This window comes from Plectropomus leopardus, chromosome 6, assembly GCF_026936395.1.
Source record: "Plectropomus leopardus strain MGB_pleo_1.0 chromosome 6, ASM2693639v1, whole genome shotgun sequence".
In the NCBI taxonomy this organism is placed as follows: Eukaryota; Metazoa; Chordata; class Actinopteri; order Perciformes; family Serranidae; genus Plectropomus; species Plectropomus leopardus.
The window spans coordinates 5,938,508-6,082,686 of NC_142181.1; the positions used below are offsets into that span (position 1 = coordinate 5,938,508).

General features: G+C 41.5%; 1 protein-coding gene across 3 annotated transcripts; it reads left to right on the plus strand.

The window, feature by feature from the left end:
- The first annotated feature begins 1,986 nt into the window (after positions 1-1,986).
- LOC121942806 (ephrin type-A receptor 4) lies at positions 1,987-67,742 on the plus strand. 3 transcript variants are annotated; one of them, XM_042486071.2, is made up of 18 exons: positions 1,991-2,270; positions 4,041-4,108; positions 6,575-7,238; positions 29,386-29,541; positions 37,328-37,663; positions 44,169-44,293; positions 44,409-44,568; positions 46,118-46,229; positions 48,744-48,802; positions 49,280-49,393; positions 50,561-50,746; positions 54,686-54,747; positions 56,320-56,529; positions 56,632-56,781; positions 57,230-57,426; positions 60,921-61,079; positions 62,262-63,506; positions 66,218-67,742. In XM_042486071.2, the coding sequence occupies exons 1-17, from the start codon at positions 2,174-2,176 to the stop codon at positions 62,374-62,376; spliced, it is 2,970 nt and encodes a 989-aa protein (XP_042342005.1). In that variant the 5' UTR covers positions 1,991-2,173; the 3' UTR covers positions 62,377-63,506; positions 66,218-67,742. The 3 variants fall into 3 exon arrangements, with proteins under 3 accessions (XP_042342004.1, XP_042342003.1, XP_042342005.1); XM_042486070.2 differs by having other exon boundaries at positions 1,987-2,270; positions 48,747-48,802; positions 56,320-56,781; XM_042486069.2 differs by having other exon boundaries at positions 1,988-2,270; positions 56,320-56,781.
- Positions 67,743-144,179: the final 76,437 nt, after the last annotated feature.

Consider the following 144,179-nt stretch of genomic DNA (forward strand, 5'->3'; position numbering starts at 1 on the left):
CCCAAATCAAGACTGACAAGTTCCAAGTTAAATATGAATGCTTTTTTTAAAATTTTATTTATTTGTTAAAACAAGTGTGACTGAACTTAATGATAAAAAATAGTGCTGACGTTGCACTTTCATAGCATAATAGCACTATTAACTAATACTACAGCTTATAGCACCCACACTAGCTCGCTATCTTAATCCACCTCAACTTCTTCCTCTGGTCTTTGTGCAACTTCAGTTGTTGAACTAAGTTCTCACCATCTGTAATTTTCAACTCGTGTTTTGCAAACTGCAATTTGTTGTTGTTGACAACCACATAGTTTTTTTATATGCATCACAAATGTAAATATCTTTAGGATATTTTTCTCGTACTTCCACTGAGTAACATAATGTTCAACATAATGTTCTGGTTCAAACAAAGTGGATCTGGAGAATTAAATGTCGACTTGTTGGGGATGAAATCAGTTCAAGTGAAATCATGAATCATTGGTATTAAAGTCCAAGTCTTGTTGCAGTCTTCTTTGATTTTGTCAAGCTGAATCGAAGTTCATCAAATTTGTGACTCGAGTCTGACTCAAATCCAAGTCATGCGACTCGAGTCCACACCTCTTCTCTCTAATGAGATGAGGGGAAAAGGGACATTCACCTGCAAAATTTAAAGAAAACTTCTTATCGCCTGCACTCTCATTTTGAATGGAAATAATGCTGCCGAAATTCAAACTGCATGCGGCTGCTTTATTTAATTATTATAGTAGATCTCACAAGACAGAAATAATCATGTGATGGCTCTCTGTTTTGACTTCCCACCCCCAGAAAGAAGCAGGAAGCAGGGACTCCAAAGAAGACACAAGGTGCTGTTTGTGGCTGTGGTCCTTTGTCGCAGTGTGTGCTGATGCAGAACGCCCTAACCTGCCCACACGGGGACAATCTCACCTGCAGATCATTGAAAGGTCTCCTGCCTGCCCGTGCAATGGGGCACATCTCATGGGAGCAATAGAAGACCTGTGTAGGAGGACATGAAAGAATGAGAGCACCCTGGGCAAAACCCCAAACCTGGACACAGCTGGCGTTTCTCAAACAATACACCCTTTATTTGAAGAAAAACTGCAGAAGAAACATCAGTTCCTGCACACCATTCACCTTTGCAGCCCCTCCAATGCCAGGTCTGCTCTGTACCCTGTAGTGATGGATGAATCTCTGTTGCACATTTCATCATAAATCCCCATAAAGCCTTGATAATATTAGAATAAGAGCAAGTGACAATAATCCAATAGATGCTGGCCACCGATCAGAAGGCAGGCATTGTCAATTTCACAAAGTGCAATAGCATGTAATGTTAGAGAGGTCATGCTCATGCTTGTTCTTTAATCCAATTTTAGAGGCAGAACAGGCGTCAATATCTCCGCTAGGTGGCGACCTTGGTCTGATGCGGCTCACCTTGGACAGCGCTGCGCTTGACTGGAGCCAGACTACATGCAGGATCAGCAGCACAGTGTGAGCGGTGAGGAACACAGAGAGGACACAAACTGACGCATTGGATTTTATATTCATGTATAGTCGAGGAGCAGTTTTTATTTTCATTTCAAGTTAAGAAAGCAGTGGTTGAAGCAGATTTATTTCTCTGAACAGCTTTGGGTAAAATCTGGGCAGCGCACACACACAGTCACACACTCCCCATTGGTTTTCACTGTTCACTTAAAGGCGATTTCCCCACAGTTTACTCGTTTAATGTCAATCGGTGACTCACGGTGTCTCAAAGAGTTTTTCATCGCCTTTGTACCTGCACGGCAAATATGGAGAAATGCCACCTCACAGTCTCCCCATAACCGCTTTTCCCCCAAGTGCCCACTGGTAAATGAGAGAGTGACTTGTTTTGGGGGCTTTGCAGAGGGGGTAGTTAATGATTATTCTCCCCCAAGCCCCCCTCCGTCCACTACGTTTCCTATATGGATTGACGGGCTCCGCGTCAGAGCGCACAGAGTAGACCCGCCTCCTGGCTGTGGTGCGCTCCTTGCGTCCCTCTCCCACTGTCCGCTTCAAACCCATATTCCACTGGGAAAGAGAGAGAGTGAGAGAGTGAGCGAGAGAGAGGGGGAGTGAGTGAGAGAGAGAGAGAGAGAGAGCAGGACCTGGGAGAAGAGCAACGAAAGAAAAAGAGGAGAGGAAAAACGGAACAACGACACAAATGGCACTCATGGCAGGGATTTTGTTCGCGGCCACCTTTCTTGTTTTGGGGATTTCTACATTGGTTTCGTCGGCACGGATATACCCCCCAAATGAAGGTAAGGTTGTTGCGGGAGAAAAATAACTGCCGCGGACTTGTGACTTCATCTCCCCCGCTCCGTGTCTCCGTGTGTTTGCGCTGTGGAGCCTCACTTCGTGGCCCCAGTGTTGCGAGTGCGTGGAGCCGCGATGAGTTTGACGGTGGAAAACATCGACGGGCACCTTTACGCAGCGACTTTTGCAGTTTTATGAGAACGCAAGTGGAATGTGAAGTGGCTGTCCAAATGCGCATCGGCTGTGTTGGGTCTCGGCTTGGGTTTGGATCGTGCCAACTGCCCGAAAGCTTGAGAGCAGGAACAGCCTGAGCCCCGATACATGCTGATCTCTCAGTTTAGAGAGAAGGTCAAACTGCTCGTTCCCTAAAAAGAAGTTAAATGTTGCGCAGCATCTAATAGACTGACGGCTTGTGGAGCACAAATTAAGCGCATTGACGAGGCAGTGGGAGACTCGCAGATCGGGCGCACATCCGACTGAACGAGCAGCTTTTTATTTATCAATTTAGGAATTGCTCACAATGATCCCTCCTGTCGCCAAAGTATGTTTGTGGTAGAATGTGATTACGAGAATGACATAAAACCAGCTGTGAAAGTTAAATTGTGCAGTTTGTGTATTAGATACACACCGAATTAAAGAAAATCCTAAACGAGTACTAACAAGTCTTTGGTTATATTCTCTGCCCGGATTACTGAAAAGCGACCAAACAGCGAAGTGCAAGATGTTTAAATTGAGCACGGCGTGTTCTGCACAAAACAAGAGCTAGGAAGGTTTCGGGTCTAGAGCGTATACTCGGGATCCCGGGGCGCAGCGTGTCCAGTGTCAGATTAATAGGCCCAAACCAGTTTATAGCCCAGTTTCCAGTGCAAACACGAATAAATGATGTACTTTATTTTATTTAAAATTATGCCATGGGATGCACAGAGCCTGTCTTCTGCAGAATCATGTGTCTGTATCTTTACTGCACGGCAGGAAAAAGCTGTTCGGCACAACAAGTCCACGAAGATGCACCCCGGGCTCTGCAAAGTTAAATATGAAACAAATGTTTCCAATTTAAAAACGAATCCGTCTGTATTGTAGCTAATAAATTATTGTGTGGACTTACATAACGGGCTTATGTATTAATTTACAGCGAGCAAGTGATTAAGCATTTTACGCACAACGAAGTCAAACCCCCTAAAATTAAATATGTAATTTAATTAAATCGAACGCATTTTCTTAAATAACGCTTCATAGACGTGAAGTTTTGCTTTGTTTTCGAGAAAATATTGAGAGTCTGAGAGTGTGTGCCTGTCTGTTGGAGGCATTTTAAATGCGTTTTTTCCCTCAGCGACCAAGTTTATGACCACGGCTCCCTAATTGATTCCGATCACACCAAACATGCTTCGGGCTGACGCTGAGAAAAAAAAGAAATATTATTATTCTAAAGACACTGGGGGAATGCTTTGTCATTCCTAGAAAAACTCTGTGTAAACGGAAATCGATCAAAACAACATGCACAGTCGGGAATTACACGTAACAAACATTTACAAGACTCGTTGGCCTGCAGTTTTTTATTCTCTGAGTCAACTGGCATTCATCATGAGAGTATTTTTCTACTCGATGAATCGTTTTAACAGTCATTTCTATTCATTAAGCCTTTATGTGTAGAAAAAAAATAGGAACCCATTTTTCTTTCTCTGTGTGTCAGACCTAAGTAGATTATACATGCCAATGCTGATGTTGTATGGACAGGCTGAGACTGCGTGCTCACTTCTCCCATTCTTGTTTTCCAGTCACGTTATTGGACTCCAGATCTGTACAGGGGGAGCTGGGATGGGTCGCCAACCCGACAGAAGGAGGGGTAAGTACTGCAAAGAAATGTCCCCTTGTTAGGACGCATGGTCCCCTATTGAGCAAAAATGGAGAGATAATATCCATTATTGGCAAGAGCTCTGGAGTGGACCGCCAAACAGATACACAGCCCTCTTTGATAAGATTTAGTCCTGGTGAGCCCTTTATGGGAATATCATTGTTGATGATTTATTGTGCAGCTGTCTGCACTGTAGGGATATTAGACTTGCGGTGAGATCAAACTAAAACACAAAAATATGGGTAAATTTGAATTTTGTTGTGTATGGAGACCCTGTGGAACGCCCTCCAGGGCCCCATGGGGTCCCCGGAATCCACTTTGAGAACCACCGGTCTATAGGCACCCCCCTCACCCCCAACCCCTGCTCCCCTTTCTCCTCGCTTCCCTTCTCTCTAACCACTCTGTAATGGTCAGATGCAGGGGCCGATACTGCAGCGGGCGTCAGGTTTCCTGAATAGACGGTGGATTGAATCGGTCTTTGTGGAGAAACTTTATATCCCTTTCCACCATTGAGTCGCAGAGAGCGAGAGAGGGAGAGGAACTTGGCAGCTGAGAGAGGGTCCTCTGGAATGGATGAATAAGGGGGAAAGTGCAGAGGGGTTTAGCTGTTGCCGCAGTATGACTGGATCTCGCCATAAAGCAGCGGGGAATAGGGTTGACCGAATGCGTGATCCCTCTTTCTAATTGGGATATCTACAGTGGCTCTGATAAGAGAAAGAATAGGGGCCCCACAGTGGCTACAGTGTGCCACGGGCATTGAAGAAAGGTAAGGCACATGCCATGCCTAACCAATTTGATCATGGCCAAAAATGTACTTGAATAAAAGTCAGTGGTGGCCTAAATTTATAATTGTTGACATTAAACAAATAACAGTGCTTTGTCAGGCAGCAGTTACCCCTTCATTTGTTCTCATAATAGATGATGATGAGAACAAGCGAGCCTTTTAATGTTTCATGAAAATTAATACAAATTAGCAACAATCATGTCACTTAATGAATAGAAACCCAGGGGAACTGAATTTGTACCTTGTGCAGCTGTTGCAAGCTCTGCTCGCGAGCAATTCTCAATGAACTTGGCTGGCGATGTGTTCAGGTCCTCCCCTCGGCCATTTTATCACAAACAAGTGATTGACAGGGTCCTGGCAGCCCCCGGCAAGCCTGCATTCACCCTCTCATTACGACCAATTGGCCTTATTCTCCCTCTACCCTGCTATCGGGTAAAGGTGCGGCCTTATCTCAGCGCCGCTTGATTTCCACAACAAAAGGGGGGCTAAAGGAAGAGAGCAGAGTGGAATGGAACAGCGGGGAATGATAGACATTTTCTCAAATCGTACAGCCGCAGCTATGTTTAGCATTATCCCACCCTCCTCCAGGGAAATAAGCCTTTAAACCAGATTGTTTATGATAAGGCGTCAAATCAAATCTGGCAGCATAACCCATATCTTCCACTGTTCCATTATGACTTTTTTTATACAGTTTTCTAAATGGCTGAAGCTACGGCAGCCAAAGGCCTGTCTGCTCTTGTTTACAGCCCAGCTCAGTCAAAGACTCTATTTAAAACACACGGCGAAGAACTTAGGGGTAACACAGAGCTTCGAGCCTCTAAAGACTTGCTCGTATTTGCTCCACAGTGATCTGTCGAGAGGGGGAACTTTATCATAAGTAAAACAAACATTCCCTCCTGGCAAAAATAAGCTTGGATAACGTAATCCATGCGCCCCACGTCAGCGTCCCTCTCTCTCTCTCCAATGAGTTCATACTAACAACGTTTGTGCCCCTGTCTCCCACTCCCCATCATGTATGCTGAAGCAAAGCAGGCACACATTAGATCATTAGCATTGATTCCAGACATTATGTTTTTGCATCCACGTAATCTTGTGTTTGTCTTTCCTTTTCTTTTTCTCTTCTCCGATACTCTGAGCCATACAGGTCTCTTAGTGTGTGTGTGGAGACGAGTTTGTATACCTCTCCCAAAGTAATTGAAGTATAGGCATTACACAGGCAAAGATCTAATTACAAATTTCCTTTCTCACAGTTGAGGGGAAGCAATGAATATTAATATCTTTGTGATTCTATATTAGGACCTAACAAGTCTATTAGGTGCCATTCATAAAATATGCATTAAGTTTAGCCATCAATTAATTGCTCTGCTGAAACTCAAATATTGACTAATCTCTCTCGCATGCCCTTTTGCACAGTATCTCTCATTCTTGGACTGGCTCGCAGTCATGTGTGATACTTACATAGTCCATTTTAATTAGGAGAGCATTACCTTTATATATTTCTCTGATGTTCTTAACCCTTAACAATTCTACCATGACAGTGCTTTAGCATTTTCTGACTGTTCTGTATTTTCTTAAACTATGGTTTGGAATTCAGGTAATTAATTTGCTGATTGAACCTCAGAGGTTTAAGAATATCCTTGTAACCTTTTTTAATTGTTGTGTCCTTTCCCCAGTGGGAGGAAGTGAGTATTATGGATGAAAAGAACATTCCCATCCGGACATACCAGGTGTGTAATGTCATGGAGCCAAACCAGAACAACTGGCTCCGCACTGACTGGATCCCCAGAGGCGGTGCCCAGCGTGTCTACATTGAGATCAAGTTCACCCTCCGGGACTGCAACAGCCTCCCGGGGGTCATGGGAACCTGCAAGGAAACCTTCAATCTTTATTACTATGAATCCAACAACGACAAGGAGCGCTACATTCGCGAGAACCAGTTCGGCAAGATTGATACCATCGCTGCCGATGAGAGCTTCACACAGGTGGACATCGGCGATCGCATCATGAAGCTGAACACAGAGGTGCGGGATGTGGGCGCCTTGACCCGGAAGGGCTTCTATTTGGCCTTCCAGGATGTTGGGGCATGCATTGCGCTCGTGTCCGTAAGGGTCTTCTACAAGAAATGTCCTCTAGCGGTGCGTAACTTGGCCCAGTTTCCTGATACCATCACTGGAGCGGATACGTCTTCACTTGTGGAAGTTCGTGGCTCATGCGTGGATAATTCGGAGGAGAAGGAGGTTCCAAAGATGTACTGCGGGGCTGACGGAGAGTGGCTGGTGCCCATTGGGAATTGCCTGTGTAACCCTGGATACGAGGAGCGCAATGCAGAATGCCAAGGTAAGAACTGACATTTGTCTTGTGTTTTTCGGGGCTGACTGTGTTTCCGTTCTCTATTTATAGATCTCTCTACCTTCAAACCCTGCCAGTCCCTACAGTATCCCACCTCTTTAATTTCTCCCCATCCTCCTATCTCTTGCCTCTTTGTCTTTATCCCCCATATTCCGTTCTCTTTGTCCTACCTTCGCCTCCCTCCCTTGATTCCCCCACCTTGCACTCTGTTGGATATTTTTTACTCCTCGCTCTGCTACTCTCTACAGTCTTCTTTCCAGTGTCTGGTTGGGTGATAGAAGCAATGATGATTGTAAATGGAGTAATTAGCAGGCTCACTGGGAGGTGTTGTGCAATGGGATGCATCCCAGGAGAATTGGTGACACCGGGAGAGGAGGGTAGAGCTCCAACTGGTTTGCACTACTGCTGTGTCTTTCACCCCCAACCATCTCTTTCTCTTATTCCCAAAGGAAAGCGAAGCTGGGAAAAAGAGATAGACAGCTTTAGAGGAAGGGAAGGAGGGAGAAAGAGTTTATCATTCCAAACAGGTATGAGAAGAGTGAAAATACACAGCCGTGAGATGGGGTTGGAATAGTGCTATTTTGTAGGGGGGAATAGCCCTCCGTGGACGATTATTCTAGTCTCAGCTTGCTGTGATCCTATACCAGGCTGTTTGATGAGGTTTTAAGGTCAGTGCAGAGTGCCTGCTTTCAGAATTTCTTTAAATCAGGAGCATGATAGAGCCTTCGGCATGTTCCTGAATATAAAACATTGCCTTGAAATGCCCAGGAAACATTGCAAACAGAATGTTGCAAATTTTCCTTCAAGTGTAGGCTCTTATGAGAAATGGCATTTAATAGAGCTATCCTAATTTACCTTGCTTGTTTCATTGCACACAGTAGGTTGTGGTGTATGGCATGCAGCAGGGTATTGTGGGTAGCATCTAGTAGTATTCAGCAGCTGTTTTGTGGATCACATGCAGCCTTTTGCCAAGCCGAGGCGCAGTTGTCAGCTGGCCAGACGAGTGGATGCCAATTCTGCCACTATGGTTTATTGGTGTACCCCACCCGCCACCCACCACCATCACACACAAAAAGCAGCAAGCTACAGCAGTGAGGGGTCAGAGGCTGGGCACGGGTGATTAACAGGGGGACGGACCACTACACCTCTCCTAATTTACGAGGGAGCCTTTATCTTGGAGGACTAATTGCATGACAAACAGGTCTGGTGATTTAGGGGTACTGTTGGCTGCTTGGGGGTGGGGAGGCAAAGGGGTACAAGTAAGCTGGCGGGTTGAGGGACCAGAAAGTAGTTAGTTTCAGACCTTAAGTAAATATTGCCTGGATTGGCTTTCTATCATGCAATTCACTATAATAACCTCTCTTGTTTAAATCAGAATGAGAACCCTGATCTCATACTGTATAACTTTAATTTGCCTGCAACATTGAAACCGGCTCCTTATCTCTTCTCTTTAATTCCACTTGAGAAAAATAGCTGTTACTCTCCAAAGAAGGCAACAAAGGATTTGGAATCCTTGCTTTTATATGACTAATGCAGTCTCGTAGTGTCTGCCAGCCTCTGAGTTGGCAGTATTGCTTTTCAAGCCAATATATCCATTTAGTTCACATATCGCTGCATCTGCTCTGGTTTGTTTAAGTTAACAGTGCCAATGCATCCACTCAGCTCACTTTTAGCTTCAATTACACAGTTTAAAAAGTTTCTCAGCATTTCACTTCCAATTGGAAACTAGATAGTACACATTGGGTTTGACGCTGCATGGCTGCCTGAGGCGTCAGCGTGGGTCAGATCCAGTGACTGAAGGGTTAAAAGGTGCTGGCCACTGTCAGTCTTCAAGTGCACTGATGAGCTGGTTAATATTCCTCGGTGTGACAGGCTCTATGGGAGAGGGGGTCCTCTCCTATATGACCATGTTGACCAAAGGACTCAGGAGCTGGTTTCGGGGGAGGGAAGGTGGATATCAGTGGAGAGTTTTGGGGTAAGATGTTGCCAGTTTTTTTTTTTTTTTTGACATATTAAAAAGTTTAAACAAGTGTACAAGGGTGTGTCAGCATTTGCGTATACTACACAGCTTGGTTTGCAGCTTTTCTATGCCGCACACAAGCCCAATTGTGTGTGTGTGCATTTGCAGACTTGTGTGTCTGTGCTTGTCTTGTGTACGTGCGGGGTTACAAGGGCACCTTGGCCCCTGGTTCCCAGCCCAGGATGAATGGGCTCTCCTCCATCATTGTTTGGGGCAGCAGCGGCGCCTCCTGAGGCTGGTGATGTTTCGGGGGGGGGGGGTAAGCACGTAGGAATTGTATTCTACACCCCTGGCAGAGTTCAGAGGTCGTCCCCTTCTGCATCCATCTTACTGCTACGTCTGACAGAGTGTGGATCCAGGATTGATTAAGACGTCAGGATTTTGACAGCTGTGGCGGGTGTGTGTGTGTGTGTGTGTGGATGCGTGTGTGCTCGAGGTGGGCCAAGGGTGGCCATGGTGTACACCCAGGGCCAAGGCAAGAGGGGCTACTAGGGCACTCAGGGCCAAAGGGGCCCCCCGGTTTTAAGTAGAGGGGATTCTGTCTGTTTGCATTTAAGATCCCTTTCCCTGTTAACCACCTCCCCCCACATGCTCTGTTGATGAAGGGTGGGGTCAGGGACTCCCTTCGCTCCTCATCTGGTGAGGGGGTCCTTACTGTTGGAGGGGTGGGGGTGTTGATGAGGAGGTGGGAGGGAGAGATTAGCAAGAACTACGTACTTATGTCATTATGGGAAAATGATAATTACCTTAACTGTTTAATTCTTTTTGGGTTGAGCGAGAACTCGCTCTGGCAGCATTTTTGCCGCTGCAGAGTAATGTCGTGTGTTTTTCAGGAAAACCAGTAAAACCCAAGTGGTGTGTGTTTCCTGTAAGTTAAATTTGGTGGCGTGTGTGTTTGTTGAGGATATGGCTTGGTTGAGGCGTGAAGGTGACAGACACTTTTCACGCTTAAGAATGCTAGCTCATGGTTGAGCTGTGAGCTGGCGCCTCACAAGCTATCGTCACCAGCATTCAAGACACAAACACATTCTTTAATAGTAACTAACATGACTCAAAAAAGGAGCTAAGTTTACACTGAAGTTTTTGAAGACTTTACCATTTACATTTTTATATCTCTAAAAATTTAATAAAGACATTAATTTAATGGAGTTTAGCACATTTGATTTTTTTACCCTTTGATCCGCTCTCATTTAATTAATAAAAAAAACACTAGAGTTGCAATATTAAGTCAATTAATATATTACTAAATCGACAGAAATATAATGTCCAATGATGTTGATATTTGATTAATTGTTAAAGTTATTTTTCATGCAAAATTGGCAGAAAATGTTGCTTTTATCCTCTCAAATATGGCGATTTCCTGCATTTCTCTGTTTTATATAATTATAAACTTAATATTTATGAATTTTGGACTGTCAAACTAAGACATTTAAAGACATTGCCGTGGACTTTAAGAAATTGTGATGGACAGTTTTCACTATTTTCTGACATTTAGATCAAACTATGACCAATCAACCGAGAAAATGATCTGCAGATTAAAAGATAAAGAAAGTTTGCAGCCTTAAAAACACCAAATGCATGTCTGTTTTGTGTTGTAATAAGTCAACTATGAGAAGAGCAATCGAAGCAACAAGTTACATTTCATTTCCATGATTTTAACCCTCATTTTCACAATTTTGTGTGCTCCCCCAAAACCTGTTTGCATGTGTGTGTGTGAGGATAACGGCTTAGTTCCTGGTTGTGATGTTAGTTTGTGATCTGAGCTTTTTCTCACCTGAGACCCCCCGCCACCCTCTCTATTCCCAGCAGTCTTTGCTGAGCTGGAAACTCTCATTCATGTTGGATTAAGAGGTTTTAGGGATGAAGTTTCTCTCGTGTGTGTGTGTGTGTGTGTGTGTGTGTGTGTGTCTCTCTCTCTTTCCCTCTGTTGACAGTGTTAAATATGCGCTTGAGAGCATCATTCTAAATTCACCACGTAATTCTATTTAGCCCGCCGGTCCCCGATGGCTTTAAACACACAGACTCAGTCCCCTGCTCTTCCTCTGCCTCCTCTACTTTCCTTCTCTCTCTCTTCTGCATTCACACAAATGAAGTATTTGCATCTTGTTTTTTTTCTGTTCATGTCTGTCTCCTTATATTTCCTCTTGCTTTAATGCCCCCCCCCCCTTATCACATATCTATTTCTCCTTTTATCTCCCTCCATTTTTCTGCAGAGTTTCTGCTAGCAATTTTCTCCCGTCTTTTTTTCCCTCCTCTCTTTTTTTCCCCCTGTCTCTCCGCTCTGGCCGTCGAGGTGGTTAGTGTTCGTCAGCCTGTCTCTGGTGGCAGCAGCAGGAAGTGGGCTGAATAATGAGATTACCTTCACTGTTGGAGAGAGAGGCAGCACATGGAACATCATCACCTATCATTGTCCCCACAAACACACACATGCACACAGACACACAAATCTGAATAATAAAAAATCACACATGCAGGGAAGGAGCTGACAGCAACCAACTTGTGCACCCACATGTAGAGCCGTGCACGCAGGATCACACGAACAAACACAAAAATCCAGCCAACACACATGTAGAAAAAGACATATTAAGTAATAGACTCAACTACGCAGAGACATTCATAAATATGTATAGCGAGTTATAGCAAGCTTTCTGCACACACAGACACACAGTCAGTGCTGAGCAGAGCGCAGCAGAGTGGAGGTGAATGTACTCATCACTCTGCCTGCCACCAGAGAGGCTCATTTTGTGCTGCTGAATAGAGACGAGGAATCTATTACCAACGGAGAGCAGGAAAGAACAACAGATAGAGAAAGGGAGGACAAAATGTCTCATGAGCAATCCACCACCTCCCTCCCCTTCCTGCTGAAATAATTGCTTAAAACATTTTTTATATACTCTGTTCCTGTTTTGCTCCTCAAATGATGAAAAAAGTTCCTCTCAACACACACAAATCCTCCCTTGGCTGGATAGAAGAGGGGGGTGAGGGGGGAGTGGTAATTCAGCCGTCATTAGCTAAGGTGCTGAAATGTTTTTCCTGCTCGGGCTGCCGTCCTGCCTCGGTGTTTGTTCCCTTTGCAGTTTTCGACACTCATCACCCCTCTCTCTTTCCCCTCGCCGTGCCCTGTTTAGGGCAGGAAGCCACTGGTGATGGAGCATGACCCGGGGCTGATGGCTGTACTGCTCCCACAGCGCCAGCGTGTAGTGATACACTGCCATGAATATACATCTTTAAGTCATTTATCTCCAATTGAGTTTTCAAAGCTCATTTTTTTCCTCTGAAATCGAGTTCCTTTTAAGAAGTTTGTGGAGCAATGTGCTTTGTTTTGTGTTGCTACAAGAAACTGACACTGGTTTCAAGGAAGTGCCAGAAGCATGTCAGACTTCATTAGAAATAAATAGAGTTATCCCAGCCTCAAATGTTTTTTTGGGGGGAAAAAAAACAGTTCTGGATATGAGACTAAATAATATGTTTGGATGAAAACTTTATAAACTGCCCACTAAGTGACCAAACTGTCAGTGGCGTGAGATCATTTACTGGTTTCAGATGGAGTTGAACTGCAACAAGTGTCATTTGAATTCTTGAAATAGGGTGATATAACTGAATTGGCATAATAAATGCTGGCTTTTGTTTTTCAAAATGAGAATGAAGAAGTCAAGCTGTGCTCTGGACCCATTTTACAATGTGGCTTATGATTTTGCAGTTTATATATAGAATATTGGAACAATTACAAATGAAGCATAAAAGATGCCAGTATGCTTACAAAATGTACTGATTTCAAGATTTTGCTGTTGAGGGACACTTTTTTCCTATAATGCATGATAGAAATGAAAGCTGGTGAAAAGCACCAGAAGAATCTTGGTGAAAAGAAAAAGTAAAAATTGAGTATTATATCTGTGAAATGTTTCTGTTTCCAAATTTAAAGCCTGCCAGTGCTCCACACAGTTTGACTGCCAGCTATTGGTGCATGTCTTATATGAAACAGATACAGTAAATACACAGATTTCATATTGTGTCTTTGTCCTTTGGAAACCATGTATCTCCAAGACCAAAATATCAGCTCTGACTCCAAAACAGTTCTGTTTTTCTAACTATGTTGAGAAATGTTTTGCTTTCATTTCTGGTTGAATTAAAAGTTGATAGCTCCTTGTTGGGGTGCTCTTGCATTATAATGCTATTATATTGTCATTAAATCAGTGGCATACAGTTGTCTTAAAATGACAGAAATATCGTTAGTTGTAGCAGTGATGCCAATAAGCACTTGAGTTAGCCTGCTATTATTAGGTAATGTGCAGTAAGGACAGCTTACATGATCTGTTACAGTGCCGCTAACATGGTTGTCAGCTGGCATCAGGAACATATAGCTGTGCAAGTGTCAAAAAGGGCTTTAAAAGGATGATAAAATGTCTCTCTCCTCTCCTCTCTCATCTTTTTGAAAAGCATCCTCTCTTTGAAGCCTGCGATGGGAAGAGGGAGCGATTAAAGCAGTCAGCAAGCAAATTAGCATGTCAAAAGGCCCTGAATCAATACCCCAGCTCTCTACCAACACAACCCCGCAGTCCTTTCACCCCCCTCTCCCTCTATCCATCCCTGACGTTCCCCCATTCCTCCGGCTGTTTCCCTTCTTCTCCCTCCATTTTCTCCTGCACTCCTGCACACTCTCCCTCTTGCTCTTTTGCCCCTCTCTTTCTCTTGTGCTCACTTAAAATTTTTCTTCCCTCTCTCCCTCCAAAAAGCTGTTGTTTTGCTCAGCTGATGGCCTGAGCGGAGAGGCTGGTTTGTAAAGAGAGATGGACGGATGTATAGGCAGAGAAAGACAGACAGAGGTAGAAGTGGACAGCGATCAAGTGGGCATGGGTGGACTGTTTCGGGGAGAGAGAGGGGTTATGAAAGAGAAAGAGGGTCTCTGCCACCCTCTTTGTGCTGACAGCGAGCGAGAACGGACCTCTCTCGCCAAGAAAAGCGGAGGAGATGGAGATGAGGAGGCAGGGAGGGAGGTGAGGAGAGAAAAAGAGACAAAACATGGGGGGAAGTGAAGTGGAAAGAGATTTAGTTCCAGTCTGGCAACCGTGCTTTTTCTACACTTCATCCGTCGGTTCACCATTGCACGGAAATCCCTTTGATCTGGGGCAATGTGTTACTGATCGCGAGGTCTGGGGTGTGTGTGCGGACAGACAGAGAGAGTGTGTGGACTATTATCTGGCCTATATTTATTCCGTGCATCTGTCGCAGCAGGCATATCACATGCTGTATCATAAACTTCTATTAACGTTCCAATCGCGTTGCGCGATCTGAGCCCGGAGACAAAGCAGCCCAGCAGCTCTTCAGATGGACGGCCAAACTCTCCCTCAGCATCCGACAATGGGAGGCTGATTGCAAACACCTTGAAAATGTTTTATCTTTCCCTCTCTCTCTCGTTCCCCCTGATTTCTATCTTAAGCTCCCTCCATCCTGCCGAGGCGATAGTAGGTGGTCTTTTCTTCTCCTTGCTCGTCATCCTTTTTCTCAGGGGCCGCAGAGTTCAGTGGCCAAATCAAAGGCTGCTCCGTGGCAATCAGTTAGGGGTTATGACAAAAAGCCTTGCAATAAAGGGCCGCTCTGTAATCTGATGTGCCCTGAGACTGGACGCAGTGCCCATTTTAATGAGCTCAGATCACCCTTTTCTAATCACGGCGGTGGAGGAAATGGCACACTGGCTCATTCTCCCTCGAAAAACACACACACGTTGAGAAAGTGTGATTAGTATGTAGGAAGAAGAACGAGGAATACAAGGAGGTTGTTGGGAGGAAACATAATTTTCTGGACAACATCTGTCAGTGCAATAGAGTGGGAGGAGGTATTTTTGGGTATCCAGGGTTGTGGAGGAAAAGTCATGTTCATTACCTGCATGATGATGATGTTAGATGAGTTTAAAGCACTTCATGGCTTGGATGGCAATCAAACTCAGGATGAATCATCACCAGATAATGTATCCTCGCGTAACAGTTTGTCTGATATCACACAAATCAGCACCCCACGAATGACGTTATGCACTTAACGTTAAGTTATGTGATATGAGTCCTAAAATCTGGAAATCTGTTTGCATTTCAGCACCTCGTGTCCCCTCATCTCAAGGTCAATGGATTTTTTAAATGTGTTTTTGGTTAAAAGCGTTCAGTAAGGTCTGTAGTTTACACAAGCTGAGACTCTCGTGTTTTCCTCTATGACATAAAAATCATCAGTAAATACCCCGCTCGTAAACGTTAAAGCTTTTTAGTGGCTAAATGAGATTACAAAATCTCATGGCGCTGAACTGTGTCAAACACGGCTTTACAGCTTCGTAGTGGTTGCAACACAACCGTAGTGTAGTTCGTTTTAGCCTAGCAATAGCTTCTTACCTCTTGCAATTACATTTAGGCTTCAGAAATCCTGAAAGTAATGTTCATTTCGAAAGATTAACTTGCTGATCAAAACATGTAAGTATCGTAAACGTTTGTTTACTACAGTGCTTATTTTTGGCAATGATCCAAAATCCTTTGGATTGACGAGGGAACCAGGGCAATGTTAGCTTCCAGGTTGGCCTACAGTTACAAGTTACTGTGGTTAGGTTTAGAATAAGAAACATGGTGAAGATTTACCTCAACACCAGTCTCCAGTGTTGTGTGTCCCATCCACCACCCCAAACTGCCTCTTTACTGGACAGTTCGAGAGCGTTTCCTTCATTACTGCCATCATCGCAATGGTCATGTGATGGCAGGCCTCCAGAATATGTAGTTATGCACAAATTATCATTACATGGAACATGTATGAATTTTGATGCATCACTTTATGTAGGAAAATGTAAAAACAGTGCATGAGAACAGCCTGCACGACAAAAGATGCACGAACAACTGCATTAGGAGACAGCGGAGACCTGAAGAGGTCTTAGCAAAAAACACAAACAGCCAAGCAGGCAAAAAGTGGAAAAGGTGAGAAATAGAGCTTTACTTGACTTGCAACAAACCGTGTTCGGCAATAATCGGACAGGGACTGGCGGTAGAGCTGGCGCTCTTGTAGGTACAGGCTTGATTGCAGACAAGGTGGTGGTGGAGGTGTGTAGAATGATGAGTACAGATAAGGGGTGGGGGGAGAACAAAGAAGAGACAAAACTAAACACATACCAAACACACAAAAGTGGCTGGATAAACGAACAAAAAAAAATGCTTTCTTTTTAATTAGTCGATGGGAAGTGCACTTGTCATCTTCCATGTATTGTTGTGCTTTCATGCTGGAAGTTGTTCTTCTTCCCTCCTTTGGTATATAACAGACTACAACACTTGTTGATGTATTCTTCCCCGTCAGGTCCGGAAAAAAAAGAACATGTTAATTAGTGATCTTTCGGCATGGCCAGGCTAGCTTTTTGCTCCTGCTTCCAGTCTTTATGCTAAGATAAGCTAACCAGCTGCTGCCTCTTGCTTTATATTTAGCACACAGACTATTTCCTGGGAGTTTACAGTGGGAACTGCTTGGCAATTCAAATTTCCAATCCACATAAACTCATACATGCACCTATACTTGGTTACAGGCCAGAACTTTGAGATCAGGTAGCTGACCTCTTGCTGTGAATACATGTGTTTGCACACTGGCATGCAAACTACATGTGTATCAAACACACCATGGGGTTGCCTGTGAGGTATAACCTCTCTGTGGGAGAGCCAAAGTGTAATTTGGGGATGTGGAGACCTCGCAGCGCTGGGGAACCAAAGCTGCAGATCTCCAGCTAAAGGCGGAGGTGTGTCCATGCTAGGGCACGTCTCTGGGATTAGAAACCTTGATCTCCCCTGATCCGCAGCGAGCTGTCAAATACTGCTGGAAGCAGAGGAAAAAGAAAAAATAAAGAGATGTGATCCCTTGAAGGCTCACACCGCAGAGGAATGTGAGGGGAAGAAGAAGCAGGAGAAAACACAGAAAGACAGAGAGGATAGAGATTGAGATAAAAGGAAGTGATTGAAATGAAAAGAAGGCACATAGATATCTAAGTAGAGCGTGAATGTGTGTGACAGAGTGTGTGTATAGAGGAAAGGAGAGAGGAAGATGAATTGACTCCTGTCTAGTGGCCCTGATAAACGGCTGGAGATGTGAAAGGTGAAGTGGGGGGTTATGGGTACAGACGGTGATCGCTCTTTGAACAAGCCTAGTGTGGTCGTGTCGCGACCTCTGCCAGCTGTGGTAAATATTACCGTCAATATCACTACCTGCTGTGTGTCGTGGGGTTGTTTCACCTGATACTTTGTACCCTATGACTCAGCAGTCCCTATGGAAAGTGTTGATAGCACATTACTCTGGATAATCCACACCATTAACCTTTTAAGTAGGGATATCGCTTTTGGCACATTTTGCTTGTGATAGGCCAACCAGCAACTAATGGCTTATTTTTTCAAGAGAAAAAAAAGCTTTGAAACCACATTTCAAAGTGCAGTCCATTCAGAGGGTTGGGGAGTTAGGGGTTATTGTGATGTATAGTAGGGAAATTTTAATGTTTTGGAGTGTTAATATCTTTCCTTTTATTTTATTTTCTGTTCGCTTTGGTTAAAATCAGCTGACTGGCCATGTTTATACATGAAAGACTGAGTGCCCGCTGCCCACCCTTAGCTGCTCTGCATTGCGCACCACCAGGGTTGGGTGGGAGCTTGCTGGACATGATGGCCTGCATCCTGTTTCCTCCCTTCATTCTGAGCGACAAAACCCCTTAAACATTGTTTACTATGTTAGCACTACTACCCCTGCTTATACTGCTATTGATGCAGCATGCACACCCAGGTTAAAACTCTAAATTTTAGCCTTGTTGCCTATATGTAATGTAAAATATGACGCACCAGTAAAGAAAACCACACACACACACACACACACACACACACACACACACACACACACACACACCACACACACAGAAAGGCATACTCCTCTAATGCATGGCTGTGTACACAGCTCTGGTCTACTGGTAATGGGAAAGGAGTCTATAGCCTATTTTCAGCAGGTGTTCCTGTGTTTAAAAACCTGCGTGCATGGGCTAATTTGGGTGGAAAGGAGGCATTCATTAACAATGCTAAACAGGGTTTGCTCACTGGGCATCACTTCTGAATGCCAAATGAGTGGTTCTTCTATTTAGCTCTGGCAGACCTGGTTGTTGCCCAGTGCAGTAAACTGAAGAACAGCAAAATTTACCTATAGACCAACGTGTGTAACCATCAAAAATGTTCTCATCTGGTTTATTTCTCTTTTAAGCAATTTAAACATCAGGAGGGTGTTAGTGTGATGTCCATCTTTTGTGATTGGTGTGTTACGATACAATATTGGCAGTGTTAAGGAGAGAAATAAGGAAATCGAGAACATATTTTTGGCAGCTCTGCAGGGCATCGAGTGCTGCTCGAATCACTGACAAAGCTGCCAAGTACGGTGCATCACCCTAAGTGGTGAAAGAAACCATAAAGATAAGGAGAGATAACAGAAAAGGCAGAAAGACAGCAGGAAACACACTTGAAGTGAAAAAAGGCGAGAAGTCCAAGAAATACAAAACATAACCCAGAAACTCGACCCTGGCCATCTTCCAGTGGTGCCCACACACTTACTTCAAAGCTCACTGTGCATTTGAATCTCACTGCCCTTTGTTTGCCTCTTCCCATCGTCGCCGTGCCTGTGTGTCTGTCCTCACATCAAAGCTAAAGGCTAAAATGTTACACATTAGCAGAGTAACCCTGTCTAAGCAGTAGCCATTAACCCCAGGCTCCTGTTACACCCTCTGTGCCCCCCCCCCCGCAAGGCCAGGTTCAACTAGCCCGAGGTTAGGGAGGGCAATGCCTGCACCCAACTGCAAAGTTTGTGGACACATATATATGCTACTAACTTTGGAATGCATGCACACGTCATGCAAAGCCATGGCGTGCAAACAGGAGCTGACACAGTTTTAAGTCGGAGAGGGTATCACTTCCACGACAGAAATGACCTCGATCCTGTTTTGAGAGAGAGAGAGAGAGAGAGAGAGAGAGAGAAAGGAGGGGAAAGTGGTCTGGAGAGAGTGAGGCCTGAGTGACACCCGGAGAGGTCAAAGGTTAAAGCAGTGACAGCCACAGTGGAGACCAGCAGACCGTCATTGGGCTGACATGAGCTGTTGAAGAGCTAGTGACCCAGGAAAGTTTTTATGTACCCTGACTGAGCACACACACACACACACACAGAGTGCATATAACTGCATGTATTCACACACACAATGCAAAGACACGATAGTGTGCGCGGTGTTCTCAGGGACACACACCCCACACACACACACACACACAATAGAAGGTGCTCCGAGGCCCCAGACAGGCTGTCGTCTGGGAGCTACAAGTAGATTACCTAAACAAACAACCTAAAAATACCTTCCTTTTCACCCGTAAGTCGACCCTTTCCAACCCCTCCTCAGAACCCACCGAGCCGCTTCTGAGAAACCGGCAAGGTTGATGTTAAACTTGCCCCCGAGACCGCAGACTATTAGGTAATTAAAGTTTTTGTATGCGTGTTTCTGCACACTTAAGTGTTGACACGTGTGTGCACTCCGATTTGACATACTGTATGTATGGCATCTCCTAATGTGCTTTTTGATTCCATTTACTACAGGGATCTAGCAGAGTTACCAAAACTCACTTTGAGCAGCAGGCAATGCAACTTATTTTCATTTTGGGTTGTTTGTCTTTTGAAATTCCCATCTGCGGGCAGCTGTTTACCCAATTTGTCTCCACATTTACGCAAGGCTGTGTGATATGAAGGTAAAGGCTTATCCTCACTTCAAGGTATACGTGATATGGCTTTGTGGTAATGACATCATATCATTATGGCCACCTGAGGTCACACACCTGTGGAAAGTTGGTGAGAAAGGGTGGGAACACTGGGAGGCATTTTAGAGCTGGATAATAAAGTGAATTTATCCAATTATCAGTGTTGTGCATGTTCACACAGATTAAGAACTTTTTGCATTCATGGTTCACTTTTTGAATTTTACACTTAGTTCACAGTCCACCCCCCCAAAAAAACTAGTTTAAATTCATACCTTCTGTTTTTCTAAACAAAATAAATTCTTGTGATCAACATTCACTCGGATGCTTCAACTCGATGTGTCATTTTAAATTAGTCGCAGATGTGGCTGATGTTCAAATTGTTTATTCAGTCCTTGAGGGCACAAATTGCATTTCAGTAAATATTGAAAAACTGACACAGATTACCCAAACAGCACTATATCATGAACACGCCACTCTTTAATTAAGTGAGGCAACAAGAGAATAGAAATGTTTATTCTGAAAACCTTAATAAAACTCCTTGATTAGAGTTGATACGTTGATTACATGATCAGCAATTATTTTGAAAATTGATTATTAGTTTGCTATTTTATAACAAATGTCAGCCATTCCACAGTACTTTTTTTTTTGGCTTGTTTTTTAGTAAGTAAGACTGGGTGATTTGGTGAAAATAAAATATCACAATATATTTTGCGACTGTATTGAAGGGCTGACTATTGATGCCTTCACAAAATATTCTCATAATTAAATTTATGGAAGAAAAAACATCAGTAATGTGGATATAATGACTCAGTGGGAAAAGGCAAATAACAGAAGAACTGGAGCAGTCTTTTTATTGTAATGGAGCCTTTAAAAACAGGACATGACAACACTGATAATATTTTTTCCTAATTTGATTACATTAACTGGGGCATTAGGAAATTGCAATGGTAATTATCCATTCTTATATTACATTAGTTGTAGCTCTACTTTTAGCTTATGCTTAGTCGGTCCATTGTTGGTTTTTGTTGGTAAAACATCAGTGCGATATATTCGATATTTACCTATTAAACATTTTTGTTTGACTTGATTGAAAGATTAAACATGCAATTTATACATAAAACAAAGTGGAATGTGTTTTTCTGGAAATTGAATTGAGAAACAGCTTTTTAGATAAAATAACCACACAATAATAAGCACGGGGTGATCTTGATGATACTATACGGGGATCTGGGGTAGTGTTATGTTTTTGTAATTTGTATTGTGAGTATGATGACCACACATGTTAAACAGTTAAATAAGCTCAAAACATTGTGCCACTTGTTGTAATGCTTCCCTAAAAACCTGGAAAAGACAGCATTTAAAATGCAGCATGTCTCAATGTCGAAATTTCACAATATCAACTCTTGTATCAAAAATGGTTATGACATTGATGTCTTGCACAGCTCTAAAGTCTTTACGACGTATGCAATCATGAATAACAGTACAAGTAACACATACTTACCTTTACAAAGCTGTTGCATTGCAAGTGTTGCATTGTGGGGGATTTCAGTGATTTGTTATGTATTTGTGCTACAGCGCGACACGTGCTTTACACTTGTTTACAGATTTGGATATGAGGCCCCATCGAGACTGCTTCCCTATCGCTTCCTCTTCCTCCTCACCTATTCTTAGTGTGTTTGTGTGTGTTTTTCTCACACATCCTCCCTTTTCCTGCCCCATTCTCCTTGACTCGCTGCGAGTAGAATAGTTTAGCTCAACCAATTGTTTTGCGGTGTGTGCTGATGTGAGCGTCCCCTCGCACAACAGCATTAGCATACCCTCCCTCCCCCACCTCCCACCTCTCTGCCTCTCTTTTTTATATAATTGAATTGAAATGCAGGTCTTTTCATTGTAAATAATGTCAGGAAAGCATGCTAGGTACACAGCCTGCTCACACACTCAAGTAGACGCTCACACATGTCCAGCATGGGACTCAAGCCTCCGGAGACCTTGGGGAAATTGGACCAAGACAATACCTTGACGGAGTTTATTTACCTCCTGTCGTCCCTGCTGTGCTTGTGTACCAGTGCTTAAAAAGCCCGTTGGGTGGGTGTGTGTTTGCATGCATGCATGGTATTGCATCTGTGTAGTCCAGAGGGCCTTTAAAGGGCTTTGTGTGCATACCTGAGAGTGTGCAGGTGTGCTGGGTTTTGTAAGCCTGTGTTTGTGTATATATCTCTGTCTTGTTTGCCTTGAATTATAGTCCATTACCCACCTGCTGTGCAAAATCTTAGGTCACAAAAGGTCCATCGTGGGTTGGCGCAATGCCCGCCTTTGGGTGGTGCACCCTTGCAGATCTGGCATGGGTGCAAAAGTGGAATCTGAGTGGCCCCCACCCAAGCTTGCCAAGTTAAACAGTGTTTCACCAAACAAAAATGGATCTGTTTGCTGCCTCTCCCTGTTCTGTCCATCTCTATAACATTCTTTCAGCGTCTCGTTCTTTTCCTTACATTCACCTTCAGTACCATGCTCACATTTGTTAAGGAGTGGTCTTGTCCGTTCTGAAGTAGCTGGGTGGAATACTTTAGATTTTTGCGATATAACCATTGTACTAATATTCCTTCTTAAGGCCAGACTGGAAGAATAAGGGGGGAAGTGGAGTTCTACGTGTCAATAAGAACGTGGAGACCTTGGCCTGCAGGAAGTCTTCAGAACAATATTTCAGTTTTTTTTCAGTTATGTAATCCAAACAGTAACAATATAGGTGGCACCGCAATGCACTCTTAAAGGGATAGTTTGGATTTCTTGAAGTGATGTTGTACGATGTACTTATCTTTAGTCAGTGTATTTCTGTAGTGTATCAGTTGGCACGCCCTCAGTTTGGAGAAGCTGCAGGAGTACTGACTCTGGTGGCCAGCACCAAAATGTGTTTGAGTTGCCTAAAAAGCTGGCAGTCTACTGCTGCTTCAGTGAGTTAGTTAGTTTGTGTTTGTATTGTTTGGTGAATCCAAATTAATACTTTGGAACACCAAAGTCACAAAATAACACAAATAAACTAACTGATTGAGGCAGTGGTAGGCCAGCAGGTCCTGTGTTCAGTAATATTAAATGACTGTTTTTCTTATTCTTATTCTTATTTTTTAAGGTGGGGCTTTTTTAAGGTAGCTCAAAGTTTTGTTGCTGATTCGTTGCTTAGCTTCATCTGTCAGACTCCAGCCTGCTTCTCCAAACTGAGGACATGCTAACTGACATCTACAGTATGTAATACAATGACCATGGATAAGTACCTCAACAACCCCATTTCAAATCTGAACTATCTCTTTAACAGAAAAATTCAGAGTATGAACAGGACTGTATAGTAACAGAAAACCTATTTGAAAAACAGTTTCAGAAAGGTTTTATACACTTTTACAGCATACCTAGCAGGTAATCAGTTATTAAGACATAAAATGCTACAAGTAAGCACATTTCAAGTAGCAGTCTGGTATTAAATTTTGATCAAAAGGGCAAGAAATCAGTATATAGGGACAGTTGGTGGCCCCAACTATTTTAATGGCTTACTGCATAAAACAATGTCTTGCTCTCAGGCTTTACTTTTGTTATAATACGCATTTTTACAACGTGTTTAGCTCATCTGCTTCCCTGGCTGGTGTGTCAGGTACAGACATTTTAATTAGGCCAGTGTTGTGGGTGGCTCTTTGCATGATGGATCGGTGCTGCTGAAAATACAGTTATAAATCATCCGGCATTTGACAGACAAACTGCTGGCAACTCTCGCACCCCCTGGCACCGGCCACTGTTAGCAAAGCCGCAGTGATTGTCAGCAAGGTTGGCTTGTGTGTTATTAACATCGTTAGCCTCGCTGCCTTTTGTTCTTGGCCTTCATTAACACTAGTGAGGATGTCAACCCAGATGTCACTACCCGACTTTTTTTTTGCATTTTAAAGGACGGTACCTTTAAACCCCAGGTCAAGGTCAAGATGTGTGACGAGTGTATGTCATCAATCATCGTGATCAGTTTCGGTGGCCGTGTGTCCCTCATCAATCACGCTGATGGGTTTCGCTGGCCGTGTGGCTGCGTGTCGCAGTCAGGGCCGGAGGTAATTAATAACCCCCAGTGACGGAATTAATGAGTTAACCTGCTCCACTCTCCTGCTGTTCCAGCGACAGATGCTAACGGTCAGCAGCTAGTTATCCCTGCTAATATGCCACTGGCTCAGGTGTATTGATGTTGATGGTCTATTATTATCTATATGTGTGTCTGGGTGAGACTAGACAGTATATACACCCAAGACTTTGACTGCCTTTTTTAATAAAATCAGTCAGGGACTGCAGCCGGGGGGTAAACAAAGCACTCTTGGAATAGTAATCCTTTCTAGCAGGAGTCTCACCTAAACAACGCACTGCTTCCACAGGGGGAAAAAAGAGATAGAAGAAACACAAAGGCAGAGGGATATGTCAGAAAGGCAGGTTGAATAGAGATCGCTGGCTCCTCAAGGTGCAGGAGAAGGAGAGACTCTCCTTGCCCTCAGGTCCTGAAAGCTGATCGCTTCGTTTTTTGAAAGAGCGTCTTTGTGAGGACGCCTCTGACTGCTCCTCTGAAGAGCGCTCACTGTCTGTTATGACTAAGGAAGAGTGACCGAGTTTTCATCACCCAAAGAAGATAAAGCGCAGGCTTGAAAGGAGGGAAAATGCCGTAGTTTGAACTTAATTCTCTTTTTTTCTGATTATAAGAGAGGCAATTGTTCTGCCTGGGCAAGTCTAGTTATTGTGCGCCGTGTGCTGGGTGTTATATTCCTGGGGTTTTTGGACGGCTATTGTAGTGCAAGTTTGCTCTCATGCTTTCAGTCCCGAGTGGATTGGATACTTTGTTGTGTAGGCTGCAGAATAGCTTGCCTATCAGGCTTTGCATGCAGGTCACTCAAGGTGGGCAGCAGTGGGCGGGTGTGTGGGTAGATGTGGTTTTATTTGGCGGCAGCGTGGGGAGCATCCATGGCTGCTCAAAGCCTGGCGTGTAGGTTGTTGCCGCTCAGAGGAAAACTTGGTTCTAGTTTGCTCGCGTGTGGGTAGCGATCATTGTATCATTAGCTTTTGTGCACTCCTATTTTTGCAGATGGCTGCGTCGACGATTTTGTCTTCCCGTTTTCCCCTCCCCTCACATGGCGCAACCAATTCAGCCAGCAGAATCCCCACCACACGGACAAAACTACTCATTAACTCCCACAACCCTCTCCCTCCACCCTCGTTGCCCCCTTTCTCCAAACGTGCTTTAGCTTAGAGACAACAGGGACGGAGATGGGGCGGGGGAGAAACTGACAAAAGGGAAAAAAGACTAAAGCCCGAGAGGAGGATTGAATGAGTGAAAGAGCTGCTGGGGGAGTAAAGGGGGAAGAATGCGATGTCCCGGTCTATGAGGGATTCCATTTTTTGCCTTTCCAGAATAGAACAGTAAGTCACCAGTCTCTTTGTCTGCCTTTGATCTCTCAGCTCAGGGATTTGGCACCTGACAAACCCCTCTCTGTCTGAAAGGAGGCCTGCCGAGCAAAAGCCTAGGAGAGTGGGAGAGCGAGATAGAGCGCGAATCAGAGTGAGAAGAAAATACAGGAGAGTTAGAGAGCGACAGGGCGAAAAAGGAGACAGTATAAAAAAGATGGGGTGGAAAAATTGGGTTAGACTTTTGAGAGCTGTACGAGAGGATATGATGAGGGCTTCTCAGCTCACATCCCATAAAAACTGAATACATGTGTGTTCATGTGTGTCTGTATTTGCGTCTGTATGTGGGTTTGCCAGCCCGGACAGTGATAAATCCAGCCAGTCTTAAGGGAGATTCCTCTCTGAAGCCACGGTCTCTTGGACCACCCACTACTGCGGTCTCTTCCCTCGCACACACACACACACACTCACACTCCTAATAGGAAGCAAATTCCCCGGCTTTACTTGGATATCGACCTCTCTTTTCCCCTCGACTGTTCCTTTCTGCAGGGCAGTCGCTGCTATAAACAAGGCCTCATATGTTGACATCACATTTTCAAACACAATTTCTGCAAATGCGGAGTTTCAAACTGCGTATAAAGATGCTTAGTATGTCCGTGGCAAACAGAGATTTGGAGTTGGGTAAGGAATTCTTTGGACAGCCAGTGGGGAATTTGGGTTCAGCCTGGGACAGCTTAATAATTGATGGGCGAAAAACTCATCAAGCGTGCACAGTTTGAGGTAGCCCTCTTAGACTGTGTCTCTTTAAAGAGGCTCAAGCCCAAAGGCTGTGAAGCATGGGACTCAATTAACTCTCCCCTCAGCTTTTAGCAAAGGGGGCATCGTCTCAAACAGCTGGTTGACCCCTCTCTCAACTCAGGACACTTTTCCTGGTCAGCGCACATGTACAAACGCCTAACAGCAACTTTGTGTTTTGTCACCTGAAGCGGTCACAGCCTCTTAAACAATACCCACAAATCCCAGTGTCCTTCTGTCTCTAGCGATGAGACTGAGCATTGAAAGATTGCTTTAAAGATAGAGAGATAACACAAAGCGCTGTCCAAGTAATCTCTTCCCCCTTTTTTGGCAACCATGAAGAAAAGAAAGGGAGGCTTCACGCACCCCTGCAGGCCACAATCAAAGAGACCCTTAGCTTAGCGTTAGCGAGTGAAGCGGCAGAGATTTAGCCCTGATTGACTGAGTGGGAACGGGCAATGAATGGCTCAGCAGGTAGCTGCTAGCCCGGCTTCGGTTAACGCCACGCTACCCTAATCCAGCTGCTAGAGAAGAGCTGCTGCGGGGCAAAGAGCTTGACTTTATTGCGCCTCCAAGAGAGGGATTTCCCGGTATTTTGTGGATTTCTTTTTCTGTTTGTACGTGTGAGCATGTCGGATGGTTGGTGGAATGTGTGTTTTTGTTGGACGACAGACTTCCTCCTCACTGCGGTGTGTGTGGATAGGCATTGATTTGATTTCTAGTGTGGTGAACACATGTGGGAGTTTGTTTATGTGACTGCTCTTTTGTATGTAGGATCCCCTGGTGTATTTATGACTGTGGCATTGGAGTCCATGCCTTTCAAATGCACTTTTAGATCTGGGTCGTGTATGTGCTTGTGAAGACAGTAAGATTGTGTGTGTATGTTTGTGTGCAAGGAGGGGAGTCCAATTTACCCCTGCAGACTATAAGCGTGTAATTATCTGATTTATATTGGGTATGAATTTACCCATCTGTCTCCAATGGGTCTTTTTACATCATAACAAGGCAGACACATACAAATTTACACACCCACTCCATAAAAACCCAAACCACCGATCTTCCAATCCCAATACCATTTGCCGCCCACTGCAAAGCACATGGCTGCCTCATTGACTGACTGGTTATTTGGTCCAATCGGTGTTGCGACTGTCTGCGCCGCGCCTCTTGAAGAATTGTTCTTTTGTCCTCTTCTTCTGGTTCAGTGCTCAGAGGGTGAAACATAACCCTGCAAGGCTTCCCTTGCCATTATAGAAACCGATAGACGAGGGAGAAACTCCTGGAAACACAAACCATCCAATCAAACTGTCACTCAAAAGAAAGGCGAGTACTGTCGCCAAAAGAAGGAAAAGTGTCACTTAGGTTACCATTTCAGACTGAGGTGTGTGTGAATGTGTGTGTTTGTGAGAGAGTGACAGAGCTTGTGGTGTGCCAAGCGTGGTGGCATTTGTTTGTTAAATGGCCTGAAATGCCAATGGCTCTGGTTTCATTGCGGCTCGGAGTCTTGCCAGTTGAGCATAGCTTAAATTTGTGAGAAAGACCAGAGGTAGTTATTTGATCTTCTCTTTTTTGTCAGAGGAAATAGTGCCCTTTACTCCTGCTCTGTTGTTTTTGATAACAGAATGCAGGTTTGTGAAAAAAAGAGAAAGGGGAGAAAGCATTGAAGATGGAAAATGAAGACAAACGGAGAGAGATGCAGAAGCCTCTGGGCAACCAACATATTGTTTCCTTGTTGCTAATTGGAATAAAATGGGAAAGATGGCAGAGTTCTCTTCTTATATTCAGTTTGAAAACAACTTTCTGATGTCAAGTGCCAATGCTATGGCAACATCGCCAAAATACCAAAACATTATCACGCTAATATCATCTTCATCTTTTATACATATTGTGGATGTAGCTTCCAAAATTGATTCCCAGGAATTTTTTAAGGCATTCATGCTTCCTAGAGGATGTACCCGAGGACCCTGATCAATAGGGTTGGGAACTTTTGACATTCGAACTGATATTGGCGCTGTTGCCAGTACCTATAATTTGGTGCAGATACATACCTTTAGCTGAAGTCCGCAAGTGACAGAGCTCCATAGCTGGCCTCCCGGCTTCAGGGCATTTTGTGGTGCTTCCATCCCCTTTATAAACCCAGCGACACCTCGGATCTCCACTGCAAAGTGCCCCAAAGCTGGGAATCTATTATGTTCCACAGGTTGTTTTACGACTTCAAGGTTCTCCTGTCTCATGTCTGAACCCAGTGTTCTCACCCAGGTACACTCTTAAGTACCGAACTTTGGCACAGATTGATTTAACTTGAAGTTAGATATCCAGCCCTTCTGATCAGACAGGGTGCGTTTCAGCAGCCTGGAGTGGCTTTTTGGTTTTCGGTGAGAGTGAAGCGTTTGCTGCTTTGCTTTGTTTTTGCTGGTGCGCCCTAAATGCCTTGAGTGGAAAAAGCACAAATGTAATTTTTCCCACTGTCCAATCAGATGAATTGAGAGGCGTGCTTTCTGTGGTGGCAATGACGACAAGTAGAAACGTACATGGTTTGATGTAACTAATGTTAGATGACTATTAACATTGCCCAAGGCAAGCTCCAACACCTCTCTGAACAAATTGTTGCCTCAACTACTTTCTAATGTTTTACCAACCATAATTAGGCTCAACAATTGACATCAGATTGTCAAACTGTCCCCGGCTCTTTCTAAAATAAGCCTTGAACTGATCATTATCCAGGCAAAGCTTGTGGAGTACCAGCTGGTGGTACTCCCTGTGATTTCTCCTCTGATGGTCCCATGTGCCCACATGGATCTGTGTTTCTCTTTCACCATGAGATAACAACCTCTCACCCTCAATCAGAGCAAGTGCCCTCTGCCTTTTGATTTGTTATGCAGATTTTCAGGTACAGATCTGTAAGTTTGCTTCATGGCCAAATAGCAGTTATGCTAAGTTCATTGGATTTGGTGGTTGCTTAGCAGCAATTAAATAAAAACACGCAGCAAGCTGCAAAATGGGCTCTGAAGCCAAAAGGGTTAGGTTATCCCATGTCTTTTCCTATAACCTTCTTCTTTAAAGAACTGTACATAATGTGCTTGTTTTTCATGAAGTCACATATGTTCCAAAACTTACCTTCCTCTGTGTTCTTGTTATCTTTCAGCCTGTAAGATTGGTTACTACCGAGCTCTGGCCACTGATGGCTCCTGTTCCAAGTGTCCACTTCACAGCTACTCTGTCAGGGAGGGATCCACCTCCTGCGCCTGCGACAAGGGATACTTCCGATCTGAAACAGACCCTGCATCCATGCCCTGCACCCGTAAGTACACCCACATGATTTTGCAAATAATGTTGCCATATACTGTAGTATTGACACCATTCTGTCATGGGAAAGAGCACAGAGTGATTGCCTTTGCCTAAACATGGTCATGGATTCTGTCTCTCTCTCTCTTTCTCTTGCAATGTCAACTTGAATTACCCCCTCACACACGCAGAGACAGCCTTTCTGCACACACATAAAGCAGGCGGCTGCTGGTTTAATAGGTGTCTTTTGATTCCAGGTGGTACTTAGTGATCAGTCACGGTGACAGAGAACTAATGAGGGTATAAACCGCTGCATCCCAGATTCAGTCTTCCACAGAAAGACTGCAAAATAACAGAGGGGGGTGAAAACGGTAGAGAAAGACAAATAGAGATAAAATGTTAGCAGGGAGGTGAGAAAGAAAGTGGAAAAACAAGGGCAGACGAAAAGCTGGAGATGTATGCGGAGAATGAGTAAGATGTTAGAGTCGAAGAGGGTAAGGTGCCAAGGAGAAAGAAAGGGGAAATAAATCCAGGAATGCATCAAGCTAAAGGAAGTTTATCTCTCAATGTGTGATTGCACTTTCCTCCATTCGGATGTATGAGTCAACCACTGGTGAATCTGGTTCTTCCAATCCTCCCCCCTGACTCACCATGCCTGTGATAACAAATATTGTTAACAATCCTGCCTAATGATACCTTTTCCTTTTTTAGACCTCATTCCCTCAGTGATTCACAGAACTGGGAGTTCATACTGGCAGATATATACACAAACTTAAAACAAACAGAAAAAAACCCACATAACACAAAAATCCCCACAATCTCAATTCCCTGGAAATTAACAGCACTCGTACTTACACATGACAGACGTTTGCGTATGAGTGAGTATGTGTCATTGAGCAATTTAAACAACCAAAACATCTGTTAAGTTGCTTAGCTCATATTTGGCTCGCCGTTCGGCCTCAATGATCTGTCAAGTTCCTGTGGATTCATCACTCAGCAAAACAGTTTATTGAATCAGACGAGTCGCCGAACCCCTCCTGCATAACACTTAAGTGTCGAAGCAGCAACAAAACTGGACGGCCTTTAATTATTCCCCTGCTGAACCGCCTCTACGCGACATCATAAACAATGTTCTATTGTGGAATATTTTCAGCATCAAGAATAGGAGTTATACATGGACAAGATGGTATTCTGCAACATCCCTGATTGTTAAATTTTGGCTACATCTTTGGTGATTAGTGGTGATTGCTGAGTTTCGCACTGTTTTTCAAGTGTCACTGATGCCAAAAGATTGTACTTGGACCAGCGAATAGAAAAGTTTTTATCAATCAGCTGTTAACTTGTATAAACTGTAATTAGAAAGTAGCAAAATTAGTTAAAAAAAATGTAAGTCTGATTGACAAAGAGCCATAACACAAAACATTTGTAAACTTTTGAGAATGTTCTTAAAACATGATGGAACAGCAACATTGTAGAGCTGCAACGATTAGCTGGTTAATTGATTACTTCCAACAGAAAATTGCTACTAGTCACTGTTTTTTTTTGAATCATCAGACCAATTTAAAAATAGTTTTTGTTTTATGACGAATCAAAAGCAGTTTTGTGCATCTATGCTGCAAGTTCTATATTCAAAACACAATTTTTACCTGGATTTTACCTTATATACAATTTTCACCTGTTAATCATATGTAACTTTTATTTAATATAAATAATAATGATAATAATAACTTAGATTTATATAGCTTTATACCTTTCAAGTACCCAGGATCACTTAACAGAGTAAGAAAATAAACAAACAAACAGACAACTAAATAGATAAATAAATAGCCCAACAGGTAGAAAAACAATATAAACATCAAAACTTGTTTAAATTTATAACCATTGATAAATAGTGAAAAGTATTTTTTATGAGAATAAAAACATGATCCTTCCTACAATGTCACTGCCCCTCTTTTAATGCATGATCTTGGAGCTCATTCCCATTGTCCTGTTAGTCAGCGTGGCATTTGACTATGGCTGCTGCAAGCAACAGCTGTCAAAGCTCATTACTTGGCTTATTTCACAGCGCCGTGCTATGCCGTCTCCACTACCTTCCCAACTCCCCAGTTAGGGACTGAACATTAGCCGGACTCCCTCGCCGACCTTTGCCCCGCCTCGTCAGCCGGTCAACATTTGATCTCTGAACCCTCACCCCGTCTGTCGTCTGCTGTTTTCCTTCCTTGCGCATTATCTTTTTTTTTTTTACTCACCCACATGTTAGAGCTCTGTAATTACAGCTGTCACTCACACATCCCTCCTCATTCACATCTTGTTTTCACTCTCTCTCTCTCTTTCTCTCAAAACCCACTCAGAGTCACGAACAGAGCAGATGAAGAGGGAAAAAAAGCCTTCTTAAAGTCATTTCCCAGTTTGCCTTGCTGAAGGTCAGGCTGGGAAAGAGCCAGCATCTCTGGTAATTGGGTCTGTGTGTGCGCGTGTGTGTGTGTGTGCGTGTGTGTGTGTGTGTGTGTGTGTGTGTGTGTGTGTATGGGTAATTGAAAACGCTTTTCCCCCCTCTTAGCTCGGAGTCTAGCGATGCAAGATGATGATTAAAACTGGATGTTGTGTAATTTTCGTCATTGTGCGACTGTTTGTGTGCAGGCCCGTTACTCCTGCTGGATTCTGTCTGTCAGGGCCTTTCTTGCATCTTTGCTTGTTTGCAGCAGTTGTTCTTTTGATAGGCGATTAATGTTTGCTATGTTTGATCGAAACACTTTTCAGATTAGAAACAAGGGACACTTGCCTCCCACACTATGGATCAATCTGCCTGAAGATTCTGGCAGGACAACTGACTCGTTATACTAGAGTATTATTGGATATTCTTTGCTGTAGCAGTCTTTTTTGACCACTTTTTTTGTGGTTTATTTTTGTTTGTTCTGGCTTGCTGTGTATTTTATCTTACATTTGTTGTAATTGTTGATTTTATACTTATTTGTAGACCACTTTTGGATCCATGCTTTGAAAAGTAAATAGTTTTTTAGGTACAACATTTTTTTTTTCCGTAGACAACTCTATAAAAAATGTTCAACTTTTAATGTGTAGCCCACATTTTATGTAAAGTGTCCCACAGTCATGACTGGTGAGCTTTTATGGGTGTGTGCTGTTTGTATAATTTGTGTATAAAATGTTTGAGCAGAGCTGTCTGAGGATGCAAAATAGATTTCAGTGGAAAATGATGGTAAAGTTGTATCGTATTGTATCGTATCATATCGTATCGTATCGTATCACATTGTATCAGATTGTATCGTATCATATCATATCATAATTTAACACATCATACCACACCATACAGGACCGTATTGTACCATATCATACTGTATCGTACTGTACCGTAGAAAGTGCCCCCTGAACAGAATTTGCATCCCAATCAGATCATAAGCTTACAGTTTCATATTAAAATATGTTCAAGGCAAAAAAAGCCTTTACACAAGAATAAATGTGGGTGAGTATAAATACACACACAGGGCGGTAATGAGGACCAGGGACAGACACCCGTGGGAGCTGGTTCCTCCACTGCGTTCAGGTTATAAGGGAGGCGGTGTTCTCCATTTTGGGGTTTTTACTTGCCCTTGATGTGTTTCTCAGATTTTGCCCAGTTTTCTTAGCGGCGGTTTTGTGGAGGAAGAGGGAGGGATGGAGTGAGGAGTGAACGCTGGTCGGGGGAGGACTCAAGGGGGGCATAGAATGAATCCCAGCCGGATGGTAATAGCGGGGTCGATGTTCTGGCCAATTTAGCCGGCTCTCTACCTCGGCCCTGCACAACACTTGGCTAACACTTACTGATAGAAAGAGACAGAAGGAGAAAGGGATGAAAGAAGGAGAGGTTGGGAGCATGCAGGGAGGAAAGATGGAGGATGGGAGTGGAGTGAAAATGAGAAAGACAGATTAAAGTAGGGGGAGATGGAAGCGAGGGAGCGACAGGAAAGAGAGAAATAAGGCCTGTAGCAAATTGCGAGGCCGTAAATGAACGGAAAAGGAGAAGAGGGAAAAAGAAATCACTAACTTTCTTCAGGAGAAACTTTCTCCCTTTGGAATCCTCCCGTAAGGAGTGTGAATTTTAAGGCCATGCTGAGCTAACGTTGTACGGAGGTTGTGCGAGTGTTGCGCTCCCGTTTCCCCACGCCACTCTCTCTCCCAGGATTAATTACCGGGTGTCAGTCACAGCTGACGGCTCTCCCACGCTCCCTTGCTCCCACTGGTGCATTCTGGGAGAGCGACAGGTACAGCCAAAGGTAGTGTGTGTGTGTGTGTGTGTGTGTGTGTGTGTGTATGTCTGTGGAATGCAGGGGGGAGTACTGAAATATGGTGGAATGTCTTTAGGACTTTATACAGTCATAAAATTAGATAGTGCTGTTGCAACTCTTGCCATAGCAACAAACTATCAAAATAATCATCCCAGGGTGATTGCACACACACGTGCCCACTTATCTTGGTACATCTTTGAGGACATGGCTGTTATATGAAAGGAATACTTGTTCACGACATCTTGAGAAATACACCTATTTGCTTACTTGCCAAGAGTTAGATAAGAAGATCAATACAACTCTCATGTCTGTAAGCCCCTTTTCCACTGCACAAAAAACCCACCAACACTCACTAACAGCTGGCTTTTCTGTGTAATGGGAAAGGTAACAATCAGCATTCACATTTACGTAAAAGTGACTCTGCAATAGTCACAGGTACTTCAGCTCTGGCTCAGATCAACAGTGATGGAAATGCAACAACTGGGTGAAAGCGCTGATTTAAGCCCCTCTACCAGCGAGATGCGATGAATCCCCGACACAAAATACCATCCATCTACGCCCAAACGGAGCTCAAACATTGATTCAAATTAGTCTGCAAACAAACAAAAGAAGTAACAACTATAACAATTTCACTGACCTCCAGCCGTGTACACAGCTCTAGTCTACTGGCAATGGCAAGCTGTTTTGGTGGGTTTTCCAGTGTTTAAAAAGCCTGAATAAATTTGCTAATTTTGGTGGAAAAGAGATATATGCTAGCTATGAGCCAGGAGACGGTCAGCTTAGCTTGCTAGGAATAGGGGGAAACAGCTAGCCTGGCTCTGTCTGAATGAAATAAAAATGATCCCACCAACTCCTCCAAAACTCACTTATTAACATATTTTCTTTGATACATTTGTGTTTCTCTTTAAGCCTACTGTCAGTCTTAAAGCTAAGCTTCACATTTAGTCTATGTACATGAAAATGGTATTGATTTTCTCATCTAATTCTCAGACAAAAAAGAAAGTAAACATGTTTTCCAACATGTCAAACTATTTAATTCCACAAAGCTCCTTTATTCATGCCTGTAAGTGAGAAATAACAAATCTCCTCTTTCTGTTTTTATCCCCGCGAGGACATAAACAGAAGAACAACACACACACATTCTTAGACACTGTCCGGAAACATTAATTTTACCTTTGTCCTGTTAAGTTAATGGCTCCATAAGTCCAGATAACAGCCATGTAATAGCTTTACAGTGCATCATAGATGGAGCATTATTGAGTGTTGAAAGAGACTAGAGGTTAGTTGAACCTAGCACACTGACAAAGGCACTATTATAATGATGGTTGGGTGTAGGCACCTTAATTTAGAAACCCCATCTGTAACTTGTTCCCATTGTCTGCGAAGCAAACGCAGAGAATGAGGTGAAAAAGCGAGGGAGGAAAAGTGGGTGCAAAGCGGGGGAAGAGAAGGGAGCTGGAGCTTTATCATCATTTTTAATGGGAATTTATTAATAGGCTCTCATTGAAGGCTGCAGTTGGTAAGGGGAAGTTAAGCGATGCTAATATTAACACACCCTGCATCCTTTTATCTCACTGCTTGTGGTGTTAGTGACTCTTAAGGTCATTTTCAGTTAAACAGACACTCCTCCACAGCCGCCACCATCCATTTCTGTCCCCTCTCTCCCTCCATCCATCCAGACCTGCTCCTTCCATACTAATCAGTGACTTTATGCTTCCTGGACGAACAGACGGTGTTTGTCTTCTCCTCCTGTCCTTTTCCATCTCCTTCCTTACTGCCTTAGCTTTCCCTCTGCGTTCAACACTTTCTGAATGCTGGCATATGCGAGTCCAGTCCATTACGCATGAGCATTCTGCAAAGACGCGTGCATCATGAGAAAAATTGTACTTCCACGTCTCCATTAATGCGGCAACAAAAGCACACTTATTCCTCCTTGGGCGACCACGTGCACACACTCCCACACACTGTCCCCTCCGCTGCTCTCTGTGTCTCTGTGAAATCACTCATTGCCACTCGGCTCCTCCAAAAATAACACTGATAATTAATTTCCGTTGTGAAATGATTCGTCTGTGGACTGACTAGCTTTCATATTTCACCCTGCATCGATCCCCCCCAGCCCGCTCGCGTGCGCTTCATTAGTCAGAGAGGGAGCGAGCGAGACAGGGAAAACAGAGAAAGAGGGAGAGAGAGTTAAGTCAATTACCGTCGCTTATGTTTGAAAGCAACGCAAAAAAACACATTAATTACAATAGAGCTGACATGTAAATTGAAACTGATGAGCTGGGGGAGTTTGTGTCGCAGATCTGTGGAGCTGCTTCTCGTATAAAACTACAGCACTACATCAAAGCAGGGAACTTAATAACGGGGTCCAAAGCAAACTTTGTCTGAAGTTATTGAGTGGGTGCCATAAAGCCCCACTGTTAGCAGCGGGCTCGGGCCCTCTGCCACCTCCAGCTGATTCGACATATGAATGGGAAAGAAAGCTGGCGGCCTATTGGATTTCAGTTAACATGCTGAATTAACTGAGGTGAAATTGGATCCTCCCTCACTGTAATGGACAGGACATTAAAAGGGAATTCAAGAAACTTCAGCTCTCAATAAAAGGGGAACCCAGTCAATTACACATTTACATCATTCTTATGTGTATGCGTAGAAACAATCAGTTCCCTGACCCAGGGGAGACTTTCTTTGCCCTATTCAACACTTATTGTTAATATTACTATCACCAACTTGTCCTTTTTTTAAAATATTTAATTATGCTTCCACATCACACTGGCGATGGCATTCATGACTCACGAGGCATTATGTTTTTGGGCTGTCTATCCATCCATCCATTTAGCCCAAACATCCACTTGGATTTAACGTTAAATTGAAACAACTTTGGTGGTCAAAGAGCAAAGATCAAGGTCACTTGCATCCATCTCATTCTCGCTGACATGGTATATCAAGAACACCTTGAGGGAATTTCTTCAAATTTGGCACAAACGACCATTCTGAGTCAAAAATGAACTGATAAGAATTTGGTGGTTAAAGGTCACGGTGACAATATGTCAAAAATTAATTTGTAATTATAACAATATACCATACTAATGTCTGAAGGGATAAAATGATAAAGTGATGACATTTTATATCCAAAAGGTCTGGTTAACTGTGACATCATAAGGTTTTGTAAAAATACTTTTCTGGCCATTATTTAACCCCATAACTCAGGAACAGAAGGTGAGACATTTGGTCAGATACTGAATTGGTGACGGTAATCTCTGGTGCCCACCTTGAAACTGTGCTGATAGCTGATTCACAGACATGGACATTAACTGTTAATGCAACTTGACTGGTTTTTGGAAGCATACAACCGTGAGTTGGTAATTCTAGTTTGTTTCATGTGATTACAGAAATAATGCTTCTCTCTGTCTTCTACAAAAAAATAAATTAGTGTAGCTCTCTGCCTGCTTAGCATTCAGCCTCTAACCTCTACTGCTAATAACATCAACTCTTTCCTCTTTTTTTTCTCCTCCATAGGTCCTCCGTCGGCTCCCGCCAACCTCATCTCAAAAGTGAACGAGACCTCGGTAAACCTGGAGTGGAGCGCACCCCGAAGCTCGGGAGGACGCCAGGACTTGACATACAATGTGGTGTGTAAGCGCTGCGGGCCCGACGGACGGCGCTGTCAGCCCTGCGGCAATGGCATCCACTTCAGCCCCCAGCAGCTGAGCCTGAAGGGGACCAGGGTGTCCATCAATGAGCTTCAGGCCCACACCAACTACACCTTCGAAGTGTGGGCTGTGAACGGAGTCTCGCCTCAGAGCCCCGGGCCAGAGCAGGCCGTTTCCGTGACCGTCACCACCAACCAGGCCGGTAAGATGCCCAGTGATGCTGTGAGTGAGTGGATGATTCAGGTTGTGTTAGTGGAAAGGACATGGTAGTGGACTGAAAAAGGGTTCAGCAGCTAAAGTAAGTCAAAAATTTGCCTTTGCCTGAAGTACAGCTTCAGTCAACTTTTTTGTAAGAATCTTGGAGCTGGTCAAATTGTTACCTGAATGAAGGTTAATGGCTTCCCAAGAGTGACCAGTGTAGCATTGATTAATTCAAGGATAAATAAGTGTTATGTCGATCTGAGTCAACACTTATTGACCTGATATATTGACACTGTAATATATTTTTTTAACCTGACTGAACATTATGCAAGATTTATGGATTTAGCTTTACCAGACCAATAATTACCTTACAATAACAATTTTATATAAAGGTTTATGGAAGTATCTAAACATTGCTTTTAGCACACAACTGCGTAACAACTATCTATATTCAGTTTCCTGTTGCAGCTGATGATGGGGGCGTTTATTGATTTTGAAATCGGTGAGTTAACTGAAGAGAAAGAGATATTAAACTTACCTGAGAAGATAATTAGAAACCCATAAAAGGAGGTGGTCAGTGCGTCCACTGAACCCAGACAAGGGAGTTACAGGATAAATATGTGCTGGTCCAATAAACGTGGTACATGGATGAGTAGATTCACTTTTGGTATTTTCGGGTTTCTGCAAGTTATTTAAAGTTGCAACATACACTCATGCAATGGTTAATGCATACAATGCTCCCTTCTTCATTCTCATCAGCACATTGGTGATAGCAGCCTTCCCAAATAAATGGGGTAGGCACTTTACACAAATTTCATGCTGATGATTACATGGAGTATATACAAATTTTGGTGTGTTTCTTTTTGTTGGTATGTATACGAACAGTGCATGAGAACAGCCCAAAAGTTACCATTAAAGACCAAACTGGAGATGTTTGTAGGACGCAGTGTGACTTCCCAATCACGTGCGACAAATTGTGATAGCATCTTAGAATCTGCAACATACACAATTCTCCAGGTGCTTAACATGAACAGAAAAAGTTGTGTCGAAAATACAAGATTTCTGTCGAGCAACACTTAACAAAAGTGTCGAGCTCACCACCATAAATAGGGTTTCAGTCAACTAAATTTCAGACATCCCCAGTGGTTTGCTTACTACTTGAAGATAGTTTCTGTGAGTGTACAATGGGAATAATGTTTGTTGGTAGAAGAGCTTTGTAGTTGTGTATGAGGAGCTTATATTTGATGCAAAGCACAGATTCGTTACACTGAGCGCTTGAGGTACTTTTTGGGGGGCAATCTGCGTGCCAAAACATGTTTATTAAAGCTGTAAATAATTTGGGGTAAGGCTGGATGATTACCGAGGAGGATGATGGATTCTCTGCACTGGTAAATTATTTTCTGCAATATTTCACTTGAGTTTTTGCATAATTAGGCATGAGAAGCCGAGGCTGAAGATAGGGGCAACGTGCTATATTTAGTTGGCAAGCTAATGAATTAGATGAGTCGTATTGATCTGTGGAGGCTTCATTACAAATGCTGTTGGATTGTGCGTGTGTGTGTGTGTGTATAATTATTCTAGTAGAATACACCCATGAATACAGCCTCTCCTCCAGAGCTGGAGAAGAGCCCTCTAGCCCGGGGGTGCGTGCAAAGCCTCCCGTTGTTTTGTCATTTAGCCATTTTGTAACCGGTTGTTGTGCAAATGGATTTTACGACCCTGGCCCTTTCTGTTCATCCCCTCCCCTGCTCTCCTCCACTTATAGCCGATCATTACCTTGGTCTTCTTTACTGCTCTTCTCTTGGGTGGCACGCAAAGTGCCTTTTTGTGTTGTCTTTTTATCACTAATTTCCATCCCTGGGAAAAGCGAATATCTTGAATAGGGCTCGGACCGGCAAACTAAGGACACAGTGGCTTGATTTATCAGCTGGGGTCAGGAAGATAGAGATGAATGGATGTGCTGCCTGTGGGAGAGCTACGAGTCCTGCCAGACAGGCATGTGTGGGAGCTGTAATGGAGCACACCCCGGAGTCCAGGCCGAGGGTTCGTGACAGCATGTCGGTAAAGTCGCCATGACGCAGAGTTGCGCAAAAACTCCAAAGTGCACACTCTCACTCATGGATTCAAACAAAGACATAACACACAACTTCACAACGATGTCCCCCTGAGGTTGCTCGAGGCTAATCTGCTGACTCTGACTTGTAAGATATAGATGATGTTGCCTTTGGCTCGTCACTGGTGCATGTTTCACAACTGTTCCCCAGGATTAGTTATATGAAGCTTGCAGCTGGAAGCACTATTATGGTGTGTGCATGTGTGTATGTGTGTTTGGACATGTGCAGAACTGACTGCATGCTTGGCTAAAAGTGAGAAAATGTGCTACGCAGAATGTTTGTACACTCGTGGATGGGGATGATCTACATTTGCCTCTCAAACAATGTCCTCTATGTGTCTCTGTGTGTGCGTGCCTCTTCTAATTTGTGTGCGTGTGTGTGTGTGTGTTAAAGAGAATAGCTCCAGACTGATTGGATTTCGTCCTGCTAATGCTCGGTAGGGGCTTTGGAAGCTCTGGTTTCAGCCGCTGGTAATCCAGCCAGTCATCTGTGGCTGTCCCTCTCTCTGTATCGCCTCCCGTCATCCAGACACCGTGGATTACACATTTATTATGATAGCTTTATTAGGATTTATAAGCGCTGTGGAAAAGACACCCCTGCCACCGCCTTTCCATAAAAGTTCAAATATCGGCTAGAGAGGAAGAAGTGAGGTAGGCAGGTTGGAAAGGGAGGAGCGCTTATGTGTTTTTGCGTGAGAGGAAAATGGATAAAGGTGCAGGCGGAGAAATATGCCCGGAGACAAAAATTAAGACATGAATGTTGCTGATTGCATGTGCATGCATCTGTGACCAAGCATGTGTGTGTACGGAGAGGTCAGATTCCGCGTCTCGCCATGAACAATTCCACTGTCGTAAATCAGCCGGGGTGTAACCCTTTCACCCCGGCCTGCATGAGGAAAGGAAGGGGACAGAGAGGGGGGACGTCCAAGCTTTGAACTGACCCCTGGCTGTAAATGGATGTTTTTTCCCTCTTTATGGGATCAAGCACTTTGTGTGTATGTGTGAGAAAGAGGGAAAGAGAGAGTCAGAGAGAGAGGTGTTTATGTCTCGATACAAAATACTTGGCAGGCTGAGGTGACTAAAAGTGAATTAGTGCATGAGGGAGAGTGTGTGTGTGGGCACGTCTGTCAGCACACGTGTGTGAGTTTCCATCTCTCTGGCAAAAATCGGACATGTGGAAATGTGTTCGGGGAGATGGAAGCAGGCTTTATAGGCAGGGGAGGGGGAGAGGATCTTGTACGCAGGAGCCATTTTCTCGACACCCTGAAAAACGGCTCCCTCCTCGGCTATTTTTCCTTGGCGGCAGCAAAATCCAGTGACTCCAATCTGGCAACCAGTCTCCAATCTGGCAACCACATGTGCACCCCGGCCCCTGTCTCTTTTAATGTCAAACTGTAATCGGCCGCATATTCGCGCAACTGCTCACGCCGACCGCAGCTGCTCCTTGCAACACAAATTCTTTGTGATGAACACGCTGGCGAAGACAAACTTGCTCACTTGACAAACTGTGTTCCATGCAGAGGCAAAACCTCAAACAAATAAAAAAAAAAAAATGATGCGCCATTGTCTCAGGGGAGTGATTTTCCAAACCAAACCCAGAACTCCATGTGCCACTGCCAGGTTCCTTACTCATTATAATGTCTGCATAGGTGGCATGATTGAGTTGTTTTCTGTCTGTGTGAGATAATGGCACTAGGTGTGTGTTTTTCTGTGTGAATTTCTATCTTTCTGTTTGTGTAATGAGGTCCTTTGTGGTACTGGGAATGTGTATGTGTACTGTGTGTGCACAAGTGTCGCAGGCTGTGAAAGAGTTTTTTTGGAGCGCTCGATTCTGAAATGAGATCTGAATATTCATTGCGTCTAACACTTAGTATTCCGCCAGCATTTTTAGCCCACGCGTTCAGGAGGCAGTAAGAAATTAGAGATCTGCCCCACATATTTAAATTCATCTACAGAGGTGCCAGCTCGTCTGGCATGGTCTGCCCAAGTCGCAGCCTCAGGTTAAACTTCTCTCTATTGAGGATAGACATGTCAGGTTTAGTCTTGCATTAGGTCTGTACACTTTGTGTAAGCGTGGTTTGAGAGTATTTTTTGTTTTTTTTGGCATTCCTTTGACTAATTTATCTTTGAAAAGAAAGGAAAAAAGTTGGCCTTGATGGATCACCTATCTTGTGTCTGCCTGTTTCTAACCTTGCAGTCTCACGTAGGGAATCTCAGAAGGGACCACTCAGAAAATCACTCATCTTTATCCTCACATTAGTCGAGGGAAAAATAAAAACGCAACAAGAGGAGGCGAACGCGATTAAATCGCCATATCTGTCATCTTTGGAGCAAAGATGGATGTGTGGATTACCTCGGAGGGCACAGAGGCCGCCGACCCCCTCAGGGGTTTTCTTTCTGAGCCAGAGCGTCCCTGCTCAGCCCCAGGAGGGCCTTCAAATTGGCTCTCGCTGCCGGGTAAGATTGATCGGAGGGATACAAATGGCCGCCATCTAATTGTTTAACGGAGACGCAACACATTAGGCCAACAGGATTACACAACCTTGGGTTAATCTATTTACCAAGAGATGTCTGCAATCCCATCCCTCTCCATCTCCATCAAGTCCCCCACCAGTCACAAACCCCCTCCGCCCTCCCTCCGACCGCTCACCCTGCTGAAACTCAATCCGAGGCTGGTGCTTGAATTCCAGGCCCGTTTGAACTCAATCTCCGGCTAAAAGCAGGGGTTTTGTTAGCCTTAGCTCAAAGGCTATGCTCCCTGGAGCCCCTGGTCAAAGTGATGAGAATGTATATAATGTCATAGATAATCCAATCATAATCGGTGGACCGCGAACCCCTCATTAATCATCCCACTGTAATTTTTTAAAAGGCAGATGGTCTGGAACGAGTAAGGTTACAGTATCAATGAGGAGCAGAGGTCAAAGATTCTCTCCTTGAGAACTTGTAAGAGCAGACGCTACAATGAAACGCTACCTGGGCATCAGTGGAAATGTTGTTTTTTGTGTGTTGCTTTGTTCTGGCTCTGTGGAGAAGAGATGTTTGGTTGTCAATATGTAATAATAATATGCCACCCAAGCCACGGTAGTACGTCCATTGTTTCATCTATGACCAGCTCCGGTTCGGTTGAAATAAATCCTTAATGTAACAAGTTAGATGTAAAAAAAACATGCCGTTATTCCCTATGGGTTTCTCCTGCCGTTGCTTGCTGGCAGCCGTTTACAGTCCTGTAACTTATCCCTCCAACATTAGGTGTTGTGGTGTTTGTGCACCACATATAATGAGTCTAAAAGAAAGAGCAGCTCCTGTATTTGTGATAGTATTGAAGAACATACCTTTGGATTTCTAAATACATTGGTATACCATAATACTGTGACACCACCCAAGATAGTTTTCAAGGGTACTTGTGTGAACGTGGGTTTAAGCTCCTATAGGATTACTGTAGATGCTAAAACTCCCAAACTGCTCAGGCAAGAGCTTGTTTGCATTCTAGGTCTTCTCAGCTGTTTGTTCATCTGTGTAACTTTTTGTTCCTTGGTCTATAACTCCACCTAGCCCATGATATATAAACTCAATCTGTACATGAGTGTTTTCCTGTTTACAACACTATCTCTCCTGCACCGACGGATTTCTCTTTGTAGCGTCAAGAGTGTGTATGACCCAATTTTAGCATTGTCACACTCCCTGAAGATAGAGGTTTGATTTGTGCAGCCATGACACACCGGAGGGAGGGGACGAGTGTAAGCCATTATCTGTGCTTTAACCTTCACATGTTAAAGGCGTCTGAACGCAGATAGCACGGCTGCTTGAAATATGGCCTCATTATCAGCTACGGCAGGAAGGGCTTGAGATAAGATCGCTCACTGGAGCTTTAATGAAAACCAATTGATTTGCTCTATTGAAGATGGAAAAAAAAGAGGAGGCGAAGGCGTTTGAGCTCATTTCGAGCTTTCCGAGGCGGACTTTGTAGCAGCGTAAGGTTTCCCAGGGTGACCCGGGTATCCTCAGAAAATGAAGTTAGACATTATTTTGCCAGCTTGTAGGAAAGTGTCTGAGATGCTAGCGTCAGCCGAGGGGAAATTGGATCAGTTTTATTGATGCCAACCATTAGTTCTGAAGTAGAGTATTGCCATACCCTCTCTGGCAATTCAGCTGTGTGGCCATACAGCTCTGTAACGCCTCCAATTTTGAATGGAAGCCAAATTCAAAGACAAATGGAAGTGATTGCCTTGTGGCCTGGCCCGCTGTTTGACTTTCTCAGCAGGAGGAAAGAGTCGGGGATTCACGAGAGCAACACAAAACAGACTTGATGTCTCCAAGGCTGAAAAAAAAGGAGGGTTGGAAAAGAGCAGCGGGTTAAATTTTTTTTTTTCTTTTTCTTTGATCATCTTACCAGCTCCCTCTCCAGTGACTTCCATCCAGGCGAAGGATATCACAAGACACACCATCTCACTGGCCTGGCAGCCACCGGATAGAGCCAACGGGGTCATCCTGGAGTATGAGGTCAAGTACTATGAGAAGGTAAGGGGTCCCATGGGCGATAAATCTCCAAAACAGCAATACATTTAAGCAGGCTGTAAGAAATCCTGTCCTCTTGGTTGCTTTCTCTGTCTCACTATAATCTATCATCCCGCAGGACCAAAATGAAAGAAGCTACAGAATCATAAAAACCTCATCAAGGAACACTGACATCAAGGGTCTCACCCCCCTCACCTCCTATGTTTTTCACGTGCGTGCTCGTACGGCGGCCGGCTACGGGGAATTCAGCGGTCCGTTTGAGTTCATGACCAACTCCGGTGAGTTCAGCTTGCTTTGATGACATCAGTGCACTGCTGAGCCAGAGAGGCTCGATGCCAGCTCTAACACAGCCTGTTTCTGTGAAATCCTGCAATGATAGCATCTTTTACGAGTTTGTCCCTTCATTGTGAAGTCATTAATCGAAATAGCTGTCGTCTATAAAAGATAAATGATACTGTGCTTCAGCATCTGACTGGCAACTTGAGTAGCTTCTATTATTCAAGTTGCAATGAGCCTCAGTGGCAGCTAGGGTTCAAGTTGCATGGATTTTTGAAGAGTGATACCATTTCTGATACTTTTAGTTGGAAGCTGCTGATAGCTTCTTTTAGCTTCTCGCTAGTAGCCTTAAATGTTATCCTTTAAAAGTAAAAGAATGAGTGTTCATTGTTAACACAAAACTCGAAAACTTATTGAAACCCCAAGAGAACTACAGTAATAGCGTCTACTAAAACCCACAACTTTATTTTATTCTTTTGGAGATCCCACAGATTCCTAATATTCCCATTTGATGCAATGGAGCAGCCTAAAAAATAATATATAATCTTGGGGCAGGCTGTGATTCAGAATATTTATAATACTATCAGATAGTTAATCAATTTGTAATTAATTCACAATTTTAGCCTCTAATGTATGTGGAAACAAGATAATTGATATTGTGCCAGTTCCATTTTGCGATAATTCTCTGGCTTTGTCTTGAATTATACAGCGGTGCTCTCAGTGTTGCCAGTTTGGTAAATTTCTGGCTACGTGTGTAACTTTTCGGTCCCGCTAGTGATTTCATTTCTAAAAATAACCCTCGACCCAGGCTGGTGCAGCTAATTGGGCTCTCATTATATTATGAGGCAAAGCTTTGCGTTTGGCTGCTATAGTACGACAGCATCACCCCAATATATCGATTAGTGGAGTGAGAAAAAAAAGGACAGTTTGGGAATTATGAACTTGTCATAGCCTTATGATGGAGGATTACATCACTGACATTTTTGTTATTTATGTATTTTTATAAGTGACAGTATGAATTATGGCTAATGGGCCAAATAGAGTTGAATTATAATTAAAGTAACTAAAGCCACTGTTAAAAAACAATTTTAGTAGGACCATTTTTATGTAAATGCTGCCTAACACTTTGGAATCTATCAGTTCAATAATGAAATGTAATCAAAAAAGCCTGAGCTTATTAGTTTTACTCAAGTAAACACCATGTTGTATGGTATTAACTGTTACTGGTAGATGAAGAAGAAGAGGGCTACAGAGATGCACTCAGGCCCAGGTGTCCCCTTTGTAATGCAGATAGAGACCACAGCGCATGATAATGACATGGTCAAGCACACATCCTAATAGGTCGTCATTGTCTCAATGGAATAGGAAGAGACACACTGGGAGGAAGTGTGAGGGGGGTCAGTGACTGACAAACACAGAGTGTACAGAGTGTGCTCTTTCATGTGCGGCGACTCGATCGAGCACGCTGATATTGACTTTGCTCTTTGTCTCTGTCCAACCACCCTCCCTTTCTCTTTCCTTTCCTCCCATCTTTCCTCCCTTTTTCTTCAGTTCCAGCTCCCATTATTGGTGACGGGGCCAACTCCACGGTGTTACTGGTGTCAGTGGTGGGCAGCGTGGTCCTCCTCATCATCCTCATCAGCGCTTTCGTCATCAGCCGAAGGTGAGCTCTATCCTTCTGTCCCTTCTGCTTTCTGTCTGTCCTTTTTTTCCTCCCAGATGAGGGATGTCTTGGTTAGCGCTGGGGAAAAGTAGCTGTCAGGAGACGGACGTCACTGGAAAACACACAAACGCGCGCAAACACACAGCCAGCCAGTGCAACTCGCTCACGTCCGATGAGTGATGACTCGCCACACCGGAGACATGATTGACAGCTCCGACAGCTGAAGAGATGCAATCAGCGACCTCTCGCTCCCTGTCCTCTGCATCCATCCTCCCATCCTTCTCCCTCCATCTCTCAGCTAGTGGCTGTAATCCCAGCCGCTAGTTATTTTCCCCCGCTGCGCCTTGCTGACCGCCGTGAAGAGAATGGGAGAGAGAGGAGAAAAAAAAAAAGCAAGCAGGAGAGGGATAGGAGGGTGGACAATGAGATAAGCGGGCAATGAAAAGTAGGAGATAGAATACAGAGAGAGTGAGACAGAGAGGCATCAGGTGGATTTGCAGTGACCCAATCTCAGGGTGTTAACCAGCGAGCAGGACAAAGCACCGTCACACAGATGGGATTACATGCAGATGGGGCTGCCTCACCTCAGGGTGTTAACCGCACTCCCCCTGTGTGTATCGGGGATGTATATGTGTGTGCACGTCCTTATGTGAAAAAAAAGTATTGTTTTCATGGTGGCACTGGGGGAAGGGGAGTGTTAATGGTCTGTTCCTGTGTGTGTGCGTGTACCTTTTATGGGCATGCGTTGATCCCCTTATGTGTGCCTCTTTATATGGAAAGCAAATCATTGTTTCCGTGTGTGTTGGTGTTGAGAATGATGGGGAGTGAAGGGGGATGTTGATTTTGTGTGTGTGTGTGTGTCCTCTCTTTTCCATGTGATTGCCTCTCTCCCCAGCCAAGCAGGTGGTTGTCTCAGCCTTTTTTATATGCATGTGACGGCCACTGTCATTGTGCTGCCGCGGCCATCCTGTGATTGTGGGGAGGGACTGTAATCACGTAGCCGTTTACCATCATTACACAACCATAGAGGAGGACAATGTCTCGCACATCTGGTCATTTCCACCACTGACCCGACGCATCAATATAAGCACAGGTGTCAGGCTGCCTGAGGGATTCAGAGGGATTTAAGTGCATCTTCTCTTGGATTGATTTGCTGCTATCAGTCAGTGCCCTTCAGAAACCTTCAGTGCTGCAGGATACTTTTGACTGGAAGTTGTATGACAACAATACAAAAAAATACCCCGTTACAAATAAAAGTAATTCAATATACTTAATGACAGATAATAATAATAGATTAATAATAAAAGTACAGAATTATTATTATTATGTATTATTATATGTCAGGATTAGTATTACTTGTGTATTAACTTGTAATATATATACATATATATATCAATGTGCGAAGAAATTACTCAAAAATTTGTAATAATGAATGAATAAATAAATCAAATTACCTGCAATTAAGACAAAAAAAACAAATAAATAAAATAAAAGAACAAGGAACAAACAAGGAAATTACTTGAAAAAAGTGCCTAAAAATAACAAAAAAAATGTGCATAATTCAAAAAATAAATCTTAATCTACTAATTTCTACCAGTTTTCAGAACATTTCTCGTCAAGCTGCTCACTACCTTTTTCCCCTTGTTTTCGAAAGAAATCAAACCAGTTTACTTAGGATTTAAAAGGCATCTGAATTATGCCTTTCACAGAAAATGGTAATGGTCCAGGTTTCAAAGAGTTAAACACGCAAAGTTACATAGGTTAGGTTAAGGAAAAGACACATGCTTGGGTGTCTTTATGGTTAGGCTAATAAAGTTACATAGCTTATGTTTAAGAATAGAAACACAATGACGACAAAACTTTCAAGAAAAATCAAAAGTCAAAATCACTTGGTTTCACGAGGTCCTGAATACCTGTCTCCTGTGGAAAGTGTGTGTTGTATGACCCATCCACCACCCCAACCTGTCTCATTAGGTGGACTATTAGTTTTTATACTACTTTTTTTTCTTCCATCAGCACATTTGTTTATGTGATTGCAGCCTTCCTGATTACAAGTGTTATACACAAATTACTGGCTCGTGATTTGGTGGATTATCCACAAATTTTGGTGCATTACTTGTCTTAGGTATGTGTACAGTGCATGAAAACAGCCTGTCATATTTAACGGACGGACCACAAACTCATATCTTTCTTTCATTCAAGAACAGTTTTTATCTTTGTAATGAGCTCCTAATGAATAATTAATATCAAACAAGAATATCAATGTATGATCAGTAATCAGTGATTGTGTCACCACTTGACATAATTTAATTGATATATAAGTGGGTTTGGAGTCTTGTTGAGTTTAATTAGGGTTTACTGAATTGACACTTATTTTTCATTAATGTTATATATTATTTTAGTTTTTACAAGACATGCAGATGCCTTTTTTCCTGACATAATTTCCCCGAGATTCAAAACTTCTCCATGTGCTGTTGTCACTGTGACTGACCATCCTGCTGTCTTTGTCCCCAGAAGGAGTAAATACAGCAAGGCCAAGCAGGACTCGGACGAAGAGAAGCACTTACATCAAGGTAACTCACAGTTAACACTCCACCTACACAACTCTATAATTGAAAAACATTAGCGCTGTCAGGTGCACTCATGTGCATGCACTCTAAACCGCAAATGAAGCCCATAAAATGTGTGTGTGTGGAGGAGGAGAAAAACAAACTATTTTGAAGTTAATGTACTTGCATCCTAACATGCTCCGAACACCTCATTATCAAGTCATCAGCATTGTTATTTGCGTTCCACAAAAAAAAAGTCAAGTTAATGAGCTCCATCTTCACTGGAGTCAGCCGTAGTGACATGAAAAGCCGAGTGTGGAGCGAGGTATGGGGAGAAGAAAGGAGGAGGTTCCACAGAGAAAGGCGGTGTAGCCTGCGGCACGATGGAAATAAAGAACAGATGGAGTGTACTCGCCGGAATGAATTAACCTTCATTTTTTACTCCTTTCTTTATTTTCTTTCTTCTCTCCTTCCTTTTTTTCTCCATACTTCTTTTCTCAGGAGTGAGGATATACGTTGATCCCTTCACCTATGAGGACCCAAACCAAGCTGTCCGTGAGTTCGCCAAAGAGATCGACGCCTCCTGTATCAAGATCGAGAAAGTTATCGGCATTGGTGAGGAGCTATATTCAGCTTGACCCTTGAAAACCTGCTGGTCAAATAGCAGTTTTCTTGTGCTGCGTTCAGACGATTTTTACAAGCTATTTAACCCTTTGAGACTTGAGCAAATTGTTTTGATTTCTTTAGAAAACATGGGGGGCGGGGGCAGTGAGCAACTTGTCAAGAAATGTCCCACACATTGCAAGAAATTTGTGAAAGGTGACGAGAAAACCTGAACGACCTGAAATGTTTTATATTTTATTTTATTTTTTTAAAGGAGAAGGTTAAAAAAAATATGTCCAGAAGAGTATTTTCACAGTTATTATAATTGTATAATTACAATTATGTTATGGGCAAAAAGTATACATGTTTGTTTTGTGTTGTTTTTTTTCCAGCACTTTTTGGGATTGATTGATTTTCTAATTTTCTGGTCATTTTCTCTTAACTTTTTACTAATTTCTTGCTTATCTTTGGGTCATGTTTTGTTAAGTTGGCCATTGCCTTCTTCCTTTGTTTTTGCAAAAAGTCAAATCAATGTGCTCATGTTTTAAATGGTTAAAATCCAGCAACTTAAGTTCACGCTGTCATTTTTCATCAGTTATTATGAATGCAGTGTAATGGAAGAAAGGGATGTTGTAACACACTTTGGATAAAAGCATCTCGCCTAATGGGATAATAGTATATTTGGTATTCGTTTCATGCAAATATTCTGCAGCGATCTCTCCCAGTGATTCATGTCAGTGCGTGGCTGCTCTCATGTGTACTCCTCTTGAATAAAAATCATTGTTTGCTGAGGCAATAACATTCGGTCTGTCTCTAGAGAGGTCAGCAAGTAAAAAAGTAAAAAATAAATGAAATTCAGAGGAGGCTAAATATGTTGTCTGCTCTATTCCTGTGGCCACAGAAAAGTCATCCAATGACAAAATAATAAAGAGAAAGAATCAATATCCATTTCCCCTCTCCTCTCTGCTCCAGTGGGCGAGGGGAGGAGGGGAGTGAGGGATTAGAGACCCTGATCAATGTTTAAAGTGGACCCCTTCTAACCTGCACACACACACACACACACACACACACACACACTCACACTCCCTTCCTGATGTCATTTATAATCTGTGAGCTGTAGTATCAGAGTGCTTGTGTCATCATCATTCCACATTTTTCACCTGGAGCGTGTGTTTGCAGGGGAGTTCGGCGAGGTCTGCAGCGGCCGCCTGAAGATGCCGGGCAAGAGGGAGATCTGCGTGGCCATCAAGACGCTAAAGGCCGGCTACACCGACAAGCAGAGGAGGGACTTCCTGTCTGAGGCCAGCATCATGGGGCAGTTCGACCACCCGAACATCATCCACCTCGAAGGCGTGGTCACCAAATGTATGTCAAACATTTATTTACTTTTTTTTTCGCGTTCTCATCTCAAGTCGTCACGTATTGCTGTTTTGCAGATCACTGCGGTGTCTACATATCACACCTCTAGATATCCTTCTGTCTGCTGTTGACGATAGTGCTATCGTGATGTCAATAAATGCCCATCGTGGGATGACGTGCACATGGTTATAATTAGACATCACAAGCACATCACGCAACACAATGCCAGGATGTCAACAAACGCTCATGCTGACATGGATGGTTAGGCAAAAGGTGACATGGTAAGGTGTAGAAAAAAAACATCACATTCAGACAGGAGGCAAACACTGGATCCCCACATGATTTGGTTTGCATTTGGAGAGACCTTCAACTATTTTGGAGAAATTAAATTACTACAGGAAACTGCAATAATACTCAGTTCACACCCACACACACACAAAGACTTTTATATTATAATAATACAGAAAGGACATTCATTTCTGCTGTCCCCTTTCTCCCTTAAAAAAAAACAAAAAAAAAAAAACGGAACAATAAATCATTACACACTATGTCTGCGGTTTTGGGTGACATTGGATAAAGGTGAGTGTAGGGACAAACCAATCTTACCAGCCAAATGTGTGTATTTGTGTGGCGTTGTGTGTGTTAATACCTGCATACCAACAGTATCTAAAGAAATACGACCACTTATTGGTGCATCTGATCTTGGCGACGTGTATATTGCACATATGTGTTTGTGCACATGGGTGTTGTCATCTGGGGTATCCCCAGGTGGGCTTTGTCCAGATGGAAGGGGTCCAGCGTTGGAGAGGAGGGGGAGTTTGAGGTAGCTGGGCAGTTGGGAGGGGGTCTAATGGGTCCAGGAACAGGCCCTGTAGCGCGGCACCAGGCTCATTAATCATGGTGTCAGCTGTAAATGTGTTTGGGGTTAGGGAGTGATACCCTATCCCTTCTCTATCTGCTGCTGCATGGCCACAAAACACCGGCCAAATCTCCCTCCCTCTGCCCTTGGCACTCTCTGCTCTCCGTCTCTCTGTTTCTCCCTACCTTTACACCTTTCCCGGTGCTATTTGTTAAGCTAGAGGCGTATGTGTGTGTGTGCTCGCAAATGTCTTGTCGGCACATGTGCACCATTGATTGCACGCATGTGTGCGTGAGTGTTACCATAGCTGATGGCCAGCCTCGGCTTGGGTTAGATGGATGAAGTGCCTTAATGTGTCGTGACACAACAGCCCGGCCCTATCTGTGCTAGATAACAGCGTCTCCACACTGACGTACACACACACACACACACACACACACACACACACACACAGATAGAAGCACACATTTAGCCCAGCCGGAGCTGAAAGTGAACAGCAGCACAGGCAGAATTGCTTATCACCTATCACACCTCTCACCACGAGGAATGACCTCTCGGACCTCGCAGAGACAGAGTGAGAAAGACGGAGACAATGCAGACAGATGGACGGGAGGAAAGAGAGGAAATAGGAGACACACAGGGAAGGTGCAAAGAGAGATGCAGAGAGAAAGAGAGACAGGAAGGCAGTTAGGAGCTGATGGATTAGATCAGTGGTTCCCAACGGCTCACTGGGTCCAAATTTCTCCTTAATCTTTAGTTCAACATCCACACATATGAGAAATTAACCACGTATTCAAGAATAAGAACAATGAAGAATACAGTAAAAACAGGCGTTTCTAGGATTTGAGGACATTGGAGGCTTAGCCCGCACCTCTGTAGGAAAACAAAAATCACAAATTTTCTTCTAAAAAAAAATTTCACTGTACATCAAAATAAAGTATGTTTTTCACAAACTTGACATGGTCATGAGTTCATTCAGAATGGAACCGTGACCCACCAGCTGAGAACCACTGGATTAGACGAAAGACAGAGAAAAACAGTGGGAATGACAGAAAGGAGAGGGTGGTAGGACTACTGAAGCGGAGGCTGAAAGAGAAAGAGACGGCGCGAGACAGAGGCAGAGAGATGAAGGAGAAGCAGATGAGCTCCGCAGCAGTGACAGGACATGAAAGGACGACGTGCCAAAGCAAAGTGATCAACACGAGAACTCCCACTCCACCTCCATCCACTCTTACTTTTGAGAGTCTGACACAAGGTTTGGGCAAATTAGTCCTTTACACTTGAGTGTGTCAGAGGAATCTATTAAAAATCCATTATTTGAATTGCACCCCCTCCTCTCCGTTACAATCAAGTTAAAAGGAATTCTCAATCTGGCCTCAGTTTGCTGGCATGTCCAACTGAGCCAATTAAGCCTCATTAATTATGGAGGAACTCCAAATAGACACCGAAATACATAAATGTGCAAAAATCTCTCACTAAGGATTGCTGGCCATCGTCCACCATCTTGATGCCTGTGTATGTTTCTATCATGCGAGCGTGTAATTAAAATCCAGCCTCCATTAGAGCTCGGAAGATATGTTTAATAGCTGATTTACATAAAGTAAGAGCGTGCTAATTTGAAAAAGATCTGCGTTTAAGAGCCAGAGCTTTGTCTGCTGCAAACGCCAGGGCCTCCGAGGAGCGTTTGCCCAACGTCCCCAATATTGTCCCCCTGTTGCGTTTTTCCCCTGTCCCTGTTTTGTTGGCAGGTGATAATCGGCCCACTGGCGGGGCCCTTGCCCAGAGTTCATTGCCAAAGGCAGCAGGGCGTATTCAGTAAACAAGGAATTAGCATGCAAATGGGAAGGGAGGAAGAGGGCGGGGCTGGGAAGGCGAGAGTTTAAGGTCGCAGGTCAGACGCTCCTCAGACTTGATTGGGGAGCTGTCAATCACCGGCAGCCCCGGGGCAGAGGCGAGCAACAAAGGGAACAAAGATGGCTGACAAAGAAGGCCCAAGCTCTCCCCCCAGCTTTAACTCCACTTCCTCTTTTCGGGGGCATCGCCAGAGCGCCCCGTAATTAATGGAGTGCCAATCACACGGCGGGTAAGGCAGTGACTGACGGCCTCTTGGCACGGCGAGAGGACTGCTGTGGAGTGGAGGAACTTCACCTTCGAGACCTCAGCTGCCAACTGCTCGGCCGGCACAAGAGATTTCACACAACCTCCCCTCCAGGCATTAAGTCAGCACTTCTCGTCAGCGCAATAAGCTTTAAAGTCCACCTTAACTGTGCCGCTCCAAATGGACCGCAAAGAGCAGCGCTGTTCTTGGAGGAATTTGTGGCAGCACTTTTCAGCATGTGTTGTTGCCATGGCTGGTTAGGCACCGGCTTGCTGCCTTTTTGGGACAAAAACAAGCCACCCTCCCTTTCCTTTTTCACCCTCTCTCTCTCTCTCTTTCTCTCTCTTTCCTCCTCTCCTCATGACCGCTATCCCCCCTCATCCTGAGAGACAAAGACAGACAGAGACCCACCAGGGAATGTCCACCCTCCCCGCCGCCTGCCCCGGCTCAGATAAAGACACAGACGCTCCCCCAAGAGAGACGGAGAGAAGAAGACAGAGGGATGGGGTGAAAAAGGCCAGAGAGGAGTGGCAGGGATCGAGGGGGGAAAGAGAGCGAGAGAAGGGAAAGCAATAGAGAGGAGCTAGCAGGAGAGTGACAGATGCGACGAAAGTTGGCAGAGGAGAAAGAGGGCAAAGGGACAGTGAGTGACATAAATAGCTAGTCAGAGGGATTCTGGGTGAGCGGCTGCGATGAGACTTCGGATAATGCGTCCAGCGTCAGTTCGTATTTGCATAAACACAAGATGGTGTGTGTAGTAGTGTTGTGTTTCAGCTGAGATGCCTTTGCATGTGCAGAAAAAGAAGTGGGACGTCAGGGCAACTGAGCTAATTAAATCACTACGGGACAGAGATGGATGGCCTAACACACGCACACACACACACACATATTCCCTGGAGAACCCCCCCTGCTGTGTCGGGCTGTGATGTGCATCGTTTACCTCTATAATCATCTGACTTTCATTCTCTCTCTCTCTCTCTCTCCCTAGGTAAGCCAGTGATGATTATCACAGAGTACATGGAAAACGGATCGCTGGATGCATTCCTGAGGGTCAGTCATGCGTTTCTGTCTGCGCACATGTGTGCGAGCGTGCGATACGACCCTAGCATGCTGATCCCATCTTATCTCTGTAATGTCATCCCCCGAAATTACAAGTGTTCGTTAACAAACATTCGCCCTAATCTTTATCCCCTCCTCGATCGACTCACTGTTTTTCCGACAAGGAGGCTGGTGCCGGTTTCACCTTCGGTGTTTCCAGGGTTCACTGCACTTTGGGTTTTAGATGATGCTTAGCGACTTTATCCAGTGAATCTGCAGTGCAAACATAGAGAGGTCTCAAAGGAACACGTGTTACTAACTTATGTTGCACAAATAACAATTAATTGTACAATAGTAGGTTGTCTATTAATGTTTGTCCCATCATAAGTCCTTTTATTATGCATCCAAAAGCCCTATGTGATCAGATGCTTAATAACTGTAATATGGCCGCAATCCTATAGAGCACCATGTCTTGTGTTTTCAACGCATTTACTGTATATACTGATGTAAACCTGCCTGTGAATGATTTGCACTGTTGAATAGACAATTAGCAAATCCTTTATAACCTTAGTTCAATATTTTACGATATGGTTTGCATGTCGATAAACAGTTAAAGGTACTTTTATGATCATGACTTTTGCCATATTTGCTGAAACTGTCACTATATTCTAAAATATGTACATTAAACAGGTAGTCTTGTGAAACCGCAGAGCATCACCGAAAACAACCAGCTAGAGCGAAAGAGCCTCTAACACAGATTGCATTCATATTAATCACTGCTTGTGAACCGTCAAACTGATCAAATATGAATCCAGATTCTGTCACTGCATTACATGTTTCTCACCTCAAACATTTTCACAAGCATGTTTCGGTGTACTGTTCAGCTATAAAATGAGAAAGTTTTTGACCCGGCCGCCATGTTTGACACATCTGAGACGAGAACTCAACGCTGCCAAAAGACCAGTGAAATAACGTTCTCATTTTACAGCCAAACAGTACACTGTGTCTCTGTAAACATTTGAAGCTAGAAATAGGCAATGCAGTAACAGATTCTTGATTCATATTAGACAGTTTGATGCAGACTGACAGCTGCGTTAGACACTCCTCAGCTGTGATTGGTTGTTTTTCTTGACACGCAGTTAGGCCTTTAGAAGTGCTACAAGGCAATAGAATAGGCAGAGGATTTTTGACAGACTATCTTATGTACATCTGTGTGAATAAAGTGACAGTCAAAGCAAATATGACAAAAAAATCCTTATTATAAAAGATACCAACCGTAGCTTTAAGAAATGTTGTGTAGTACACTATGAGGATGTTTTATGTGTATTCATACAGCTCTGTCATACTGTTATTGAGCATTTCTATTTTATACAGTTATTTAAAAAAACATTAATAAACACTTAATCATGTATGAAACAAAACAGTCTTAGCTGTTATATAGTATAATATAGTAATGTGGTGTGTTATAAATCACTTATTTGAAACTGAGACAGAATTTCCATGTGTGTCAAACATTTTAAATCATTCAAGATGCCATTGAAATGACAAGAAACACGTTTAAACGTTTCCCTTCGTTTTCTGCAGAAGAATGACGGTCGCTTCACAGTGATACAGCTGGTGGGCATCCTGCGCGGAATTGCATCGGGCATGAAGTACCTGTCAGACATGAGCTACGTTCACCGCGACCTGGCGGCTCGCAACATCCTGGTCAACAGCAACCTGGTGTGCAAGGTGTCCGACTTCGGCATGTCCCGAGTGCTGGAGGACGACCCTGAGGCTGCGTACACCACCAGGGTGAGTCATGTGTGTAGGCAAGCATGTGTCCGACTGATGTGGTGGTCACCTTGCTTGTCGGCTTTGTCAGCTTTCATTAATCAGCCCATCTTTCAATTACAGGGAGGGAAGATCCCCATCCGCTGGACGGCCCCAGAGGCCATCGCTTACAGGAAGTTCACCTCGGCCAGCGACGTGTGGAGCTACGGCATCGTCATGTGGGAGGTGATGTCATATGGCGAGCGACCATATTGGGACATGAGTAACCAAGATGTAAGTCTGAAGAAATTCGATTATATGTAGACAGGCATCAATAATATACAGTGAAATTATTGTTGGAATATTGGAGCTTGAGTGCAATAATTCCCAATTGCATGCGTAATGTCAAACATATTTAAAAGACACTTCATCATTTTAACTTGGTTATGTAATCAAATTACTTGCCGGGTGATAAAACACCAGCAGGATATTCCCCTTTCTCATTAAACGTTGAATTTACAATTCTAGTGGCACTAATGATGCTAAAGAATTTAATTTATTCACAACTAAATGTCTTGCGTAGGTGTCAAAAGTAAGGTGACTCAAAAGGTATAAAATTAGGGGGAAACAGAACGACTTTGCTGTAATCAAACTGCCTACAGTTTTTATTTCAGTTTAACTCCCTCCACACAAACAAACTCAGAGACAAAGTGACTTACAGCAGCATTGATCTCTTGTCCAGGTGATCAAGGCTATTGATGAGGGCTATCGGCTGCCGCCGCCCATGGACTGCCCTGTGGCGCTCCACCAGCTCATGCTGGACTGCTGGCAGCGAGAGAGGGCCGACCGGCCAAAGTTTGGACAGATCGTCAACATGCTGGACAAGCTGATCCGCAACCCCAACACTCTGAAGAGGACTGGGGGAGAGACTGCTGTCAGGTGAGAGGGCGAGCCACACACGCTAAAGCGATGTGGTGTTAAAGGGTCAGTTTACACAAATCATAGAAAAACATTGTCTTACTTGAGTCCTTTTTACATGGAGACTGTGCCACAGGGTCACTGTGAACCAAACAATGGTGGCATTATGTCGCCCCTAGTGTGTGATTTAAGATAGCATGCCGGCACCCCAGAGGCAAAAGAGGTGTGACGGACGTGACATGTAACACGTTGGCCTGTAGTGTGACCTATAACATACGTGGCAGTGCTTTATACACAAAACAAAAGGGCATAACATGGCAGTAACAACCATTTACCGTTTCTGTTGTATGGTAGCTGATCGTTGTCCTCTGCTCGGAGTGTAAAGAGCTCTCTGACCTCGTTATCTCCCCATTTTGTAGGCATTTTTGCTCACTGTTCTTCCTCGAGTTAGTTAGTAACTGCTGCTCATTACATCCTTAGTACAGTTACGCAATTAACACCAAGTTACTGTGGATAGATTTAGGAAAAGAAACATGTTGAGGACGTCACTTAAAATTATTCACAATTACATGGTTCTGAACACACATTTCCAGGGTTAAGTCACGAGGAAAGTCCAAATTTTTGTGACCCATCCACTACTTCAACGGGCCTCATCAAAAGACCGTTCAGGACTGCTTCCTTGGTTATACCTTTCAGCACAGTCATCATGTGATCGCAGCCTTTCAAAATTCCTAGGATATGTATGAATTTGGGTACATTACTTTTCAAAGGAAAACATTTGGCAGTTTGTGAAAACAGCTTGGTTGCACGCATAAGAAATCGTCAAAATGTAACACCCACCTTGTCCGTCGTCCCATCATGCCGGCTGTCCCTTTCACATAGAGATAGATGCTATGTGTTGCTGCCTCTGCTTGCAGCTTAAAGGCGAGACAACTCTGTCCCCTCATTTCGCATTTTACCTTTTTTTTTCTAAGAATGGTGAGGTAGAATAACGCAGCGTAATTTCCACCTTGATAAGAGTGTCTAGGGGGCTTCACTTTTTTTTTTCTTTGCAGGCAGTTTTGGTTATCATGTGTCCCATCACAGTGTTGTTTTCCAGTTAAGTCTGAGCCCTATCCATTGTTAGTCTGGTTAATCCACAAAACACAACAGTTTTTTCTAAAACTACTTCTTACTAAAGAAATGGTGCCTATAAAACAGTGACTATAATAGTTATACCACTAGATACCATTATAGTTAATTACTCAATTGTGTTATGTTGTAATTTTGCAAACTTTTGAAATTTGATGAATTCTAATAATATCACATAATGTTATAAACTGATCACATTATTCAGTATGTGATGTCATGAGAACTACAGTCATTGAGGGAAGATACATTCCCTCCCAGTGGTTGCAGCAAAGACTACAAACCATCATGGCATCCATTAAAAGACTACAATACCCACAATAAGCCAGCAGGCAGGCAGCCAGGACACTGATTGCTGCCCAGCTGAAACAAATCAGCTGATTGTCCAAGTGAGGGGGGGGGGGTCAGTGCAGTTAGAGGAATGATTGAGACAGAGAGAAGAGCACAGTTTTTAGTTATGTTACGCAGAAGACAGTGAACTAGAGTTTTGACTTACATGCCTGTTTTTGTTTTGTTGACCTTTAAAGGAAGACTGACTACACTGAGTTTAAGTTGGAAAGCAACGTTTGTCTTCATTTCCTGCACCCACACTTCCAACGCTCCGGGAGAGAAGCTCCCGACATCCAAAGACATCACTAATAATATGACACTTATCTGTGTTTATTTCACACAGTCTTTGCATTAATTGGTGTGCCTGACTAAACTACTGCAAATTAAGCTAAAAAAACCCTTCATAACCAGGCAGCTGCACCACCGCATGCTCCACCTGTCTTTGAAGGTGTTGCAAAGTTGTGGAATTTCACATAAAGTTCACAGCAGTGACCTGCAAAATGTTACAAAAAAACCCACCAAAAACAAATGTGCATAAACTCACATATGCATCCTATTTACTGCACAGTGTATTACCTACATATGCAGTTTTCTACCTCTCACACCAACCACACACACACACACACACACACACACACACACACACAGACTCCTATTCTCTTGCCACTGTTTACATTCACCATTAAACATTATCTACCAGCAACGTGTGGCTCTTTTCAGCACAAACACCCTCCGTAATGGGTTTCTCTGCAAACTAGCTTTAATGGTGCTGTACACTCAGGAATGTAGGCGTTCCAACAGGGCGGGAGAATTACGATGTAACGGCAAGTTAAAAACAAACATGACCCCACAGCTCCGACACCATTACTCTGGAGCAGCTAAATGTGTTAAGAATGACCTACGTGTGTTTACAGACTCGACGCAGGCCGATGGGAGTCTGTTTGAGTTTAACGAGTGTGTGAGCGCGTGCGAGCGGCACACACACACACACACACGCACCTAATGGGACACAGTGAGAGCGAGAGGGGAGTCCTAGTGGAGTAATTAGCAGAACTGAATCCTATAAATGCAGCTTTTACTGTTACAAGAGGAAAAGAGAAAGTAGAGAGTTTGTGTGTGTGTGTGTGTGTGTGTGTGTGTGTGTGTGTGTGTGTGTGTGTGTGTGTGTGTGTGTGTGAAGGAATCCCTATGCTTAATCTTTTCCACCTACTGAGTAGAGATGACTTATTAAAGAGTCTGACATCCTGTTCTCACACTTCAACTCAACATCCCTTTTAAAGAAGGGAGAGCGATAAAAGGAGATAGTGTGTGTGTGTGTGTGTGAGAGAGTCAGCAGAGCGGGACGAGACCGCCACTGACTCAGACTCACCGGCCCCATGTAAATGTTTCATGGCCGACGGCACTGCTGTAATGCTCAACAGCAAGTAAAGATTGGGGAGAAAAGAAGGGAGAGTAAGAAGTGAAAAAATGAGGAGGTAATTCTGCTGATGAATATCCGAATGTGAGGAGGAACTCCAGCGTGCGGTGAAAACGTATGCCAGGGTTACGTGTTTTCTGTAAAATAAGGATTAACTAAGTGTGTCGGTCACACTCAGGAGGAACCGTGTTTGGTTTGGCTCGGTTTCGGGTAGGAGCCACAAAACAGGGAAACAAAACAGATACGAACCCAAAAGACTAGCTGGAGAGAAATGTAGCATGGTGGATTTTACAGCGTGTGAGTAACTCTCTGTCATCGAACGAGGTTCATGTGTCACGCCTTTTGACACAACAGCTTCATGAGGAAACTAATTCCTGTAATGCTGACGTTTCTGTTGTCACGAATCAGTTGCGATCCAGACTGTTTAAGAAAGTGGATCATTACCTTTCAGGTCAAAAGCACTTAAACAGAATGTAACTTTTATTGTTTTTTTGCACAGACAGTTGCACACAACATGATTTTGGGCTTACAGCTTAAGTCCTGGACTGAAGTACAACAGCATCAAACACTGACTGTTAAACAGAACCAAACTGACAGTCATTAAAACTCGCTCTCCACTTCCCTCTCCTCCGCCCACCAGGCCTAACACCACCCTGCTGGAGCCGGGAAGCCCCGAGGCGTCCTCAGCCATGGGCACAGTGGAGGACTGGCTCCAGGCCATCGGCATGGAGAGATACAGCGACAACTTCACCGCCGCCGGCTACACCACTCCAGAGGCTGTGGTCCACATGACACAAGAGTGAGTACGGAGGGGAGAGGATGTAGGGAAGGAGTAAACAGACAGAAAGTGCAAGCTAAGCAACGAAAAACTTTTATTATAGCAAGGGAATTGTGGGAATAAAGTAGAACATATGTTTTTCTGTTGTCTCACTCGACACTTTTAGAAATGTTGCTAAAACAAAGAGTAAGACTCTAATTCTCTCTATGTCCAAAGATAACAAATGTCCCAATTTATGGTCTGAATTGTTCAGGACTGAGTGGTGCAGGATTGAGCCCTAAAACCCAGAAATGAGTTAGCATTTAGTGGTTTTTTTTGGGTTAAATGCTTGTAACAAGATCTGTGGATGACTAAATAAATAAGTAATCTCCCGTTCCATAAAACTCAGTATTTAAAAGGAGTTATTCCAGCTGTGAATAAGTCATCACAATAAAAAAATGTTTGCCCTCATATTTTAAAATAATTTATATTTAATGTTGACTATTTAAAAAAATAATAAAGAAACAATAAATTAATTATTTAAACAGGAATGTTATAAAGACTTTTGAAACAACTTAAACCTGTTACAGGTTGGCTTCTCTAAGTTTATCTTCCTCTAGTTTAGTTTAGCATAGCATAAAAACTCTGTCCAACAGCAAATAATCTTCTGTGCAACACCTCTAAATTTTACAAATTAGCACATTTAATTGATTTTTTAAAATTCATACACAAATAGAAAGGTAAAAATTAGGGTGTTTTGTTTTATTTTGTTTTCTTTTTTGTTAATAATTAGGTTAATTTCTATAGTTCTGGCATGAAGCTAGCTGTTTACATCTGCTTTGAATCTTAAATCTAATTGGCTGTAGCTTCATATTTGGAGTACAGATTTGAGAGTGGTACCAATCTTCTCATGTTTATTCCCCCAAATGTCAAACTATTCCAATATGACTCATGCAGAATCAATATGTGACAACTTTTACGAGGTCTGCGTGTGTTAAAAGTTTCTAAGATTCTGTCACTTGTCTGTAATATTTTCATTTTTCAGCCAGTTAGATTACAGGATTAGGATTGCTGTGTTGGCAAGTGAAATTCCTTGTATAGCAGTTAAACTGTCAGACTCGTTTCCACTGGAAGGCTGTAAAATTCATCATGTGGATCAGGCCTACGTGTGTTTGTTATTATTGTCCCCGGTCCTAAAAGGCTTCTTTTTTCCCCCCTTTTCAGGGACATGGCTCGCATAGGCATCTCCTCGGCAGCACACCAGAACAAGATCCTGACCAGCGTCCAGGGAATGCTGTCCCAAATGCAACAGATGCAAGGCAGAATGGTTCCCGTCTGAGAGATTTAAACAAAGAAAAAAGGAAAAAAAGGAAGCAAAGCGACTTCGTTTCTTATGAAAAAAATACATAAATAACAAAAAAGATTAAATATAAAAAAAGAGACAAATAAACTATGAAGAAATAGTTTACCTCATCCATGCACTTTAAATTGGATCTAAAAGAAAAGATGTTGATGAAGAAGAAAAAAAAAGTGGTGAAAATGGCACTTTTTGAAAAATCAGACCTTTACCTTACCCTTTTTTTGTTGTTGTTTTGGAGAATGGGACGCTTCTGTCTGCAGCATTTACGGATAGATGGAGGGACGGCTGGAAAAGTGCTTCCGAGAGGCTAATCTGGAGTGCCTTTAATGGTCTGGAAGGAAAAGCGAGGGAAAGGGGGAACCGTACCTTTCTTCCTCCTCTTGGGCAGAGTGTTGTTTCTGGAACTTTCTTTCTGGAATAATCCGCGGAGCAGATTTTTTTGATTTCCTGTGACTGTGTTTATTGTACATGAATTGTTTCTGTGGGACTCGCAGGCTGCCCCGGCCACCATTGTTCTCTCTCAGCTGGATCTGTTTGGTATCTCACAGACAAAATGGAAGATCCCGACCATCATATATAAACAGTGAATCTCTGAGAGGTTGAGGGTTGGATTCTGAGGGGAGATGGCGGTGCAGGGGAGGGCTTATTTTTGAAGAGCTTTTTGTGTTTTTTGCTCTGTTCTGGCCTTGTTTTTCTCCCAGAACGCTGTATTTTGTTGCCCTCAGGACATTGCTGAGAATGTCTTTGATGTTCCAGAGGAGCCTTCCCACTCCCCTGTCTTCCCAAAAATGCCCTCCTACACCTCAGATAAACACACAATTTTGGATTCTTCCATTCATCTCCCCATCTTAATCAAAGCCCCAAAGCCGCCCAGCTTCTGCAGGAGCCTCCGACTCTTCCTCACCACCTCTGATGGACAGCTGATCGGACCAGTTGAATTGGCTCGCTAAATTGGACACGAGAATAAAGGAATTTATTGTCAGGATTCATTTGTACAAAAGGATGTTAAAAGGCAATATGGATGCAGAATGAATCAGAATCATCAGCGTCATCATCGCCAAGCAAATAAACAAAGAAAAACATGCAGGATTACAAGAACCGCCATCAAGGTGAGAATCAGTAGTATTTTTGTCTTACTCAGCGTGAGCAGAAACAGCCATGTTAACTCTATGAATTGATTTCTCTCAAAAAGATGGGAAGAATGCAGTGAACAACAGGAGAAGAAATTATCCAAACATTTGCAAGAAGAAAATTACCTGAAATTAGAAAAAATAAATAATACTTGGAAAACTTTTTTCCCTATTTTTAAAAATAATTTTCTAAATCTACTAGTTTCTTGCAATTTGTGGAACATTTCTTGCTCATTTCCTCTTTCCCCATGTTTTTCCTTAAAGAAATTGCAACAATTTGCTCAGGGTTCAAAGGTTTAAATACTCGTCAAAGATGCCGAAAGCACGACAAGAAAAGTGATGTTGCTCCAGCTTTCAAGGGGTTAAATAAAACAAATGAAGATATTGGATCGAACCGCCCTTTATTATTGCAGTATGCTTCTAATATCATCTACGTCCAGCCACAGAGTGCCCTAAAAGATCCATTAGACCCCCCTGTCTCCCTCATCACTGGCCCCTCAGCTCCAGAAGCTGTGTGTTAATTAACAAGTGGGTCGCGCCACCTCGGGCAGCCAGAGCAGATCAATAGCCACTGGTCTGTGATCAGTCTGCGGGCCTGATGCTGCTGGCATGTTAATGAGAAGAATTAATCAGCCGCCGACTCCCAATCAGCCACACAGACCCCACCAGAGCTCGGGAGCACTTTCCAGGAAAGACTAAAAGGTGTTTTTGGGGCGGCATTTTTCTCTTGAGCCAACACACCAGTATGCTGTGCTACCTGGAAGCAAATTTGCGTTTCCAGGGATAGTGAGGGAATTGCCTGCCTTCCTCTGATTAGCTTACCCTGACACTCTTACTCTAATCCAAACCAATCCAACCAACAAAGGCAACGAGCACCAGACAATCACAGTGAGAGCAGGCCGGATCATTCCTTTGCTATCCTCGGATTTGCAAATTTGCTGCCAGAATACATAGAAGTCGTGTTTTCATTTTGATTGGTTTAAATAGCATCAGATACAACACATAGTTGGCTGTGTGTCATCAATCCATGGCCAGATTTCCAAGTTTGGTCCTGAGTTGAAGATGCACACAAATGAGCACACGAGCAGGAGTTAATAAAGCATGGATTTAACAAGTTCAAGACTGATCTCACCCACTTACATTATTGGTTTAATTTATGTGCCAACGTTAACTCATCTGAATTATTTTGTACACACTGTCACAAGTTAATAGGAGTCTGTATAACTGGTTAAAATGTATGCAGTTTAGAGAGGTTCATAATTGGATTTAATGGCCATTTTGGAGGCTGTAGTTTTTGATGGTTTTGAATAGAGCTGCGAGTAACAATTATCCTAATTAATCTGCATTATTAATCATGTTCTCACCTGATTGTTTTGTCCACAGTGTTAGAAAATAGTGAAAAAATCCCCTTTTATAATTTTAAAGAGCCATGGTGATGTTTTCAAAGAGCTTGACCAACAATCCCAAACCCAAAGATAATCAATTACTATTGTACATGATAAGAGCCCGACACAACAAACACCCCTCCACACACATGCAGACAAAAAAATATTTTTTTCTGTATTTGTAACTAACAAGGACAAGAATTAATAAGAAATTGGCACAAATACAACAAATAAAATAATAATTTAAAGGGAAAAAAGTAGTGGCTATGGTATGCACAAATATTTCCTTTTTTTTTCATTTGCAAACTACAAATTTTCAAATGTCATCCTGATCTAAAATAATGATTTAAGAAAAAAAGAAAAACAATCAGAGGGTACGGTATGTGCAAATTTGCAATTTTTCAAATTGTGTCTTCTTCTTGAACTGCACCCAGAGTGGCTTTTGGCTTTTTAATTTCTATACTCTAACGCTGTCCACCTACACATTTCACCATTTCCCGTGTTCGATTTTTTTGGGAGTCAGTGGGTGGGCCTTGGTAGCTTCAGAGGTGGCTGCTTATGTCGCCTATAGTAAAATCAGCAAATTTACATGGTAAAGAAAATCATAAGCACCACACATTTCAGAAGCTTAAACTTCTGCTTGATGATTGCTTAGCTATCAAAATAGTTGCAAATTATTTAGTTAATATGAATGTGGGTTGACTCAATATTGAAAATATATATAAAAGCAGTATAAAGAAATAAATCCTTCAGTACAGAAAGCATTGAATTTAAGTAATACAACAATACAAAAAAAGCCTGCTGTAAAAGGCTTTTTACTTTATTTACTGATTGATTTTTCATGAGACACCACATATGTTAAATATTGGAAGTTAATGTGCCATAATTATTCGTACTCCTGCTTGAGGAGCTTGCGTTACAAAACAGCGTTGTGCGGTTTTATTAGCTGTTGAGAGCATTCATCTAATACACAAGCCAGCTACATGTGAATTGTGTGTTTGATGTGTGCCAACAAGTCAAGGGCATGTTTCATATATTATGCACAGCAGCATGTGGCGCGCACAAGTTAATACATCGTTGCCACAGAATCCATATTTCCCCCTGTAGTGCGGCCGCTCGCAGTCTCTGGATGCTCCGGTTCTGGCATTCGACTTTGTTTAGCAGATGAGTCGAATGTTCCATCAGGCCGGAGCTGCAGAGCAGAATTGTTGGTCAGGACTGGATGCCAAGCAGAAATTGTTTATATTCAAAACCACCATGACTGATGCAACCCCCTCTTTCCCTCCCCCCCTTTTCTCTCCCCAGCTGCTGCCGTCCATCATAAACAGGATCCCGGCTTGCTCACCACGGCCAGAATTTTTCCTCTTTGTCTTCCTCCTCCTTCTTTCCCGTCCTCTCCTTGGAGTATCCTCCGACACCGAGACGACAGATCCATCCCGGAGCGTCCGGGACGTCCACCGTCACAACTTGACAAACTTGCCACTACGCTCTTGTGGCTATCCAGCAATGTACTGGAATTACTATGAATGATTTAACAGCTTAAAAAAAGAGACAATAAGAAGAATGTAATATAATCGAGAAGCCCTGCTCCAGCGGATAATGTACTTTTATTTTGAAAGTTTCATTTTATTTTGTGATTTTTTTTTTGTTTGTTTTTTTATTGTTTTGTTTTGTTTGCATGTAAAGTAACAAACGTTTGATTTGAGCGTGCGAATGCGATGGCGTGTGTGCACGGTTGTGTGTGTGTGTGTGTAGCTGTATGAGTGACAACATCTTTGAAGTACTATCAGTAATTGTGTCTGTTTTTATGCCACTGTGGAGGAAGAGAAGATAACAGAGACGTATTGTTTTTGACATGGAAAAAGAAAAACCCTGGACTTTTTTTTTTTGCTTTTGTGTCGTCTAAAAAAAATTAAAAACGATGTGAGGTATGTCGCTCCCATCGTGCGAACCGCTACTCAGCAACAGCATTTATTAAACAGCTTTCTGGAATGCAGCCTATTTCTGCTTTGGCAGTAACAGCGGCAAATGGACACACGGCGACACGGTGTGACTAAAACCCTCCTGTGCATAGAAACGCGCCGAAACACGGACGAGAGTTTGGACTCTCCGAGCTCGTGACAAGTTGAGGAGAAAATGAGAGCAGTTTAAAATGACGCACCTGTACACAACAAAAGGATCAGAGAAGTGAGGAAAAGGTGTTTAAGAAGGGAAAACTATTAATTTTTTTTTTTTTCCAGAGCCCATCATACAGCTACAGGTTTAACCCAATGGACTATATTTGTTTTTGTTCCTTTATCTCTTTAAACTATACTTATGCGAATGTTTTTGAAAAAATGACGCTTCATATAATACAAAAACACCTCCGTCCTTAATACAGCTCTACTGCTCTTTCCTTTTTTTGGCTTTTTGGGTTTTATCTATCGAAAAAGGACCTGTTTGGAAATATGCAAGACATGTTTGGAAGGAAGAGGAAACCAGAATGTACTGTAAAATACTTTTTTCCTTTACTTAAATGTTGGACGATTTGAAAAAAAAAAGAAAAAAAAATTAACAAAACGCAAGAGTTAATGTTTGTCATTGTATGCCTTCCGATGCCATATGATCTAGTCATGTAGATCTAACATTCTCTCAATCTTCTTTTGTACTTTTTTTTGACATGATCATGTTTTTTTGGCCTTGTTTTATTTTGTTTATGTCAAGGAGCTCTAGGTACATGTAACTTATGTCATTTATTTATGTCCTTTTATATCTAGTTTGTAAAATAATAGCCTAAAGTGAAGAAAATAAAGGGGTGCCAAAGTGCATTCTTAATAAAGTAGAAACCGTACGACAATCTCTGTGCCTCTCATTCATGCATACGCTGGCAGTGTGTGATGCAAAGGCCATCGGCACTGTCATTTATTGCAGTCATTATGTCAGAAGAGGAAAGCTGATTACCTAACTATCATGCATTGATTATTGCATTATAAGATTGCACATAATGGAGGGGTTATGTAACACAGGGAAAAGGCCAAAGTAGTACGACGAGCAGTTTCTTGGCCTCGTTTTTCCCCTCTATTCCTTGCTGTTGCTCTGTGTAACTTAAACACACATGAATTCAGAAAAACGGCCCGTCTGTTGGCAGCGTGTCCCCTTTTGCAGCACATGCTCAGCAGATATCATGACTCTGGACTCCAACACTTGGCCCTTCAACTCCTCTCAGTCCTTGGAGCAGCAGCGAGCACCGCTCACTTGGCGCAGTGTGTGTGGATGTGTGTGTTTAATCAGAACAACATCTGTTTCCTGCGCTCACTTCCAGCAGCGATAAACCACTGATTGTCCCGAGTCTTTGATAAGGGCCTGGGAGAGAGAGAGCTGGGGGGGAGAAAGGACAGTTTTAGAAATGGAGCTCGAGATCAGCATTGAGCCAAATGGTGTTTTACACATTTCCTGAGAAATCACCAGCACAAGGCATGCATGCATTAAAGCTCTGAAGTTTGCAGTGGGAGATGTTTATCGGCCTCGAAGGGAAAGTGTGCCTCCTTCGCAGATTTTTGGCAAGCTTATAGCAGAAGATGAGAAAAGATTAGAGAGGCTGAGTTTGATAAACTTGCCCCAATCTGAGAACAGTTGAGTTTTTCTGTTAGACTTTTTTGAACTTGGTGTGGTATTGATTTATTTCAAAAACTTGGAAAGAAAGCAATTGGCAACAAAAGAAGAAATGACACAAAAATTAGCAAAAGATTAGTTAAAAAAAGCACCTGAAAATACAGAAAGATGAAAATTAAAGTTAAAAAAAAAAGATAGAGAGAGAGGGAAATGACCTTAACATAATTAGAAATATATATCTTGATAGTTCTGGAGTTTTTCCCTAGCTTTTCTCTCTTTTTCACAGATATTTTCCCCTCACTTTAAAAAAAAAATTGCCTTTTCATTGCCTTTTTTCCCCCATGTTTTTGAAAGAAATTGCACCAATTTGCTCAGGGTTCAGAGGTTTAAACACTTGTCAAAGGCATCTGAAAGCATAATATGAAATGTGATGTCGCTCCAGTTCTTATAGGGTTAAGAAATAATGCATTTATGTATACACAATGGTTATATCAGCATGCAAGATTTTTTTTTCACCTTGAAAACAACTATTTGTTTTCAAGATATTTCACAATTGTCATCCTCGTAGTGCTAAGCAGGAAACCAAGGAACCACAAAAGTCATCGGGAATCATCATCTGGGGACGTGGCTACAAAGAAGAAGGTGTGTTACTGAAAAGAAGAGATGTGGAGAGTAGGACAAAGAGAAGTCCTGAATGCAGCCCTGACTGCTAGCAAAAAGGAGGACATAAAAAGACAAAGTGAAAGGAGGAAACCCAGACGGGGAGTTTGACAGCACAGGTCACATGGAAAGAAAAAGCCGGCTGTGTGCAAAACTTGGCAAACCACAGTGAGCAGAGTCATGTTCAAAGTTCAGGTAGTGGCCATGATTTGTCTGGAACGCTGGCTCTCTATTAACAAAATCAGCACAATCCAACACCTCTGTCTGTAAAGCGTCTTTTCAAACTTTGACTTCTCGGGGAGATGGCCCAGGAAAATGGTCTCCCAGGCATTCCAGCCCACGAGCCTTATTACGAGCTGAAATGCAGCACAGATGGTGGAAAAAAGACCATCCAGTATTTGGATAATTGCTGGGTTTATCCACCACAAATGTAAAGCTTCAGATCCGCAATCAATTTCAAAGAAATATTTGTAATTTGGCTTATGCTAGACTGGTAATGTAGGACTTACATCCATATTGGACAGTTCCGTAGTTTACATTTTATTTTCAGTGACAGCATCCAGACTTACTGCTGAAAGCAGTATGCCCTTTTTGTACTGGGTATCTGCACACTTTTTGAGATCAAACTGAGGGCTCTTTAACATCTTTTTAGGACCTATATTAAGAAAATGTCATACCTTTTCCACAGCAGAATGAATGCACACTAGACTCTGCAATTCAAATGTAAATCAATTTTGATATTAATAGTTTTTAGGTTTCTTTTTCTGATATGTATCTTGATGCAAAATCACATAAAATGATCCAAATAACTCAGTATGAAGTTTTTGTTTTATTAAGTAAATACAAATATTGGAAATGATTCCTTGATGGCAGACTCCTAATATTGTAGGACTTTGGTTGTATTCAGAGCAAAACATTATATCCATAGAGTCTTTGCTTCTTCCACAGTCCAGCCTCGTCTCACTGACGCCGGGGTACATTTTTTTCCTAACCCTAAACAAGTAGTTTTGTTGCCTTAATCCAAAATTTCCCAAACCTATCCTTGAGTACCAATTGCATGTTTTAGATCTCTCCCTGCTGCAACACAGCTGAATTAAATGATCAGCCTGTCATCAAGCAGCAGGAGTTCATAACGAGTTGATCATTTGAATCACCTGAGCAGGGAGGGATTTAAAACATGCAGGGCCAGTAGTGCTTGGGGAGAGTTTTGGGAAATGCTCTGACTGCTGAACTCTTCTTCGAGAGCTGGCTCACAATACTTATCACCAACGCCTTCTGAGTCAAGATACAACTGAAAAGGCTGCCCCAGTGTCATTATAAAAACACTGCTGGCTTCTGCCAAAGCACCAAAATATGATAAGTAGAGATGAGATCAAGTTGCACAATATTTCCCAAACCTTAACCGCTCCATAGTTTCCAAGTACAACTAGTAAATGTGAATTTAAAAAAAGAAAGAAGACTGACACTAGGTCTGTTCCAGGGTTTGTAGTATCATCTAAATGTTGTGCTTTGGCATTTGTGGGCTGCTTTAAATAACCTTAAAACTAAGTGTCTTATACTTAAAGACACACAAAGGGGCTAAAATGAAGAACAAGTCAAGAGTCAGCAAACCTACTTCAGATTCTCTAATACACACACACACCCAAACAAATACATACACTTACACACCGCCAGTAGCCTTTGTGCTTTTGTGAATCAATCTAATTAAGAAACCTTCAGGTGAAGTACCAGCCCTTCAAACAGGCTTAACCCCTGCAGCTCCATACTTTCCCAGCAGCCCTTTACATTGGGTCACTTTGTTTCATAATTCAATTTCCTGATTCGAGAGATAAAACCCCTCCTGCTCTGTCCTTTAAGCCAGTCACAATGGGTTGCCACCTCTCACACTGACATTATGATTACTCTGTCCTTTGTTGTTGTCGTTCTCAAGAGCATCCTTAAATCCAAACATCATAATCCATAATCCAAATGCTTCAATCTTAATCCCCAGATGGTTCAACCAAATTCTTAGTGTAGTGTTTTCTTTTCTTAACTCTCTAGGTGATTGGTTGGCATTTTTGTTGTGGTGAAGGACAATTTAAGAGGAAAACTTAGTGCTGCTATGACGTACAGGGAAATAACTGACAGGGTCAAAAAAAGAGAAAAGCTGGGGGAAGAAAACAACGAAAGCTGAAAGCTTCAGTGGGAAAATAGCTGGGCAGAGCCTCTCAAACGTCTGAGCATATTGATCGAGAGGCTTCCAGCATAGAGCTGACCTTGTGTCTGGTCTGTGAGGTATTACTTGTGTGGACCTTTGATGGACAACACGTATGCAGCGATACCCATAAAGGGCCTATAAAATGCCTGTGTCGGAACAAAACAGGAGCAAATTCTGGCAGCATGACAAAATGTATCTTAATTTAACCGTGTTTGAAATCTCTCAGTTCACAGTTAAAACATGTCTGTGTAGCCGTCAAACGCGGCTTTGTTTCGGCAAACACCAGAGGCAGAAACTATCGCAGACAAACACCCAACAACATGAAAAAGCACTTACGGGAGAAGCACCCTCTCTTAGTTGCAACCCGGCCTAAAGGCAACTGTTTCCCCCCTCTGAGTCTCCTGTGAGTAATGGAAGTGAACGAAAGACGAATGAGAATCAGAGAACAAAACAAACAGAGCTCTGAGTCGGCACGACAAAGAGAGAGAGAGAGAAAAGGGAGATGAAGGAGAGTGAAGATTGATGGGTGGCAACTTTAGAGACAAAACTGAGAATGCATTTGAGTTGAAATTTTTCACAAGTAATTGGCAGCAGATCTGAGAACATTTACGCAAGGATGCTTGAAAGTAATAAAAATACATACCTAACAGATGTCTATATGAGAACCTTCAGTGAAGATTTTTCAAAGAAAGAAGCGGCAATTTCTGCTTTCTTTTGAAAGGGCAGTTTGGAGAAACAAAAGACAGCAGCAAAAATACACTTACTTACATGTCTACAATTTCTTTCAATTTCATGTCTCTAAAACCTTTTTCAGCCACCCTTGCAGCATGGCTCTTTTCTCTTTCTCAATGTAGGTCTTATGGTCATTTGGCTGGTGGGTCCATCATTATTGTCCAGATGGCAATATCTGAACAACTACAGACTGAATCACTGTAATGTCGAACTAACAAGAACAATTACTTCTAGGTTACAATAGAAACTGTGAAACTGGCATCCTTCTTTGTTTCTGTTGTCATTTTCAGTCAAAACCTGTCTTACATGTATGCTGTATTTATTTTATATACTGTGGTGCTTTGTGCATTTTAGCTGCTTAAAAAGACTGATCATAAAAGAAATCAATGTTAGTTTAGGTGTATGTAATATTGGGAAAATGTTCTTGGCTTTACTTTACACATTAACCAATCAAGGTAGCGGTTGCCCAACAGCGGAAGTGAGCTGTGAAGTCAAATTATGGATTTTGTCAATGGATTATCATAACACCGTGAATGGTTCTGCACGGCTGCATTCTCGGCTGACGCCATGCAGCGATGTATCATCTGGACGGTAAAGGTGGCTTTTGGTGTCGAGATCACTGCAAAAGTGACGGTATTTGAAGATTTCAGAAGCAGAACCGGCTGGAGATTTGGTACAGTGGCTCTCAGACAAAATTAATGTTTAAAGTGATCTTGACTTTTCTTCTTATGCCACCAGTGTCAACTTTGGTGCTGAGTTTAATGTCTGGACAATAATGGGATGCAAATGTTGTTGCAAATTTTAGTGATCCTCTGACATTTCATCTAGTCCAATCTTTCCACTTGCCGAATACTTCAGTTACCACCACATTTCTACCAACGAAGCTGTACCTATAAGCATAGTCTCACAGAGCTGCTACCATGGCTGTAGACTGTTGAAGCTGGACATGGAGGGTTGATAAAGAGATTTCAGGGGAGATCTGGATGAAGTGACGAAGAAGTTTCCTCTGTTAATGACCTCAGTACTCGACACCTAATAAAACATTGCTGTTTTCAAACATGCCATAGCCCTGAACATCTGTGTAAAGGTTAGGAGGACAAAGCTGAAAGACATTTGCTGCAAAGCCAAATTATGTGCTGGTTGAACACATTCTGCAGCTGCTTTTCTGGGAAACCAAAATCCATTGTTTGACACTGACGACAACCAGCAGACCTAAATTGCTATGTTGTTTTTGCTCAAGGCCGTAGTCACCAAACCAACGACAAGAAGAGCCTTTAAGTTAGCCTTTGCATCTTTCTCCACCTGCTTTGTGTGGGAAACCGTCGCTCTCCAGGAGCATAATCCTCAGTGATTGTTGGTCTGTTGGGAGAACGTGGAGCTTTATCAGCCCCACCAGACTAATCTCACCTCCGGGCCAAAGGGTGCCGGCGGGTGGCCTATTCCCACATGAAGGCAATGGGAGGTCTCCTACTTGACCACTCAATTGCTCCTTATCCAGATTCACGGGCCACACTGCTGGTCCCACCTGATAGGCTGACTTTTGACCTCACATGTGCACCAGAGCCAAATCCACACTCACAAACACAAACATGCTAATCTCCAGAGCAAACCACTTTCCCCGGCCACCAGGTCTTGGACTCCTCTGCTCACAAACTGGAAGGTTAAGGAGTGACACTGCATGTGTGAGTGGGTGATGTGGATTTGGCTTCTATCTCTGCCAGAAAGATGAAGGTTAATCAAGTCAACCCCCATCCTTCTCATCCTCATCCCCCTCTGTGTCTGGAAGGCGGCCTGATGAAGGTCCGGCAGGCTATCAGCTCAAGCAGAAACCTGGTTATCACAGTGAAAGCAATGTTCAGAATCCCCTTGATATCTGTCTGATGGACTGAGATGGACGGACAGCTATGTATATATAAAAAGACAAGAGGGAGAAAAGTGGAAAAGAGAAACGAAAAGAAACCTGTAGATGAAAGAAGTTGTCGGGAGATGGACAGGAGATTCAATTCAAACTTTTTTACAATTGGCCCCAAAGCCCTTTTTTTAACCTTATTTTATTAAAAAAGTTGGAACACAAAAAGTAAAAAGAGGGAATGATTGAGTGAATGAGAGAAAGAAAAGACACCCTGTGACACAACGGCCATCCATCATCTGCTGGTTTGAGACCAGCGGTGAGAAAAAGGAGTGTAGATTAAAGGAGACAGAGAGCTCGGTAACATTGTGGAGAGAGGCGGGCTCGGGGATTTTCTCTGTTCAGCGCAGCTTTGGCCTTTGGACTGTTGACAGCAATAAGATTCCTATCACTGCTCACATGTGGGCTACAACACATGAAAGCCAGCACACACACACATGTGGATATGTATGCACACACCATCCTCCCCGTCTTAATCCTTGGTTTTCAGCAGGTCTGAGAATGGAATTAAAAATAGCACCGTTGCCAGGGGATCATGGTTCAACATTTTGTGATAAGATCACGAATACAGAAATACAGTATGAAACAGACCAGCTCGTCTGTATGTAACATTTATTTCATGGCCAGCAGGTTTTTGTTAACAAGAGATTAGTCTTACATTTTACAAAAAAAAGGTATTACAATAGCTGCATTTATACTAATAAAAATTCCAATACTAATGCCACTATTGGTTATGTTAAAGGTTGTAGTCAATCGTTAAATAAGTTACACATAATCCACTTGCTAATATATACAGATACAAACATATGACTTAAAGATGAAAACTTCAATTCACTTGTGGATGGAACATGGATTAATGACAATAGAAAAATAAATAAATGAACATTTAAAAAATGCAAATTAATAAAACAAATCATCATCAACAACAACAACAACAACAACAACAACAACAACAACAACAACAACAACAATAAACTAAGAATACATTTTCTGATGAGTTGATTAAAAAAATAAATTAAATTAAATTAAATCTAGAATATTAAGGCATAGCACATTAAAACAAACAAACAAACAAAAAAAGTATAATAACCAGTACAAGCTGCACTCAGTTTGGTATTTGAAATGTTATGTTTTTTTGGTGCCCTGTGCAGAGTGCATGGTGCTCAGGTTCAGGCGGGAGGACAGGCCTAGACAGGTGGGAGGCTTATTCAAATGAGTCAATGTAAAGCCAGTTGTTGTTATGTTGGTGGAAAATTTTCCATAGACTTTGCACTGAGAATATATCTCAGAAGCACGTCTGTTCCTGATGCAACCTCAATCAAAATACTTGGAGCACATGTGCAGCAACAACAGAAAAAAATGCTAATAATGGTAAATAAACTACATTTATTAAACAACCTGTATATCTGTTTAAATCTACATCTTAAAAAATACTGTTTAGAGTGCATAAAGCAGGAATGCTGGTAAATAAATGAATTAATGGATATGATTGATTCTAACAGTATCTGTTATCCACAGCTGCTGTTCATCTTGCATACAGATGACTGGAAGCCTCCATCTTAATTACCATCTGGTGAAGTTTGCAGATGATACTGTTTTTTTCTTGCTCTCAGGCTCTGCCCAAGATCACGGGCCTGTCCTCAATGAGTTTGTCGAATGGTGTGACAGCTCGTGTCTGGAGCTGAATATCACCAAGCGTGGAGTTGGGAGGACTGTAGCCATAACTCACAGGAAACCAGTGGAAGCTGTGCAGCAGACAAATAACTGGCCACTGTGATCAATGACAAACTACAATCTGAAGACAACACAGAGGTGAACATCAAGGATTGCCAGCATATTATTTTGGGGTATCCATCTGTTGGTTCAAATCTATCACAATCAATAATAAGAAGGTCTTCCAGGGCACACTGCACACCTGCTCCAAAATCGAAGGTCATCCCCTCCGGTCTTTGAGCTCTCCGTACGAAAGCTCACTCCGTAGACGAGGATCCCACCCACATCCCATACAGAGCCTTTGAACGGGCTGCCCTCTGACAGGCGTCTGCGCTTCCCTGCAGCAGGGACTAACAGGAGGAAGGCAACCTTTGTATATGAGACTGTTCGACTACTAAACTCCAGTCTGCTCCCAGCCCCCTTCTGCTATCCTGTCTAGGAATAACCTCCACACCAACTGGTCTTCCATCCACACAAGCCCCTGACCACCACCACCCACTGTGCCGGCCCCACTCTCTCCTACTTCAAGGCTTTTGAGTAATTTATTATTACTTTTGGACATTTTTACCATCTGACTCTACCGCTACCACATGGCCACTGTCCCTGTTGGTCACATACTGTGACTGTAATGTCTCTGTCACCTGATCATCGTCATCATCTGTGACCTGATTTCTTCAGAAATTTAAGAAGACTGGTCTGGTATATAAGACTCATTTAAACCTTTGAAACCTGAAAAAGGACAACAAACAACTTGCAAATTAGCAAGAAATTAGAGAAAAAAAAAGTTACCAGAGAATAATGTGAAAATTAGTTAAAAAAAAGTGGAAAAATACACAAACAAGGAAATCGCCTTAAGAAAGTACTCAAACTAATGTACAATCTAATTATATTAATTATATATATATATATATATATATATATATATATATATATATATATATATATATATAATTGGACATGTTTTCTCTATTTATTTATTTTTGATTTATCTAATAATATTTTCTGGTGATTTTTTGTTCACATTTTATGAATTAGCATTTCTTTCCAAGTTGGTCTTTATGTTTTTCTCCCCATGTTTTTGAAAGAAAGAAAAACAGTTTTATCAGGTTTCAGAGGTTTAAATGCTTGTGAAAGGCTCTGAAAGCAGCACAATAAAATATATCAATCTCAGGTGTCAAAGGGTTAAGTTAAGTCTGTATTTGTTTTCACTTGGTCAGATTATTATTGAGAAAACTGTGTTTTCTTATTTTTGGGTCTCAGTTGGTGTTTTTCCTCCTGTGTTCCTGAGCTGCCCCTCCCTCGTTCGCCCATCTGCACACCTGTCCTGCGTCAGCCTCGTTAGTCCTTCCTTCACCTTTTTCTCTTCACATGAGCTTCTCCCCCTTTTTCTCCACCTGCACCTCATCTCCTCATCAGTCTAGCTTGTATTTAAGTCCTGGTTTTCAGTTGGTTCTTGTTCTGTTCGTGTGGTTTTCTGTTTGCTGTTTCCCTATTTACAGAGATCTGTTTGAGTTGTCGCAGTCTCCTGCGTTTTAGTCCACCTTCTCCTCATCTTGTAGCAGCTGTTGGTCATTTATTTGTCCTTTTATATATTTCTTTTACTCTGCCTGACTCAGGACTTGCCCCTCATAGAAAGAAAGTTTTTAGAATTGAATTAAATTAACATTTATACTGAATAAATATATTTTTCGGGTCATTTTCCTGCAGTCATCTGAAAGTAGCATGACACATTTTGAAAAACAGAGTGCAGTGCAATTATTTAGAGATGTTCACTATTGTATATACTATTATATCTGACAATGGTGCGATCATTTAAAGATGCCTTTCTGTCAGCTTTGCTAAATTTGTTCTAAATTTACACTCTTACATCTATTTTGTTAGTCTTTGTGGTTCTTCGTGTGGTTAGCTTTGGATGGTGGTGATGTCTGGATGCTAGTCACTTTTTGGGATGAGGAAATCCACTGACAGGGCTGTAAACTCTCCTCCTGCTACCAGGTCGAGGTTTTCAAATGTCAGCATCAGTAGATATTGAAGAAAAGATGGATGATGAGAAAAGATGAGCACAGCTGAACCAACATCCTGCGAGACATTTTTACAGCCATTAGATAAGAAACTGGACGACCTCTGTGCAGCGTCAGTGTCCAAATCATCCTGGCAATCCCAAAAAATGTGCAGGTTACATTATTAGAAAGTTGAAATAAGTCATTTCTGTCTTTGCAATGTGACAAACTGCTGACCTCTCATGTGTGTCTCCATTCCAGCTGCACAATGCATGCTGGGATTTGGCTCCAGCTCCTTATCAATTCCAAATTAGCATATGAAATGATTGGAAATTAATGACTTAATAAACTGGCATTTCCTGCCATGTTCCTCTCAGTTTTCTGCTGATCAGAAATCAACAAACTGCTGAAGTCGAGATCACACAGAGTGATTTAATTCGATGTGTAGCAGGAGTGTGTTTTTCAGAAATAACAAAGCTCAGCGTGCATTCTTTGGACAGTGAAAATTGAGTACTTAATAAAGCCGTGTAATAAGCAGGGCTGGTATTTCCCTGCATATTTATTTGCAGCCCTTTTCATCCGGCCTTGCTCAGCGTGCCTCCTTACATGCTATTTAAGACATCATTCAATCTCTGAACTCCGGCCCCCACCGCCCCGGCTCCTCAACCCCCCTCGGAGTGAGGGATTCTGGGGCCGGGCTGGGTTCTTCACCCATACACGACCCCATCGACTGAGCCGCTCTCCACTGGCTAAATGATTGATACTAGCCTTTGCTAACTAGACTCCTGAGTCCAAAAACAACTAAGGCTGACTGGCTGGTCGGCTGTGTGCTTGTATGTGTGTGTGTGTGTGTGTGTGTGTGTGCATGTATAATCAGCCCAGGAGACGCTGTAAAAATACGTGTGCAAGAATGAGGCAGAGTGTGTTTGTGTATGTTTGTGAGAAAATGTGCTTGCGGGTATAAAAGTTTAAAATAGCAAGCCTTTTGAGTAGTTAAGGTGTATATATTGGGGGAGTGTGTGTTAGTGTGTTTCCAGTGAGCATGTGTTTGTGTAAGGGCTTAACACAGCGTTGCTTTCATGTTTGCCCTCAAATCCCGACAGTACACGTACATTACATCTAGTGTGGGAATATGTGTGTGCGTGTGTGTGTGTGTGTGTGTGTGTGTGTTTGACTGGTTGGAGTGGGACCACACAGCATGTACTGGTGGAGTCAGGGCTCGGTCCTAATAAGGTTACAGTTATGCTAATTGAATGAAGTGCATCGTGCTTTGGTTCAGCGGTCAGTCCGCTCACGCTTTTTGAACCCCTGACAGTAATCGTACAGTCCATTAAGTAGCTATAGTGAACATGGCATAGGTTACACAAAAATTTTAACCCTTTGAAACCTGAGGAAATTGGTTTGATTTCTTTCAAAAATATAGAAAGAAGACAATGAGAAAGAAAAGACCAAAGGACCCAAAAATTAGCAAGACAGTAGTAAAAAGTACAAGACAATTACCTGAAAATTTGTTTAAAAAAAACAACTAAAAACTAAAAAAAAAAAAATAGAAATGGATAAAATAAATAAATAAAAAGACAGTTTAAAAAAAGAAAAGTAAATGAACTGGAGAAGTGCTTACGGATTCAAATAATTCTGTAAAATAATTTAAAATATGTAATTGTGATAATTATAATATAGTTTTCCCCTAGATTTAAAAAAAAAATGTTCTAAATCAACTATTTCTTACCAGGTTGCTCATTGCCTTTTCCCCCATGTTTCTGAATAAAATCACACCTATTTGCTCAGGGTTCAGAGGTTTAAACACTTGGGAAAGGTGTCTGAAGGCAGCACAAGAAAATGACGTCTCTCCAGGTTTCAAAGGCAAAAAATATGCTGTGACAAATCATTCCAAGTGAAGTTCTCCACTCCCTAAAGATTTAAAGTTTGACTATCAGAAGGGGATCCGTTATCTTCAGCTCATCTCTGTGTGTCCTTATTAACCCTGTGGCTCAGCACCTATTAATAACTATTATTGCCGTATCTCTACCATCATTACTGGATGGACCTATCCAGGGAACTCATAGGTAGTCTATCACCATGGAAACCCAAGTCTTTCCTCTTATTAATTGGCAATTAAACTGGGTCAGCTAACCTGTTTTAACAAATCATGGAGGTCCGATAACTTCAATTCGGTTCTCATCCAAAGGCCATGCTCTGTCTCAGGGGAATTTGTGATGTTTCTTAAAGAACAGGAGAGTTAACTGCTGCTCGCCAGTGAAGCGTGACAACAAGGTTTTCAATGAGAAGTGAACATTTTTGAAGAAGGGTTCAAAAGAGGTAAGAAACGTGGAAGAAGAAGAAGTACAAATTAGAATTCGACTCTACCATACCTCTGTCTATCACTCTCTCTCTTTCTCTCTCTCACACACACACAAACACACACACACACACACACACACACACACACACACACACAGTATTCAAGATCCTTCATTATGGAGGAGAGATCATCTAGACGACATTGCTAATTAATGGGAGTCTAAAACAGTGTCACTTCAGCCTGGAGGACCTTCTCACTGTCTGATATATAACCGTTTTTGTAGTTGCAGCCAGTGTTACGCTATTCCAATGAAAGTATAGCTCCAAAAGTTGCTAAATGTTGACAGGTGACGTCATATGTTCATTTGCATATTAGCAATGTCATTTTTCATTCACTTCCAAATGATAATGGAAGCGTTACAACTTCACTGAGTTAGATTCAATGGAAAAATCCCCATAAAACCATTGGAATGGTAAGAAAACTATGGCACTTTGTGAACCACTTTCTTTCCAGAAAGCGAGAGCATCAACATAAGTTATCCATAAAAACTCGCAACCGAACTCCCACTTCTGTGTCGAGCAGCGTTTTCTCTCTTCCCCCCCTGACCTACATCTACTGACTGCCTAAACACGGTACAAGAGGAAAGAGAGGAAGAGACCTTGCACTGAGGGCAGAAGAGGACATTCACTGTGATTACTTTTAGCAGTGTTCATGGGAATTAATTGCAATTTCATATTTATGATGGACTGAATAAGTAATCCGTCGCAAGCTGCTTTTTAGAAATACAGTCAGTAAGAGTGTTTGAAAAGTCGCTAAATCTGGTGAGAAAGTCATCAAGTTGGCAACACCGCGCAGCACAGTCACATATTTAAATTTGTAAATTCAAATGTAACTAAAGTTGGTCGCAATGTAGAGTTAAAATAGGACTTAACATTTACTTCCTTTTGAGTAAGCGGAGATAGCCCCCTATTAAATGTTGTCATGTTAGAATGGTCAGAATTATGGTATAATCATTGAAGAAATCGTATGTACGTTATGTTATTTACACGGGTATTTCATTGCCTATGACAGACTACATCACTTTACATTTATGAGGGCAGTGACATACAGTATTGTGCAGCACAGTTACCATAAAAGAGAGCAGTATACAGGAATGATTTTGTTGCATTCACTTGAGATGGGAATAGCTGAGACACCACTTATAACAGAAACATGTTGCATGTTTGCAGGTGTTTTACTGGTTACAACCATATTTTCAAATGCTCTTGTACAGTTTTTTCTTCCTTTTTAAAATATATTCTTATTGTATTTTTATATACCTCATATTTTTTTGTTCTTTTACTTCATTTATTGCTGCCCTTGTACTGCTATGAAAACAAATTCATTCTCTCAGGATCAATAAAGGTTCATCTTATCTTATTTATGAGTTAAAAATCCATTCTCACCTCAGTGAAAACATCAGTACAACAGAATCAACTGATAAATGATTGCTGAATTATTAATGAGGTAATGGAGAAACATTGCATATCTTGTGTTAGGCAGTTGATGCATTAGTTTCTCCTGTAGATCGTGTAGGTAGTTTCAGTTTCTGTCACCACTGACTTTCTTTTCCATTTTTCCAAGCAGATGCAGTTATTGAAACATATTTTTTTGTGAAAATGTATTAATAATGGTTGGTTAGGTGTAGATTAAATGTTAGTAGAGACTGTGTAATTGAACAAAGTAGCATGTCAATGATTTACCACATAGCCGTTAAAGTTGACTTTACAAGTACATTTACAATCAGACCAGGGTTTGGCTGGTAACAGGTTGCTGCTCACTTTTTCGAGTAGCTGAATGGATGTTCGGTAAACTGCTGTTGTAGTTTGTAGAAGGTTCATGTATGTTTCTGTCATGTGAAAACCTTTTTGCTGTGGTTCTGGACATTTTCAGGTTTTCACTTCATTTAAAGGATTACGTGGTTCTTCTGTGGGTCAAGAGCAGACTGTGACCCTCAAGCTGATGAAACCCACACGGAAAATCCATGTTGGGCACACTTGACTAAAACAAGCATGTTTTTTTTAGTTGTTAAAAACTTGCCGTTTGAACATTTGTCATCCTGGAATACACATGCACATACGTCGATCAATCACTGTGATGAATTTTAAGCAAATTTTGGTCTACATTCACCTCCCCCACCCACAATACCATCCTCCCTCTGCCTCTGCTTATTCTCTCTCTCCCTCTCTCTCTTTCTCTGCCTAGTCTAAATAAAGTGTCTGCAGGGGTAACTCAGTCCCTGAAACAGCGGAGATTAACATGTCCGTTGGGGACAACAGTGAGTAGAGGGAGAAAGAGAAGAAGAAAGTGTGCTCTCTGTGTGGAATTCAGTTCACTTAAAAATAGACCTCTGGCTTTTCTCTCAGCAGTTTTAGTTTAGGGGCACAACACCCCCATGGTTTAAGAACTAGTGCTGTATCCCAACAATGAAGCTTTCAGTTGATAACACTTGTCCTTACATATATATATATATATATATATATATATATATATATATATATATATATATATATATATATATAAATGGAAGACTGAATTTAAGTATTGGCATTTTTAGCAGGTTAGCATGTTAATGTTAGAATTTAGTTTAAAGCTCTGCAGGAGGCAATTTTGCATTTTGCATGTTTAATTAAGTCCTTGCGCTCCCTCTAGTTTATGGCATGATGAGTGAGATCACCAAATTTGGTGCAGTGCAGCCTCACGCAGCCACTAGCAATGTTTTATCTTATGGGGTAACTTTCATGCTGCACCTAAATTTTTTACACAAGTGGAAGTTTGATAGCCTGTCAGTCAGAGATGTGATCTGCAATTGGGAACCTGAAAATGTAAAAGTGCTGAATAGCCAATCAGCAGGGTGAAAACTGTATGATCAAGACTGGATGCATCGTTTGTTTGACCTTTCTCTAACCACATGGTGTTCAAATAACGCCCTTTTCTACAAAAACTGCTTTGATAAAACTCACAAAGACATTTTGTGTTCCCTCACTGTTGGTCTCTCGTGGATTAGTAACCAGCATCACATATACTGTGTGTAGACACAGCAGTGCATCAGTATGACCATATTTCACTCCTCACATACTCAATGACACGATCACACTTAAGAGCTAAGCTGCCATACATAATGACACTTTCTCCATGCCAGGCGTTAAAATGTAACTTCAGTAGGAGGGAGGGTTGGTGGTGGCAGAGGTGGTTACTTCCAAGCCAAACACTCCGAGTCATCCGAGCAAATCAAATAGGCGGCCTGACAGACAATCCTCCAATTTATTTGGCTCGCAGCGAGCTACCGGCGGAAGGCGAAGCTAAAATGGAAACTCAGTAACTGACCTTTAATGTAATACGGCGCCGATGGCTCACCAAAGAAAGCCTCTGGAGTAGCGGCCGTTGTGTGACTCAGGGTACGTGTGTGTGTGTGTGTGTGTGTGTGTGTGTGTATGATGAGTTATGACTAGCTCTCATGTCGGCATTTGGGAAGTTGAGAGCCAAAGCCAGGTGGATTAGGACAACTCGCCTCTGTGAGAATGCTCAAAATGTGTTTAAGGAAGTAGGTGTGTGTGTGTGTGTGTGTGTGTGTGTGTGTGTGTGTGTGTGTGTGTGTGTGTGTGCGTGCGTGTACGTAAGAGAAATGAAATGCACAACAGAAGCATAAAAATGCTGCCTCATGCAAAAGAAAGCAAAATAAAGAAGGAAAACCACTGGCACTGAACGGAATATAAAACATGTAAAAAATAAAATGTGACTCAATCATACTGAGAAAAACAAACCCAGAAAAACTAAACCACATGGGCTGAGGTTTGGTTTAAGGCACTACACTCACAGATACAAACTTCCTTCTTCCCCCCCCTTCACATGCAGGTCATGACCCTTGTGACCTCCAAAACAGGTGTGTCAGCAAGGCCTTACAGAGTTTCTTTGTGTGGTGGAAACAAATGATACTTATAAACACTCCTTCAATCTGAAAACAAGGACAGGAGGCTAATGGCGGTGGAGTGGAAAACAAGTTTCCATTGACTGAACTGAAGAAAGACTGACTGAGAACATTCCAGGAGGAAGACACATTCAGCAAATTGAATGCTTTCACACTGAAATGTGTGAATGGTTACTTAATGTAATCTTATGAAATATACTGTAAACATTTCCTGTGTGTGTGACTCCTAACATAAAAGATTTGTCTGTCATGTCAGTGTAAGTAATTCTTTGCTGCAAATATGGTGGAGAAATTCAACAAAAGCTGAAAGCAAAAAAAAAAAAAAATGCTACAAAGAATTAGATTAAAGTTGTCACATGGCCTTAAGTGTTATAAGACATTCAAACAAGTGTACATGAAGTGAGGAGTCTTGATCAAGACATCAAGTAATATCCAGGTGCTGCCAATAGCTGTAGGCAGATCAGTGATAGCAAAAGACAACAAAAAAGAGAAAATATCTTTAAAAATCAAGAATTTGTGAGTGCTTTTAACTGTTATTAGTTTCCAAAGCACAACTTTCAGTCTTTGTTGTCACCCTGAGATTGTAGTGTTGTTACATGTCATTACATCAGTTTCGCCCCTCTCAGAAGAGACACTCCACTTTCATGGTGAGAGCAGGAGAAAAAAAGGGAGCTCCAGTCAATGCTTGTTCCCTTCTTTTCCCTTTCAGGCAATGAATAGAATTTACTTATTCATCTGTTTATCCGTTCCGAGCGACACATGAATGCATTCATCAAAGCCATCCTAATCCTGTGTTTTGCTCACATGTGTTTTTGTAAGCGCGAGTGATGTTGCATCGGTAAACATTATTATCCCGGGACGAGGTGTAAAATGACAGCGAGACACAGTGAGGGAGAGAGAGATGAGGGAGCTGCTTAGGGGAGATATCATTTGTGTCAGTCCAAGTGAACACCTATCGATTTACATCCAGCGCTCCTCTGCGCGCCACAATGAGCCCTCATGCATTATTCATGCAGGACCTATGAAAGAGCCATAAATACAGTCACTCTGCTCGTCAACAAGCACACTCTCAGCACTTATGGTCACCCAATACGGCTAGTTAGCAGAGGAAGTGAGGAGACGCTGGGGTGAAGAGGAAGAGAGGATGCACTTGAAGCAAAGACTGGCATGATATAATGTTCTTGCTTCGTCTCCTCAAGATTGCATTCAGTGCAGATGCATGCTCATGCACCATATGCGGGTGTGATCTGCCTGTTAATAAAGGTGCACCTGCGGGGGGTCCAATGATGGTTAGACGTCTTTTGTCTAGGGTTGTACCCCAGAGCAGTGGTCTTCAGCCCAGCCGCCCCCGCTTTGACGACCCAAAGGATTTACATCCCGCTTCCTGCTGTAAAACAGCCACTTGCCTAACATTCCTTCCACCCCGCCTTTACGATCTGGAGTGGAAAGGGTGCCTGAGTTATGGGCTTTGTTTGGGACAGAAGGAAAATAAAAATGCTATACAGCCACAGCACGTCAGAGATGTCAGGGAGGATTGTCTGCCTCGCATGTGTGGTGAATTTAGAGGGGACTGACCGGGGATGAGGTGTGCAGTGGATGCTGTTGCACGTGTGTGGTTTTCATCAAACCATCATTACATCCAATTAGACGGATGGATAAATCAAGCACATGTACACGACTCTGAATGAAATATTTGAGCTGAAAATCAACAACTTTACTGGAAAGTGGAATGCAGAGGATGGAGTTACAAAGAGAAAACTGGTGCATTGGAAAAGAGCAAAGTATGAACCGAGGACTCTCCTTTCAACACAATACACACTCTGTTCTACCCCTGTAGGAGTGGGTGCTGTCTAATGACTTGAAATGCACACCACTCCATTTGTCAAAAGAGCATGTTGCCCGTATAAACTTCACTAAATCTCTACACCACTGAGGTCATCACCTCACAATGGCCATCCCTCTCTCGCCATCTATCTCCTCAAGCTCTGCATCTCCCCCCCATGAAGTGCACTTTCTCACACAAACACGCACACAAAGTAGAAAAAAACCTTCATTTCAGCCCGGCTCCCCTCCACCATAAAGCATCAAACGACTGCTCCGTCCTTGAACGTAAAAGTATTAGGGAGACAGACAGGGCGTAGGAGGAGGAGAAAAGACCGGAGAAGGAAAACAAGGTAAAAGAAAGGGCTTTTTCATACTGACAGTCAGCTTAATGAAAATGCAGTTAGGGCTCGTATATCTGCTGGCCCCAAGGTTCAGGCTCCCTCTCTTCACTCCCTGGTAAGAGCCGCTGGGACGAAGCAGGCTGTGTTGCGCTGAGCCAGGCCAGGTCGAGGAGGGTCGGGTGCGACTGAGGAGAGCCAAGTCAGGCGGGCGAGTGTCAACCAGAGTTGAATAGGGTCACGTTGGGCTAATGAGAGCTGAGCCAGGCTGAGGGAGGGTCAGGGAGGGGCTTGGGGGAGAGCAGTGTCGGCCTTGAGTGTGGTGCAGTCACGCACATCCATCCACACCGGCAGACAGGAAGAACAGGACATCAGTCACCGGAGCTGCAAACCGCACAACGCAGCACAAGAAACACACATTGAGGAGCAAGTACACACATGCACAGTCATGCACTCTTACAGAAATACTCTCTACTTCTTCTCTTTCTTCCTCTGTGGATTCAGATCTCTGACAATTGCACTCCCCCTAACACTCCTCCAGTAACTGATGAACTGCAGTGTAAAACACGGAAAGACTAATTAGCAGTTAACAAATACATCAAAGAGGTCACTAGCATTGAACTCAATAAGGTATAAACCTTTTTATTTAATGCTACTACCACATAGTGATTTAACAGTCTGCAATGTTGGTCTTTTTTTTGTCCTGTAACTGAGTGAATGATGTAGTCAGTGATGTTCAACAGCACGCGAAACGGCCTACACAGCTGCCATGTTGACATGCATGTGATGAGCTGCAGATGAACTGGGCCAAGGGTATCTGCTACAGTCAGATGAAAAGCCATCCTGTACACAAGGGAGCCTCTATCCGCAGAAGAGCAAACTAATTTCTAGGCCAAGAAAGTTATCGGTGTGTGCAAGGCAAATTGAAAGAGAGAAGGCTTTAAAGTGCAGGCAGCAAGTCAGAAAGGTATGGAGTTAAAATCAGTAATGTGTGCGTTTGTGTGAGGGTGGGAAGGTTGTTATGTACAGTTTGAGCAGTAATTAGCTCATGCAACAGCCAGTCCAAACAAATAACTGAATGTGAAGCACTTCTCCTTGGCCTTCAGACTCCAAGGCCTGAATCCATTACATCAATGCAGGGTATCTTGAAAGTATTTCAACCGAGAAAAGACAAGGCTGTGTTAAACTTACTGGTCAAGAAGCTTGGAGGCATCCTTTGATCATTAAGGCAAATCAAAAATACTAAGGCTGAATGGAAGGGGGAGGTGTAGTTTGAGGATTGTCTTTTCTTCCGGTGGCCTTGAATACCTCGCTGTATCAAAAGCATACCATTTGCAGGCAGCAATAAAGAGAAGCAGACGGTAGCAGACAGGTACGTCTGGAATGCTCTGGGAAATAAACTCTCTGTAAACGATATCTTTCTTCTACATTCTCAACATCTTGCATACCTACACTTTTCTTTTCCCTGAAGGCTCAGGGAACCCATATTGCAGAACTATCTTCTTACTTAACTTGAGTTGAGTCCACTCATGCAGATAGTTTTTGATTTATTTGCCCAAGTTTTGAGATGTCCTTCTCTGAAAGATATAACTCAACTGCCGTGCAATAGGAGTAACTTTGTATGTGGTGTCCACAGCATAGAAAATAATAATAATAATAATAATAATAATTTTCTTTATTCCTTTTCATCTCTCTGACTGCACCAATCGTCTGTGTCCATGTCTGTCATGTGTTGCAAGTGGATGTGCAATACCCAGAGGGAAGAGGGAAATCAAGAAAGAGCTTGGCCAGTGTGTCACTTGAGCCTAGCAGTTGTTCCAGTTATAAAAAAAAGGTCATTTGATGTTCTAGGGACAAAAACCTTTAGCAAGGGTAGTACATATGGCTTGCGTTGATGCCTTACATTCACTGTATGGAAGTTGCATGACAATGTTATAGAGGTCAGGGTGGTTGGATGCACATACAAAACCATGACACGGGACACCACTGTTCATTTCCAACCAAAAGTCAGTGGGCTTCAGAATGGGCCTCACATAAAGCAATAAGTGGATAATAAGAGATTCCCACCTACGTATGTTGATGAATTGCGTTTGATCTTAAATGGGATGCACATGTTTGCCACTTTGCTATTTGCCTGTGTGTACACCTCAATAAACCCATACACGGGCAACAGACACACCAAACCAACAAACCACAGTCATTTGAAGGTGATGTTACCCTCGGGCAAAAGAGGAAACAAAGTGTACGTTGTTTTGTATTTTAGTCTGCTTTACCTATTAGTGTAATATGTAGATGCAGGAGTCCACAGTAGCAGCAATATTTTACTATTTGGGATGGAACATTTTGAATATTGATGTATGACTCAAAAGTATTGTTCACATGCACAACTTAAGATCATATCTGTGTGTACTCATGACTCATACATGAAGTTTAATGTTGGTTTCCGAAAACCTTGAACATAACCACTCCCTTATCTTACCGAAGGAGTCATTTTAACCCAAACCGACATCTTTCCCTAACCATAGCCAATCCTTTGGCTATGGTTAGGGAAAGCCAAGTTTTTGACTGCCAGTAGTGCTTCAGAGTCATGTTTTTATGAGTGAGTCACAGTTTTGCTTTTATCTTGCATGCATAAGAGAATACACATACTGTCAATGTGTGTGAGAAGGCAGGTGATGCAATACAGCACATGACCAACCGTTGGTTTCACACTATCCCACTAATCAGCAGTCACTGTCAGTTCTCCTCCTCCGTATTATATTGGGGTAGAGGCAGATTCTTAAGAGATGGATATCTTAAAAACTTGTGGAGAGGAATGCAACGGGGAGACACAATATCTGTGCCTTTTCTTTTATATGTAGTTTGGTTAAAAAGACCCATTTTATTTTTCCTCTTACTTTTCCAAAGCTTTTCTCTATATTCTCTCTCTGCTCTGCTTTACTTCTGTTTATGCTCCGAGAGTGTCAGCAATGAGTTTTCCATGCAGACTCCTGCATCGCGGCCCATTTAATAAACACTGAATTTTCAGCCTGGGCCTTTGGCCCGTACGCGAGTTATGAAAACGTAGGAGTGTAATAAATGTAAGTGCACAATAATAAACATTGAGTACATGTGTGGGTTTATGCTCTGCTACTGACCCTGAAACCTGAATGTGTGATAAGACGTAATGAATTTCTCTGGCCTGACATAAAACATAGCATTGACTCAGTGTTTACCCTGCACTGGAATGCCAGATACATGGAGCCGCTCTCTCGCCGAGTCTGTGCCGCTGCTTATATCGAATGACGTCTCACACCAGCACACACACACTCGGCAGTAAGAGCTTTTAAATTCATTACATTTTATTTATAATCTTTACAAGGCTGTTAAACTATAGGCAAGTGTCTAGGCATGTGTGTACATTTGTGTGTGTTTTTGCACTGTACTTACTGTTTTTGCCTTGCTACTCTCACTGGAAAATATTTCTTTCGGCCTTTATCTCTGTGTCTTTCTGTATGCTATTGTCTCTAAATCAATTCGCATGTGAGCCGACCTTCACAGCTAACTGTATGTACTTTTCCCCTGCTGTCAGGATTGATAACTGGATTAGAGGCTCAATAATAAGTACACAATGGCCTTGTTTGATAAGAGGGAAGCAGTCAGAACGGCAGGCCGAGAGGGGAAACTACGCCTCATAGAAACCACTGTGGATTACTAAATAAAAGAGCCATAAAACACAGACCTTTGGCTCCGGCAAAGGAGAGCTTATGCTTACACACAGTGGTAATGATTTTAATATCTGCGTTTAGAGCAGGAGACCACACGTTGTAAATTTCAAGCGCACCTAGTGCCGTGAGATACACCCCTCCACTACTATGTGACTCCCCTCTCTTCGTCTGCCTCTCCGTGTTGGCCTCGCTCTGCCTTCCATCACCTCCCCTTTGGGTCTTTCCCTTCACTTTGTAACAGGGGAAAATATGCAGAATCAGCTCCTGTGCTTCTCTTTATTTACACAGGACCAGATTATCTTTTTTGTTATTTATGTCTTTGACTCTCCCTTTGACCCTTTCTTCCTTGGATCAGTTTTTAAAAAAACATCAGTCGTGTAAGGACCTAAAATTAAATTTTCTGTTTCTCTGGTAATGTTTCCATTGAGACTTTCTACCCCCCTTTTTTTTCTCTGATCAGGCATGAGAAAATGAATCTATTTCATTCTTGAGCACACAAAAGGAACAAGTCTTTCAAACTGTGGGTCCACTTCAAGCATCTGGCAAGTCAAATGCGCTTCGAGTGGTCCAAATGTTTCGTTCTGGGCCATATTCCATTAGCCTGCAATTTTGCCAGAATATGATAAGAAGTGAAATCACAAATGTAAGAACAGTGCCTCTGCTCTCTGCCCTCTATCCTCTGTCTCTGCATCTGTTCACTGTTAGGAAGATAATGATTCCAGTCCAACTGCCCAGGAAATTTTAGAAAGATTTTCTTTTTTTATATGTGTGTGGTCCAATTGGCAAGATTTATGCAAATAAATATAAATTCCAAACAACGCATTTCACATAAAAGGGTTGTTCTTCATCTATGGTGCATTTTGGTCTGGAAACATTGGGAAAATCTACACCATATTTAGAGTAATGTATTGAAATAATATTTTCAGTAATATAACACTTGCATTGTTATTTCTATTACCATATTCTCATGCGGAAACCTCTGAGGCTGCAAAATGAAGCCAATACGGAATTGCAGTTCATCATATGGTCACTTGAGGCTGGCTCCAAAAGAGAGTAAATACCCGTGGCCCCCCATGTGTTCAGCATTGCAAAAACAGTTTTCATCTCTAATAACACTCGTGTTTTTTAATATGTTACATACATGTTTACATTTTATTACAACTTAAAGTTCCACATATTTATGGTCTATGGTATATGGTCACTTCTGGCTCCAAAATACCAGGACAGCGACGGCCAAAAAGCAAAACTCGAGGCTTCGAAATGGGAGTTTACAACCCTATGGGACATGTCACTGAAACTATGTACATTATTTACACATTCTGTTGTTTATTTATTACCACATAACAATGTCTGGTGCCAGCTAAATAATATTAGCTCAATATTAAATGCAAAGCTAAGTGGGGTTAAAGCAGGTTGGTCAAAAGAATTTAAAAAAGCAAAAATCACATACAAAAACCCACTTTTGATATTACAAAAAATAATGGCTTATCTGTTATTTGATTGGTGTAAAGGAAGTGTGACAAAAAATAAAAAATGTTTATTTGTTTTTTGACAGTCTGTCTGTTTGCAGCATTTTGTGATTTATACATCATATCTGATAAAGAATGTGACATGGTTTGAGAAAAGGCTTATGAGCGGCATGAAATACTACAGCCAAGGTCAAGCATGATTCTTCAAGCTCAACATTAAATCATCATTTGGGCAAAAGTACTTGTATGTAAATCTGTGTTTTCCTTTAAGTCATATTATTGAGCCAGACTGTTACTGTACAATTTCTCATTTCCCTTCCTCATGCTGATGCATCCACTCATGCACATGCAAACTGCTGCATACTAACCCACTAACAAACCCACACACGCAGAGCTGCCGTCCTATATCTGTCGGTACTGGTTTATGGTGGGAGCCAGGCACTTCATTAGCGGACAGCTGCTGCTGCTGCACCTCCTTCCATACTTTCACTTCCTCCATCTCTCCATCCTCTCTCTCTCTAAGCTGCCCTCACCCTGAACCTGTCCTGAGGGGGAAGACATGGAACGAGGGAGGAATGGGAAAAGGGAGGAAAGAAGAGAGGAGAGGGGGAGGAATGGAGCCAGAACTCTGCATGGTATCAAGAGAGGGAGTGTGTGTGTGTGTGTGTGTGTGTGTGTGTGTGTGTGTGTGTGTGTGTGTGTGTGTGTGTGTGCGTGTGTGGGAGACATTCCCTTTTTATCTGCATGGGTGAAGGTCCATTGAAGTATGATGATAAAGTATCTGTTCTGTGTGTGTATTTTATACGGTGCAGATCACAGTGCAAGTTAGATGAGTCAAACTGAGTGTTGTCACCGAGCTGTCATAACTTCAGACCATGACGCACGTACACACACACACACACACACACACACACACACACACACACACACACACACACACACACACACACAAACACAAACACACACACACACACACAAACACACATATAAGGACTGAGACAGAAGCCGCCAGTATCTGTAGGTTCCTTGCAGAAAAAGAGAGAAATAAACATGAACTCTCTGATATGAAATATTATATCAGTCGAGTATCGTGTTTTCAGCTACATCCATCTGACAAAACACTTATCTGTCCCATCTTGCGTATCTTTTTCACCACTAGAATAAATCCAAGCTGTTCTGCTCTGAGAGCCTTTCACTGAAATCCTCCCCTGAAGGGCCGGCATCAATCCCAGCTCCTCTTTCATGTCTAATCGACTTTTACAAGGCCCGTCCCTCATAGGCTGACTTTTACAACTTTTGCTGCTCATTGGCTGGATGAGTGAGTGTCGCTGAGTGGCACAGGTGCAAAACATTACTCCTCTAATAAGAGCCAATTACAAACAGGTGTGTCAGGAGCGCCGGCATGAAAGGTGACTTTCTAAAAAAAAGAAAAAAAAGGAGCCAGCAGCTTCTGAGGCAGGGGGATCGTTACATGACTGAACACACGAGGGGGTGTTTCATGAAGCGAACCGACTCGTTTTAATAAGTTCAGCTTATTTCCCTTTTACAACGCGAGGTTGGGTAGACGCCAGATCAGTTACAACTGTAACTTCTGCCTCTGCTCCAAAAGTGCAGATTAAAGGTGGCTGAGCTGGACTGACGCCTAGTCCACGTGTGCACAGGTAAGTTTTTCTCTGCATTTTAGTCTTTTTTCCACACAAACATTGTGATTTAACCCTTTCACACCTCGACTGATATCAGTTCTGAAATCAGAGCAGATGATGCAGAAAGATACCTAGAGCATAATTTTCAGACACAGAAGTCTACTGCAGAGTGGCAATATATCCTTGGGATGAAAACATATTGAAATTAAATAAAAATGACTTAAAATAACTATTGTTCACTGTTTACAATGATGTGACTTAAAAAAAGTAGATCCATAGGCATCAGAAGATTTATGTCAAATCAAGCTTGGGTGTCAACATGAACACTGATAGACGTATGTGCATTAGGTTTCCATCCAAATGGAACACACATTTTGACCAAATGTAGAGAAAATCTGCAAAAGAAATGTATTAATTGTTGTGTGTTTCCATCCTCTACTGTTAGATGAATATTAGGAGTGGAGTTTAATTAGATAAACAGTTGGTGGCTTTGATTCTTCAGTCTGGTGCCATTGAAGCATCGTAGCAGTAGAAGAGGCTGACACAAGATGTAATTAAAGGAGTGCCGGACCAACTTCAAATGAAATTAAAACCATGTAGGAAAAAAATGGAAACATGGCAGTTATTTCTTGTTTTCCATTGAAATTTGTCTCATTATTTTATTTTATTTTATTTTTTATCTTTAAGCCCCAACTTTTGCAACTCAGCCAAGCTTTTGGCAATATATATTTCTTTTAGTTTTTTCAAATCCCTGGCTTTTTCACTCAGATGTTTTTGCATAAATTGAACACACACATAGAAACAGGTGGATAGTGACACATTTATTCACATACAGTGGAGTTGGCACTGGCTGTCTAATCAGATCATTCCATCTCGGCAAATGCTGCATTAGTGTAAGCACATCATCTGATTTGATATACAGTATTCGACAACTGACTGTCAGGCTGCATCCCTGCCTTTGTTGATTAAGATATAATGCTTCTGCCATTGTTGGTCGTAGAATATTTATGGAACTGCATTATCAGTTCATTTGTTCTGCATTCATTAAGGATACGATGTGTGCTTTTGGCAGTTTGTGTCACTGATGATTTGAATGATGTATTCCTGCAGTGGGCTTTCAAATTGCAGGAGCACATTACATCAGCATTAAACTGTAGAGGACTCAACTTTCATCAGTGCGTGTCTCCTACCCTCCACTGTGAATTGTAAGACCTTTCTCAGCGGTCTTCTCAGTTCTTCCTTGTGATGATTATTTCTGAAACATATTAATGCAGCAGAAAGAGGAAGGTGCCAAAGGGTTCACTCACCGATCACAGAATATGAGGAATTATAGACAGTGACTATTTGAGAATTTAACAAAGTAAGAGTCAAGGCCCTTAAAGAATCACATCTAAGTATTTGGCTCAAAAACAAGAGCTGACTATATTCATGTTTAAAATTTCACTAGAAAATAAACAGATGACTGCCTTAGTTGAAGTATCCTTCTATCCATAAAGACATGTTCCATGTTTAGATCTCCCTGCCAGACAAAGTGGTTGTCTGTAAACAGTTGGGAAGAGAATTCTCTACAAGGACTCAAATGTCAATAAGGAAAATACACCAACAATATGCCCAGCATTGTGAAAACACTAAACTTTGTGGTGGTACAACATGCAAAACAAGCATTTATCACTCCTCACATCTTCTACTTTGTCCTTGTAAAGCTGTGTTTTCATTGGCTGTTGCTGGTCTCTGTTAAGACTCGGGTCAGTGAGCGGCACAGACAGATGTCAGACATTGTGCAAATCTAGATGCATTATCTTAAAGATATAGTTCAAGTCAAGATGGGTTTTAAGATGTACTAGTCTATCATTGATGTATTACATATAGAGTTGGAAAATATATCAATAATATATCACAATGGTGACATGACACTAGATATTGCATATAATCTTTGATTTCTAATATCATTATATTGTAGGTGTTTTCGTTTCCTGATTTTAAAGGCTGCATTCCAGTAAAGTGATGTGATTTTTTGAAGTTACCAGACTGTGGTATTCTATTATTTGCCATTTCTGAGTTAATCATTATATCCATACAGCTGATGGTTATTCAGCAAAGATTTTGCTGTGTGAATGTTGAACCCTACAATATCATCGTAATATTGATACTAATGTATTTGGCCAAAAATATTTTGATATTTGATTTTCATTATATCCCCCAGCCCTAATAAAATTTATAGAACAACAGCGGCATAGTTATTTTATTTTAGCCATCTAAGAGCCCCACTTATAAATAACTAAATAAATAAATTTTTGGACTTTGTATTTAATAAAAAGTTTCATATCATTTTTGCTATTTGGAATGCAAAACATTTAAAGCTCAGTATCTCAAAACTGCTGATGGGAACTTATATTTCTATGGTGGCAATCGATAACTACTCTACTGTAAGGTAATACATTTACCATGGATAAGAACCTCATACAAAAAAGGTTCAACCTATCCCTTTAAAATAATAGATTCTTCCAAATTTCTGCTGCAACCAAGTTATACTATTTTTGTCTAATCTGGACAATTAGTTGTGATGGCAAATTATGGCAATAAGCTGCCAGAGATATGTGCAGCATGTTCCTTTAGCACTCCAAGCCAGGAATGAGACATTTACTGCTAAAGAATGGAAAAAACAGTTTATTTGGGCTTTGGACTGCATTCAGACCTCAAGACAAACATGACATTAAATCCAGACGTAAATACACTCAAGATGCTCCCAACATCTCATCAACCAAATCAGCTGCTGAAGAGAACGCTGATGCATTTGGTGTCATGCTGTACATGGAAATAAGCTTTGTCGTGTGGATCCAACCAGGTGACAGACAGCTTAGTAAGCAAAACATCCCACTCAGTAATGGATTGTTGGGATAATGCAACAATCAAGACAAGGCGTTTACTGGCATTTTTACAGCATGTAAATATTAGAAGCGGGAAAGATGTAAACAGCAATCTGGGTTCTGGCGAAGGAAGGAAGAATCCAAGTGGGCCATGTTGGAGGCAGATTTGAATGTCAACTGAAAATGTAATTCAGCTTAGCTAGACACGAGCCAGATACAGAGTTAGATGTGTGTTCACGGCAGAAAAACAGGGAGCCAACTCTCAGGAAGGAACCTAAAGTGTTTTGAACTAGGAGCAAGAAGAGTTCAGTCAAGTTACATATGTGAAGGCAGTATATTACCATTAATGATCCATAATACAGACACAGAACATTATAGTTTTAGTAGTAGGTTTGTCAGTTAAGATGAGGGGACAAGGCCCAATCACATGAAATATTTTTTGTGTACCCCACACTTTTACAGTTTTACTATGATGTACTTCCTAGGGACATTTTATTTTCTTGAGCTACATAAAAGCCTCTGGTTGGTGGCTCTTCTAGGGGCCAAATGCAGCCTGAGGATATTATCTGCAGACACTACCCCAGCCAACATTCATGTGTGAGCCCCATGTTGGTATTAAATGGGCTGAAAAATGGGCCCAATATGGGATTACCCACAGGTTCCATAATGGCCCCATGCCAAATGCCCAAATGGGTGGATGGGTTTTCCCAAGTGGGCCTAACATTTTTATAGGGTTATGCAAGGGCTACCTGGTGGGTATGGGCCAAAAATGGCCATCTTGATTGGGTAAACCCACCTATATGGGCACAAATTTTGGCAAGGACATGTTTTCAACCTCCTCTTCACAGATGTAATCACAACATTATATATCATCAAGTCAGTATCAGTGAGAGTAAATGTGTTTTTAATGGGTATAATGTTGAATTTTTGGGTGGAAGAGAGTCACTAGTGACACAGTGCTGGAAAAGGATAAGCCAATTTTATGATTTTGTCACGTTGGAATTATAAAGTTCTATGTGACATTTTTTTCAAAATTGAGTTATTCATTTATTCCTATTCTGTGAATAACTTATTATGTGAGGTGTTCGTATCATGAGGTTCATATCATTTTTGCTATTTGGACTGGAAAAACTCTATGTCTCAAAGCTGCTCAGAATGCAGACTAAACCTTGTAATTCTTCGATGGTGATTTAATACCTTTAAGTCAACATAAGCTGTTTGAAAAATACAAGCATGTGCTCAAATCTGTAAAGAAACATATTTTTTGCTGTGTACATGTACTTATTAGTAATAAAGACTATTCAATTCAAGTCAATTCATTCAAATTCAATTTTATTTATAAAGCCCATTTACATTTTATGATCTACAGGGGTGAAGGGAGCCTGATTGAGTGGTAACAAACTACCAATAGTAAGTGTGAGTGCCAGTGAGAAGGAATCGATCCCACATTTTGGTTTGAGCAGCAGATATGTAGCTTTAACTGGTTTAATGCCAATGTTGTCTGATATCAGACAGATATAAGATTATGTTTCCATCTCTAGTCTGACACTGTATCCACGCTAATCTATTTCCATTACCAGTTTCTAGAGACCAACGTATCCGTGATGTATTTAACATCATTTTAAGTCGACACTAATGTGAGGTCATGCCAACATACCTGTTTTGATTAAGTTTTTAAAAGTAAAAACTAATTGCCATGATGGGCGATGTTGACAGAACAATCACGGCAGAATTGTCTGTCTTGTCTATAGCGCTCGCCATTGTTGTTATTACTCCTCATTGGTTACACCACACCACTTGACAATGCTTGGGTTTAAAATGCATTCGTCCTGACCCTGCTGCTGATTCGCCAATTGGTTTGTACCCTGCAGCGTTCATCGGATAGTTTTTATTTTAACCGAAAAACCGCTGTTTTATGTCATGATGCCAGATGAATCAGTCAAATCTGTGAAGTGGGCAGATTCCAAAATTTGGGCCCAGGAAAATACCAATGCACATAAACCACACATTCTTGGTCTTTATCAAATTAGTTTCTTTCTTAACCGAGACTGATCCATAATTGCAATTTATGATAGCATTCACAGCATTGTGTGAAGTGTGGGTTAAATATTTTCGGTTCCCTATAATCTTTTACTGAACATAATTCATACAGTAAAGGGGTGCAGTTTACATATCATTTTATTTTTTGGTTTCGCTTACATTATTATGGAAAGCACAGCAATTTTTTTTTTTAAAGGAGAACATGATTACACAGTTTGTCATTTTTGGTCCCCCAGACATCTGAAACCAAACCCTCACCTTTGGTCCACAAGTCAAAGTGGGTCTTTAAAATCTTTCAAGTGAGTCACACTGAAAACTACAAAACTTGACCATTACTTAATTAGTTAGGTACGATACTCTAATTTATAATGCAGGAGATGTTAAATTGTTTTCCAGCGTCAGTCTTTCAGTAAAGCTTGCGTGGAATCAAACAAACAACAGAGTGACTCATTCGCTGACTAAGGCCTGCGGCTGTGTGAAGCATAAGCGGTTTTAACAAGATTGATTAATTCTAATTCCTTCACCCTGATCCGACTGGCTTTTAACTCAGGTTTTACAGCAAGATTCTTACAATAGTGAATGATGTGAAAATGAAAGCTGTAGAGGAGTGTGTGTGTGTGTATACTGCTGTTTGTAAGGCCAGAGGAGGACGGTATGCTTTACACAAAAACCATGCCAGAAACTTGTATAAACAGAGCAGCGGCCACAATGGCTCCCCTGCCAAACGCTGGGTTTCTCATCAACCTCAACTAACCACACACAAACACGAGTGCTCAAACACACTGACAGAAACACAGGGATAGAGAGGCAAAGCGAGAAAAGCAATGAAAACATGTAAAAGAGTAAACACAAACATACAAAAAAGATACACAAAACAGAAAAAAAATACACATGCGCTGAACAAACTGACCTTGTGACTCACATCCCATTACTTTACAACAATGTGAGATTGAGCAGAAGCCGAGCAAATCACTGTCAGAGCGGATCCAAACTAAACATGGAACCACATCTCGCTTTCTCTCTCTGACCTTCTGGAGAGCCATTCGAAAAAAACACCGAAAAAACAGATCCAACTGTCAAAATGATCCAATCTATTCTCCATTTGGCAATTATTGATTTAGACAAAATGGACCACAAACACCACAACGCTAACAGGAGAGAGCAGGTCCTGCAGAGATGAGGGTTCTGGGTGAGAGATGGAGGGATTTCCCATATGTGAAAAGTGAAATATGAGGACAGAGCGAGAGAGGAAGAGGAAGGGAGGATGAGGAAGAGGGAGTTTTTTAGGAGCACTGATATCCATCCAGTACGTTGCTGGGACAAGTGAAGAGCAGGGTGTTGGAGGCTGGCCTTCATCCTCCCTGACATATGTCCAACTGCATCCTGGATGGACATCAGAGTGAAAAGTTAGGCTAAAGGACCACAGGAAAGGACTCACACACATTTAGGTCTGTCCCTCTGGGGCTGACAGCTGGAACAATGGGGGTGTCTGAAGGTGGAGGTGAGGTGATGACAATTTGGGATAGTTTCCATTATGTTCTACACTGAACAAAACTTTATTCATAATAGTTTTTTATTTTTGCTCTTACAGGTTTATGTTAAAGATCTGATGTGGAAAACAACTCTTTTCAGTCTTCATCTTGATGAATGATGAAACAAATTCGACAAGCCAAGTTGATTTCACATGAATAGCCTACATAGGTTTGATGACAACATATATTGGATCTAAAAAAACCCTCACTACAGAACAAACATGAATAAAGACATACCAAAAAGAAACATAAAATCTCATATATCCATTAATGTAGAGATAAAACAAATCGATTTTCGCCGAGCTCACCCAGAGAGCTCTGCTGTTGTTACCTTGCATACATTGTGGATTCTAACATTTTAAGCATTATGTTACCAACATATTGTTCCCTTAAACAATTCATATCCCTAATATTACCATTTGACTGATGATCTGTCACTTAAATGCGCTGTCATTCATCATTGGGGTGTCTGTCAGCTGTCAATCAGCTGTGAAGATGTGATGGATCTGTTGTTCTGTGGAGGATTGTGGGTCAGAATAGCCCAGGAAGTATGTTGGCTTGAACATCCTGTTGTTTTTGGCGTATTACATTTGAAATTCTATGAAGTGAGACATATTAAATCTTTTTTTCCATACAGTATAGTATGGTAGTATGGACATTGGAACGCACAGAAGATGAACTAAACGATCTTGTTTGTCAGTGAAGTAAAAGTGATGAGCTCTAACTGCACAGAAAAACCTGTACTTGCTCGTATAACAGCAGCAAAAACCACTCAGATCAAGACTACATGTGTTCCTGCATGTGCGAAAGGCCTCTGCAGCTTGTTTAAAATGCAGCAGCATGGCTGGTTTTAAATAGCCCCATGTCCTCACACTCTACACCCATCCTTCGCACCCTGCACTGGCTACTGGTGGCTGCTTGAAACCAATTCAACACGCTGGTACATGCCTTTTGTGTGAATGGCTCAGGTCCGTCCTACATCCAGAACATGGTCAAACCATACTCCACAGCCTGTCCACTGTGCTCTGTTGCTGTCATCAGCTTGCTACTCTCTCACTACCTGGGAGGTCGGGCTTCCTCTCAATAAAGTCACTACTGTTTGCTGTCCTGGCTCCATAACGGTGGAACGAGCTCCCTGTTGACATCAGAGAAGCAGAAACTCTACACATCTTCTAACACAGACTGAAAATTCATCTGTTCTTCAGCCATTAAAGCAAAAATCTTTCAAAATGTAGTATTTTAGCAGATTTTATGAAAATGATACTTGCATGCATCTTGCAATTTTTTTTCCACATGGTTCAATCAACTCATCGTTAGTTTTTTTGGATAAAGGAATCAGCTGAATAAATGTAATGTTGTCATGATAATTGGTTTTTGTTATTATTCTGTTGTTTTTTGGACTTTGTTTTAGGGTTTTCTGTTTGTGTTTTCCTTGTTCCATGTATTCATTATGGTCAGTCTATTTTCTGATTTTTTTTTGAAGGTTATCTCCTCATGGGTCATGTCATGTTACTTCCTGTCTTTGTCTGTTTCCTGCCTGTTTCCTGTCATACCCGTCTGACATCAGCCTGATTAGTTCCTGCCTGTTCTTGTGCTTCATCACCTTATTCCTCTCACCTGAGCTTCTCTGCCCTTTTTCTCCACCTGCACCTCATCACCTCGTCAGTCTAGCTTGTATTAAAGTCCTGGTTTTCAGTTCAGTCTTTGCTGGATCCTTGTTTTGGTTGTGTGATGTTCAGTTGCTGTCCCTTTGATTAACCTTTTGAAACCTGCACAAATTGGCATGATTTCTTTCAAAATCACAGGGAGAAGGCAACAACAACTTAAAAAGTTACAAGGAAATTACATGAAAATATGCAACACACAAAAAAAATCAATAGATAAATAAAATAAGAAGAGATTTTTTTTTTTGAATCACAGTTGCACTCGCACAATGTAAAAGTTGGTATGCCATTTGTGGAAGAATCTCGAGGGACTTTTATGGCTTTTAAAGAGAGAGCTGAAGGTGTCAGTAGGCTACTTTTCATTAGCTTTGCCAGCTTATCTATTTATTTTGTTGGATGGTCATCGATGAACAAGCACATAACTCTTCTTATCACTGCATCTTATCACTGTGATTCAAATTTAATTAATACTAAAAGTACTCAAATTTTAAGGAATGATCATGGGAGAATCTGAAAACTGCAAGAAATCCATTCAGTATAAGTTACTGACAAATTCTGTTTTCTCAAATACATGCTTGGGTCTGCGTCCTCAGTAGAAGACTTTCACCAGATCTGATCAGTCTGACCGTAGAAATATTCAACCCCATCATTTCTGCAAACCAAAAATATTATATTTAAGCAAGTTTTGTACATATCAAAGTTTCTAAATTAACGCAGTATATGAGCTGACTTATTAAGATGAGGGGACAATGGATGGTTTGGTTAAGACATCTGCTAATTAACAAACACACTGCACATAATTATTCACGACCATTAAACAACAGTACTGATTGTTTTAACATCCAATGTTGTGCATCCCTAGTTTATATATTTTGGATTGCCTGGATTTCCTTCCTGTGTAACGTGTTCGTGTTTTCCATGAGCCCCGAATTTTATATTTTAATCTACATTTGAGGATACAGAGCAACCAGTCATCTCTTTCCCTGTCTGATATCAGTTCATAGCAGTTTCTTCAGCTGGTTGCCATGTTTGGCAGTATGCGCTAATGTCGTGCTGTGAAAATTTACTTTTTGGAGGGCTAATGTTGAACTTGGACACCTCCCGCAAGTCCCTGTTCGTCAACATCTTGCAGGGCTGTGATGTAAAATGGAAAAGTCTTCAGTGATCTCCTCTCTCTTCCTTCCCCTGGCAAACACTGCTCTCACTTTTCTGTCTGTCTACCCGTCCTTCTCTCTCGCTTTGAGCAGTCACAGGCAGCCTTCAGAGGAAGTGATGCAGTCCATCTGGGGTGGTCGTTAACATGCTCAGCGGAGAGCGAGCGTTTGGCAGGGGACACATGAAAACATCTTACGCACTGAATCCGCAGCAGAACCCAGGGGTGTATTATAATGGGGAAAATCATTTTGGGGGAAAACGTCTGGAAAGACAACAAAGCTGTGGGAAATGTCTCTGAGACAACCGCGAGACCACTTTATTTTCTTCTGGTTAGTTTCAGCAATCTGGGTTGGAATTGTTGAGGGGGAAAATCAAATCATTCATAATGTATCATTTCTCAAATGTCTTTCCTTTGTCTGAGAAAATAAGTGGCTTAGACGTTAACCCGTCTCTTGTTTTCTCCTTGATCCATTTAAAGTTTGCGACAGATGCACCCAGCATGACTTTTCGGTACAGTTGCACTACGTCATTGTCCTGCAATAAAACGCCCACGGAGTTTTAACACCGTCCCACTGTACCACTCAAGATCCTATGACATGATGATGACTATTTTACACTGACAATTACAGCGGCACACAGAATGTCATTCAGCTGGCTAGAACTCGTCAGACACTCCTGGAAAGGTGATATATGATGAGGTCATTCAAGTTTACATTTCCTTTAACTCGTATGCAGATTTATGCTTATTAAATGGAGGTTTGCCTACATAATGAGCTCAGCGGTGTGTCACACTGGGTGCCGGGATCTGTTATCATAAATCTAGTGCCGCTCTAAAATGCAAACCACTGTTCCACAGTGCCACTTTCAAGGAGAGGTGATGATCTAATGCTGGGCTTGAACTCCAGCTTGCATACTAAAATACAAACACGCATACAAATAGTGAAGCATTTAAAAGCAGTAGGTTGATATTTTGTGAGATACACTTATTCACTTACTTGCCAATGAGAAGATGTTGTTCATGCCACTCTCATGTCTGTACGGAAATCTGGAGTTACCAGTCAGTTAGCTTAATTTAACACAATAAATATTACTGAAATAAAAGTAGCCAGCTCGTTCTCACACCTAACCGTGAAATACTGACACAGTGGGGCACATTTTGTGGCTGTGTGAAACACACCAAGCCAGTTGTCTATGCAGCGGGCAACAACCCAGCTCGTCAAATACTGCCACTTACTGATACTGATGACATTTACCCTTGGCTGCGTTATGAAATGCAGTGGCTGGCAGCAGTATGTTATGTGCCCAGCAACTACCAGTGGTCAAACAGACTCCAGACTATCACCTGAGAACATGCTGTTTGTTTCCTGTGAAGTTTTATGATGTTAGAAACAAATGTACTTATTTTAAGACAAGCAATGGTCACTTGGATTTTTTTGAATATTTCTACCATTAACCACAGGCTTGTGTTGCTTAAACACTAGACTCCCACATGGAAGTCCTGGTTTTGTTTGACCCAATCACTGGCTTTCCCACCTGTTCTCGTGCTCCATGTTGCTACCGGCAGCATTTCAACCTCACACGGATGCGACGGGTTCCGTCTGGCTGCGTTCTCAAGTGACGCGACAGGTGCCATTCAGCTGTTTCACGCATATGCGAATGTTGGCTTTTGGTGCCACGATCTTACACCAAAAGCGCTGTCAACGTGGTGGTATTGGTGCAACATGAGAACGGGCTGGGTGTTTGTGTCCTGTTTGAAATCAAGTGAATGTCATCACTGTTTTTTTTCTAAACCTAAGGGAACTTTACTTGCCTAAACCTAACCTACATAACTTAATGTTAAGCTTGGCCTAATGTAACAATGCCATTCATGGGGCACTAATTCGTTGGATGTCATACAAACCATTGAATGAGCATACAGAGTAAGCAGTCATATATGAGGGTGGTATTGTTATTTTCTTCTTTCTCTTGTAACGGTAGTCAGTAAGCGTCATTTTGTCAAACTGTATATCCTTGTTTTCTTTACTTTTACATGTCCTCCTTGTATGACATTGGTGAAGTAAAGTCAGTGACATTTACATGCAAGCCACTTGTTCCTGAAACATACAGAATACACATATGCTGAGTCATGAAGCCAAAAATAGTGACTGTAATAAAAAGATATTTGATCCTTAATAATTTGCACTTTATATGGGGGGATAAGGGCCCTCGTGTGCTTTCATGTGAGTGTGAGGTAGGTAAAAGAAGGGTAAATGATGCGTATTAAAATGTAAAACAGGCTGCGGTATCTATTTATATGGGTTAAAGCAGCTGTAACTGCTAGCTAAGTGATTCATTAATACCTCCAGAGGAACGGCACTTTCTTAGCCCAGGGGAGAGCAGTAAATGTAACATAAGGAAGTGTGTGTATGTGCGCCTGCATCAACACACACGCATTCCCATTCCACAGGAGGTGCATTTGGAGGTGTACAAATTAACCTCAAACTATCATTAGTCACAAACAGCACATTTGCACTGTGCTACAGAGAGCACTTGCTGATTAATTTGTTCCTTCCGTCAGAGTAAAATATATAGGTAAACACTAAAGAGCGAGGTTGTGGGCGGCACAGCCGGCAGAACAAGAAGGATCGTCCCCCATGCTGTGTACTCCCTGAGGAAGCTGGTCGAGGGTAACGTTAATGGGCCAAGTTATCAGTGTCTACACTGCTACTACTGAGGATGTTAAGCGGCATGTAATAACTTTCTGTACACACACTTCTCGGGCAGCGAGAGTGTTTAGTTCTGAGAGGGGGCTGGACCGTGATGGTTCTAATCCCTGGACCAGAGGCAGGTGCAGGGCTGGATTAACCCGTAAGGATGCCCCGAGCACAAATGAACTGTGGGCCCCGTCTGACATCCATATGTCCATAATGAGATCTGATGACAGATCTGATGACATGCTTTGTATTTTTCATTATTTTTGGTTTTTTTTGGTTTGTTTTGTAGTAGGTAGTTTTATTTTTTGTTTTCAGTTCAATTTAGTTTCAGAGCGTTTCAAGGATGGGTTTGCTCATTTCAGTTTAGTTTTTTATGTTTAATTTTTATGTATTTATTTATTTATTTTTAGTTTTTGTTGACCTGTTCTTTCTGTATAATTTTTTATAATACAGTGGAAATTTGCAAGATTTGAGAAGTTCAGAATTGTGTTAAACACAACACAGTCTCAGACTACAGTTACTCACTCAGTCATGTCTTTCCAGTCTCAGTGAACATGTGTTAACAGATCTGACTAAACTGACAAAGACTAAAACTGAAGACATGCCATTTATATATATATATATATATATATATATATATATATATATATATATATATATATATATATATATATAGTTTGTTTTGTCGGTGGCTACTCTACTATGTTTCAATTGTTTTTGTAGTATCTAAAATCATTATTTCAGTATTTCAATTAATTTTGCACTGTTTTAGGTTTTAGTTAAGCTTCAGTTAAATATACAGTAATAACCTTGGTTGACAGGCCCTTGCGTTTACACCTGGTTTTGATAAGCACTGTTTGGATCCCAGTATGCAAATTTGGCAGGCAAAACTTGCAGCTTTACAACAAACACTGTGTGTCCCGGTCAAGGGAGGCAATGCTGCAGTATAAGCTCTACTTGTTTTTCTTTTCAAGAAAGGGGTCGTCTGTAGGAAATGTTTTCCACGTTTTGCTTGAGATAGCAGGAAGAAGGGAGGATTGGTGACCTTTCACTTTATCGGGCAGAATATTTTCTTTAGGAAGAATTTGGTTTTGTTTTTTTTTCTTTTTGAGTGTACAGTCTTTGTTCTGAATAAAAATGGATTTTAAAGTTGAATACATCACATATTTGAGTCTTAGCACTCTAGTTTTTTGGATTTTGGAGGGGGTTGTTGATGTTGATGTTTCCTAATATTTCTGGTATGGCTTAGACCATATGAATAGAATATATGAATTTTAAAAAAAGGGGTGATTAAAGAGTGTTATCATTTTAGTGTATGTTATGTTTGTGATGTATACTTTATTTGTATATTTGACAGGGACAGCCCATAGTAATGAGCATTGCTATAAATGTGTTAGAATTAGCGAAAAGGCTAATTTCCAAACAAATGTACAAGTATTAGTGTAAGTTTTGGCAGTTCTTCGTCTTTAGATATAAAATGCTTATTTGTCATAGTCAGATTTCAATCATTTCATTTTTCCTTCATAGTTTTAGTCAATTTTAGTCAATTTAGTCAATGGCAATCCAAAATGAAGTTGACAAAAACTCATTACACTTTATTCAGCCTTTAGTCATTAATTTCAGTCATTATTTCTGTCTTTGAACTAATGAAATTAGGTTTGTACAGAATTGGAAATTGGAATCAAGGTGACAGATTGACACTTATTTTAGACATTTTTTTCCCCTACAACTATAATCTTCATTCAGATTCACGAGCATACAATTACTAATTATCACAGCTCTAATGTTCCCTTTTTATGGTCTTTAAAACACTGAGACCACAAATACCACATTTTAGTCAACTAAACAACTAAGATTTGTACCATATTCACAAACACTGGCTTTTAACTCTCAGTAGTACCAGCCAGGACAGAAAATAAATACAGCCTGTATTCTTTCTAAATCTGTTACTCAGGTCCTCTCAGAGTTGGTGGTTAAAAAAGTATTGTACAATCCCATCCAGGGGTGGTACAGGTGGTGAAATGCACACCCTCTCTCTTTCTCACACAGCTAAATCAACCATATGCTTACGAAATTTTGGTTGGGCCAAGCGTGCCTTTTTTTCCCCAGAACATCCTGCAGGAGAAAACCTTTTTATTCACTCTCCTCTCTTGTTTCTCCTGTCCTGTCCTATTTTCTTCCTCAGGGTTTTTTTCCTCGACATCAGGCTCAACATCTTTATTCCACACCGGCTTTAACAGAAGAAATGGAGAGGAAAAACTTCAGCCTTAATTTGCCACTTAGCTTTTGTCACATATCCTCAGCCAAATCCCCGAGTCTCAACTTTTTCTTCCCTTTGGACTGGCGCCCACTCCCAGCTCCCTCTGCAAATGGCTCAGTATCATTTTGTAAATCCATATTAAAGCTAGAATTAGTCTGTCTCCGTTTCAAGCAGGAACATGACAATTTGAATTAAATCATCGCCAAACCTCCTCCCATTCTCACTCCCTTTCCCCAAATGTCTTTGTTGGGTTTTTTCTCTGTGTTTATTAGTTTCCACACACCCTCCGCCTCCACTGGTTTCGCTGCGGGTTTGATAATCTTCTTAAAAACCTCTGGGCTGTGCTGTCTTTGCAGTGCGACCAGCCATAGCCAAACGCACCAAGACAAGGGGGGGGGACTAACAGGGGTGTCTGAAATGAATCTGGATTTGTGCAGGGGGGGAATGCGGATAGATTTCCATTTAAATACATCTCACTCACAGGATTTGGCAGGTTGTTCCCATGGCAACAGCGGGCCATCTTCGGATTGTGTGTGTACGTGCTTGTGTATGACTTATTGTATGTGTGTGCGAGTCATGACCTCTTAGCTTGACACCTTTAGCCGGTTAGTTTCGCTGCAGAGGCTGGGGCCGACCAGTCGCTCTCATTTCAGAGATTTTGTGTTGCTCTCCTCCCCGACATTAAACATTATTTCTCCTCTGCTGAACTCGGAGGTCTTCAAATAGTCACTGCACTGCAGTTAGAGAACTTCTTACTGCTCACAATTTTGACTTCACCTGACAAATCCAACAGATTTAAAGGTGTCATCTGGTATCAGATCATGGATTTGAACTGACAAGCGTGAAGACTGTTGTGCAGACAGAAAGTGAACAAAGACACTGTATAGAAAAAATAGTATGAGTACATCGATGGATGGATGACTGATGCACTTTTTAATTTTTTTGGGGAAGGCTAAAGTATTACCGTAACTCGTAGCAGCCTTAAGTGACATCACTTTTCTTCTGCTGCATTCAGAAGCCTTTTATAAACCCCTGAACCCTGAGCAAATTTTTTCGATTTCTTTCAAAAACATGAGCAACTTGTGAAGGAATGTCCTGCAAAAAAAAAAAAGCTAGGAAAAAAATCCAGAGAACTATTTTTAAAATGAATATACTTTTGTGGTACTTTTTTTTTAGGTAGAATTTTGTAGATTTATTATTATTATTATCATTATTATTATTATTATTATTATTTTAAGTTTTTAAGGTCATTTCCTTGTTTTTTTTTTTAGTTGACATCATAATCCTTGAATCCAGATTTTATTACTTTTGGACTAGCCTCCTCCATGGTAGTGGCCCTGTGCATTGGCTTCTGCTGGTCTGTTGTGTAGCAGTACGTTGCAAGGTTTTAGCATATTACACTAGATTCACCCAATCATGTTACAAAAATAAATCAGAACTTCAAATTTAAATATTTGATTAAAAAGTGAACTCTTTTCAAGTCATGTGTCTCAAGTCTAAGTCAAGTCTTAAGTAATGAAAATCCAAGTCCAATCAAGTGTTAGTGAAGGGATTCTCAAGTCCTCAAATTTGTTAAGTCAAGTCTGACTCAAGTGCTATAACTTCAAGACTGCTGAAAACCAAAAAAAGGATAAGAAAAATGTTGCTATCATGTGTGACAAGGATAGGATGTTCAGATGTTATGATGATGTTTTGTGGGATATCAATTCTCATTAAATCATCAATTTATGATTGAATAAATAAAAATAAATAATTAAATAGAGTCACCACTTGTTGTCCACCAGAGGCTTATTTGAAAACCCAGCAGTCACCTTGTGTTACAATAAACACATGTGAAAGCTTTAACAAACTGACATGGCTATGTCATGACATCAGTACAATTTAGGGGGATACGCTGACACCTGAAAAGATTGGCTGTGTTTTTGTTGCCTTAGAATGAGCTGTTTATATCTACGTGAGAGGAGGAGACCTCTGATGATAATTCAGATCCTGGAAAAAAACTCCTGAACAATGAACACTGAAGGAATTCTAACCAGGAGAAATTTCAGCTGGTTACAATCTGAAACCCTCACTGATGGATGCTTCTAAATCATTTAAATCTGCCACATTATTGCTTTAACCTTGCAGTTTTTATGGCTAAACTTAACCAACTGTTTTAACGGCGGCCATGGCCAACATGTGGGCTGTCATGGCAGATCAGAAAACAGTTATGCAAATTGTTTTTTGCAATGATGAATGCATTTCGGAGGGTGATATAGTCCTGACAATAGAGACAATAGAGCAGGAAACACTCATGTGCACCATTTTGTAAAAAAAAAAGACCTATTTTGTAAGTTGGAACACTTGTGTACTTGTGCTTGTTTTCCTGTCATCAGTCTAATAGCAACAAAAATGACATATGTCTAAAATAAGTCATACAGACATCACAAAATAGACATCACAAGACAAAAGAGACAGCAAGTAAAAAAAATCTGCACTGTGATCATGTTTCAACCACCACTAATTTGAATATGATATTTGGAGCATTTTATACACATTCCAGGAATAACAGTCCTATCGAGCAGATGTGGGAGCATGTAACAGAAATCGACCTGGCTTATTCACAAGCCTGACTGAAAAGGGTAAAGCGGGGGGCTGTGATAAAAGCACTTATATGGAGGCCGCGTGCACAAACTAAATGGATTACTTCCCCTCAAATTGAGAGATCATTCTGTGTCAGGAGACTGGGACCCCCTGCTGGTTTTTGAGCCAGGGGGTGCATTGAGGGAAGGGGTGCATGTGAGCGGTTGGGTTTACTGATTTGCAGACGGAGCAGGAAGACAGAAGGAGCAGGATCTGACAGACTGCAGGAAGGCAGAGCTGGGAGGGAGCAACCTGACAGAATATCTCAAACAGGAGAAGCTCATAGAGCCGCTGCTAATTGAAAAATCCACAGACCCCCTCCTGTCACCCAACCCCCCACCCCTCCTTTGCGGCTCGGGTGCAGCTGTGGTGGCGCATGTTAAAAGACTGGCAATGAATTGGGGTGGGATGGGGTGAGTTTAGGTGTCAAAGGGAATGTGGGATGAATGCATGTGTGTGTGTGTGTGTGTGTGTGTGTGTGTGTGTGTGTGTGCATGAGCTCACAGTGACGGTCTAAAGAAGTAGTGCAGTAGACAATTATTTTTTTCAGTATTTACATCAGTCTGAGATTTGAAAAGTGAGTTGGGACTTTGGTAATCATTAACTCTAAATATCAAACTGCAGCTCAGCCTGTCCTGCTCTTTCACTTGCCTCTTCATCCTCTCTCATTATGCTCACACAGGTTTACCCTCTGGAGGTGGATGCCCACTATTTTAAATTTAATAAGCCAAAGGAAGGAAAACAATGATCATTCATAGATGACAAAACTAAGTTTTAACTAAGGTAGCAAAACAAAAAAAAAAGGCATGTATAAGCCTAATGAGCAAAAAACCCAAACACAGTAGAAGAAACATTTGTTATTTCTGCGACATTTTAATCACAGCTCTGGCCCCAAAGCTCAGGCATAAATGAAATTAAATTAACTTCTTTATAAATACTGTATGTCGTGATCAGTGTTGGGCAAGATACAATAAGAATAAAATCAACTCATTATATATTACTTTAAAAATAATTACATTACAGCTTAAAGCGATTTAAGACAATCAATAGCTGGATTAATTTTAATGCTGGAAACAGCTCACAACTCTGAACTAAACTGACCCGCTAACACAGCAAAATTCTTTGGAAGAGTGTCAAAATTACCAAAAAGGAATGCAAAGGAACTATAAAGAGTGACAAAACAACTACAAAAAATAGGTAAAACAACCACATTTAACAACTCCTGACAAAAGTTTCCTTTTTTTCCAAGTTTATATATTCACTGAACATTACAGTGTGTATGAGCTATTAAAATCCAGGGTTAGATTAGTCCAACATGCACATTTGAAGAGGTTACTTCCCCAAACAAAAGAGGACAGAAAAGTAAAATGTTTGCGTGCGTGTGTTGAGTAAAGTTGATCTACAGAAGAATAAATATATGAAGGCAATATAGAATGTCTGAGAGCCTCACTTTATTGTATCCCATTTTATTTTCATGTTTCATATTGTCACCATTGCACCTAAATGTTTTGATTTTCTGTACATAAATAAAGACTTTTCTAATATAAATTGATGCATAAAAAATAACCAGAATGCAGAAAATGTGGTGCTGTTTTTCCCCAATCTAAATTATTATTAATTACTCTGACCTCTTAACAGTCTCTCCATTACATTTCCTGAACTGCATATGTTGAAAACCATTTAAACTATTATTTTTTTCCATCTGTCCACACGACTTTTTATCACAAAGTGACGCCCCTGGTCTCTCTGCCGTTTGTATTAATTAGTATACACACAGTGCACAATGTGATACAAGGTCGTTATTTGTTTTTCCACTTGTTCCTTCCTCCCAATTACATCATCGCATTACATCATCTCATCCGAGTAGATTTTAGGATGGATGTAGGGGACACGTCGTCCTCAACATTTAAAACAAAACTACGTGCATTTACTTTCACAAAAGTAGCCGAAGACTTTTATTTTGGCAAAAATGTGTTGACGTTAACATCATCCACCTGACAGCAGGCCTCTGTGACTCAACCCACCTCCGCTCCACCTCAGGTGATTGACAGCTGTGAGCATCATGAAAACAACAGGGCTCCAGATAAACTGTGTGTGTCCTCAGAGGTCACAGGGTCAGATCGAGGGCCACCTGTGCAGGCTGGGTGTGCCATTTTAGTGCCTTACCCCGTCACACACACACACACACATACACACACACATACAAGCAGCAGCACTGAATGACATGCTTCTCTTCCTCCCTGGAATGGCAGCAGACAGCGGTAAATTAAAAAGCTCTTTTCCTAATAATTAGCCCCTCGGCGGGGGCGACCTTTGTGCCTCCCTCAGCAGGAGGAGCACACAGGTAATTAATGCCCCCCGACCCCACCCTCTTCTCCTCATCATGACACACACATACCCTGCCCTGTGGGGCGAGGGCTACACGGGCCAATGGGTCCCCTTCTGAAAATGATACCCTGTCCTCCGTGCCCCCTTCAGGGCATCTCGCCTGGGCATCCATGGGCAATGGTGAGGAAACAGTGTGTGTGAGTGTGTACTTAGTGTTGTGAGTGTGTGTGAGGACATACAAAGATTACTTGTATGAGGGGGTTATAGTGGAAATGACTGTAGTCTAGAAAACAGTGTGAACTACTGAGTGTGTGTGTGCGTGTGTGTGTGTGTGTGTGTGTGTGTGTGTGTGTGTGTGTGTGTGCATGGGCATTTGTGTCTATCCATGCATGCATCCATATGTGCACATAGAATTTGTCTTTGTATGCTCAAGCAAATCATTTCGAACATGCATCCATATGGCTGTGTGTGAGTCTATATCCTTTGTGTGTGTGTGTGTGTGCGTGTGTGTGCGTGTGTGTGTGTGTGTGTGTGTGTGTGTGTAATGGAGGGTTTAGGCTGTCAGAATAGCTGTGTAATGGTGCGTGCTCCCTTTTGATAAGTCTTACAGTTGTGACCGCGGCCCCGTCCTCTTATCTCCAGAGGACAATGTTGCACTCAGAGCAGCTGCCACCACAAGCACAACACACACCACCTCACACACTCCTGCTGCTTCACAGGCTTCCATTCATCTCCACATGCTCAACTACACACAGACATGCAGACAAGCACGCACACACACACACACACACACACACACACACACACACACACACACACACACACACACACACACACAGATTTTTACAAACACAAAAAAGTGCTCACATTAAGCATTACAAGTAGTACAAATGCACGCACACATACACTCAATCACAGAAAACACACATCTTCACAGTCTAAACAACTTAGTTCTTATCTCCCCAACTCTTTCTGACTTCAAATTACTGCGTCATTATCTCGCACTCACCTCCTTAAACGGTAATAATTGATGAAATGAGATTGATTAAGCATGCTATTAGTGCAGGATAATTGGCTTGATAATGAGCAGATTGCCTGCTAATTGCTGAACAGATAATAAGCCTCAAATTTGCCTCGGGCAAAAACAGTGAAATAGCAGATATGCACTCTGTGAAAACTATCAAACTACAGGAAAAATGTGTCCAGATATTTGCCAAAGATTACCACTTCTGCCTGCCAACAAAGCAGCTCAGAGTGGATGTTTCCTGGTATTGGCACTTGTCACAGCTCAACCAGAGTGAGTCACAGTTTTATGCATTACAACGAAGAGCAGAGAGCAACAATGAAAAGATGTCAGCAGCATTCACATCAGGAAATATTCACATTAGTTAAGAATTTTTACTTTGCTGATTGTGCCACAAAATGCATTTCTTTGTGCAGGCATTGTTAAAAGCTTCCTATATGGAAGATAGCTTGACCCAACATGACAACATGCATGTTTTTTTTAAACATGCAAAGCTTCTATTTACATTTTTTATGATTGGTTATAATCGTAATTATTATGAATAAATAATGAATTATAATAATGTATTATATATTTAATTTTTTTAATTATTTATTTGTTATTTATCATTATTTTTATTGACATTATATGATGTCATAACCCTAGAAAAATCCTCAATTTGAATAAAATGAATACTTCTTTTTTTTAGCATTTTTATTTTACTATTATTTTATTTTTCTTAAACTTTTTTTATGAAGTCAGCTTTCTTTAATAAATGAATGCAACATATTATGCTGTTAATTTGTGGCCTGTTGCAGGATATTTCTACTGGTCTAGTGTATAAGCCTCATTTAAGTTGTCTAAATTAGTGAGTCTGTCTTTGTTTTCATTTGGCCAGATTATTGCTGATACAATAGCATTTTCTTGATTTTTCAGTGTCAGTTAACAGTGTTTTCCTCTCCTGTCTTCCTGAGCTGCCCCTCCCTCGTTAGCCCAGCTGCACGCCTGTCCTGCATCAGCCTCGTTAGTCCTTCCTGCTCCCCAGTTTCTCTCAGACTATCAGCTCTCTGCCTGTTCTTCTGCCTCATCACTTTATTTCCCTCACCTGAGCTTCTCCACCATTTTCCTCCACCTGCACTTCATCACCTCGTCAGTCTGGTTTGTATTTAAGGTTTTCAGTTCAGTCTTTGTTTTGAATGTGTGATGTTCAGTTGCTGCTCCCCTTGAAACCTGAGCAAATTAGTTTGATTTCTTACATAAGCATGAGAGAGAAGACACTAAGCACCTTAAGGAATGCCTAAATAATTAAAAGTAAATTAGGAAAATTACCTGAAAATAAAGGAACACCTTAAGAAAATGCTAAAAAAAGACATTTTAAAACCTTTTTTTCTGTGTTCAAGTTTTAAATATAAAATAATAAGATTTCTATTCAATAGGCATTCTCTTTTTTTTGATAATATGTAACAATCATTTTTCATTCTCTTCACCTTTTACTTTAAATTTTTTTTTCTTGCAATTGTGGCACATTTCTTGGCAAGTTGCTTGTTGCCTTTCATAGGTTTAAGTGCTCGTGAGAGGTTTCTTAAGGCAGCTCAGGAAAACTGGTAGCTCCAAGTGTTATGGGGTTAAAGGCTGATCCTTTTGAGTTCCTGTTGCCTGTTGTCTCCTGGTCCACCTGCTCTGTATTACATGACAAGAGCCAGCGCCATTTTGGGCCACTAATCTAGCGGTGCAACTTGGCAATTTCCATAGACCTGCTCCCTATGTAAAAATAAACAGCTTTATAATTAAAACACAGCTATTTTTATTTTAAGGTGATTAGACACTAAAACAAATACACTTAGTATATTATATTCAATTTCTGCCAATATATCCCCCTAAAATCTACACAATAGACCTTGAAAGCTGTATGTGAGTGTGTTCAGAAGTTTGGCTGGTATCAAATGAGTAAGTGCAAACACTTTGCCTTAGCTTAGTGTTTAGTAAATTAATGTCCATGCAGCATCCACTTTTTTTTCTCTCCCCCCATTTTTCCTCCCATCCATCGGAGGTGTCTTTCAGGACCCCTGTCAATACGTTGGCCATCAATGGTCCTCTGTCCTCCTGTCTGGGCCTCTGTTTGCCTTAGGGCTTCTCCCCTCGCTCTGGGCAGCCTCCCTTTGTGTGGGAGAGTCACGGGGAAAGAAAGCAAAGATGATGGCAGGAGGGGGAGGAGGAGCAGAGGGAGAGTTTTGGTAAACAGTAGCCTGTCACAGCTCAGCAGGAGATGCTATAGCCACTGCCTCCACTGCTGCCACCAGGGAGACTTTTAAATCGTTGGGGCGTCTTAAAGAGCCAATTAGACAAAAGGGGTTTTTGTGTCGTCTCTGCAGAGCGGGCTGGACATTAACAACAACTGTGTGAGAACTGAGGGATGTTTGGGGTGGCTGAGAGGGGGTCTGTCATGGTCAAGAGCTGTCTGATTAATGCCTTCTTGTATACTGTATTGACAGATGGGCTGGGTAGTCTGGATGAGCCTGCTGAGAGGTCTGGGAAGGAGGCACCTATAGAAAGTGTCTAAATATTTCATGCTTGAGGTCGTTCTCAGTTTTGGTATCAGGTGAGCAGTATGTGAACTTTATTAGCCATGCACTGTAAAATCTGACAAGGTGATCTTACTTAAATTAATCTTGGAAACTAACATTGCAAATGTAACAATGAATTTGAATGTATGTTTACATTAAATCCAATTGTTTACTTAATTTCAGTGGTGGAGGAAGTATTCAGATCCTTTACTTAAGTAAAAGTGCTAATACCACACTGTGAAAACACTCTGTTACAAGTAAAAGTTCTGCATTGAAAATGTTACCAAAGAAATAGAAAAATTATCTCCATATATAGTAGAAAAAAAGACCTAAATGTTTATCACAATAATTGTCAATTAATTTTCTGTGAATCAACTGATTGATTAATTAACTAACTGTTGGAGCTGTACTTGTATACACTATTTGGTAATTTAATTCATATTCTACATCATATTTTCAAAGTAACTAAAGCTGTCAGATTAATGTAGTGAGGTACAAAGTACAGTAATTCTCTTTGAAGTGTAGTGGAATAAAAGTATCAAGTAGCATGAAAAAAATACTCAAGTAAAGTACAAGTAGTAGTAATTTTGTGAAGTTTGTTGCAAAGTTGCAACTTAAAAATGAAGAGTTTAATTAAATCAGTCTTTCCAAGTGTTAGGTAGTCATATTTGTCTTTTAAAGAAACTAAACTTGCACATCTCTTAACTTCAACATCGGCAAAATCCTCTTTGTTATGATCAAGTTAAGTCAGACTAACTTGATTTACAGAAGCTGCTAACATTTGGAAAGAACAAGGTCAGTTCAAATGTCATTTTTAAGAAGTAACAACTTAAAAATAATAAGTAAATATGGCAAATTTTTAAGTAGACTTAATTAGATATTAAGTAAACATAAATGGAGATTAATTTTTATATTTACTGTCCTTTTTCAAGGCTTCAAGATTATTTCAACTAAGATCAACTTGTCAAATTTTACAGTGAGGCGCTAAGAAAATAGGGCACTTAAGAGCAATTTCTTATAGTGTATGCAGCTTAAAACAGGATAATATGAGGTTGCTCAGAGCTCATCAGTGCATACAGTAAGAGGAAGAGGATGTCAGATGTCCTAGTCTGGATTCCAGGCGTGTTCCCAGACACCAGGCCACTGCGGCCGCCGCAAGTCTCCGCTGTCATTAACCTACATCGCTCTAAATTACCTCCTATTCCCAATGAGGGGAGAAAGAGAGGCATGTGGGGGTGCAGGAGAAAGAAAGAAGAAAACAGAGGACAAAGGAGTAGGGAAAAGAGGTAGAAGAAGTAACGTTGGCAGGAAAGTCAGGAGGTGGAGGCAAGAGAAAGGAGCCCAGGATAGATGAGGACAGTGATGGAAGCTGACAAGGAAAAAAAAAGGAATGAATGAGAGCAGTAAGGCCTAAACCATTAGGAAATGAAAACCCAGCATAAAACTTTGTCATATTTTGTCACCGGATCCCGCATTAAATGTGAAAAGTGTGATTTATTAGTGTTGTGTTTTCGGCATGAAAATGTAATTCATCGGATTGTAAATACCGGTGCTGCCTGTGTGTGTGTCATTTTCTCGACATTTGGGAGTTCTGGCTTTTAATTAAAATGCTGGAGATGGAGACAGTGTGTCCTTGTGTGTTTTCCTCTCCGTACGTGCACATCTTTGCGTGTTTGTGAGTGTGCATGCTTTGTCGTGTTTTTATCAAGTGTAATTAATGTGTCTTTCTATTGGCCACCAAGCTGTGCACAGTTTCGCCACTATGGTCGCACAATACACACACACACACACACACACACACACACACACACACACACAAAGCAAAGCGAGAATGAGAGACAGAGTTGACTAGACTGAGAAGAAAAACACACTCACACACTCCACTGCCTCAATTACCAAGCAGAAAAGAATGAAAATGATTATTGAATACCAAGACAATTGCAACTGAGGCAAACAGTAATAAGTAATGGGCATGTTGTGCAAATTGATTATCGGGAAGAAATGGCCATGAAATTGAAAAACAACAGTAATCAGAGAACATAAAAAGCTGAAACAAAAGGGGGGCTGTTTGAAAGAAAGGAGAAGAAAGGTGGAGATAGCAGAGGGGTAGAGTGATGTGACTATGAGGTGACTGGCAGGTAATGAATGGCCGCATGCACCTGAAGCCTCGGGGCAAGTGGACAGCGAAAGAGCATCTCAGGTGACGCTGTGAAGAGGGAGAGAGAGATTCAAACTGTGATATAAGAACCATAGATGCTGACCACACATGAGGGGTCACAAATGCTCACACACTCCAGTCCACTCACGCATAAACACCCCCCTCACACACACGCACACACCCACATCCCACATGCTGACAATGACGCTGTGTTCACAGTTGCACTTACGAAATTTGTAGATTCACTGATTAGTTGATTCAATCATATAGAAGTTTAATTTGCATCTAGAAAAAAAAAGTTTAACCCTTTAAACCAGAGCAAATTGCCTTGATTTCTTTTAAAAAATATGAGAGGATGCTAATGAGCAACTCGACAAGAAATGACCCAAAAATTGGGGCAAAAAAAGTTTCTGAAGCTCCAGACTTTATACTTGAGGAAATCACATTCTGTGACACTTTCAGATACTTTCCTAGGACATGGAAATAACATATGTTCCCATTTAAATAGACCACATCCTAGTTTTGTGGGGGACAGTAAATAACTTGCTTAGCATACCTAATTGTTCATTTTGACCATCTCTGGCAAAATAAATGTCACTTTTTGTTTAGGACATTAATTTTTTTTGTAATTTATATTTTCTTATTGCCCCTGACAAATTTTCTACATCAGGGGGAGCAAAGCAACTGCTTGTAGCTCTTAATAGGTGGGGCTGGCTCAGGCACATACAACAAAAAAGTTTTTTATCCAACAATGGAAGAAGTCCAAGTAGATTAGCTCCATTTCAAAGGCTCTGACCACATTTGTATCATGTTGGAAACAAGCAGCGGCCATAGTTTCAGAACAGATGTGACGTCTTTTGTTACCTTCACTCGAGCGTGTCTTTTCCGCACTGCCAGTTTGCAGTGAAACGGGATACGACTTACAGCCAAATGGATATAAACAGTTATCAAAATGTGATACGAGCAGCATGTGGAAATGAACACGCATGCCTGCAGTGTGAACACGACTTCAGCGCACATTCCAAAACACATGGGGAGGATACACCGACAGAGTGCACCCAGACATAACATATACATTTCCACATGCAAATTGCAAATCAGACACGGTTTCAAAACCTTATATTCAAACAAGTCTTTTATACGAGAAGCACCTTCTCCTTCTCTCTCCACCTGTTTGGGAGTCTGGCTCTTGGACTCGTATCAACACTCTGCTAAATGTGCTATGAAGCACATGTCTGTCAGCGCTTCAAGGGCCAAGGCCTCAAAGCGAGCAAACACCCCTCTGGAGGATAACGGCGTATCCTTACATCTCGTTCCCTCCAAACAACATCCTTCAAAACAACTTTTCATCCTTATCCTGCCCTTCTTTCCCTTCCTTTTCCGTCCTCTCGCTCGCCTCGTTCTTTACTCAGGGATGCAAATGAAAAACAGTTCTAGCCCCCACACCGGCTCTGACATTACACTGAAGTTCTTTCAACGTCCCCTGCCAACGTTTTGTTCCAGGGTAGCAAGAGAACTCAGCAGGACAAGTTTTCTTACTAATGCTCAGTAGTTAGCTCATGCTGAGGGTTTGGGGAATACTAATTTGTGTTTTTTTTTTTTTGTGGTTGGTGGGATTTGTGTTTGTGCTAGGTTCAAACTGAGGTAGAAGATACCAAAGAAGACTAAAAAATGGCACACAAAAAACACAAAAACAAAAGAAATCAGAATTTGTTTGATTTCTGCCCTATATCAGCTTCACAGAGCCATAACCAAAAACAGACAGCCATCCTCTCAGCTATTACTCATGTATCACAAAGCACATGTGCATAGCCCTTTAAAACCTGGAGTGGCATCACTTTTCCTGTGCTGCTTTTAGATGACTTTCACAAATATTTCAACCTTTGAACTCTGAGCTAATTGGTGCAATTTCTGGGGGAAAAAAGGCAATAAACAACCAAGAAATTAAATGTCTAGAGAAAGAAAACAGTTAGGGGAAAATTACATATTGAGAATTTCATAATTTTAAATATAAAATTTTAGATATTAAATATTATTATACATTCTACATTATTTGATATTCTATTTATATAAAAATATGCTACAACACTGTTATTATTTTAAGCACACTTCCCAGGCCATTTCCTTGTTTTTGTTTGTTTGTTATTGTGTGTTTTGCTTTATTTTATCTCTTTTTTCAGCTTTCTAATCTTGGGGCAATTTTCTTGTATTTTTAACTGATTTCTTAATTATTTTTTTGGGATCATGTCTTCATTCATTGCTCACTGCCTTCTTATGTTTTTTTTTTTTAAAGAACTCAAGCCAATTTGCTAAATTTTAAAAGGGTTACCTTTCTTAAACAAGATTAAAAAAAAAATCCTCCCAGGTTGATGACTCTCAGAAAATATAGCCAGTGTTGACATGTAGGCAGGGAAACGAAAATTTAGTTTTTGGCTTGTGACGTCAAATGTGCACCTTTGTCTCCTTTTTTGATGTGTCACAAATGAGGCACCATTTCATGTAATGGCTGGGTCTGTAAAGACCTGGCTGTAACCTTAGTAACAGACTTTTTACATGTTCACACAGAAATGTACAGGTACTCCTCCAGTATATTAAAGCGTCAGAATGTGCTTTAGATGCAACTGCTGCGTAATCAAACACTCCCACAACACAGACCCTGCCGCCAAAGAAGCCAGTTTTTATTTAAGCACTTTTTCCCAGGCCATTTCCTTGCCTTTTTTAACTTTATTTTTCTTTTTTTCAGTTTTTCCTTTTACTTTTTACTTATTTCTTTTATTAGTTTCTTTTTACTATTTTTTTGTTTGCTCAGGTTTCAAAGGGTTAAGAGGGCTATATCAGCACTCAAAATAAGAACTTCACAACAAGGGATAATAGGGATTTTTCAAATAGAGAAAGAAAACCCCAAGTGTCCGGAATCAGTCGCATAAATGAATTTGTAAGACACAGGTGGAGGTGTATGTGTGGGTGGTGTACATGCTGTTATTTGGACTGTTCCTTAAAAATGGGGTCAGTGGAGTTGACACTTGTGTTCTGTAAAAAGTCCATAAGGAAATGAAGTGCTGGGAGGAGGGATTTCTCCTTGATAGGTGACTGTTAGGCAAACATACCTCCTGTAAAAGCGCTCATAAATCATGACTTCGGGGGGAGGCCTTGGCAGATGACTGCACACACTGCACAGCCACAATGGGACTCACCTGGAACTTAAGTATAGGGTGATGAGGACAAGTGTGATGGGAAAGACGGGGAAGGAAAGCTAAAGAGAGTAGAGAAATAAATGGGTAAAGATAAAAGCAAGGCGAGGACGAGGGAGGACGGTCAGGAACATAAAGGGCATAGAGGGAGAAAAGACAACTTCGAAAAAACAACGGACAGCTCGTTTGATTGAGGAATGTGGCAGAGGCAGGGTGAGAGAGAATTAAAGGAGTGAGAGGACAGCAAAGGGAGGAAGGGGAGCGTGTGATTGATGAAAACCCTGAGTTACAGGCCCTTGGAGGAGTACGAGACTCCTCACTTCATCACAATCACACACGCACGCACACGTCTTTGTCAGCGCCGAACTCCCGAGAACACCCTTGACACTCTTTGATCCCAAACACACCTCAAAGATCACTCATCGGTCAGCCAAAGACGTCAATGCCCATACAATTCTATCCAGTGACTGACCCGGGGTTAACCCCTGTTCACACATACAGAGCCGCAGGGAAACAGAGGTATTGTCAAAACCTTTTTTATGAATTCATTAAGGTATTTATTACATGAAACCATAGATTCAGTTCCAGTGAAATATGATCCAGTCAGTTCCTTCCTCTGTGCATTAAAAAGACTGAAATAATGTATACATGTGTATGATTGGGCAATCTTAGGCAGTGTCTTCATGTTTTATCACTATGGTAGATTATATATCATATATTATAATGGCTATGGCTCAGGAGGTAAAGCAGATGTGGAAGTCAGCTGCAAGGTGGCAACAGGAGACAACTTGGGATGCAGATGACGTGTTGGATTATCTTGGTAAAGGAGAAGTGCACATAGATTTTAACAAATTTGAGGGAAACATATGAGTGCATAAAAAAAGTCTTAGATTTTGCACTTAAGCCTGTTTAAAATGGGAGCAAAAACAAACGTGCTAAAATTGTTATTCAATGTAGGATATTCAGCCACGTTTCAAACAATATGGCCTCAAGTAGGCAGAGTTTAGAGTCTATTGCTGTGTGCTATGTAACAAATTCAGGATGTCCCAAAGCATAATTAGCAGAAGATAGACTGATGGATTTATTACAGGTGATAAACAGGCTACACACAGACACACACACACACACACACACACACACACACACACACACACACACCCACACACACACACACACACACACACACACACACACACACGTTTGGAGCTGGGTGACCAGTCTAAATCTAAAATTTGGTGTAGCTTGTCAACAGGCTGTCTGGTTCACAGGAAACCCCCTCTGTCCCTGTTAACGTTGATGCTGCACACAGCAGAAATAGATCATAAAATCCCTTAAAATACAAACCAAGGTTGTCAGCTGACCAGGTTGAGCATGCCGCTGAAGCATTTTTCCATTTCTGTGACAGCCGTGGAATTCCCATGATCATAGAAACTCACTAACTGTATATACTGTAGGTGCAATGCAAGTGTGGAAAATCCACTTCCAAGGGTGACTTGTGGATTGCTTGCCTATTAGACAGGGACAATGCCTTAGTGTATAGAAACATGCATACACTGTTTGCTGATGCTCCACATCAAACGACGTCTGCAGACAGGTAATGTGCGTGCAAAAAACACTAAAAAAGGAACGCGAGAGCATGAAGGAGAAAAGCATGGGAGGTAAACAGTATGTGGGCTTTGATGTCGTTTGATGTCTGATGCATATTGCCCCATTCTCTTTATTAGACAAGAGAGGGATGGAGGCAGAGACAGCGAGGGAGATGAAGAGACAGACAACATGAAAGCATCATTAGATGGCGGTGGATTTAACCTCTCAGAAAAGGCATATCCGCAAACACAAATCAATGCCAGCAGATGTGAATGCCGCACGCTATTGTACACCTGGTAATGAAAAGGATGCCTCCTCTAGCAGTGCACATGCTGTCTCCTCTTGTCACCCTAGAACATTAGCAATCCACACTGGGAATTTGGGTAAACTCATATGTGCTGGGTTTTAAATCTAATTTTTGGTGCAATAGCTATGAAGTAAATCAGATTGTGGCTGCAAAAAGCTACTTGATTCTCAACTGAGGAGCTGCACTCAGCACCGTCAAGCTGCTGCAACAGATTCTTTATTTTGCTAACCTTCACCCAGAAATCAGTCACAAGACATTTGTTTCAAAGCTGCTCGTTCCTCACACACTCCCCCTCCTACACACACACACTCACACACACACACACACACCCATACACTTGCACACAGCGACCCTTTGATCCCTGCGTCAATCCATCTGTTAACAGACCCAGTTGACCTCCACCTAACTGTTGATGCACACACAAGCCCAGAGACTCTCAAGCCACTGACTGTGCCCTCCTCCTCCCACACACACACACACACGCACACACACACACACACACACACAGAGTAACATTGGTACAGTGTAGGATTAAAGTGGCGTTAGTGACGTAGAACATTCCTGGCCTCTATTCTAAAATAAGGGACCTCAGGCTGGGCCGTAATCCTCTATAGGGTTTTCTACTCGGGCACTCTAAGCTTTAAGCTCACTGAGGTTTTGGCTAAACTGCCGGTATTGTATTGTATGAGATTCTGGTGGTGGGAAATGTATTATGGTAATCCAAGTGCCATACTGATTGTGAAACAAGGGCCAACACCACAATTAGGGCAGAGAGAGAGCATGGGCACAAAAGCACTGTTTGCACGCCCGCACGCACACACACACACACACACACACACACACACACACACACACACACACAGGATTTACAAATATATGCACAGATGTGTAAGCAAATAATGATCATAAAGATTTGAATCTATAGGCAACTGAATATCTAATTGTGAAATGTTATCACCATGGAATACTTTAACTTGGAATCTAAATATTGCTGAATTACACCAAGGCAGTAATTTATCATATATATATATATATATATATATATATATATATATATATATATATATATATATATCTTTACGATGGTCTCCGGAAATCTGTACTGGCACATTTTGCTTTGAAAACTATCCATCTGAATTACTGTGGTTTGAATAACCCTCCTCGAAATGACTATGTAGTCAATTTAAAGCTAAGAATTTCAAAAAAATTCATTTCCAGTAGTCATTTTTTGTCAAATGAATTCAGAAATATGTATATTCTAATAAATCCAGTGGTGTCAACATCAAAATTAAGCAATGATTAAATTTTGCAATTAGGTATTTGACTGCAAAGATTTAAATCTTTATGGCCATCATTTGCTTCCATACATATGCACATTGTCTATGGCAGAGCACCACTTCTACACGCACACACACACACACACACACACACACACACACACACACACACACACACACACACACACACACGCCTCTTGACAGCCCCCCTGAGGCCTGCAAACTCTCCTCCTTATCAGCAGCAGATTATCAGTGCCTACTGTATTGTTGCGAATGGGCACACCATTCCAGGCCTAATAGGCTGCCTAAGTGATTTTGTCTTTGTCCTTTTGTGTCCTTGCCTTTCAATCAACCCACACTGATTGCAATCTAGCCAACCAGGTGAGTGGATTCATCAGGAGAGTGACAATTGGCTGCCGAGATGGGGCAGATCTTTTATCTCAGCGGGACTTCCTGGATTAATTGAGACCGGTTAAGTGGAACAGGTGAGCAAAACATTGCGGGGAGTTGAGGTTTGCAGAGTTAGAGGATGGTGCTGATACAAGAGCCTGTGGTTTATGCAGAGGGAATGAGATGTTTCAGCAGTTCTCAAAAGGAGTCCTTGAAAGGCTTCCAGGACAAGAAATGCTTTTGTTTTGTTATAATAATTGATGAAACTGAAATGTATTTGTGTTGTTTTTTGATGTTCAAGTAAGAAAGAAATGTTGTTATGTGACCTTCTTTCTCATTTTCCTTTGGTATTGGAGTCTGCATTTGAAGAAAGCATACTTGAGTTTCATTTTCAGTTCAGTCTTACACAGTAAGGTTTTGACAAAAATGTGCATGTGTTTGGGAGAAAATGATACTTTTAAAATTATAATTATACTGTCCAAGTTATGCAAGAGTTTAGAAACTGATGTTTTGACATGGTTTTCCTTTTTTTTTTAAACATGTACCACAATCAATCAGTAAATCAGTACATCTAATGTTGTCCATGGAGGCACGGGAGAAAAAATAGTTGATAGCGACTTGTTAATATAGCCAAAAAATGGTCATTTTGTGGGTGAAGATTCTATTAATTAATACATAGCCTCCAATCAACAGCGTCTTAAGAGCAAATATATTAATTACAAATATAATGAATCTATCCATAAAATATTATAGAAACAACTGAAAGCCCCATTTTCACCACAGCTAAACATTCTGCAGCCAACTTGACTCCAAAAAAACATGTAATTGCACCAATTTACACATTTACATTTACTACATTAATTTTCTTCCAGTGATCATAACATCACAAGCGATCAGAACTACTGAGTACACTTGGAATGATGTTTTTAAAATGCTATTATAAAGCTAAATTGTCGCCAGATAATAGCCAAAGGGCTCCCAAATTGCCCTTTGGCCAGTGCAATGCTCTCTACATGTTTTGCTAACCTTACGCTCAAATGTATTTGTTCAATACTGCTTGGGTTGCAAACAGAGACTCTGCATACATACACAGATATCTGTTTACAGAGATTGGAGCCTTCCCTCCTGATTAGAGTATGCACTGGGACCTGGTCCGACTCCGGTCCTGGTTGGACCCATGAAGACCTCTAATTTGTGGCAGCAGGCACATGTACTTGGGATTGACTCAAAATAAACGGCAGTGTGTGTTTATGGTAATGAAGAAACATGTCACCCAGTGCAACAGTTTGGCTCATGTTTGTTTTGGATAACACTGTAGCTCTAAGGCACAGAGGCGGAAGGTATATCAGGCGCTGGTGACACACTTATTATAGGATCAAGGATAAAGTCATTATTGGTTTTGGTCTTTTTGGAAGATTTGTTGAAATAAAAAAAAGAATTACTTGTCATTTAAGTGCAAGTTCCAATAATTTAATAATAAATCAAAACAATCAATGGGGGTCCAGAAGGGCAAACCCCTTCAAAAGGTGGTCTATAGGGTCTAATTGGAGATCCGTCACATTAAAATGTCAGATGCTCATCAAATGATGTGTGTGTGTGTGTGTGTGTGTGTGTGAGAGAGAGAGAGAGAGAGAGAGAGAGAGAGAGAGAGACAGGGGGAGTTGGATTGTGGGGGAGGAGTGAATGCTTCAGTGTGTGTGTGTGTGTGTGTGTGTGTGTGTGTGTACTACCTCGAGAACCTCAACAGCAGCAGTGGACGGGAGCGTGTTCTGAAATAGCGTGCGGAAAAGTCATTTCTAAACTCTCCGCTCCCGTATGTCGCCTGTTTGCCCTCAGGCTCAGCATGGCCTGGCATTTACATACTGTTCAGCACGAGCTCTGGGATGCAGAAATACACACACACACACACACACACACACACACACACACACACACACACACACACACACACACACAGTATGTTTATCAAGGGAAATAAAAGCTTCCACATCTGCCACAGCACACCCTCATGTTCAAGTCTGCTACCATAGATATATCTAGGACAATAAGCCCATGCACATCACACACACACAACACACATGCACAAAGACTAAACACACAAACTAAAAGCAGAGGGTAGAGATGACAGCGTAGAGTGAATGAAGGAGAAAAGAGATCACATTGCGGTTTCCACTGTTGCTCCCCCTCTGTCATTCTTGACTGACTCATGACAAATGGTATGTCACAGGCCACAAGTTAGCACATGCAGACTCCCCTTCACCAATCCCAAATGTCTGGTAGTCTCTCTTCATTTCTCTCTGTTTTTCCTTCTGTCTCCTCCTCTCTCCTCCCTGATCGTCCTCCATCTCTTCAACCAGAGTCCCTGACCCTCTCTAAACCCTGTAAAACCTTTTCATACAACAACAACTCGTCTCCAGCTCACATGCAACGTTGAGTCAACTTTCCTCTGACATTGATCCAGTGTTTCTCCAGCATTCCCACAGCTCTTGTTAAATCCCTGGCTTGCTTTACGGGGCCCTTCTGCTTGGCCTCTCATTACACCCTGCGCCCTATTGTGATCCACCTCAGCACTTTAAAGACGAGCCAGAGACCTTAAATGCTCTAGCCCTTTTTATTCATGGCCAAATAAGCTGTGGATTGATGCTGTATGTTTAGGTTATTACCATGGAGACAAGGTTGCAAGCAAAGGACTGTGCATGAACTTGCGTGTCCGGCATGAGCTTACTGTGTGGCCGCATGCTTTTAAAAGCAAACGTCACCCTTGACTTGTGATCAATGTCGTGTGACAGTCACAATCTCACGTCATCCATTTTTAGGCGAACCGCGACACCTCCTTCGCTGGCTTCTGTCTCCCTGTCCATGGCTCATCCCAAAGTAGAGGCACAGCTCTGACCTTAGGGCAATAAAAAAACACCACTGACATCTGTTACAGCAAGCCCACGGCTCTGTTACCGACATTTTATGTCGCAAGGTTCAGGTACAAAAGGCTGTAGCCAAGATGGAAGATAAGTGCACAAAGGATGGGATATTAAATCTCAGTGGTGAGTCTGTAATCATTCCCAGTCTTTTATTGAGTAAATTATCACAGTTTACAATCTTCTATCCTTTATTTGAACAGAACACATTCATAAAATGTGTAATTCAAGTCATTCGCAGGCTTCTGGCAGTTGGCCTAAAACAGGGGCATCCTGTTATTTTATGTATAGTGAATTGAAAAGTGCATGGAGTATGTTTGTTTGAAAGTACTTCATTGACTTAAGAATGTTTGATAATTGATACCGATCCTTTTAACCATTCTATTGGCAAGGCAAGTTCATTCATTTTTTTTCTCTCTCTTCAATACAACTCTTTATTGTATGTGGTTCCCATGTTGGTGGTAAATGGGCTGAAAAATGGGCCCTATATAGGATTGTTCACAGGTCCTAGCCCATATTTATTATATTTATTTTCATTTAAATGTATCATTGCTCACAACCAGCTGGGAAATGGATACTGTTTGCCCCAAGCCTCTGCATTGTTTGCCACATGTGCTACTTTTTTCTGACTAATAATTACAAGAGGGGCACCCCTTTTTGCACTCAAGCCCCAATTCAAGAGAGGCAAGTCCTGAGTTAAGTCCTAAGTCTTAACTTTGAGATTTGAGTCCTAGCAGGTCATAATGCACTCTTCAATGAATGTGATGCCATTTTACAGATAGCATTTTTTTTATTAGTATCTTTTTTTTAAAAAACAAGTTTGTTTAAGTTTTTGCGTATCCATCTGTAGTTTTTTTTACCTGCATGTGTTGCATACTTTCTTTTTTTGGTGACCACTGTGTAGTTTTTTTGTGATTCTTTGTGTAATGGCTGTATGTGTTCTGTGATGTTGTCTCTATTCTCTCCTGCAGCTCTGCCCAGGTGTGCTGCATCAGCTAACGAGGTGCACTGCTTGGCGAGGTGCACCTGGTCTGAGAGGGAGCTGCTTAAAAGCTCCTGCTCCAGCAGCAGAGGAGAGAGGCTCCTGGTGTTGGGACTTCTGGTCTTGCTGCCTCTCTTTCTTGTTTGCATGTTTTTGTTAATAAATCCCAAGGGTTTGTTTATTTTAACAGTGTCTTATGTGATTATTTTGGCTCATTCGGGGAGTGTTGGTTGCTTCATAGGGCTGCACAAGGGCATACCATTTTGGTGTTATTTGTTTTTTAACTGGCACATGGTTCTCCCCTGCAATGCTGTCAGACTAGTTTAAACAAAGCAGATTTCGAGAATTTAGTGTCAGCTTGCTGGGAATGAAGGCGTTAACATAAATTAATTCCATAAAGTAAGAGAAATGAATTGGTTCTTGGCACAATTTTTAATCACAAACTTTTAAATCTTTATGTTTGGGGGAATTGATCAAGTCAAAAAAGCTCAAGTCCAAGTGAAGTCATGAGTTTTAAGTCTTCTTTGATTTCATCAATTCTTAAACCTTGTGCCTCACTTTAAAAAAAGTTTCATTAAAGGACAAAAATGTCAACTTCCTGAAATTGCAATAAATGTGTTTACACTTTCACTGACTTAAATATCTTTATCAACTTCAGTCCAGGTCATACCTGCCAGACATTCATTCACCCTTGCCAACATATATGCATTAAACAGCAAAAATGATCAAAAAATGCTAAATAAAAACGCCAAAAATGTCCCTAGTGAGGCACAAGGGATACATCATCTAATTTGTGACTAAATGGGTCCAAGTCATATGACTCACGTCTACACCTCTGGCACCTGCCCTTTCAAATGTCTCTGTGCAGCCCTGGAATTATTTTTTTCCCAACCTGACAACCTAGAAGTTGTTTCCATAACTGATCTATATCTGATCAATAATGCATTTCATGAACAACTGATGAAGCCATTGATTACAACTTATTAACCTTTTGTAAGAGATGAGATACCAGCATTGCTTTGTGTCTGAGACTAACACTGCTAATCGCAAACATAACATCATTTCATAAAAGCGCTGCCAAACGAAACAGCTCAGCATAACACCTAATTTATGGCGAGAACAATAGAACAAAATGTGCTCGCAGCGTGCCAGATTAACAGCAGGAGAGACAAAGGTAACGGAGAAACCGAATCAGTCGATGCCAGCTCCAGCGCACCTGGTCCTCGCGACCTCTCACCTCGGCTCCAGACATCATAGCTGAAGCCAGAGAAACAGGATGTGCAGAAATTACGACTGGCAGGAGGAGGATGATCAGAGGGAGCGGCAACAGTCGACTGCTGAGAAGGAGGGAGCGGCAGAACGAGGGGGTTTCATCTGGAGCAAAAAAAGAGGCATAAAGAAGAAAAATAGCGCAAACGACGTCAACCAAATCCACATGCACTACTTTTTTATTATGTTATGTTTGTCAAAGCACAGCCTATTTCTGGGAACCTCTGCATACCGGGAAGGGTGATGTATCGGAAAACAAGCAGCGATGAGCAAATGAGTGCAGACACACTTGTAAACAAATTTCACTGCATTTAGGATGGGTGAGAAATCCTCTGTGAGCCCTAAGCCAACATGTGCGGCAGCTAAAGCAAACATGCAATTCACACACAAATACACACAAGCACAGGGGCTCTGATTTATCACTGGTTAAGTCAATATAGGGATGGATGACAGGAGCTGGTGAGCAAGGAGTGAAGAATGGAAGGATAACAGGTGGAGGAACGGTCCCTCTGGCTACATTCAACACACAGAAAATGCCCTAGGTAAACACTGGCACCACGCCAAGGCACGAACATGAGCACGTGCATGAACACACACACACACACACACCCAATACTTGTGCAAAAGGCCAGGATGCACACTGTCAGGCACACATACACACACACTGTCCAACACAGACAAACACACTTGCATAGGAAAGCTAGGATACACACACACGAAGCCCACTGTAAAGCTGTCATATGCTCAGCTCTGCCGCAGTGCTGAACCCAGCAGCCCTCTCTTCTTTGGGCCCATCTGTCATTCTCCCCTATCTCTCCTCCTCACTTTCTCTCCCTCCCTCTCTTCTCCCCTTTCTCCTTGTAATACCTCTTAACCTTTTCATACGTTCCCCTTTCTGTTTCTTCCCCTTTTCCCCCGTCATCGTCTCTTCCCGTGCTCTCTTTTGACTGAAGTAAAAATCCAAACCCCTGATAAAAGAGACGTGAGGGGAGAGAGGGGGAGCGATAGAGAGTCTCAGAGCTCATGTCAAACAATGAGATTTAGAACTACTGTCGGAAAGAAGCCCCAAAACCTGACACCCTTGACATCAGACACAGACGCTCTCGTACACACTCACTGGGAATACTGTGCTTGTGAGGAGCTGACTGCATTATGCCCTGTACCGCTATAATCCATCTTTTGATTTTGCTATTTTGGACAGCACATCATGACTTGTCAATAAATGATCAGTACTGCGAGGATTTCTTTTTCTGATGATGAAACAAGTTTTCCAAGGTGATGCTCTCTGTCCCTTTTGTCATGGTGGATTGCTGCTCAGACTCACTGAGCAGTACCTTTTGTATTTATTCCAAACAAACCACCAACTGAAACCACAGCACTACCCACATTCACTTTGACAACAACAATGAACTGATTACAATTTGGTGGTTAAACGCAAGGCCACTGTTACCGCACTAAACATATTTTTGGCCATGATTTAAGAATTCAGTGTCTCTCAAACATCCAAATGAATTTTTTTGTCATAAGGTAAAAACGAGTGGGGAAATCCATTGTCAGAGAACACATTTAGGCTGCCGTCTAGTAAAGGAGAGGGAGACAGAGAGAAAGAGAGAGAGAGAGAGAGAGAGTACTAATTACTACTACCACTAGTAATAATAATAATAAAACTGTATTTGTATAGCACCTTTCATACAAGAAACGCAGCCCAACATGCTTCACAACAAAGGAATTACATGCACCAAGTGCTTCACATGAAAAGATATAGATGACATAAAGACACAATAAAACACGCATGAAAAAATAAAATAAGATCAGAATAGATTAATATAGAATCATCTTCACATAGATAAAACCCACTTGATAATCCTAGTAAAAATAAGATAAATATGAGGATAAAAACAGAGTGCACAGAATGCAAAACATAAGATGGGAAAGAAAAACCAATTAAGATTACATTAATAAAAATAGAGCTAAAAATAGTGTATAAATACATACAAACATATGGAATTTGTAGAATTTCATATTCTACTTTCACACTGCAAATTTAAAAGTAAAAAGTAAAAAAGATGTGCATGCCACCTGGGATAGTTGTTGCGCAATTGTAACTGTTTGAACTTAATAAAACTATAAGTGGGCACACAAATGTTATCAGTACATTTAGCTTTAACAGAGTGTCTGGGTGACTTTTTTTTAGGAGAACTTCTCTCAGAAACCTAACCCCCAGCCTTCCTGAAATCTTACTCCTAGAATTGAGCAGTAAAAATGTTCCTTCTCCACCTTTGTACTCCTCTGAGGACATTTTGCCCTTTTAAAGAGAGAAATACAAGAATGCACTCACACAGACACACACTCAATTTACCTCCCTGTCAGATACAGTATCCCAGATAAGCCATAAGGTACATGAGACGGGGTGACTGTCCATCTAGATAAAGTCCTTCTATTGATGACATGAGGAAGTCCAGGTGACAGGCCGCTGACAGCAGGGTCAATAAGGGAAGGAAGGGGAGGAGGGAGGGGGAGGTGGAAACGGGAGGACATTGTCAATCATTAGGGCTAATGATGGGGGCAAACACTCGCACACACAGACACAGGAACACATTAACATATTAACACAAAATGACATGAACACATAGAGACACAACCGGCGTCAGAGGTTGAGTGAGGTTGTCTGACTGGCTGACAGATTATTGATTGCCAGCAGGAGGGAATGATGTGGTTTAACAAGAGGTCACATCTAAACATGACTGTATTGGAAAGCTACACGGGGGGGTTCATGTAGTTGACAATTACTATAGTATGTTTCTGTTCAACTGTCAAATTGTGGCTGTGATGTTTGTAAAGGGAACATTTTTATGATTTAATTAATGGGTTCTAATAGTCCTATTGATTGAGTAAATGGAATAATACAAATAGAAACACAATGAGCCTATTTAACCCTTTTAAACAGGAGAAGATTGTTTTGATTTCTTTCAGAAACATGGGATGAAGGCAAGAAGAAATCACCCAAATACTTTGCAAGAAATTAGTAAAAAGTACAAAGACTTACCTGAAAATTAAACAAATAATAAAAATAAAAAAATGAATGAATAAATAAATAAACAAACAAATGAAAAAGTAAGGGCAAAAAAACAAGTCAAACACGACTGTCTTGATGCTTACAAATGTATAATAATTCTGTGACATACTTTTAAATATATAAATGTAGTCTTTCATTAGCTTCTTTCTTTTATTTTAAACAATTTTCCCTTGTTTTTTTTTTTAATTGTCTAAATCTAGTAATTTAATGCAGTTTGTGGAACATTTCTTACCAAGTTGCTCATTGCCTTTTTCCCATGTTTTTGAAAGAAATCACATCAATATTCTCAAAGTTCAAAGATTTAAATTGTTGTGAAAGGTATCTGAAAGCAGCATGAGAAAAGTGATGCCACTCTTGGTTAGAAAGGGTTAATGCAGAAATTACGTTAGCAATGTTATACCTTGCAGTAACTGTTTTACAACATAAAATATGGTGGCATTGGATATTTCTTATTTAATTTTCTGTCTTTATGGATACCCAGTATTCACTCTTGCAGGCATTTTATATGTATGTTTTTTATATTTATTTTATTACATTCTGGAGTTATTGCAATCACTTAAACTGTATTTCCTTCCTTGTACCTTTTTAAATTGTTCTTCTCTGTGCAAGAGTTTCTTTACCAGCTGCAACACCCCAATTTCCTCATGGGAGACTTCATCTTAGCTAATCTACAAATAGACTTCAGGCATCTCATGTAAATTAAAAACCAAAGTAATCAAAGTCAGAATATTTGAAATTTTAAATACATTTGAATTTGAACCCGTTGGCTCAGTTGTGTTGGTATCTCAAATGGGCATTGCAGTGATTAAGTTCAAACTTCTAGTTGTAACAGACAGATGGAAAATGTCAAAGTGAAAGTATCCCATTTTCGCCCATAGAAATATGTAATTCAAAAGACGCTCGAAAGTAAAAGTGGGAAATGAGATAAAGTGCAATAGAGACAGACAGGGTGAACAAATGATGGTGGTCATGAAGCATATGACTTGTACGTCTGCTCAAGTGTCCAATGAGAAGAGAAAAATTAGTGATGGACTGAAACATCAGACCTGTGTGGAGCAACTGTAAGATTCTTTTAATTAAAACATTAAACATAAATGTCATGTTGCCAACATGTTTTCCACTGTTTGATGTTTGGCCAGCCCTTTTTTAAATATAACAGCTAGTTATGTCTCTTCGTCTGCAGTGGTTTCATTCAACTGGAAAATTAGCACCACCAGAACTGTTTATCCCAATAAACCAACTCCTCAGCATCAACACTGGGAACAATCAAAACCAAGTGAGGAAGTAAAGGTGCACAAAAACTGCAGTTTCTCTAATGGCCACTTGAGACTAGCTCCAAGAGCATGTCAGTCCCCATAAACCACCTTGTTAAAATGACAACTTTTCAGCAGAATTAAATGTGCTCACAGCCTGGTACAAAACATGATTTTGGTCTCTACAGCTAACTTCAACATTCATGACAACAATGAAGGGCTTAAATTTTTATAGAATTCACCCATTTACATTTTATTAAGGTTGAAAGTTAACTATGACAAAATGTTGCTTGAATGACAGGCTGTCTGCGAGGCATCGCTTTAGTCTGTGACTCATTTCCACCCGTTGTCCCTCCACAGCTTCACCTTCTCATCCAAATATGGTCACTTCTGTTTCCAAAAAAGCTGCGATGGCGACCGCTGAAATGCCGAACTTGAAGATTCAAAACGGGAGTCCTCAATGAATGACGTCAAATTAATACAATACAGTTAATGCTCGTGCACCAACAATGGGTCCTACATTCCCATAATGCAACTTGACAGCAGCTTTCATCAGAGGTTCCCTGCCTGGCAACACAGACTTTCTGTCAAATATTTGAAGTATTTACATCCTCCTCCAGAGATGAACAATGTTTTAGGCTAAGTTTTACTCCTTTTGACAATTTGAGGTGTAAAATCTGCAAGCTCCTACTTTAAGTCCTAGATTTGTTGTAGGCTGTATCTTTATATATATATATATATATGTATGTATATATATATATATATATATATGTGTGTGTTGAATAAAGAATAAAAGAGAATAGATCAGCGGGAGATGATGACAAATGGAGGTAAATGACAGAAAGAGCAATAGGAGAGTGATGGAGTGCATTATTTCCAGCAGGATATGGGGAAAGATGTGAAGAAAAAATGAACTAAAAGGAGCAAAGGTAGAGGGGTTGCTGACAAGGAAAGATAAGGACAGAGGGGAAGAGGTATAGGGAGTGAAAGAAAGAGGTGGAGAATTGGTAGTGACAGGGAGGTGAAAAGGAACAGGGGTGGAGAAACTGCAGAAAGAAAGACGGTGATGTGTTGGAGAGAGAGGAAGCAAACTGCGCGGATAGAGTGACACGGAGAGAAGGAAAGTAGAAAAGCCCCAAAGTCCGAAGCAAAAGTATGACATTAATTGTGACAGGTGAGGAGAGAAAGTGTGTGTGTATATAGGTGCAAAGGTGTGTATAGGTCTGAGTCACACACTCTAAGTGTGTGTGTGTGTGTGTGTGTGTAGTAAATTGGTGCTGACACGGCTAGCAGGTTGTGACATTAATTAGCAAGCCTCAGTGATGGCTGAAACATAATCTCCCAGAGAAAGGAGACACCGGGGGGGACACATCAAAACACACAATCACATACACACACACATGCACACACACTGTCTCTCTTCTGACCTCACTTCCTGTGACTGGGGATGAGGGGTAGACATGGGTACGGTTACTGTCTTAATGTGGACAAGATGTGTGTGAGTTTGTGCATCTGCATTTGTGCCTGAGAGTGTGTGTCCTCAGTAACTTTTCAAACTTCAGTTCGATTCATTTCAATTCAGATCATTCAATTATCAGAATCAAAAACAGCACTGTCAAAGTATTTGGAAAACATCATCAGCATTTTATGGATCTGTTTTCCTTTTTTGTTGTGTGTGTGTGTGTGTGTGTGTGTGTGTGTGTGTGTGTGTGTGTGTTGATCTGATCTCCTGCATAATCACCATTCTCTTCCAGTTATTCTGTCTTTATCATCCCTATGTGGGAAACTTGTGTGACAGCTATATCAATCAAAACGAAATCAAAAGCACACACTGAGTATTGATAGTCAATCTGGAAGTGTTTATTTGTTTGTAGGCAACAAACCAAAAATGTGAATGTCTTTTCTCTGTATAGCATTTGCAGAAAGATGGTATTTATCAACCTGGATCTTAGTTCCACTGGTCATAAGTCATGGCACAGGTAGCCCTGGCAAATTACTTTTAGATTTCTATACTTTTTACATCTAGGGGATTTATTACGACTGAGTCTTTTGGTTATGCCCGCAACTACAGGCCACAACATATCTAAATGCTTTGTTGACCTGACCTGACAGCCAAAAATAAATGCAGGAGGATTCCTAGAGTGTTATATGTAGACTTAAACAGCACTGACCATCCTACAGTGTGTTAGACCTGAATATGCTCAGGGATGCTAAGCGCTGGTTTCAGTTCATTTAGATAAACAGACGCACACTGATGCTAAACCAGATATCTCCATTATGGCATGAAAATAAAGATGATGGAGATCATGTGGCTTAGTTTCTCTGTTTGGAAACACCTAGAAGATATCTGATCCATTTTCTTCTTATATGTTTACAATGATTTTTGTCATCCTGATTGTCTGCACTGTAATTACATTGTGTTGGTCTAATTTGTGCACACGACATCAAGTGCACATCTCTTCTTCCTGGGAGAGTGATCTCTCCTCTGCTGTCCTCTGATTTCCTAAATTTGTCAGATTTAAAGGTTTTTTGGGGGGACTTTATCCTAATCTGAATTCCGGGTCTGAAGAAAGAGGGTGTCATATGATAGATTGTAAAGCATCTTTTGGCAAATGTGTAATTTGTAATATTGATATGTTAAAAAAAAATAACTTGACCTGGCTATTTGCAGCATACCGCTCTCATGCGTAACTACCCTTGTTCTTCTGCCGTCTGCCCTCAGACATGCTCATCTTAGGTAAGACCCAAAATGACAGCCTGTGACTATGACTATCACAATGGCAGTTTACTCACCACCACAGTTGAAGAAGTTTGGGAAGTGCAGACACCAGCAACAAAGATAGTTATTGGGGAAATGAGCACAAGCTTCCTATAATTTTCCAAGAAAAAAACAAACTATAAATCAACAGAAATTGTCTCAAACATTGTCTTTGAGTCAGAACAAAAGAAATCACACAGTACTCTGCTGGAAATATCCCTTTTGAAATACTTTCAATGTTGATGAAATTATTTTCTTGATATATGTGTCTGTGACAATTTATAAAGCAGCCAGCCACAACTGCAGTCTACCTTTATCATACTGGGGCAGCCAATGCACAACAGAATGATGTGTGTCTGATAGTCTTATTTTTGGAGTTTGTAAACTTGCAGACACATTTCATGTCTCTTGCATTTTTAAAAAATAAATCAAAAATAGTATGGCAGGTAAATCAACCAGTAAATTAAAAAAAAAAAAAAAACATCTACGATTTAATTACATTTCAGAAATATTGTGGTATTGAAAACTTTTTACATTTAGGTCTGTGACACGACTCAAACTCTAAATTCTGGGGTGCAGAATCATCTACACGTTCTAGGAATCTCATACTGCACAATGCCATGCAATTTGAACTTCCAGTGGACTACTTTCTGTGATTGCTTTTAGTCAAACTTGTGCTACACTTAAACACATACAGATAAAAAGTAGCAGGCATCTCTGGCCTCTCATTAAGCTGTAGACCTGTGGGTGTGTTGCACTGAACACCTTGATGTATTCTGCTCCGGCTGGACAGTTGTTTTTGACTTTGCAGCGATACGACACAAAAGGACGCTTTACATTTCATGTGGCACAGTGTTAGCGATAGCATTGCTGGACTTATTTATTTACTTATCTATTTATTTACTTATAATCTTGCTGTGCGTGTTGTTGAAACACATTGCTAAATTATAAGAGTGATCCTCACTCCATTAGTGGAGTTAAGTTGTAAACAACTATTTGCTTACAACTTCCACTGGAATAAAACAACTGTGATTGACTCTCCCAGGTTGTCTCTTCGTTTGCATAACAGTAGATAAAAGTAAAGTTGAGTTTTTCTCATCCTTATGGTGTAGTGCCATTGGATGCCAATGTGGGTCCTCTTCCACAGAGTCCTCTATGTTGTTCTGTAGTAGTCCAGAACAGCCAAACCCAACTCTAGACAGGGCCATTTGCATTTTTGCCCCATCAACCAAAGTTCTCCTAGATGATGTTTTTATTCTGAACTTGTAAAATACTGCTGCTTTGACAGTGCTTTGGGCAGAAGATTGTGACACCAAAGACCACCTTTTGCATGCATATGAAACAGCGCTAAATGGCACCAGGGGAGAACGCAGCCAAATGATATTAGGCTGAAACTCTGCCGGTAACAACATATTAAAAGGAGTGCAAGGGCACCTAAAGAGCAGACGGGGGGGACGGTGAATGAGTCCAACAAACTCTGGACTTTCATGGAGGAGTCTGGTGTTCCCTTTCCGTCTAAAGGCAATACTGTTTTTCTACACCTTACTATGTGCCTCCTTCCCCTAATTCGAACCATCGGTGCCTTTGTTCCCTAATCCTAACCATCCATGCCAGCATGTGGGTTTGTTGACATTCTGGCCTTGTTTGCCATGTGCTTTTGTTGTCTAAATATAACCACGTACCACTATGTACATTTCTCATCATCACTGTAGCGGCATCCCAGAGCATCAGCTGCAGACTGAGAGGGATGCCTAAAAAATAATATGAAGACACAGAAGACCACTGCAAAGCTGCAACATGTGATGATTTGGGATGATAATGTGTTGGCTTGGCACACTGGAGAAGTTTCGGTTCTGCAACCTCACTTACATATTCCACTTAATCTTACACACTGAACCTGTAAAAAAGAAAGATTGCATGCCTGGTAGGCCTACAAATCAACATTTTTCTTGCCCAAATCTGCACTGTCCAAATCCAAAGTCCAAGTCCAAATCTTTACAAGGGAGATAGCGAGTTATATGTCATCATTATCACGAATATGGGGAATAAGACCTGACTAATTAACAGAATTTTTGTATGTGCCATTAACAGCAGCTCACATTAAGCTCATATTATCATTAATACAGGTCTCTCTCTGATTAAACCAGATATCATTTAAGACCAAGATTAAGCTTTGCATCACAAAAAGTGATGCATTTAAGGTAGTGACTCAATGCAGGAAATGAGCAAGGCCAAACTAAACAGGCACACACACACACACACACACACACACTCGCACACATATTCTTTGTCCTCAACCGACTTACAGTCAACAGTAGTGGACGACATTGAATGTGTGTAACCTTTGGCCTGCAGGGATCACATGTCACAGACTTACCTAAATACGTGTGACAAGTGCACACGCTTGTGACAGCCCGTACGGTAAAGCAGGTCAGAGGGCAACAAAGAGACAGAGAGCAACATAGAGGCAGAGGGAGAAAGAGAGAGAGAGTCACACACACACACAGAGATAGAGGTAGCCTTTCATTCAGAAGTCTGAGAACTTGCAGGGCTCAGACATACACAAGCAGTTAGCGCTGTTTACAAAAGCCAGCAGCAGAACCAATGCAAACCATACGCAGTGCAGAGACACCAGGGAGAGTAAGGTGGAGCATGTGTGTGTGTGTGTATGTGTGTGTGTGAGTGTGTATGTGCCGTGCCAAAGCAGCAGGTCTTAATGCAGCAAAAGCAAAACAGAGCTGATGTTTTCTAAAACGCACATACCTCTCAGAGAGCAGAATCCAGTTTCCTCCCCGGTTTCTCTCATAAGCACGTCTGGTTTTGGTTCTCATCTATTCAGCCTTCCTGTGGGTCCAAAACCACTGCCACATTTCACAGACTCCGTCCCCGCCGTGCCATAGATAAAGCTGTTTTGAGTTGCCTTTCATCGCGTCCAAACATAACCAGAACCGAATTGAATGGGAGGAGAGGGGGGATGCACAGAACCAGGGTGTTTAAGAGCTAAAGATCATATGAGACAACACGGGTGTATTAAATTTACCCACAGATGCATGCAGCGCCAGTGCAGTTGAGAGCTGGTGTGAATCAGACAACAGACATGTACGGCGGATTTGCTGTAAATATCTTTTTCTTTTAGGCTTTCTAAATGTTATCCAATTAAATGGATTAAATCCTGATTATGAAATGAGTCATTTGCAGAGGTTTGACGTTCACAAAAATGTTAACACTGAATTACAGATGTCTCTTTCCCAGTGTAGGTCAACTTCCACACACACCCTCTCAAAAGCTTTGGTTTGTTTATTTAGTTAAAGATCAAAAGTGATTCATTTTGTTGCTAAGGTATGGGGATTTGTTTAAATCTTGGGGGAAACAGTGAATTCTTCTTATTTTAATGGGCTGTTTTGGCACCAAGAGTCAAGTCAACGAATCACAGATCTACCGGCATTAGCATCAGCCTACAGAACCTTGTATTTAAACCTAAATTGGCCTACTTTCATTGGACAAATTCTCTTGCTTTTAACTCCCCAAAAAGCATGATCCAAAATGTAACACAAGCCTCATGAAGAATTTCAAGGGTGAAACACAAACTCTGTCCCAGATCACAACAGCAGAATCACATTGGATAGATACTGCCTGTGGTACAATGGCAGAAAATCAGCTTTGCTCAGGCTGCAGCTTTGACTTGGTCAATTTCACGCTTTTCTTTTCTGGGGAGAGGAGAGCGGGACCTAATTCAAAAGTGTTTGGGAATGGCCTACATTGGGTGTAGCCGCTGGTTCAAATGCAGGGCTGCGTTCGGCTCAATTTCAAATTGTGTGTGTGTGTAGAAAGTGTCTTTGGCTCTTTTTGTGCCTGGCAGTTCATTTCTGAGATACTTGGCACAGATTTTTTTTGTTCTCTCCATCCAAACTCCCATACCTCTCGAACCTTGCTTTTTCTGCTCTGTACCCTTTTGGCCTCACTTACTCAAATAGCTCCATCCTTTCACCACTTTTTCTGTTTCGGTCTTCCAGTTTTTACTGTATCTTTTCTTTTCTATTCTCTCTTCAACTCTTTCACTTCCTCTCAGCCTACATCTATCTTTTACCCACTATCACTTTCAGTTTGCACTTTGTTTCCTGTCTTACCTTCAGTCCTCTGTCGCAATATATTCCCAGTGGACTGGGCCTATGGACAAGCAAGTACGGTGTGTGTGTGTGTGTGTGTGTGTGTGTGTGTGTGTGTGAGTAAGAGAGGGAGGATGAGTACATTATATAAATTATGCTCATGTGGGTTTGTCTGTGCATGTGTGTGTGTGTGTGTGTGTGTGTGCACGCATGCAAACAGACTGAGTACATTATTTAAATTATACTTGTATATGTGTGTGTGTGTGTGTGTGTGTGGTCCCAGTCCACTAAGCTATATGCTTCCCACTGAAGGAGCTGCCCTCTAATGAGATATGAGATCTGTGTGTTTGCTTAGGTGTGTGTTTATTTTTACATGTATACAGTATATTGTTTGTGTAGTATATTGTGTACAGTGTGTACATGTGCAACTGTGTATATGTGTGTATTTGCTGACCCCCTCGGCTGTTTGCAGCAGCGCGGCAGTATTTTAGCTAACAACTGCATATGGAGGAAGAGAGAGACATCTCACTCCTCCGTCTGACACTTCAGCCTGGAGGCAGGACAGAGGGAAGCTGACAAGCACAGAGAAACACACGCACACACACATGTGCACGCACATCCTAACTAGACCCAAGAGACAGAAAGTGGGAGAAAAGAAGTTACCGACAATGGAATGAGTCAAACATAGTGCGAAAGAAGGAAATGGCCGAAGAGGACAACTATTTTAGAAACAAGAAAAGACAGATAGATATTATGTTATCATGATGACATACTGTGCAATCCACCACGTTATTCAATATAGTCACCATGGAAAAACAAAAAATTGCATTTTACAGTTAATCATGGTCTTTTTGTCCTTTATAATGAAATCAGGTGGTGGATCTTGGATCAGACTCTTCTATTCTGTCAGTTTTTTAGTCTTTGTGCTAAAAAGCCGCTTTTGTCAAATATCAGTGAGCCATCTCATTGTGATGTGACATTTTGGAAATGACTGATCTCCCCAGTCAGGTTGGGCATCAGTGTGGGTGCAACAATTACAGGTCAAAACAGGGTAACATCCTTGTCATCAATAGGCATAGATAGAGGGAGTCACATCACTGGAAAGGCAAATACTTTGCTGTTCAAGTATTTTGTTTTCTGCCTTCATCATACAAGTTCTAGACTGGTTTATTGTAACTTTTTTAATACAGTATTCTAGAACACAGTGTTCTGTTCAAGAACTTAACTGAACTGAGCGTCATAGAGAGCAATGTTAAACTCTAGAACAGAATGAAATTCAATAGAATATCCTACAACAGAGTGTTCTATTTTAGAACTTTACTTTTTTTATATTGGGGTATTACATCCTATGCTGTATGGAGATTCTCCGCTGGAATATATTCTAGAATCAAACATTCTGTTTTACAATACTAAAACACTCTATTGTATTATCCAACATTCTGTTCAACAAATGGAATACAATTATCAATTCAACAAAATTTCATCCTGTCTAACATAAGATTCTGATCTAAAAGGGAATATTCTAGTTTCTATTCTAGAACAGAGCATTATATTCTTTAAAAAAATAAATATGTGCTTCAAAATGTTCTGTTCTGTTCTAGAATGTTTTTCCAATAGATGATTCTGTTCTACAACATAGAAATGCAACAGAATATCTAGATTTTCCCCCCCAAAAGTTCTAGAGTAAAATGTTGTGGAGTTGAATGTTCTGAATTCAAAGTGTTTTAATCTAACACAGATATTAGATATTTTTAATAGAGGGTTTTATTCTAGAACTTGGAAATATAATATCTAGATTATATGCAAAAAAATATTCTAGCAAAAGACTGATCTGTTGTGGAACAGAATATTTTTATTCAGGAATAGAACATTGCCTGTTGTCAGTTGTCGGCATCACTGCAGCTACTATTAATAAGTAAAGTATTTCATGTCAAAATCAAGTGGCACCCCACTTTTGGCAATAAGCCAAAAATGAAAAAGAAAATGCAGATCCTCAAATGGCCACTTGAAGCTTTCTCCAAAAGCATGTTTGATGACCCCTAGGGTGTCTTCTCTGTGCTGTTCATTCATCTGTCTGCGTGCTGTCTTGCAGGCAGATGCTCGTTAGAGTAACTGGGAACACCTGAGAGTGTTTTGGGTTAGATAAGCAGGTGCGCAGCTTGTAGCTCAATTTCTGTCTGAATCTCCACTCTGCTGCTGCATTTCTCTGCTCCTCTTCAGTTTGGTTATTTTGTCTTAGTTTTTTGTTCTGCTTTTATGCACTTACACACACTTTACGCTCAAGCACCACACTACCAACACCATTGACTTCCACACTCCATGTTGTCTAAATTAGGTTAACCTTTAATTTGGTCTGGTTTGGTTTGATTTGGTTAAATTAATGTATTTTGTTTAAATTTATTATGGTGTGTCTCTGTATTAGTTGTGGCCTTTTGAGACAATTTTGGTGTCTAGCAAATTTCTCCCCTCATGACAACTTTATGGGGGATACGTTTTTATGTAACTTATTAGGCTTAAAGTGATGCATAATTAAGAGCAGAACCACTTTGAGTGACAGGCTGATCAACGTCAGATCAACCCCTTGGCTTTTCTCCAGCATCAGCCTCTTGTCCAAACATAGTCACTTCTGACACCAAATATCCTGGATGGTGACAGCTAACATGTTGAATTCAAGACTTCAAAACAGAAGCCACCAAAACAATGGGTGACATCACTGTAGCTACCTCTAATATTTATACAGTCTATGGTTGAAATATGTGATATGTTAGTTGTAAACTATGCTAAACTTCAGCAAAAACAATTATCATCAGTGGTGCCGATGCAGTATTAGTCCAATATGTGTCTAGGTTTAGCCGACAGCAAACTGACCACTGATCGCATGTTTTACAGTCGATAACAGTACTGCTTGAAACCCCTAATTTAACAGCTGTCATCATCATTTATGTTACATAATGAAAATACAATTAATATTCAGACGCGTTCAATATAACCACAATTATTATGATGAATCAATTCATGCAGTTGGATCAAGTTAAGTACAAACAGTACTTTATTACAATAGCATTGATCATATTTGTCCTTCATGTGCCCTCCTTAGTGTCCTGACAAAGCTTGCTGCATAATCTATTATCAGCCTAGCTCTTACCTTTTGTTCTTCTCTCAGTACTTTTCCTATTCCCTCTATTTTTGCCGTCACCTTCAGCCGCGTCTTCTACTCG

Coding starts and splice junctions, on each gene's coding strand:
- LOC121942806 (XM_042486069.2), top strand. CDS start 2,174: ATGGCACTCATGGCAGGGATTTTGTTCGCGGCCACCTTTCTTGTTTTG. Junction 44,294..44,408: donor AGGTCAAGTACTATGAGAAG/GTAAGGGGTCCC, acceptor ATCATCCCGCAG/GACCAAAATGAAAGAAGCTA. Junction 46,230..48,743: donor GCTTTCGTCATCAGCCGAAG/GTGAGCTCTATC, acceptor CTTTGTCCCCAG/AAGGAGTAAATACAGCAAGG.